Source organism: Camellia sinensis, chromosome 7 (genome assembly GCF_055761805.1).
Source record: "Camellia sinensis isolate YWXY chromosome 7, ASM5576180v1, whole genome shotgun sequence".
Taxonomy (NCBI): domain Eukaryota; kingdom Viridiplantae; phylum Streptophyta; class Magnoliopsida; order Ericales; family Theaceae; genus Camellia; species Camellia sinensis.
Genome location: NC_138967.1, coordinates 198,642,633 through 198,786,811, shown reverse-complemented (window position 1 = coordinate 198,786,811; position 144,179 = coordinate 198,642,633). Strand labels below are relative to the sequence as shown.

General features: G+C 35.1%; 5 protein-coding genes and 1 pseudogene across 7 annotated transcripts; 2 read left to right on the top strand and 4 right to left on the bottom strand.

Moving 5' to 3' along the window:
• The first annotated feature begins 34,657 nt into the window (after positions 1-34,657).
• LOC114283118 (proteasome subunit alpha type-2-A-like) lies at positions 34,658-75,342 on the top strand (annotated as a pseudogene). Its single transcript, XR_014336858.1, has 13 exons — positions 34,658-34,910; positions 35,145-35,248; positions 35,633-35,710; positions 49,522-49,738; positions 50,004-50,068; positions 51,369-51,415; positions 52,005-52,080; positions 53,157-53,220; positions 57,555-57,624; positions 60,608-60,693; positions 74,596-74,658; positions 74,861-74,926; positions 75,036-75,342. The product of XR_014336858.1 is annotated as a proteasome subunit alpha type-2-A-like (transcript).
• A 3,027-nt stretch (positions 75,343-78,369) lies between these two features.
• Positions 78,370-81,631, bottom strand: SCI1 (splicing regulatory glutamine/lysine-rich-like protein). Of its 2 annotated transcripts, none has more exons than XM_028225951.2 (4): positions 81,357-81,631; positions 81,033-81,164; positions 79,711-79,772; positions 78,370-78,801 (listed from the first exon to the last, which is right to left on the bottom strand). In XM_028225951.2, the coding sequence occupies exons 1-4, from the start codon at positions 81,433-81,435 to the stop codon at positions 78,568-78,570; spliced, it is 507 nt and encodes a 168-aa protein (XP_028081752.2). In that variant the 5' UTR covers positions 81,436-81,631; the 3' UTR covers positions 78,370-78,567. The 2 variants fall into 2 exon arrangements, with proteins under 2 accessions (XP_028081752.2, XP_028081753.2); XM_028225952.2 differs by having other exon boundaries at positions 79,711-79,766; positions 81,357-81,577.
• A 3,010-nt stretch (positions 81,632-84,641) lies between these two features.
• On the bottom strand, positions 84,642-88,641 carry LOC114283116 (transcription factor MYB63). The gene is made up of 3 exons (XM_028225949.2): positions 88,183-88,641; positions 85,867-85,996; positions 84,642-85,747 (listed from the first exon to the last, which is right to left on the bottom strand). Exons 1-3 carry the CDS (start codon positions 88,319-88,321, stop codon positions 84,946-84,948), a joined length of 1,071 nt encoding a protein of 356 aa, XP_028081750.2. The 5' UTR covers positions 88,322-88,641; the 3' UTR covers positions 84,642-84,945.
• A 19,405-nt stretch (positions 88,642-108,046) lies between these two features.
• On the bottom strand, positions 108,047-118,357 carry LOC114283125 (ubiquitin-NEDD8-like protein RUB2). The gene is made up of 3 exons (XM_082880350.1): positions 118,020-118,357; positions 112,461-112,720; positions 108,047-108,369 (listed from the first exon to the last, which is right to left on the bottom strand). Exons 1-3 carry the CDS (start codon positions 118,110-118,112, stop codon positions 108,258-108,260), a joined length of 465 nt encoding a protein of 154 aa, XP_082736476.1. The 5' UTR covers positions 118,113-118,357; the 3' UTR covers positions 108,047-108,257.
• On the bottom strand, positions 109,776-112,218 carry LOC145795562 (uncharacterized). The gene has a single exon (XM_082880348.1). It carries the CDS (start codon positions 111,547-111,549, stop codon positions 110,767-110,769), a length of 783 nt encoding a protein of 260 aa, XP_082736474.1. The 5' UTR covers positions 111,550-112,218; the 3' UTR covers positions 109,776-110,766.
• A 22,606-nt stretch (positions 118,358-140,963) lies between the features above and the next one.
• Positions 140,964-144,028, top strand: LOC114283115 (uncharacterized). Its single transcript, XM_028225948.2, has 2 exons — positions 140,964-141,420; positions 143,371-144,028. Exons 1-2 carry the CDS (start codon positions 141,217-141,219, stop codon positions 143,869-143,871), a joined length of 705 nt encoding a protein of 234 aa, XP_028081749.1. The 5' UTR covers positions 140,964-141,216; the 3' UTR covers positions 143,872-144,028.
• Positions 144,029-144,179: the final 151 nt, after the last annotated feature.

The following is a 144,179-nucleotide window of genomic DNA, read 5'->3' as shown; positions in this document are numbered from 1 at the left end:
CTAGCTAAATTAATTATTACAGACCCTTAATTAATTAACAAAATAAATGCAGCAAGAGGGTGGCCGCAACCCTGCCTTGGGATGCGTGAGTGGTGCATGCTCGAATCTGTCTCGCCCGGAAAGCCCGTACCATAACACTGCCACCTCTGTTTATACTGCCCTGTCTCTCTGAAAATTGCCAAAACTCCAAGATAGGTTCCTTGCATGCTGCAGAGCACCACCGGCTAGGGGAAATTCCCACCGGCAGTTCACAACTTCCATCGGCTGTTGATTGGGTCACCGGCATTTCAAAAAGTGCCGGCCGGCACTAAATTATGCCGGTCGGCAAAAACTCCCTGCGGAAGACAGTTTTGACAGCAACAGAGAATAGACAGCATATGGCATAGGATTTTGGGCACATGTATGCATGGACACACTCCCTATCATGTAATGAACTCAAGGGAACATGGCCCTCGACCCTCGGGCCACCAACCACGCATTTCGATGCATGATGGCCAAAGAGTCAAGTATGCATTTCAATGTCAAATGCAATGCACACTAAACATACAAGAGACCCAACCTCAATCATGATTGGTCAAGAGGCGAGGCAATGCACAACAATGCACATGCGACCTAAGCATGCAAGCAAACATACAAACATGCAATATAACTACATGGCACACACAATGCTAACAACATAACATGCACAACGCATTGAAACATGGCATACACAATGCAAGATGGACTTACACCAATGTGAATGGACCTCAGCCGCATCCACATCAGTGGCCATAAGATGAAAATGAAGTGCCTCGAAATGCGTGCACACGGGCACGCAAACCGAGGTAATGGCATATGCAATGCAATGGCTAAAATGGCATGTAGAATGCAACATGGACTTATACTAACATGAGAGAGCCTCAGCCATACTCACATAAGAGGCCGATGAATGAAAATGAAGTGCCTCGAAATGCGTGCACACGGGCACGCAAACCGAGGCAATGGCATATGCAATGCAATGGCATGGAAAATGATATGCAAATATGCTAATGGGATTTCAGCACTGAAATATGGGGGAAAACAGCCCCGGAATGAGGCGAAAACACACCCGATGCATGGAATAGTCCCGAAACATGGACTTTGGCACCCGAAATGGCCTGTAGCTATATCAAACATGCACAACATGGATATGCAATGAATAGACAGTAGCAAGGCAGCCCCAAAATTAGCATTTTACTAGTACAACTCATGGCCAAAAAGCAAACAAAGATAGGGCAACAATGGCATACAAGAACGGCCCTAAACATGAGATTAAAAAGAAACTCATAGGTGCTGGCCCCAAACAGGTTAGAGTCCTTCAACAATGTTGAAGAGGGACCCAAAATAAGACTATTTACAGTTTATCGCAGCCCCAAAAACAGTATACAAATATATTAGAAATGCAATGCAAAAATGAGGCTCAAAAGTGGCTATAACATGAGGTATACAAAACATTCACCAAACATGAAAATACCCTTAATAAAACATGTTCAGGAGGTCAAAATAAAGCCACTTTTAGTTTGGACCATGGTCCAAAAACAGCAACATCAGGGGCTGCCAAGACATACAAAAATGGGACCAAAAAGAGGATATAAAGGGAAGTATAACATGGAGGTCCCAAATAGTGTTGAGCCCTTCTTCAATGTTGAAGAGGGGCTCAAAATAAGCCTATTTTCAGTTTACATCAGGCTCTAAAACAGATCACACGCAAGCCAAAAATTCTATGCAAGATTATGGCATTCAAGGAGGATATTGAAGCAAGTGCAAGCTACTGTCCTCAAACAGCAAGAGGTCCTCAATCAAACATGAAGAGGACCTCAAAATATGATGATTTACAGTTTGGGTCGGAGCCCAAAGATGCAAGCAACTATGGCTTAGATATGATGCAAGAATAGGCTAGAAAAGGGAAGAAGAGGACTCACCTTTGTAGACCAATGAACCAGCAACTCTTGGACCAAGTTTAGGTGCTCCTAAGCTCTGGAGAACAGCCTCAAGCTGCTGGAATGGGCGTTGGATGCCTTGTGCTATGAGTTGATGAAGAAATGGCCCAAGAACAAGGGTGTTTGATCACTCTAACACACCCAAATGTAGAGAGAGAGGGAGATATAGAGAGAGAGGGTGATATATATGTTATATGTATGTATTAGGTCTGGTTTTTGCTCCAAATCTCTAACCTAAACAAAGGAGGAGGAGGGGTGTTTATATAAGCAATGCTAAGCTTCTAAGACAAGCTTCAAAGGGGCCAAGGGGTTCAAGGGGGGTGCAAGGCTTCTAGAGGAAGCTAAAACAGCTGGCCAAGCTTCTTGGAGAAGCTTGGCCAAAGGGTTCAAGCTTCTAGAAGGTTAAGGGGTTCAAAGGCTCACAAGGTGCAAAACAAACACACATGTGCGTGGGGGATCAATTCTGTGCATTCCAGCTGGCACAGCTGGAATCCACTCAATCTGCAGAATGCCCCGGAAGGTCGTCGACTAGCAAAAATTGCCGGTCAGCACAATAAATGGCCGGTCGGCACAATAAATTGCCGGTCGGCACAAACAGAGTGCCGATGGGTGGCCGGTGAGGTCAAAAAAGTGCCGATGGATGTCCAGATTGAAGCCCCGGAAGTTAGCTTTCCAATGGCGCAAACCTTGCATTAAAATTCCTCCTGTGGAAAAAGTTATGCCCATTTTGGTGAATCCGCGCAGATTCGATCCAACCGGGATGATACCCAACTTCAACCAATCATATCTCCCCCACCCGGACTTGGCTTTAAGAGATTCTTGAGTGCAAAATGAAGCCCCGGAAGTAAGCTTTCCGACGGTGGTGGCCCCATAGCTAAAATTCAAGTGTACAGACAGATAAGCCCGATTCAGCGAGGGCTGCTCGACTCGCTTCTACCCGGATTCATGTCGAACTTTTCCCAAACTAGTTTTCTCCTCTCCTTTCCTCTCTTCTTCAACTCCAAACCCCTAAACAAAGTGTTTTGAAGGATTTGCTTCTCTTCTAGCCGACGAAACTGATTCTTTGCCCTGTACATCTCTCAACACCGAGCAAACCATCAGTAGTGCCCAAGTCTTAAGGGCGGTCAAAAATGGGGTGTCTACAGTTGCCCCTCTTTGACAGAACTCGAAAGTCATAACAATGACGGGAGTGAATGTCAAAGCCCAGAGACGACCCATTTTTGACAAGGCCGAAGACTTGGACAAACAAACAAAATACCGATAAATAAATGGTTGTGCCCACAGGCTGCCTACGTATCCCTTTGCAAGGAATCAAACCAGCGTAGTTCAGGGGCAGGATGCAAATGATATGCAGGAAGACTTTGATAATTGGACTTATACGCCACGCGAAGCCAGTTTGTACTCAAAACAATGCAATGTACTAACAAGTACAAGTGAGGTGCGCAAAATAGCGCGAATGTAAACTGCACAAAACAGTGCGATGCGCAAAATAGCGCGAATGTAGCTGTGGTGAAGCAAATATGCAAAATAAATGCAACATTTTAAGCGAATGCTATGCCAACAAGTAGACATGAGCCAAACTACATCTCATGCAGAAAGGATGTAAGAGAATTATGCAATTCTCACGAACATGTGTGTTAGATACACAAAAGTGAACGAAGTGTGATAGATACACTGAGTGGGCGAACATGTGTGATAGATACACATAGTGAAGAGAGTGTGATGGACATGCTTACACGAATAAAGTGTGATTGATACACTAAGCAAAGCAAAGTGTGATAGATACACAAAGTGAAACAAGTGTGATGGATACACTGAGCAAATATGTGATAGATACACTAAGCAACCGTGTGTGGTGGATGCACAAAGGGAGCGTGTGATGGATACACAAAGTGAACGTGTGATAGATACACAAAGTGAGCATAGTGTGATAGATACATAAAAGGTGAAGCGAGTGTGATGGATACACTATATGAAGCAAAGTGTGAGCGTGTGATAGATACACAAAAGGTGTGCACAAAGTGTGATAGATGCACTAAGTGAACAAGTGTGATGGATACACAAAAGGTGAACACAAAGTGTGATAGACGCACCTAGTGAACAAGTATGATAGATACACAAAGTGAGAGTGTGTGATTGATACACAAAGCGAACGTGTGTGATTGATACACAAAGTGAGCATGTGATAGATACACTATATGAAGCAACATGTGATACATACAGTAGTTGAGCGTGTGATAGATACACTAAGCGAGTATGGTGAGCATAGTGTGATAGATACACAAAGGGTGAACACAAAGTGTGATAGATGCACTAAGTGAACAAGGTATGATAGATATACTAAAGGTGAACACAAAGTGTGATAGATGCACTAAGTGAACAAAGTATGATAGATATACTGAAAGCGAACACGAAGTGTGATAGATGCACTTAGTGAGCAAGTATGATAGATATACTGAAAGCGAACACGAAGTGTGATAGATGCACTTAGTGAGCAAATATGATAGATATACTAAAAGGGAACACAAAGTGTGATAGATGCACAGTGTGAACAAAGTATGATTGATATACTGAAAATGAACACAAAGTGTGATAGATGCACTATGTGAACAAGTATGATAGATATACTGAAAGCGAACACGAAGTGTGATAGATGCACTTAGTGAGCAAGTATGATAGATATACTGAAAGGGAACACAAAGTGTGATAGATGCACAGTGTGAACAAAGTATGATTGATGTACTGAAAGTGAACACAAAGTGTGATAGATGCACTATGTGAACAGAGTGTGATTGGTACACTAAAAGTGAACACAAAGTGTGATAGATGCACTATGTGAACAGAGTGTGATTGATACACTAAAAGTGAACACGAAGTGTGATAGATGCACTTAGTGAACAGAGTGTGATTGATACACTAAATCAATGAAGTGTGATTGATACACTGAAAGTGTGATACAGAAAACGAGAATGTGTGTGATAGATACACAAAATGAAAGAAGTGTGATTGATACACTGAGTGAGAGTGCAATAGATACACAAGCGAATATGTGCGTGATAGATACACAAAATGAGAATGTGTGTGATAGATACACAAAATGAAATAAATGTGATTGATACACTAAGTGAAGAGAGTGTGATTGATACACTAAATGAGAATGAAGTGTGATTGATACACTAAAGTGAGTGTGTGTGATTGATACACAAAAGTGAATGACCTTAAAACGGAACTTCTTCGAATGAACCGTGCATGCAATATCGTGCATGACTGAGGAAGAAACTTGATAGGTATAATGCATTACAATGCAAGTGAAGTGGGTGCATAACAATGTAAGTGGAAGAGTGTATAACCTTGAAGCAGGATTGATCTTGCGCTTGAGGTAGAGGTACACTCATATTTCGGAGCATTGGCAAGGCCCTGAAGAGGTACGTCCGGAGTACAATCACGGAATTTTCTGAAGTTGACACAAACTCAGATACTTCGATTTTCGCTCTTTTGCTCTTGCTTTGCAGTCTGGAACTGTCATAGCTTCAGATAGGTCCTGGTTTCACCGTTCACACTTATCGGGGGTGGACCCTGCAGTTTTTTGGAAAAAAGAATCTTGTTTTGCACAAACGTGAAGGATGGCACAGCACTCTGAGCACAAAACGATTTATTTTTGAAATCGAGAGATGAGTTTTCGACCAGGTATTGAGCCTACGACTGAACACAGCGAGAAAGACTCAACAACGGAAAACAAAAGGTAAACAACCTAAACACGTCGAGACACGCTCGGGACGACTCAAAGCAAGAATCGAGACAAACAAAACAAAAGACACGACACACAGACGTGCACAGGGAGCCTGTTTCACCGGGTATTATTCCCACCCTTTCTTTTTTGTGATTCTCACATCACTCGGCTCTCAAGCTCGGTTTTTCTCTCAAAACCCTTTTCTCGCTTTTTCTCTCAGCGCACATCTCTCTATTCTTTAATCTCTCGTTTTTCATCCCTTCCCTGGGTGGTTGATGGATAAGCTGGAAATTGTGGGCTCTTGCCCCTGGTATTCTACCAGCTTTTGATTCTTGTTCACAACAGTGAATTCCTCCCACAGAGGGGTTGTGCTACAACTGGGTGTGTAGCAAATCTGCAGCTAACATCGGTTGATGATGCCCTGCTGGGGAGTTTGGACGTGGTTAGATCTGTCCAGATGAGGAAGTGGAATATCATGATCCATTCCAGTTCGTGCTTCGTACTTGACTTGATTCCTCGTTGCTTGGAGGATGTGAGAGCCTTCTGCCCTTTTGCGGTCAGCTTCAGAGGTGCCCTTTTCTGGCAGGTCGGGTGTCCTTCTTAGCGGGTAGTTGATGACGGGGGAAAGACAAAACACCTGACTCAACTGTGCCCCTAGTTCATCATTTTGACCATTTTTTTTGGTTTTCTACGAAAACAATTTTTGACCAATATGAGAGTTAGATTAACACACTTGTTCGATTTTTGATTTGAAATCATGCAAGTCAGGCTATGAGCACTGAAAATTTTCCTTTTTTGGGTCCAAGAAATGGTCCAATTTTTGGAAAAGATGGAACAATTTTCGAGGAAATTAGTCAACCTCAGTAAAAATTCTCAAAAACTATTTTTGCAAACAGCCAATGCTTAACAAGCACGGAACCCACTCTTGAGACGCACAACCTCGGATTTGGAGGAAAATCGCCCCCTTTGCTCGAAGAGAGCTACACAGCAACGGAAAGTTGCCCCTTGTTTGCACGGCACCGCAGCGCATTGAATGGCAACGGAAACTTGCCCCTTGTCCGAATGGCACCGTAGTGTATTGTAATCAGTCCTCAGAGCGACGATTGCAACCGAACTCCCGGATACAGAAAAGACAAAGATGACTAGAACCATTACATGGACACAGTTGAATTTGAAGTGTTTCAGGGCTGGACTTCAGAATGAAGTTGCCTACGTATCCCAAACATGGGAATCAAGCCTTACGTAGTTCGGGGGTTAAGGTACACTCGGGTATTTAACCTCTCCTTTTTAGGCTCTAACTTTTGCCAAGGCGCCCGATGCGGGTTTTCGACCTTGCGAGCTTTGTTTTTCTTTTCTTTTCAATTCTTTTCATTTCTTTTCTTTTCATTTCTTTTCATTTCATTTCTTTTTTTTTATTTTCTTTTTTGTTCTTTTCTTTGCATTTTTTTTTTTGTATTTTTCTCTTGCTCTAACTTTTGCCTGGGTCGCCCTTCCGGGTTTTCGGCCCAGCGAGCCTCTCAAAGGGTAAAAGCGTAGTTTGGTCCATGCCAAATGGTTGGAGGATTTTGAAGCCATCCGTATCTAGGAAAGTGGCTGTTGATTTGCAAGAGGACTCATCTTCGGCTCTTCGAGCACGTCTGACATCTTTGCCCCTAGTTTGAAGGGTACTTCTGTTCTAGCTTTGCAAGCTTCTTCTGATGAGGTCTAATCTTCTTGATCTGACTTTCTTGCCTCTTGTCCGAGGGCTGCTTCGAATCTGGCCACACAGGCCTCATATGGCGGTTGACCATTGAACATTCCGAATTTAAGTCCGAGGTTGAAAGCAAGGGCTCAAGTCTCGAGGCTGAGAGCGATCCTAAGCTGCACAATCGCAAGAGCGATTCCACACAAGTCTTCGCAGGACCGCGCAAAACATTTTGTTTTTGAAAGTTTTTAAGAAAGCGACAAATCGCTCGCGCTGAAGATAGTGTGAAACCAGTCTGGATCAAGCCAGGGTCCTTCTCAGTACTCACGCTAACAAGCATGATCTCAATCATTAAGGGCTTAGCATGCCTCTCTTTCTCTTAATTGATCAAATTTTGCAAATCCCGAGGAATTCCTTCCTCTTCGTTTTCACCGCAGTGTTCAAAAAGGTTTTGAAAAGCTTAGGTCATTACAATGATTTCAAGGCACAGAAAAGGCAGGCGAAGAGCACTGTCATTCCATTCAATACTTCTGGCACAACTGGCACACGGCAGAAGCAAACACAAGAGTGTGAAAATCACCGCTGTTCATTCAAATCTGTTGGCACAACTGGCTCCCTGGCAGAAACAGACTCAAAAGGACAAACACAAAGCAAAATAGTGATATCCGAAGTGACACCCCCGGAATCACCCGACTTTAACAAAACAGGACTGACTCGATACAACAAGACAGACCCGACTGACTCAGTATGAAAAGACTGACTCAATACAAATTGAGAAGACTGACCCAATACCCAAGTCAGAAAACACAAAAACTAGCATTCGTAAAATGCTCGAAACAGTGCGTGCCAAACGCCACATCTGGAGTAAACTGAGTGCCGCCCACAGGTGGTTCATCCCCTGATCACAAATTCGTACTATCCCCCGAGTTCACTGATCCAGTGGTGATAGACTTTACTGAGCTGGTGCGGCAATGACCTTGTTGTCAAACAAATCCTGTACATCATGGCGCAGACGAAAACAGCTATCGGTCTCATGACCGGTTTGTTGGTGGTACGCACAGTACTTAGTCTGGTCATGCTTTGCAGGGATAGGATCGGGTAGGGGCCGTTGTTCCAACGGTTTCAGATGTCCTTTCCGGAGTAAGACCTCTAGAGCCTTTGACAAAGGCATATGAAGTGGAGTGAAGACCCTCTTGACTCGAGGTGGATATTTGGTTTTTTGTGAGCTACTTCCGGACGCACCGGTGAATGGGGTGGCTGTTTTTGATGCAGTGGTGGTGACCATACCCACTTCAGAAGACCTTGCAGCTGCGTCACCGCTGGTGGTCGCATTCGAATTGCGGGAAAATGCCCTCCTGGGCTGCTCCTTATCCTGGTCAAACAGACCTTGCCTCATTGCATCTTCGATTTGTACCCCCATATCGTGTAAATCTGAGAAAGTGGGAAAGGGGATTACAATCATTCTCTGCATTAGCTTAGGCTGGAGATTGCGCACAATCATCCGTATTTGATCCTTATCTGTTGGCCTAATGGTCATCATTGAGGCCTTGGCCCTCCAGCGGGCCACGAATTCTGAGAAGCTCTCCTTAGGCTCCTGCCTCGTCGTCTCAAGATCACGGGTCGTAATCTCGATTTGTGTATTGTATGAATATTGTGCGACGAAGGCCTCAGCCATCTCATCCCAACTTCTCTTGACGTCATCCTCCAATTTGGCATACCATGCGGCCGCTACACCCGATAGGGTCCGGCCAAATAAAGATAGCTTCTGCAGTCTAGTGAGGCCCATTGGCCTTAGGACGTCTGAAAATAGTCGTAGGTGCACCATGGGATCCCCAGACCCGTCAAAACGATCAATTTGTGGCATCTTAAACCGATCTGGCAGCGTCACGGCTGCGTCAGTGTATCCGTCTCCAATGTCCGGAATGGACCTCACACCTTGAGATTTCTTGAACAGCTTTTCAAGCTTGTGCATTTTAAATGCCACGGGCTCCACCTCGGGCTCGAAGGGGGAATCTGATTGGTTGATAGGAGTGGGTGCCTTGGAGAGTTGAGGCAGAATCGGGGGTGGAGCTGGCCCGACTGGAATGTCCGTATCATCCTGGACATGGGTTGCCTCCCCGAGTATGGGAACTCTTGGTGGGGGAGGAGCCTGGTGCGAAGTAGATACTCCAGTTTGCTGCTCCAATCTGGCAATTGTCTCTGCCTGTTGGGCTATGACCACAGCCTGTTGCTTGGCGAATTCTGCTTGACGGATAGTGTCTTGCTGCATGGCTTTCATACTATCCTGGAGTTGGCGCACCATCTCTTCCAGACTTGACATACTGTTCTAATCTAACTGAGCAACCGGTATATCTGTGTCGGCAATAGGTTCGGAAATCTCAGCCTGACTGCTCAAAGATCACTGATCTGGTAGCTGTTGCACTGGTGGTCTGTGCCTGACTAGCCTTCTCTAGCCCTGATTACCCTTGAACTGAATCTCTGACCTGACAAAGTCTATCAGCACAAGTCCGATGAACCTCGGGGATATCGGAGCCTTCTGAAGCTATGGTTCCGGGACTACCTTGCAAAAGGGAAAACAGAGAGCATCTCAGCCTAATTTCACTGGAACAGATTTGAGCATACTAGGATAAATGTACCCAATACTGATCACTGTTTCCCAAATATCTGCCTGTAAAATGATACCCTCAGGTAAAACTGATTCCCCAAATACTGATGCTGATGCCCACAGGCCTGATGCCCAGACTTGTAAACTGGTATATGCATTCCTGTAGAGACGTACTCTAAAGCACATAACAGATAAATGAGAGCCAAAACACCCCTATGAAGGGGTAGGGTTTCCCTGTCCTATTTTGTCAGGAGCTAGGGTTTCACTACGCACACAGCGGTTTTCAAACAACCTAACATCGGGTAAGCAACCTGTCCTAGCTTGGAATGGTCACTATGGATCCGAATATGCACTAGGTCGAATGGTCAAAAAGGGTGCCCCGGTGGAACCGGGGTTTGTGTTCCCATACTGTCAGAGCCCATAGCCGGTCAGCCTTATGGTCATGCCTTGACAAGACAAGCCTCCGGCAAACCGTTCAGGAATGGCAAATGGCAAACACGGTGTCCTAGGCGCACCAATGCACATGCAATGCAAAGAAACACATAAGTGTAATCAAAACGGGATATCACGAGTTCGAGTCAAGCTCTCTAAATTTCCCCAGTGGAGTCGCCAGAAACTGTAACCAGCCCGCGAGGGCCTCATGCTACAGTTCGGACTCGATTTGTGTCACGGTTCTTAATCTGAACCAAAGAGTCCAAATCTGGCAAATCGTTTTGAGAAACAGATTTTTGAAAAAGTAGTGCCAAACATGGACTGCTTTGCCAGATACAGAGTCGCCACCTAAATATTTTTTTTTAAAATGGGAAATTTAGGAAACCCTGACTCGGTGCCGAAGGCCACATGTCCGTCATCACCGGAGTTGTCTCGGCTCGGGAGCTTGGGTACGATCGGGGAAGGTCAGCTATGAGCACCCCCTTTTGCCCGGTCCGAAGACCGGCCTCTACTAACCGTGATATCTATTTTTGAAAACTTTATGTGTTCTTATTCCATTTATTAGTCTAGAATTACTATGTTATGCGCACAGCAAACAAATATAGACCAAATCGCCTAAATTGGAACAAAACATTGCGTGTTTGTTTTAAAAATGGTTTGCTACTCGCAAGTAGGCTGAAATGCCGGTTTTGCCACCCTCAAGTGGGCTTTTAGAAAAGATGGTTTTGCCACTATCTAGTGGGCTTAAAACTCACAGTTTTAATGCATTATTCCAATTTAGGTAATTCAACCTCCATCCACAGGCATTCAAGCAGTTATATCACATAAGCAGCTAGCCTCATGGTAATCATACTGTCATGGCAACACTCGCACGCATGCGATATGCTAAAGCATAAAAGCTTACCTAGTACTCCAAGCCAAAACAGAAACTAGTCAGTAATCATATGCATGATCCTAGTTCATGTTAAAAATGGCTAATGCAACACATGCAAAGATGCACTCTAAACAGGCTCGGCTATCCTAAAGATGGCATGTGAAATGCTGCAACTAACAAGTACTCAACTTGGAATTGAAATACAAGTGCAGTTAGCATGATGCGCCGAGCCCGGTGCATGTAAGACAAATGTATGGATGCACGCATGCTATCATACTGTTATGCTAATTTAAATATGTCCTAGTCTACCATCATAAGCAGGTAAATAAAAGGGAGAAAGAAGTGGGGGTTGGAAGACATACACACACGCACCCACACTTATTACAAGTTTGCCCTCGCTCGGAGGGACCAAAAGAATAATACAGTCCGAATAAAAAATCGACTATCCTAGCTAAATTAATTATTACAGACCCTTAATTAATTAACAAAATAAATGCAGCAAGAGGGTGGCCGCAACCCTGCCTTGGGATGCGTGAGTGGTGCATGCTCGAATCTGTCTCGCCCGGAAAGCCCGTACCATAACACTGCCACCTCTGTTTATACTACCCTGTCTCTCTGAAAATTGCCAAAACTCCAGGATAGGTTCCTTGCATGCTGCAGAGCACCACCGGCTAGGGGAAATTCCCACCGGCAGTTCACAACTTCCATCGGCTGTTGATTGGGTCACCGGCATTTCAAAAAGTGCCGGCCGGCACTAAATTATGCCGGTCGGCAAAAACTCCCTGCGGAAGACAGTTTTGACAGCAACAGAGAATAGACAGCATATGGCATAGGATTTTGGGCACATGTATGCATGGACACACTCCCTATCATGTAATGAACTCAAGGGAACATGGCCCTCGACCCTCGGGCCACCAACCACGCATTTCGATGCATGATGGCCAAAGAGTCAAGTATGCATTTCAATGTCAAATGCAATGCACACTAAACATACAAGAGACCCAACCTCAATCATGATTGGTCAAGAGGCGAGGCAATGCACAACAATGCACATGCGACCTAAGCATGCAAGCAAACATACAAACATGCAATATAACTACATGGCACACACAATGCTAACAACATAACATGCACAACGCATTGAAACATGGCATACACAATGCAAGATGGACTTACACCAATGTGAATGGACCTCAGCCGCATCCACATCAGTGGCCATAAGATGAAAATGAAGTGCCTCGAAATGCGTGCACACGGGCACGCAAACCGAGGTAATGGCATATGCAATGCAATGGCTAAAATGGCATGTAGAATGCAACATGGACTTATACTAACATGAGAGAGCCTCAGCCATACTCACATAAGAGGCCGATGAATGAAAATGAAGTGCCTCGAAATGCGTGCACACGGGCACGCAAACCGAGGCAATGGCATATGCAATGCAATGGCATGGAAAATGATATGCAAATATGCTAATGGGATTTCAGCACTGAAATATGGGGGAAAACAGCCCCGGAATGAGGCGAAAACACACCCGATGCATGGAATAGTCCCGAAACATGGACTTTGGCACCCGAAATGGCCTGTAGCTATATCAAACATGCACAACATGGATATGCAATGAATAGACAGTAGCAAGGCAGCCCCAAAATTAGCATTTTACTAGTACAACTCATGGCCAAAAAGCAAACAAAGATAGGGCAACAATGGCATACAAGAACGGCCCTAAACATGAGATTAAAAAGAAACTCATAGGTGCTGGCCCCAAACAGGTTAGAGTCCTTCAACAATGTTGAAGAGGGACCCAAAATAAGACTATTTACAGTTTATCGCAGCCCCAAAAACAGTATACAAATATATTAGAAATGCAATGCAAAAATGAGGCTCAAAAGTGGCTATAACATGAGGTATACAAAACATTCACCAAACAAGAAAATACCCTTAATAAAACATGTTCAGGAGGTCAAAATAAATCCACTTTTAGTTCGGACCAAGGTCCAAAAACAGCAACATCAGGGGCTGCCAAGACATACAAAAATGGGACCAAAAAGAGGATATAAAGGGAAGTATAACATGGAGGTCCCAAATAGTGTTGAGCCCTTCTTAAATGTTGAAGAGGGGCTCAAAATAAGCCTATTTTCAGTTTACATCAGGCTCTAAAACAGATCACACGCAAGCCAAAAATTCTATGCAAGATTATGGCATTCAAGGAGGATATTGAAGCAAGTGCAAGCTACTGTCCTCAAACAGCAAGAGGTCCTCAATCAAACATGAAGAGGACCTCAAAATATGATGATTTACAGTTTGGGTCGGAGCCCAAAGATGCAAGCAACTATGGCTTAGATATGATGCAAGAATAGGCTAGAAAATGGAAGAAGAGGACTCACCTTTGTAGACCAATGAACCAGCACCTCTTGGACCAAGTTTAGGTGCTCCTAAGCTCTGGAGAACAGCCTCAAGCTGCTGGAATGGGCGTTGGATGCCTTGTGCTATGAGTTGATGAAGAAATGGCCCAAGAACAAGGGTGTTTGATCACTCTAACACACCCAAATGTAGAGAGAGAGGGAGATATAAAGAGAGAGGGTGATATATATGTTATATGTATGTATTAGGTCTGGTTTTTGCTCCAAATCTCTAACCTAAACAAAGGAGGAGGAGGGGTGTTTATATAAGCAATGCTAAGCTTCTAAGACAAGCTTCAAAGGGGCCAAGGGGTTCAAGGGGGGTGCAAGGCTTCTAGAGGAAGCTAAAACAGCTGGCCAAGCTTCTTGGAGAAGCTTGGCCAAAGGGTTCAAGCTTCTAGAAGGTTAAGGGGTTCAAAGGCTCACAAGGTGCAAAACAAACACACATGTGCGTGGGGGATCAATTCTGTGCATTCCAGCTGGCACAGCTGGAATCCACTCAATCTGCAGAATGCCCCGGAAGGTCGTCGGCTAGCAAAAATTGCCGGTCAGCACAATAAAGTGCCGGTCGGCACAATAAATTGCCGGTCGGCACAAACAGAGTGCCGATGGGTGGCCGGTGAGGTCAAAAAAGTTCCGATGGATGTCCAGATTGAAGTCCCGGAAGTTAGCTTTCCAATGGCGCAAACCTTGCATTAAAATTCCTCCTGTGGAAAAAGTTATGCCCATTTTGGTGAAGCCGCGCAGATTCGATCCAACCGGGATGATACCCAACTTCAACCAATCATATCTCCCCCACCCGGACTTGGCTTTAAGAGATTCTTGAGTGCAAAATGAAGCCCCGGAAGTAAGCTTTCCGACGGTGGTGGCCCCATAGCTAAAATCCAAGTGTACAGACAGATAAGCCCGATTCAGCGAGGGCTGCTCGACTCGCTTCTACCCGGATTCATGTCGAACTTTTCCCAAACTAGTTTTCTCCTCTCCTTTCCTCTCTTCTTCAACTCCAAACCCCTAAACAAAGTGTTTTGAAGGATTTGCTTCTCTTCTAGCCGACGAAACTGATTCTTTGCCCTGTACATCTCTCAACACCGAGCAAACCATCAGTAGTGCCCAAGTCTTAAGGGCGGTCAAAAATGGGGTGTCTACAGTAACCACCTTGGGAGTTGTTATTATTTATTATATTGGATAATAATAAATATTTGTTAGTTGATTTTATGATGTGTACCATATGGTGAAAAATTATATATTTTTGTAGTGAATAAAATGTGTATATATTTCATGGTGAGCAAAATATTATATTTTGTGGTGAGAAAAATTATATCATTTTATAATTTATATTATAAATTCTGAGATATTATTACAAAAATTATATATATATATATATATATACTTTTGGGAAACAAACCCATGTGGGTGGGTCCCCCTTTTGTCCTTACCATCATTTTCTCTTCCTTTCCCTCTTTTCTAATTTTGATTCCCCTCATTTCCTTTCCTTTTCATTTTCGTCTCTTTCTCACCATGGATGCTCAACCTTTGAGCTTTGGGTGGGAATCCTTAGAGTGAGATTTTGTAAAAGTTTTGTAAATGAAAGTCAGAAAGCTCGTCGTGATCTTTGCAATGGTAGTCTCGGATTCTTGATCAGGCAAGATTTGCCTTCCAGATCTGTTCTTCTTCATTATTTGAGGTAGGGACGTTCTTCATATTCTTACATTAAAGCTATGTTAGGGTTATTTTGAGAAAATATATCATTATAAGAGGTATTGCATATATATATATATATTCATATTTTTGTTTGGTAATTTTCGGAGGAAAAATTATGTTGAAATGTTACGAATGTTGGCATTTTGAGATTGATTTGAAAAACATCATTTTGTATTGATAATTTTGCAAAGAAATCCGAAAATAAAATTGATAGTTGTATGATTGTATTTACATCATATTATGATTAGATGATTTATTTTGAGAAATATAAAGTTGATTTTTTTTTTTTTATCTTTGAGTTTTGGAATTATTTTTGAGAAGAAAAATAAATTGATGTTGATGAATATGGTGTAAATTGTTAGGCATAGGGTAATATTAGCTAATTTATCTAATAGTACCTTAATATTCTCACTCCAATGGGCTGGCTAAAGGGCTTCCTATTAGCCCTCGTGCCCTCTCCGCTGGATTCAATTGGAGAGTGATTCAAGGCTCTCCAAACTCGTCTCTTCTGCGGAATCGATTTGCTCCTTCAGATTACAGAGTGTACTTTCCTCCAAATTAATGTGGGTATAGTTCCAACTGGTAAATGTAGAACTAGAAAGGGAGAGTGAGATAGAGCAGTATAAAAGGTGAAATTGTGCGTGCAAAAACCGAACATAGGATGGTAACTTAAATTCTACAATTCGGTGAATAGATCAAATCCTCAAAAAGAATGGTAACTTAATGTAAGGTCATTATTATAGAAACAATATACATTTCTGTCATTATACCCATGAATCTTCACAAGGACCACAGCCATTTGTTTGGAAGTGCTGAGAAGTTATTGCCCTATACATCCAAGGTTAGTGTTGAATATATTTTTAATTTAATGTGTCTTTGTTGAGTTGTCTATGAGTTTTGGCAGCATTTACAGATTTTAGAGTTAAGCTCCAAGGTACTTGTAGGTTTTTATGTTGATGTTTGCAATGAAGAAAATACATGTTGAATATGTAGTAAATCATACTTCCCAACCTGTTGATGCCATCTTACAAAAGCATATGTAAAAATATGTCAGGAACTATTCCCTCACATGCAAAAATCATGATGTTTATATTTCTTTTTCTAAAAGCACAAATGATAGAATCTTCTATAGACTGAAGACTACACTTCTATATGACGATTTCATTGCATAATTGAATCTCAATCTCTGTCTTTCCGAAGAAATATGGAACAAGAAACTAAAAGGGATGAGGCCTTGCTCTCAGGTAAAATTCCAGTTTCATAGGCTTTCAATGTTGGTTTTCCCCAATGTTTTCATTTGTAAATTTTGGGTTTTGATTAACAGAGAAGAGCGATATAGTAGAAGAGAAACAGAGTTGTGAGAGATAGAGTTCGTATCAGTACGTAGAAAGGGCTGGTTCTATAATTCCAACAGCTTCGTTGGCTGGAACTAAAGTCAGCATCGACGAAATTCGATCTGCTACTGCTTCTGATGATCGATATTAGCCCCCTTCTCTTCACGCCCCTTTGATTAGCTCACCTGAACCAGATCGCAATGGTAATCCAAATCAATAATATCCCCAATTCATTACCTCACTCACACACACACACACACACACACACACACAAATAGTTGAATGTTACATTGAAATGTCAGCAACCCAGTTGAGGCTTATGTTTTAACAATTGATTACTGTAACACACAGAAGAAAGTTTTAATTGCTTGATTTCTTGATTTTTTTTTGGTGGTGTTGTAGTTCAGAATTTGTGAATTTTGTTGCTGCATGCTAGGAAAGTTGTGTTTCGTTGGATTAACGCATATATATGCATATGAACAATCAGAGAAACAGTACAGTTTAATGTTATATTGAAATCTCAGCAACCCAGCCCATAAGGTTTTGTTTTAACAATTGGTTACTACAATATGCAGAAGAAAGTTCTGATATTTGTTGCTTTTAAATATTTTGGGAGTTGTTTTGTGGTTCAGAATTTGTGAATTTTCTTACTGCATTCTAGGGAAGGAAAGTTGTGTGTGGTAGGATTCACTAAACAGTGAAACATGTTCAGTTTAAGTGTTGAATTTGGTTTTTTTACTAAAGCACTGGTTCACGAAGTTCATGGTTCAAATTGGATTTTGATCTCATCCATATGTTTAACATTGCTAGAGATATGACATTTACTGTTAGCTTTGGCCTCCCTGAATTTGCATGTTCTTAGAAAGGAATTTTGCAACTCACATGTGAGTTAAATGTCTCAGTAATGTAGCATCACTCTGCTAAATTTAAAAAGGCCAGCTTTTTATAGTTACAATACATGTTTCTGTTTAGAACACATTATGATGTATTGAAGGCTAGTATGGTAACATAGCTTCATCGATTGCTTCCCTGCAAGTACTACACTGTAGCATACTATTTTGGATGATAAACTATGAGCCACTTTTTGCAGAGCAATCTCACATTTATCAAGGTGGATATGGAGGAGATTATAGTGGAATGTCTACTGAATATAGGATACTATCGATATGTCTTCCACATCTAGTGTATCACTTGTTTTTATAGATTCGCATTGCTTTGTTTTATAATATTTATGCTAATGTTCAAATAATTCATGAAATTTCTTATGTCTAGGTCTCCTCATCACATATGTGGCTCTGAACTTGATGGATGGACATGGCCAACCAGCTCTACTTTACATTGTTACTTTCACTCTAGGTATGTTGCAATATCATTAATGAAAACATGACTTGTGCACCCACAAGCACCATAACCGAATAGTCGCAGACCATTTTCTTCATATTTATATTGACCCAACTAGCTTCCATGAGGTCCCATAGCGGTATATTTGACATATTTTATGTCTTGAAAGAAAGCTTCAAAGAGTCATATTTTGTTTGATTCTTGTGTCAGTATTTTTAAGGACCTATTCAATAATCTATTGTTTTAGCTAAGAATGAAAGAAAAAGGGCTGATTGGGATGCCATGGGAGGAGGATATGTTACTATGCTGCTTCTTTTTTTCAACACTATTTATTGAGTGTTAACATAACATACAAATTAAGCTTTTGGGATAATTGATGTTCTATCCGTTCATGAAAGAGAGCATGGCCACATTTGAGTGGGAGTGTTAAGAATACAAATAATCAAGTTACCTATACATCTTCATGAAATAAGCGCAAATTAGGTGTTTATGTCTATACTAGAGTATATTAGGTTATGCATAATTATGTAATGTGTGTGTTAGACTAAGTATTTCCGTAATGAGTTTGTCAGATTTTCTGCCTAATATTCGTCTATCTTTATGTTTATGTGTTGTGTGTTCAGTTCAGGGTGTCCATAATGTATTTTTGAGGGAGACTTATGTTTGTACTGCCTATGTAACTGAAAACTGTTACATTTCCATCTTCAGTTATGTTGTTTTCATGCTCGTACGAGTATTTACTAAATTAGTGACTTTGTATATTATGTATTGAGTTTTATTACGAAAATGTTCACAAAATTTATTTTAGGGGAAATACACGTTATGTTCACTTGTTAATCTTTTCAACCGTGACAACCCAAAAATGTAACCATTAGTCATTGAATATAACGTTGTCATTGTTCCAAAAAAATATACTACCAATTCAATAAAACAAATAACCTTTCTATTCATTTATTCATTGCGGCACATCAGTCTTATGAAATACGCGAAACCAATTGAATGACAATAACATGAACTCCAACCCAATAATTACATTACATAAGTTCTTGTCCATAATCATACACCAAATTACATACAAGTTATATTACATAGAAAAAAATGAAAAAGTACCATTCGTATGTAAAAAATACATCACCAAAATTTCATATTTCCTGTTAGAACAAAAGTGACCATAACGCCAAGGGAAAAGAAAAAACAGTACGCTACAACGGACCCACAAGTTTTTTGTAGCCTAATACCATTGAAATTGGCACGTGTGTAGTTTACTAAATGTTCGTCTTCGTTACCATCCGCTTCATCAACTGCACTTCCAAATTGTGTTTCGCCGGCTTGAATGTGTACACATCTGTTCCTATAATTAATCCATTCATTGTGCGCCTCATTAAACGAGTTATACCTTTGGAATACAGCCCCAGCAAATCGGTTAACTTGTTGGCTGCATTCTGCCCAGGTTGTGTAAATCCCGGGTGCCCTCCCCACAAACACAACGTAGTATGCTGCCATTTCCTACGACAATACGTAACATTTATCATCATTGTAATGAAAGTATAATAATTTTTACAGTAAACAATTTCCATATGTGAAGCATCATACATCATAAAATTTTGCATTCTAAAAAGTTATAGGGAAAAACTTTTTGAAAACCAGTTACATTGTGAAAACTTTAAAAGTTAAATTATAGCTATTTTCATGCCTTGCATTCTTCTAAAAGTCATGGAGTTCACATTTTGGACTTCCCTACACAGAACATTTACTAACTTTCCATCATTCCGAACATTGTAATTGATATTGCCATGTCATAACCAAAATAAACAACAATGCATCCAATAATAAGTTTAACTCAATCATAGGTACAACTTCCAATACATTAAGTTCAACTCAATTACAGATGAAGCTTTCAAATGACATAAACCTGACAGAAAAACAAATTTATTTGGTTATCAGTTTTCAAAATCAAATTTCAATTTCAATTCTATTTTCACTTTTCAGGAGTCTTCTATAATAATTTTAAATTTTGTTTTCCAATATTCACAATTTTTCTTACTTTTCTTATTCCAAGTCCTACATTAATGTGGATTACATTTCAGAACCATCTTTTTCCTATTTTTTTATAAATATTACCAAACTGAAAAATTTTAAATTTCCATTTGAAACATGTTGTCATATTTCAAAAAAGTAAATCCCAATAGTTTCAACTACAACTCCAAATTGAACAACTGACAACTCAAAATACAATTTACAACTCTTTTCAAAACTGAAGCCTCTATTAGAGATAACAAGTTCAAATACTCTTTTAAAAATTATTTTCAAAACACATTTCAAAAGTCCACCACTAAACCAAACACAAGCTACGTAAGTGTTGTAATCAAAATAATGCACTTTACTTACTATATAATTGATAATTGAGTGCATATTATTTCTAAACTTTTATCTAATATTTCTGTGTCATTTACACTTTTCAGAAGAGTTCATAATTTCATGCAGCTCCCTCACTTGTGTACTTCCTTACCCACATGAACAACCTAAAAATGACATTAGTCAAAACCGACAACAATCAGCCTATCCTTTAAGAACCTAAGTGCTACTCATTGCCAACCAAAAAAGATAAAGGTTCAAATAAGATTCAACCAAACTACAAACTAAGGAGTGACAGTTGACTACTTGTTGGCAAAAATATAGCAAAAAATATCCAGTGATACAAGATTCAACCAAAACAAACACACTTCGGCCAATATCTATGTCATGCAGTTTACATTTTATTAAAGTTCCTCAACAGTAGGTTAGAAGAATTAAATATACAAATATAAACACCTTATAGGGAATGAAAGCAAGCCAACCACAACAAATTTCACACTCCAATCTACTCGTGTACACAATTACAATTGTCAAACATACACCATTACAATTGTGAAACATACACCATTACAAATCTCAAAAAGGACCTTCATTCAAACTGCCACAATTGCTTAAACAAATCAAAAGAAGTTGAGAATTACATTAACACATAAACTTTGTAAAAACATATGCAACTTCAATCACATATTACTCCTTCACAACTGTGATAGATGAACCTATTCTGCAAGCTCATAACCCAGTTGACATGTGGATAGAACAGATAATTGGGGATCAGGGCCTACGGTGTCCAAACCAAGTTGTTGGTCCAACTGAGGGGCTCATACAGTCTAGTCAGAATATGTAGAATAGGTAACAGTTACAAACTTATGTTGCTTTGGGTTCTTCCAATATTGAGGGGAGTAAAGATTAAATACAATCTCAAACCGGGCATGAGAATGAGTCAACTGCTAATATATGGAGTTTTAATAAAACAGTGAGTCCAATGGTAGTAAGGAGTGGGTTGTTGACAAAAAACAAAATTTGGGAGACGACACGACGTCAAAGGCAAATGGTTGGGGGTCCAATAGAGGAGGCTAGGGTTGTTCGAGTGAAGAGGGCCAGAGTAAAGTTCAATTTTGAACTTAGAGAAACAATCTCAAAGCCAAGTGGTTGATCCAGTTAGGGGGGGCTGGGGGTAATGCAGTTCAGACAGATGACGTGCCCTCTTCAACCACACAGAAAACATAACAGGTAGCTCAGTTAGGAGCTTCCCTTAACTAGGCTTCTTCAAATAGTCATGGTCTGGGCACAAATTTCATTGTCTGAAACTCAAGAAGATAGACTCACCATTGAATTCTGGCAACTCCAATGAGGATGACCACTCTATTACGGAATAGGGTGTTGACAGAAAACTAAACTTCAGGGCTAATGCATTTCAGACACACGAAGTGCCCACAATAAAGGCACACCAAACAGAATGGGCAGCTCCGTCAAAAACCTCCATTCACTGGGCCTCTCCATCAGGACAGCATTAACAGATACCATTCACAATGGGGGGTTCACAAAAACCAAAAATTGGGGGCTGAAAAAACAATCTCAAAGGAAAGTGGATGGTCCGGTACCTCAGTTCTAGGAACGAATGGGTGCTTCACAAAAATCAGAAATTGAGGGCTGAAATAAGAACGAAATTCGGTGGTCCGGTAGGGGGGCCAATACACCACAGAAACCTGATAATCTCTCTACTAGACCGCAACAAGCATAACACCTATCTCAGTCCAAGACAACCGTTGGTTGGGGGTTGTCTTGGACTGAGATGTCTGGAGTTTCATAAAATAACTAGCTTTGAACTTTAAATTCCCCAATCAAAAAATATTGTTGATTTTTTATTTGATGGGATTCAAAATAGGTTGGCAAATAACATTCATGATTCAAAAATTTGCTTTTTCCTTTTCATTTCTTCTACAGTTTCTTAGCAGCCAAACATATAATTTACCCTCTTTTTTTTTTTGGTGTGCTTTTCCCCTTGCATTCCACTTGTTAAGGCATGGTTTGTGCTAGACATTTTAGTTTTGTCTTTGATTGGTTACTAAGAAAATGTAGAGGACTTCAAATTGAACCCTTTACATTAAAAACAGTTTGGTCAAACATGTATTTTTATTTATTTTCTTTTCTTCTTGGTTTTCATATTCTGATTACAGTAATTTTTAAATCATAATTAATCTTTTATAATTTTTGGAAGTTAACATACTGTCACACCCCAAACTCGCCCCTAAAAGTTTGAGCATGACCTATGTAGATACGGACACATAACCTGATATACATAATATATAGGGCCTGAACGGAAGCATTTAATATTACAAAGTAACATAGAATAGCATCCATTGAGCTAAAACTAACATGCCAGGATCACATACGTGAGAGCCATTTATCTATATACATACCCATACATATAAATGAGCGTATATCCGAACATTGGTAAAGAATGGGGTATATACATACATTTTAACCTTAACTAAGTAATTAAAGTGCAAGCCAAAATCTTAACAAAACTTCACATAAATGCATGGGCTTGGTCTGGGAGTCTGGGCATACTGAGGTTGACAATTGAAGGGTGAGCATCAAGGGTTAAGATGGACTTCCAAAGTAATTACCTACGGAACAGACATAACACAAAGTGAGCGAAGCTCGGTGAATAATAGTACAGAAATGATTCAATGCTCAACTTGAAGTATAATACATATCAATGCATACATAAATAAAGAGGGCATAAGGTTAATTGATTCTGCACTAATTTCATAATGGCCTTAGGCCCAGTCTTGAGACATGATGACTTAAAACATAATATCTTGAAACATAATGGCTTTAAGCCCTTGAACAGAGTGGCAATAGGCCCTTGAACATATTGGCATTAAGCCTTTGAACGTGTTGGCATTGAGCCCTTGAACTTGTTGGCATTGAGGCCTTGAACTTGTGTGTATGAACTCAAGAGGTGGCTCGCACGGATTCTAGAGGTGACTCGCATTGCAGCACTTAGTTCCGTACAACACTTTGTTTCATACTAACAGATCTTACAGATCATACAAAATGGCCATAGGCCTCATAACTTTCACAGAACAGCTTTCAGCCTCATAACTTTCACATATGTATGGACTCAAGAGGTGGCTCGTACGGATTCTAGAGGTAACTCGCACTGCAGCACTCAGTTCCGTACAACACGTTGCTCCATACCAAAAATACAGAATGGCCTCTGGCCTAATAGATCATATAGAATGGCCATAGGCCCAGATTGGCTTTAAGCCTAGTTCATATATGTATGGATTCGAAAGATGTCTCACATGGACTCTAGAGGTGGCTCACAATGTAGCACTTAGTTCCAAGTAGCACTTTGTTCCATACCAGTAATTAATAGGTCTTACAGACCAAACCATACATATCATGTCAAACCATAAACGGAAACAAATTCATACATATGCATTATACTTGAATCATAAACAAAAATCAGAATTCATAGTTGATTATACTTGGCACTTCGCTAGCGCTAACAAATCAATATAAAGCATTCTTGTTAGTTCCATAAAGGAATCCCCCGATACTGAGAACTGATAACATACATGAACTTGTAACATACCTAAACTTGTGCATACTTGAACTTGTAACATAGGTAAACTTGTAACATCCTTGAACCATGGTATTATTACCCCCGGGTAAGGGCCGTGTGCTACGGATGTCATGAGTACTTTACATATATGGACAATTATTCATTAAGTCAAAACGTAACATATCAGAACATAGAGCATTTCTTGTTATATCATGTCATTGCAGTACACTTAACAAAGACAGAACAGTTTACATCATAACGTGAGTCACATGACAAGGTCATTGATATTTAATTTTGTCTTCAGGTTGAGTCATCCGTAAGTCAATCCGTTGTTTATCATAATGCTTAGCAGGTATTAACGTATAAAACAATCCGTGGTCTTAACTAATTATTCATTAAGAAATGGCGTAGTTCACTTGATCTATTAATAGCATATAGAAGCATACAACTTTGTTTGATCGTTCATATATGTTACCATAGTTGACTTGTACTTAACAAAGTACTAATGGTAGCCGTTACATCATTCACATGAGTTAACATAGTTAACTTAAGTTTAACAGGACATTCGTGATAATTATTAATGAGAGATAAGCACATTTACAGATTGAATGATTTTAGAGATGCGTGAATACCATAGTTCCATAGTGCTTATACGTTCCCTTTGTTCATCATGAATCACTATAGCTATCTTTCAAATAACAGAATGTTAGTCTTCTTTGTCAACAGTAATACCGCTCAATAATGCCTCTAGATTTTCCAATCAACACATTGTTAACTTAATTACTTGCAAGGAACAGCATGTTAACGATAAAAATCATTAACGATAATTGAACGTATGACTACCATACTACTACTCATAGTGATCAGCTCCCGGTAGTAATAGGACGATGTCCTCGTCTCAACCTACAAGTACAGTGCACAACACATAATATGAGATTATAATCGATCCTTTACTTATTCTCTTTGATCATTCAATCAATTAGCCATGTTGGTACCAAGCTCATTATTCCTTACTAAGTTATAATCTATGTCTCAGAAAACAGGAGAAATGGGTGGAAAATGGTTTAGGTGAAGAAATGGTACAAAACTGGTTGATAGAAAGTAAACAGTCGTCACTAATTTGGACATAACTATTTCTGTATTTAGAATTTGGGAGTGAGACCACTTCCATTGGAAACTAGACTTCCGGGGCTTGATTTTAGGCTCAAGAATCACTCAAAAAGGAGTCTGGATGCAAAAGATATTCTTGCTCAAAGTTACAAGGTAAAAGTTGAAGCAGAGTCGGCCGCTCGTGCGGCCCAATTCCGCTCGAGCGGAAGAACCCGGCCGCTCGAGCACCCAAAAGCATAATCAAAACCTCTTTTTTTTCCCATGCTCCGCTCGTGCGGTCTGGGCAAAAACAAACAATCCGAAAATGGGTTTTCCTTGCTCCAACACTTGATTCTTTCATTTTCCAAAGCTTGTTTTCAACTTAAATCATTCAAAAACATGTAAAACTAATGAATAGGATTATGATTGCTTTCTAAATTAAAACATCAAAGATGCAATGAATCTTCAAGTAAGGAAATCAATCTCTTCATTTCTTTCTTTCCCAAGACTTCCTCTATATTCACATATATCTTCAATTATATATATAATTAACCACAAGATGAGCAAATATAACAACTTTACTCTTCAATCAAGCAACTCTAATTTATTTCCATATAAAATCTTCCATTTAATCCTTGATTCTTTGTGGTAGATGAGTTATCCACAAGGATGAAATCAAAGTCACATACCTTAACCCAAATCCATGTTTTTCCCCAAATTTCCATGGTCAATCTCCTTCCTCTTCTTCAAGCTTCCATGAGTGGTGAGCTCTCTCCCTCCTTTGCCCTCTCTTCTCCCGGTTCTCTCTCTCCCCCAGATATTTTGTTGGCTCCAAAAATAATAAGTTCCAACTCACTTAACATACACACACACACATATATATATATATAACAAACACATAAGCTTTTCACAATAGGGAGGCCAAACACGCCCTTACGAATCGCGTAAAATTAAATTTCAATTAAACTTTCTAGATGACTCTAAAAATTATGCTGATCTGAAATATGTCCTCTGTTCTGGGTTCTGAAGCTTCTAAGGCCCTCAATTTATAGTATAAAGTTAATCATCCAAACGCACATTAACGAATAAGACAAATTAGGTTTCCAATTAATTTTCCCAAGTAGTTCTAAAAATTCCCATTAACATACCCAAATACTCAATTTTGATTTCTGGATCCGTAAAGATTGGTAATTCAATTTTAAAGCCATGACTCAACAGATAATTTCCTCAATTGAACAGATATCATTAAATTAAAATGCATTAACCCACGAGGACATAAAAGTAATTTCGGATACGAATTTTGGGGTCGTTACACATACAGTATGGTTTTCTAAAATGGGTTATTATTAAGAATATCAGATAGAGTATTTGAAAGCAGTTTGGTCAAACATGTACTATGTTGCTTTCATTTTCTTTATTTTTAAGAATACAAAATAATTTTCAAAGACAATACCAGACAGATGATTCTAGATTTAGGAGGCATTTGCTAATTGCTATAGTCTCAAAAATTTAATGTTATTCAATACTCAAATAATTGGAAATGATGCATAGACATGTTTGGCCGTTTATTGTTGAAACTGCTACATAGGTTTTTTTGTTTGTTTTGGTATTTTCGCTATTAATCTTTATTTTATAGCTAAACTGAAAGCCAGATGAATTGATCTTATAGTCATTCTTTTCATTAATTCTAGTAAATTCAATGATTTTAGGATTTTAAATGATTTGCTTGGGTTAGGAAAGGAATTGATTTTGTTGTGTTTTTAATTTTATAAGTTTTAATTCATTAATTATTAATGTTAAAACAGTTAGAAAATTAGAAGAAAAATGACCTAAAATAAATTTATAAAATGGGGGGAAAAAACTCAAAAATTAATTTTTAAAAGAAAAAATCCAAACCCCAAACCGCAAACCGCCTGTAACTGCCCGCACATCCACAAACCGTATCCGCATAAACCGCAAACTGCACTGCGGGCGGTTACGGTTTGACTTTTTCCCAAACCGCATAGGTGCGGGCAGGTCAAAATCGAACCGCAAACCGTACAAATCCAATCCGCAAGCACCCCGAGTAGAGAGTGAGAGAGAGAATAGACTTGGATGGGCTTGGGCTTTCTCACAATTCATGCGATCATAGGCTTGGGCTTTAGAAGGCTTCTTTTCTTTTTGTTATAGAAAAAATAAATTGAAAGGTCGTTGAATGAGTTCTAATGGGCATGTCTTTATTATTAAAATGATTGGGCTGGTCAGATTTTTTGAAATTCAACCCACGTTTTAGTGACCCGTATGTTTTATTTTGGGTTGTTTGTCGTTCATTTTATTTATTTTTTATTTTTAAATTTTTGTAAAATTGTTTAGTGTAACTTATGCTATTATTTCACCTAATCATGATATGTTTTTGTTATTTTCAGTATATTGGACCTTTTTTGTGTGTAATTATATATTTTTTTAGGTAATTAGTATATTGGAGTTACTCAATTAAATAATTATTTTTGCTTGTGCATGTTAAATTTATTACGCATTCATTCTCATGAATAAATTACATTAATTAAGGGGAAAAAAATCTTGGCCATCAAAAATATGATAGGTATAACATTAATTATTTGTATGTAATTATTAAGTTTTGGCTCCAAAATTATTTCCTTTATTAAAATAATATTTTAAAATGCAAAAATTATTATTTTGACACCAATTGGTACACATGTGAAAGTAGATCTAGTAATTTGTTGTAAACTAATGAAAATGTAAATAAGCGTAACAAAGTTGTCACTTTCTTGGATAGATTTGTTTTAATTTGACGCATTCAATCATATCTTGGTAATTAACTTTACAGCATTAATAGAGACCCCCTCCAATCACCACCTCCACCACCCCCCACACACACGTGGCGGGTGGTGATTGGAGGAGAAGGAAAAAAAAAACTGGCCAATGGGAGGGAAAGGGGGACAAAGGGGGTGGGAGGGAAAGGGGGTTTAAAACATTTTTCTTAACTTTATACACAATACTCTCCTTGTGAGAGGTTAAAAGATTAAAAAAAATGAAAAATTAATTTCTTGATTTCAAAAACATTACACTGCAACCAATACCAATAAATTAATAAAATTAATTTTTTTCCTTTTGTAACAAATTTCATATAAGGTATACTATTTATGAGACATAATGCTAGATCATAATCAATACCAATACGCTCCTCTTTGGAGAATGGAGTGACCAGCTGCCTATATAAGGATTTATGACATGTGTTCTTGATCATCAGAAGCAGAATAGATAGATTTAATTACAAAACAAAATTATGAAATTCACCATAGATTTCAGATTTGTTGTCATACCATTGATGAACATTCCTTGTATTTCAAGGCAACGTCACCTTAGATCACTCAATAATGTTGAAGATGACTTCTCACTCCCTCGCGAGTCTTGTCTTCTTCTTCTTCCTCCTCCTCCTTTTCATCTCTGTCAGACTTCCTCTGACTCTTTCAGTAGTATTTTCACAGCCCATTCGATTGCGATTTGGCCGATTCTATATATCTGGAATCCTTGTACTTACATTAATGATATTCTCATTAGTGGTCCCGCCTTCACTCTTTTGGTATTCCTATCTCATTATCTGCATCTTCATCTACATCTCCAAATTTCCTTGGTTTCATCTACTTTTTCATGTGCTAATGGGCTATTTGCAAACTATCCCAACCCTTTTCATCACATGCACCACCACCCAACAAGTACCTAAAACTGTCACCGCCACCGCCTCTATCCTAGACACTCATCCTCCTCTTCTTCAGTCTAAAATGGATCATAACTACTTCCTTCTGAATGATCAGCAGCAAAGTTCAGAGCATGAACATTTCAAGATCATTTATGGACATACCTAACCGGTCTTCACTGCAGTAGGTTGTTCACTCCCTTGTGCTCTTGTATTCATATTTCCTTCGAGTGATGGTACTACTACAATTAAGTCTTCTTTTGTTTTTCTATAATTCTATTAATGTCACCAAATTTCTACCTAGAATCGGTTTGTGTGGTAGAAATTAAATTGGTGAAATGTAGATTCATATATATAAAATGAATTTATATTATGGATTGTTATTTTTGGTAAAATTCTAAGTATAAATTCTGGGTGTGTAGTCTCTCTATTTGTTTTTTTGTTTACCAAGAACCAAACGGAGCATTATTATTTTTACTTTTTTTTTATATCTATTAATCTTACTCTCATTCTATTTTCTCATGAATACATTACATTAATTAAGGCAAGAAAATCTTGGCCATCAAAAATATAATAGGTATAGCATTAATTATTTATATGTAATTATTAAGTTTTGGCTCCAAAATTATTTCCTTTATTAAAATAATATTTTCATAATAAATAAATAAAATAAAAGAACTCATAGAAGGGTAAGAATAAAATGCAAAAATTATTAATTTGACACCAATTGATACACACGCGAAAGTAGATTTAGTAATTTGTTGTAAACTAATGAAAAGGTAATTAAGCGTAATAAAGTTGTCACTTTCTTGGATATATTTGTTTTAATTTGACACATTCAATCATATCTTGGTAATTAACTTCATACACAATACTCTCATTGTGAGAGGTTAAATGTAATAACCCGACCCTCATATCTGTTTCTAGTATATTTTCGGTTCTCTATTCTGTGCATTTACTTGCCATCTGTGAAATTTCATGTGAAATGAGGTTGAATTAAATAAAACTTATGAAAAGTGATTCATATCTGTTCACTAAGGAATTATCTATCCCAATTAAGAAGTTGAAAACAGAAATTGGAAGCCTTAGAGACTTAATTTTCTGAAATTAATTTGACATTTGGAATCTGCATGATTTTTAAGCTATAATGGCATTTTCTGTGGAATTTCAATTTGGGATGCTTAAACGATTAAATTTTGTCTTATTCACCTATGATATAAACACATCTATATATCAATACTCTTGGAATATTTTGATTTAGAAGCTTCAACGAAAATATCTCCTGTGTGCAACCTAGAAGAGGAAAGTTAGAGAGAGTTGGAAAGAAGCTTTTCAAGTGAAAGAATGGGAAACTTTGGTAAAGATTGTCTAATTTAAACTTAAGGTATGAAAAAAATTGACTTTATCTAAACTCTCTCTTGATCATGGGTGAGAATTCTCTTTTTGTTTGGAAAAGACAGTAGATGTGGAAGGGTTCTATGTGATGATTATATGTTGTAGGAACCAAATTGAGCTATAGAAAGGAAATCTACATCTTGTTTCCTTGCTATTTGATGAGAATACTCAACTATGTGTTTGGGATTATAAGCCTAGATGACTATATATGTATATGTGTATTTGTAAACCCCAAAATAATGAGAACTTTGTAAAGGTTTATGGGTGGTTATGAGTATGAATTCAAGTAATTGAAGGTTTAAGAAATGTTATGATTAATTTGTATGAGATTTAGACCCGTATTTGTATGTTAAATCTATCTACCTTGGGTCCTTGCTTTGTGTTTTCAAAGATGGGTTGTTGTGAATTTTCGAACTGCCAAACAGGGGGCCAGGCCGCACGTGCGGAGGCCATGGCCGCACGTGCAGAGCAGAGATAAAAAAACTAGGAAGCCTATTGCTGTTGGGCCGCTCGAGCGGAGGAGGGGCACCGCACGTGCGGTCCATGGCCGCTCGAGCAGAGGGGGTGGCCGCACGTGCGGCCCAAGCCCGAAAAAAATGTTCACTCCGTTTTACGTGTTTAACCCTCAGATATTTTTAGAATTCACGTTTGATGCCTTTTTGATGGTTATAAATTCAATTGAAGTATGAAGACTCAAGAAATGGTTTAAGAGGGAAAAAGGGACTAATGTGTGTTATATGTGTGTAGGACACACCACAGGAGGAACCAACGCTCTACAACAACACTGTGAGTAATAGTACTCCACATGTGTATTATTATCCGTTAATAATCATTGTCATTAATATTCCGTTCTCTGTGGCAAATGTTAACACGTATGTGGATTGAGAGTTAGTGTAACCCTATGTGAACGTTGAAAGAGTTGGCTTAATTCTGTGTTCCGATTACGGTTTCGGATTATCGGTAATGTGCTATGGCCTATAAGTTACCTATGATGTCGCATAATAAATGTATATGGACTATTAAGATGGTGGAATCAATTAATAGAAAGAGTTCGTGGAAATGATATTCTGAATGAGAACATGATATCCCAAGTACCCTATTAGGAGTTCCTATAGTCTTACAACATAGGTGTTTGCCTATCATAGATGAATATAATTGGGATTGCTTACTGTTAACGGCATTATTAATGTTCTGTTATCTGTATAGTAACTGCATTGGTTTATAGTGAACAAGAGAAGCAATGATGCTCGTGTATTCCGAATCATTCTGTTTTGTCAATGATGAATCTTGACTGGTATGAGGTAAATTATTCCGTCCTTATCAAGAAATGTTATTAATGTTCTAACATATATACGACGATTATGTCTATTTGTAATAAACCATGAGATGATTTGTGTATACCATGGTGTGACGAGATTCATATGAATTTGGGATTGTGCTGTTCTGTTTACTTATTCTATTTATGTATTCTGTCCTATTAATCCATTCTGTTTGCGATTTGGCACAATATGAATTGTTGGTTTTAAAAACTTATTGATTTCTGGTATGGAACAAAGTGCTGTACGGAACTAAGTGCTACACTTTGGTGGGAGTCACCTCTAGAATCCGTGCGAGCCACCTCTTAAGTCCATACATGGGTATTTCTGGGCTTAAAGTCGTTCTATGATTTCTGGGCCGATGGTTGTTCTGGTATTTTTGGGCTTAAAGTCATTCTGTTATTTCTGGGTCGATGGCCGTTCTGGTATTTTTGAGCTTAAAGTCGTTCTGTTATTTCTAGGCCAATGGCCGTTCTGTATCCGCTAGGCCTATGGTCGTTCTGTACATTACTGAGTTAAAAGCCCCTCTGGTAAGAAAGCTAGACCTATAGCTGTTCTGGAATTAATTACAAAATGTAGTTAATCATATATCTCTACAGTTGTATGCCCTATCATTCAAGTTAACCATTATATTATTTATGTACTATTATTCACTGAGTTTTACTCATTCTGTATTTTGCCTGTGTCTGTAGGTGGTCAACCGGAGGGCCGCTCCTGACCCTTAAGGCTCGTCTCTCTTGTCAACCCCAGCGTGTCCAGGCACTTAGATGAGGCCCGTGCATTTTGTAAAGCTTTACTAAGTTTTAATTTATACTTTAGTTGTCAGTTTATGGTTGACTGTATATGATCCCTTCTTCAGTATTGTTTTATTACGCCCAATTGTGGGTTGAGTCGAAGTAGGTGTGTGTATGCTTTCTGTGTATTATTTACTTCTTATAATGTTGTGATCCTGGCATAATAGTGGTAGCTCAATGGAGTAGATTTTTTTTTGATTATCAGGTGCTTCCATTCAGGCCCCATACGTTTCGTATATTGGTTCTGTGTCTGTTTCTGAAGTGGTCATGCCCAAAACTTTTAGGGGCGGTTTTGGGGGCGTGACATTAAAAGATTAAAAAAAATGAAAAATTAATATCTTGATTTCAAAAACATTACATTCAAAAGATTAAATTACTTTCAAAAGAATTGATTGGTAAAATAAAAGTCAGTTAATATTTTCTTTCAACAATTTTTTTTTATCCCATTTTAAAATTAATCTAGCCTAGAGAAGACTTTTAATTCCTTTCTATCCTTTCCCATTAACCTAGTAAACTTCCAATCTAAAAAATTGAAAAAAAAAACTAGTAAATTTTTTTTATGTTATAGCATTAATTAATTTAGGAAGACTTTTAATTCCTTTCTAAAAAAGTCAGGTATTGATGATAATATCAATTTATCTCTAAAAAAGTATCGAATCGAAAGATAAAGTATAATGAATCGTAACATACTAACAACATTGTAGTGGGCTCTGGTATGCTTAGTTAAGTGACTCTCTGCTAATCTGGTTTGTGTGCCTCTCCAGAAGGTTAATCCTGTTCGTGTACCTCTCTCCCGATGGTTAAACATGTTCATGTGCTTCTCCGGAAGGGTAATCCTGTTTATGTGCCTTGCCATGATCTTCTCCAAGAGATTGAGTGTGTGGGGTGCAGTATTGATGATGTTGTGGGTAAGAATATTTGTGATACCGAATTCCTTACAGTTTGTAGTTCCATACTCATTTGGGCTACTTTATTCTACATAAATATTTAGTTCAGATTTATTTAGGGTTTAGGGTAATTCAGACATGGTTGTTCTTCGTTTCTTTCCGGAGATAGCTCCATATTATGCTAATTGCACTTCCTTTTTGTTTTGGTTTTTGATAAAGACTCAATCTTTGAGATCATTTAGTTATGCTGTGTTTGGTTGGGGATTTGGAAAGGGAAAGAGAAAAGGTGTGTGAAACTAGGTGAGTTTTCCCTTTTCCTTTTCAAATCCCTTCCCAAATCTCCCAACCAAACACAGCCTTAATGTACTGGCTTACTACAAATAATTTGAAACCAAATTGGCTAGAGTATATTTATACTCATTTTTTATGTTGGATTCCCTGCACAGAAGGTTTGTAGTTTCATTCTCATCTGGGCTACTTTCTTCTACTAGCAACAAAATTTTACTATGTAAAATACATTGATGCCCATAAAAATTTAGTAAATACATATTCAGTACTATTCTGGCAAACTTCATGCAAAATCACTTTATGCTGTCCACAGACATACCGAATAAACGAAAGCACATCTAAAAACAATTTTTGAAAAATCAAACCAAACCGACACTAAGTATTTATGGAACATATGTATCACATTATGTATCACATGTTGTATATTGCATCATGTATCATATATGTATCGTAAGATGCATTTAATTTAAGATAAGTATTGATGATAATATCAATTTATCTCTAAAAAAGTATCGAATCGAAAGATAAAGTATAATGAATCGTAACATACTAACAACATTGTAGTGGGCTCTGGTATGCTTATTTAAGTGACTCTCTACTAATCTTGTTTGTGTGCCTCTCCAGAAGGTTAATCTTGTTCTTGTACCTCTCTCCCGACGGTTAAACATGTTCATGTGCTTCTCCGGAAGGGTAATTCTGTTTATGTGCCTTGCCATGATCTTCTCCAAGAGGTTGAGTGAGTGGGGTGCAGTATTGATGATGTTGTGGGTAAGAAGATTTGTGATGCCGGATTCCTTACAATTTGTAGTTTCATACTCATTTGGGCTACTTTATTCTACATAGATATTCAATTCAGATTTATTTAAGGTTTAGGGTAATTCAGCCATGGTTGTTCGTCGTTTCTTTTTGGAGATGGCTCCATATTATGCTAATTGCACTTCCTTTTTGTTTTGTTTTCTGATAAAGACTCAAATCTTTGAGATCATTTAGTTATGCTGTGTTTGTTTGAAACTAGGTGTACTATATTCTGGGGAAGAGACCAAGAAATGAGGGAAGTTCTGACTCCTCGATATCCTTCTGTGATGATGATTTGGAGGGGGTAGATCTTCCTTACAACGATCCTCTGGTGATCTACTGAAAGGTGGGTGATCACCTAGTGAACAAGATCCTTGTGGATACGGGCAGCTCGGTTAATGTAATGTACAACAACTTGTTCAAGATGCTCGAGTTGAAGCCGGAGGACCTGAAGCCAACCAGTTATATGATGTGTGGATTCAACGGGGTGCCAGTGCAGCCCATGGGGGAGGTGACACTTCCAATTTATGTAGATCCAGTAACAGCGCAGACATTGTTTATGGTGGTAGATGTGTCTTCTCGATACAATGCTATCATTGATTTACCTTGGCTTCATGAGATGAGGGCAATACCCTCAACTACCACCAGTTACTCAAGTTTCACCTCGATACGGGGATAACAGCTATCCGAGGTGATCAAAGGGCCTCAAAGGAGTGCTGCATGATTGAAGTAAAGGCGAAGTAAAAAGCCAAGAAGGTTCTGCCCTTTTTAATTTGATTTGCATGGTTTTGGTTTTTCTTGTTCAACAGAACTCTTTATTTGATCATTCTTGCGGTTGCTACAAGGGGGAGTTTAAAATAGTGTTTAATATGTTTTGTAGATTGTTGCAGCATCTGGTATCATTGCAACATCTGGTATCGCTGATGGTTGTATGAGATCGGACAGTGGACCTATAGCCGTTTTCAATTTCGCCAAGTTTTTAGAGGAGGCAGAGGTGTGTATATATTTATCAACAATCTACATGTTTTTATTTAACAATAGTGATTGAGACCCACAAATTTGGAGACCCCCATGACCTCCAAAATTATCTGGACCACTCATATGAGATAGATAGGAAAAAAGAAAAAAAGAAAACATTTGAGTGGTCTCGATCATTTTAGGAGTCATGGGGATCCCCAAAATGGGGGTTTTCACCCATTTTCAATTATTTAAATCTATTGTTGATGGTCTAACCGCCCTTTAATATGTATGGAGAGTGCTTTTAGTTGAAACCCCTTTCCAATCTTCTCTATTGACAAGGCACTACTGGACTTCATGGATAGAAGAAGAGTGTTATGTGTAACTGAGTGGGATTTGTTTTGTTTTTTTATATGAACAGACTGATGCCAAGATTAGAGGAGATGACTCTTCTGTTACGGTTGTGGAGAAGGTTGGTGCAAGCTCGGAACATCTCCAGGTGAATTCACTCCCTGGAGTTCCTGCCCCCGATGATGCTTGAGCGATGCTTCTTTCCTTTTCCTGTTTTTCGCTTGTTAGTGGGTAATTCTAATGATAATTTCTTGCACTGAATTTTCCTAAAGATGTTAAACAAAGAGAGTTTTGTAATATGAGACCTTTCAAAATCAGTAGTTCAAAATGACCGGTTTGGTCTCTTATGCTAGAGCTGACTCTGATCAATGGAGATTGTCTAGGTCGATATATACATGAAGTCATTGGTTTAAGATAAGAACATTTCTAATCTTTAATCAAATTTTTTATTTAATTTAATTTCAAATTTAAATAAAAAGTTTGATTTGCTATAAGTTACTTCAATATTTTTATTAATTTTTTATCAAAATCTTTTAAAAATTCTCTTTCTATCGTAGTTTCTCATTTTATCAAATTTGAGAGGAAAAAAATATTTACAATACTTTATCTTTTTAAATTTTCATCAAATTCAAATTTAACGAAGGATTTGATAAGTTTTCAATTTGAAAAAAAAAAAAAACCTTTCTTGATTTGATAAAATGATTGAATATGATTTTTGAGAAATTTTTTTATCAAATTTTAATTTCATGAAAAAAAAAGTGACGGATTAGAAATGCTTTCAGTAGATTCATTTTATAATTAATTTATTTGAAACTTTTTAAGCACAAAAGCAAGAGAACTCGAAAGCTTTTTCTCATTGGTCTCCATTGAATTGTGGCTCGTTTCATTTCTCAATTGGGCTAATGAAATAAATTTAAAAGAATATGTACAAGTTTGATGAAAAATGACTTAAAACAGTTTCAATTAAGGGCGTAAATTTGGCCCGGTTTGGGCTATGTTGGGCCTTGCGGGCTCTCATCAAAATTCGGATCGAGTGGGGTCAGGTTACGAGCCAGAAAATTAGGCCCTGGTTTAAGCCCAAGTCCAGGGATATTCGGGCTTTGGGTGGGCCGGTAGGCCTCAGGCCCAGGCTCGGTTTGGCCTGAACAATTTTTTTTATTTTTTTAAATTTTTTTAATCAAAATTTTATTATTTTTCACTAAAAAATGCATCGAGCCTCAAGCCGGGCCTTGAGTAGGCCTTAAGCGGGGTCGGGTTGGGTTTCAAAACGATGGCTCAGGCTCAAGCCCAAGGTCTCGGGCTGGGCTCGGGCCCAAACGACCCGAGTCCACCCAGGGCCACAAGCGAATTTCGGACCGCGGACCATTTTTACACTCTTAGTTTCAATCATTTTATTAAAATTTGTATTAAAAATAAACTATCAAATTTAAATTTAAGTTATTCTTCGTGAATAATTAATATTAAATCTGTGTATTTCAAATTTTCGTTCAACCAAAGGGACCCTAAGACTTTGTTAATTTCAAATAAAAACATTTGAGGATGAATTTGATAAAAATAGAGGAGACTAACCTCTCCGTTATAGATGATGGGTGGACAAATTTGTAAAAGAATTAGAAAGGATTTTAAATAATTGTTTTTAGATTGTTATTTCAAATCAAAAATGGTTGAAGCTCTCAAATTCAATCTTAAAATTTCATATTTAAAACTATCAAATCTAAATTTAGATTATTCTTCTTAAATAAATAGTGTCAAATCATTTAATTTCAAATTCATATATTTAAGCACACCTAATGAATTGATTCCAAAACAAACATAATGTTATATATACACACACACACACGAAAGTGGTCCACTCATCCCAAAAAAAAAAAAAAAAAAACGGATTACCTATTTTCTATACCTCATCTCTTCATATTTCTCTATACTCTTCTCATAGGGTTTCAATCTAGAGCCGTATTGTTGATTCGAGCCATCTATCTCGTAGGCCCTACAATAACAGTCATCCATATAAAAATTAACTTTATCAAAAAATTGTAAATATAAAAATAAATCGCATTTTGTTTTATAAAATGAATAGTAAATATAATTAAATTTAAACCATCTATTTTATAAAACAAAAAGCAATTTGTTCCCATATTTATAGTTGTCCGATAAAGCTAATGTTTTGCATAGTTGACCTTCATTGCGAGGCTTATGAGATAAACAGTTCCAATTATCAACATGGATCCAAATTAAAACCCATAAAAGAAGTATAGAAAGGTATGGATATAGAGGGAAGCTTATCTCAAAAAAGGTCCATTCATACGCCAGGTAAAATAAACAGCCCGAGGATTAATTTATCTGTTTTAGATGCCACCTTTTTTTTGTCAAATCCAAGATGACCATCAAACAAGGCAAACCTCATACAAACCTCATGAGCTTCTCTTCAATGCTCAGAGTGTTTCAAAGTCGTCGAATGGCACCGTCGCTAGTCGAGATTCTTTGGTGACTATTTCCCATTCACAATGGAATAGAGGCTGCGACTCCTTGCCTTCTATGGCGGGTCTCTCTCTCTCTCTCTCTCTCTCTCTCTCTCTCTGTGTGTATGTGTTTATGACAAAAACAACGTCGTTATAGAACTACATCAGCAACTTCCACTCTAGAGGATCTGACCTCAAAAAAATTCCAGGTTCAAATTGAAATTACATAAACTGTAGGAGCAAATTACAAATATTTTTCTTTCTTTCTCTCATCAGTTGATCGACGACAGTCAATAGTGCCTTTTTTCTTCTTCCCCAATCTAATACGGCGTACGCAGCGAATTGATGCCGACGTCGACTGTGATCTTCTACGGTGTCCGGTGAGTTCTCTCTCTCTCTCTCTCTTGTTTCTTTAACACATTTTAATGGAAGAATTGTTGTTCAAATTGTGAAATTAAATAAATAGATTCACAAATAAATTAAAAAAAATACCAAGAACACATGCTGAGAATTACAACAGAAATACACAATATAATAAAAATGGTAAAGAAAGCAAACCGAAGCTTGTGCGGTAACAGTTTTCTTAAAACAGATTTCGCCGCCTCACGGGTCCAGTACTTGAGGAATTCCGGCATCTGTCTCCCAGGATACAACGGTCAAAAACCAACTACGGCAGAAGCACTTTCTGTCTAGCTTAGTGAACAAAACCATGGCAGCACTCTCTCACTATAGGAACTTTCTAGCAAACTGACTAAAGAATGGAAGGAACAATTTCTGTGTTTGAGACTTGACAGGAGGGTCTCAATTTATATATGTATAAGGGAGAGAGGAGAAGTCTCCAGCCTTTATGGCTGGTCACTAATGCACCATTAACCTCTGTAATAAAGGCAGGAGTTACAAACCCCATTAATGTACTATTAAACTCTGCAATAAAGGCAGAAGTTACAAACCCCATTAACTTTTTCATGAAGCTAACTTCATGGGGCAATTTCTCATTCAATTCTCAATGGTTTTTGGCCATTCTATTTGTGGTGTAAAGATCTCATTGCAAAGTATCTAGACCCATTTGGACCCAACACAATAGACGATTGGGACCCACTTTAATATTTAATTAAAGTCACAAAAAAATTATTTTTTCCAACAATCCCCTACATAAATAAAAATTGACCGAATGACTCAACAAACAGACATTGTTCAACAATAAAGACTTGGTGAGAGTTCAACGGACTAACCCCAACATCAAAGAAGGTAGCTTTTGGCTTTGAACCTCTCCCAGTGAAAACCTATCGAGTTTACTGGCTGATTAGTGAATATGACATCTTGAACTACTCTGCCGTTTATGTAAACTAAGACAATAGATCTCACACGAGAATTACTCCTACCACCATTCTGTTCTCACTGGTGTGCCCTGTATGGCCCTGGGCACTAGCCTGGTTCAACGAGTGGTTTCAAAGAATCTTGGCCTGCCCAATTCTTCGAGAAGCGGCTCTACTTCACACTCACATAGGTGACTCTACTTGAGTATCCTGCTATACTCAGCTCAATAGCTTAACACACTAGAGTCATTAAAAGCTCAGCTTAACCTCTACACTTGTAGGTATCACTGATGGAAGAAATGGTTAGAGGTTTAACCTCCTCAATGACATACCGCCGTTACACGCAATTAGGTTGTCCCATTGAACCTAGATCTTGGGATCTCCAGTCAACTAGGTTGGGTTTCCATTCCGGTAACTTCCAAAGGCCTCAACCCCATTCATTTTGACGACGTCTCGACCAACACTCATTTAACCCTTTGGTTAGCGGATCCGCAAAGTTGTCCTTAGACTTTGCATAGTCTATAAAAACTTTGAGAGTAGTTGTCGAATGAAATTATGTCTATGACGGATATGTCTAGACTTTCCATTATACATATAACTTTGTGCCCTACTAATTGTAGATTGACTATCACAATGAATACAAATAGCTGGCACAGGTTTAGACCAACGTGGCAAATCTTCAATGAAATGGCAAAGCCATTCAGCTTTTCCCGCTGCTTTATCAAAAGTAATAAACTCTGATTACATCGTAGATCTAGATATACACATTTGCTTGGAAGATTTCCAAGATACGGTTGCCCCACCAAAAGTGAACACAAATCCACTAATGGACTTTGAGTCCTTTATATCTGATATCCAATTCGCGTCACTATAGCCTTCTAGCACCGCTGGATATCGAGTATAATGCAGCACATAATCCCGAGTGTAGCGTAAATGCTTTAACACTCGCACAATGCCCTTCTAATGAGAAGCATCGGGATTACTTGTGTATCTACTAAGCCTGCTAACCGAGTAAGCTATATCCGGCCTAGTACAACTCATTAGATACATCAAACTGCCAATGATGCTAGAATATTCTAGCTGAGAGATACTCTCATCATTATTCTTGGTCAAGTGCAGACTGACGTCTACCGGTGTCCTAGACACACTTGTATCTGATTTACCAAATTTCTTAAGTATGTTCTCAACATAGTGAGACTGAGAAAGTACAGTTCCACTGGATGTTCTGGTAATCTTAATACCTAGAATAACATCTGCAAGGCCCATATCTTTCATGTCAAACTTAGAGTTTAACAATCTCTTGGTAGTTTTAATCATCTCATCATTACTACCAACAATGAGTAAGTCATCAACGTATAGACACAAAATGACATAACCCCTGTCAGTGTCTTTAACATATACGCATTTGTCACACTCATTGATTCTAAATCCATTTGACAACATAGTGCTGTCAAACTTCTCATGCCATTGCTTAGGAGCTTGCTTTAAACCATACAATGATTTGACAAGCTTACAGACTTTCTTACTTTGTCCTGGAGCTGAAAACCCCTCGAGTTGCTCTATGTAGATTTCTTCATTCAAATCTCCATTTAAGAAAGCTGTCTTTACATCCATCTGATGTATCTCCAAACCACGTAGCGTTGCTATCACAATCGCCATGTGAATGGATGTAATCCTTGTCACAGGTGAATACGTATCAAAGTAATCCAGGCCTTCTCTCTGCTTGTATCCTTTGATAACGAGTCTAGCTTTATACTTATCAATTGACCCATTAGCTTTCATCTTTCTTTTAAAGATCTACTTACTCCCAAGGCCTTACTGCCTAGGGGTAGATCAACCAACTCCCAAGTATGATTCTGCAAGATGGAGTCAATTTCACTCTTAATTGCTTCTTTCCACAAAGGACTTTCAGGTGAAGTCACAGCATCATGGAAAGTTCGAGATTCTCCCTCTAACATATAAGTCAAAAAATTCGGACCAAAGAACTTTGCAGTCCTAACCCTCTTACTCCTTCTTAACTCATCTACATCTTCAGCTTGATCATCAACTTGATCACGCAAGTGATCATTTGTTCGATTAGCTATGTAATCATTGTCATATTCAACCTCTTTCATGGAACTCGGAATACATTTTCAAAGAAAGATGCATTTCTTGATTCCATGATAGTATTCTTGTGTATAACTGGAATAGCAGACTGAACCACAAGAAATCGATATGCACTGTTATACTGTGCATAATCGTTGAATACAAAGTCAACGGATTTTTAGGCTTATCTTAACCCTCTTGGGTTTAGGTATTCCCGCCTTTTGCATGACACCCCCACATTTGTAGAATTTATGCAAAGGCTTTTGGCCTTTTCCGAAAATTCGTACAGGGTCTTTAAATAATTCCTTGTGCCACAATGATTATGAAACTCTCAAAATCATATCACAGTAAATACATTCCCAGAATGTCATCAACCGAATTAGGAACCCAAATATATTTGGTCCAACCTATCACTCTGAAGCCAATAGTCTTACTATTAGGAAACACAAAACCAGTGTTCAATAGTCTACTATATGAAACTTCATAACATGGCTAGTAGTCTTATCACTATGAATCACTAATTTCTCAGCATGTGGTCAGTAGACTTTCTACTACTAGGAATCACAATGTCTTAACCTGTGATCAGTAGTCACTTTACCACTAGGAATCACAATGTCCTGACATAGGATCAATAGACTCTTTCATTACTATGAATCATCATGTCTTGACATATGACCAGTAGCCTCTCCACTACTAGGAACCATGATGTCTTGACATGTGATCAGTAATCTGTTCACTACTAGGAACCACAATCTCATAACTGTGTAGCCAGTGGTCTAACACCTCCTAGGAACCACCAGTTTTCTATCTCTGTGATCAGTGATCTTGTACTCACTAGGAGCTACCAATTTAAGAATATATTTGGAATTTAAAAATCAAAAAAATATTCACCCACTATAACAGGTTGTCTCATCTTTGCTTTCAAGCAAAGTCACATAGCAATCATAAATGCTATAAATAACACAAGGATACCATACTAATTGCCTCTAATCAATTCAAAGATATTTTAATGCAATCTTATGATTTCCTTTAATCATACTTGATCTCTCAAGATCTTCCTTTAAGAATCTTGCGAGGCTAAGGATGTCAGGTGGAACAACATTTCTGTTTGTCACATTTTGAAGCCATTTTTGAAACATCACAACAGAATTTCACTTTTGTGATTCCAGAAATTAAACTTAACCCTTAGAAAATCCCTCAGATGGAAATTTAATTCAAAACTAGTCTCACCATTTAACCTAGAATCGAACATGGTCAGGAATGTTCCCAGGAAGACTGGAGGGGTCACATCGATGTTCCTGGGAGGGGTCACATCGGTGCCACTTAAAACCCAGTTAACCTTTTGACAAAACATCCAAGAGCATGTTGACTCCTAGTCCATAGGAAACAATTTTAAAATTAAGATTTCCAGGGAATAAACCAGGTTATAACAAACCAATTCCCAAGCAAATAAAATTTGTTACCAGAATTACACCACTCATAAAAGTTAACCGGTACTCCCGGAACTGAGCCCATAAAAGTTAACCGGTACTCCCGGAATTGAACCCATGATTTCTGAATAAAAATCAGAAATATTTTAGCTAATGCTAAAATTTAATTTCTTTTCTCAAAACCACAACACTTTGGAAATAATCAGATTATAAATCAAAACACTTTGGAAATAATCAGATTATAATCAAAGATTTTCTCCAAACTTGGTTTTCCAACACTTTGAGAATAAAATGATTAAACCTAGATACTTCCTCAAACCCCAAAGGTTTGAAACAAAATCCGTCTTAGTTGTCATTTCTGAACAAACAAGAACTACTCTTTAGCCAAGGTTAAACACTTTGGTTTCTATTACAGAAAACCAAACGAAATTCCAAACTTACAAGCAATTTAAAAATTGTTACAACCAAATACATGCATATAAAATGCTTTTAATAATACAAGCAAATAAAACTTACTACTACAAATTGGTAAACAAACCAACAAAATCTCAAGCAAAAAATGCTTCAACCATTTAAATAAAATAGCCAATCCATTAGGATTCTATTTAGTCCAAAAGCCTTTTCACGCTTAGGTATTCCTATTCAACACAAAAGTTAGTAGTCCAAACATTTTTGTTTTTACATCCCAAATACTATTTATTTGGTTTTGTATTTGTTTTTCCATTCCCTTTCGCATAAGTATTCTTGTAAAGAAATTTAGCAGAAAAAATCACAACAAAATACAAACAAATAATCTAAGCAAAAAATAAATATAATAAATAATTGAAACCATCTAGTCAACTATTTATAAAATTAACGAATGAATTAAAATGCCAATTAAATTAAAACTTTAAAATAAAGTTCAATAGTTTTGAGTTATGAATGAAATTAATTCATAATAAACATTTGAACTAATAACTCCAAACAAATAAGTTAAATTCGAGGTTAATGTACCCAATTAAATAATTCAGATTAATGCACCAAATTAAATTCAGAATATTAATATACATAAATTCATACAAGTTACAAAACTCTATAACTCCAAAATACATTAAACTAAAATTAATAGGCAAGAATTATAAATAATTGTTAGAAACCAATAACCATTTAGCAATTAACATGCGAAAAATTCTAAAGATTAAATCATGTAAGAAAACTAAAAGCTAGAAACTAAATACCATGTCAAAACTTGCAAAATTTACAAATATTGAATTTCCAGGAAAAAGCCAGTGGACTAAAAACCATAAAATTGAAAGTCTATGAGCATGAGTAAATTTATAAAAAAAAAAATTCAACAGTGGGCACGATTGTAATAGGCAGCAAGCACATCTGTTCTATTGTTTATTTATTATTATAATACCAAACATGCAACTAAAATCAGACCATGACAAACTCAAAAGTCATGCAAATCATATTAAAAAAAATGGAGTTTTTTTGATAAATCCACTTTCTAAGAGTTTTATTCCATCGAACCCATATTCTTTTTGACTATTCCATTAGATCCTATTTGAGATAAGAAGACCAAAATACCCTTTTCATCTACTTATGTTCTATTTAGTTCACGTTATTTTTTTATGCTTCAATAAGTCCTATGGGTGACATAATTACCAAAATACCCCTAATGTGAATGTTCACACGGTCAATATGAATGTTCATATCGTCAATGTGTAGGGGCCTAACCCATGTCGATCCTCGTGAGCGCCCGGAAAAATTCGAGTCAGGCCGGGGCGGGCTCGGCCCATTGACAATGTGAATATTCACATTGACATGTTAATATTCACATTAATAGGAGTGTAAAATTAGCCCACGTCCCGTGGTGGCGCGAAACCCAGCCGCGACCCATGGACGGCCTGGGGCGGGCCCGGTCCAGCCCGTTGACAATGTGAATATTCACATTGACATGTTAACATTCACATTGATAAGAGTATAAAATTGGCCCGCGGCCCATGGGCGGCCAAAAGCCCGTTTGCGGCCCGGCCCGTTGACAATGTGAATATTCACATTGACATGTTAACATTCACATTAATAGGAGTGTAAAATTGGCCCGCGTCCCGTGGCGGCGCGAAACCAGCCCGCAGCCCATGAGCGGCCCGGGCGGGCCCGGTCCGGCCCGTTGACAATATGAATATTCACATTGACATGTTAACATTCACATTGATAAGAGTATAAAATTGGCCCGCGGCCCATAAGCGGCCAAAAGCCTAGCCCGGCCCGGCCCGTTGACAATGTGAATATTCACATTGACATGTTAACATTCACATTGATAGGAGTGTAAAATTAGCCCGCGCCTCGTGGCTGCCCGAAACCCACCCACGGCCCGGGGCGGGCCCAGCTCGGCCTGTTGACAATGTGAATATTCACATTGACATGTTAACATTCACATTGATAAGAGTATAAAATTGGTTAGCGGCCCAGGGCTAGGCTGGTCCAGCCCAGCCTGTTGACAATGTGAATATTCACATTGACATGGGCCGGGCCTCGGACCGAGCCTTGAATGGGCCTTAACCGGGCCGATGGCCTGGGCCGGGTTTCAAAGTGATGGCCCAGGCCCTAGCCTAGGGTCTCGAACTAGGCTCGAGCCTAGGCCCAAACGAACCTTTCTCGGGCTGGCCCACGGGCAAAAAAATTAGGCCCAGGCCCTAGCCCTGGCACAAGGGTATTTGGGCTTTGGATGGGCCGATGGATCGAGCCTCGGGTCGGGCCAGTGGGCCTGGGCCTAGCCTCGAGCATAGGTCGGGCTTGGGTGGGCCAGGCCATTTTTTTTTTAATTCTTTTTAATTTTTTCTACTGAAATTTTATTATTTTCCACGAAAAAATACATTGCTCCTTGAGCGGGCTGGGCCTCGGATCGAGCCTTGAATGGGCCTTAAGCGGGCCGATGGGCCGGGACGGGCTTCAAAGTGATGACCTAGGCCCTAACCTAGGGTCTCAGAGATGCTCAGGCCCGGACCCAAACGAGCCTGCCCCAGGCCGTGGGCGGGCTTTGGGCAGCCCACGGGCCGCGGGCCAATTCTACATTCCTATCAATGTGCATTTAACATGTCAATATGAATATTTAAATTGTCAACAGGCCGGGCAGGGCCTACCCTGGGCCGCGGGCAAATTTTACACTTCTATCAATATTAATGTTAACATGTCAATATGAATATTCACATTGTCACGGGTCGGGCCAAGCCCGCCTCGGGCTGCGGTCGGGCTTTGGGCCGCCCACGGGTTGCGGACCAATTTTACACTCTTATCAATGTGAATGTTAAGATGTCAATGTGAATATTCACATTGTCAACGGGCAGGGCCGGGTCGGGCCCGTCCTAGGCTGCTGGCCAATTTTATACTCTTATCAATGTGAATGTTAACATGTCAATATGAATATTCACATTGTCAACAAGCCGCCCCGGGCCGCCCACGGGCCGTAGGCGGGTTTCGGGCATCCACGAGGCGCAGGCTAATTTTACACTCATATCGATGTGAATGTTAACATGTCAATGTGAATATTCACATTGTTAACAGGTCGGGCCAGGCCCGCCATGGGCCGTCCATGGGCCGTGGGCGGGTTTCGGGCAGCCACGGGACGCGGACTAATTTTACACTCCTATCAATGTGAATGTTAACTTGTCAATGTGAATATTCACATTGTCAACGGGCCAGGCCTGCCCCGGGCCGCGGGCGGGCTTTTGGCCGCCCATGAGCTGCGAGCCAATTTTATACTCTTATCAATGTAAATGTTAACATGTCAATGTGAATATTCACATTGTCAACAGGCCGAATTGGGCCCGCCCCGGGTTGCCCATGGACCGCGGGCGGGTTTCGCGTCGCCACAGGACGCGGGTCAATTTTACACTCCTATTAATGTGAATGTTAACATGTCAATGTGAATATTCACATTGTTAATGGGACGGGCTCGCCCCGGCTCGCGGGCGAGTTTCGGGCTGCCCACGGGCCAATTTTACATTCCTACCAATGTAAATTTTAAAATATGAATGTTCACATCATAAAATTGCTAACCGTTCAAAAAATATTTATAAGGGTATCAAAATTAAATATAAGGGCATAAGTGTCCAAGAAAATAGTGTAAATCAAGAAAAAGGACTTTATGGAATAAAACTATACATACATGGGACTAAATGGGTTAAAAAATTCCTTCATGGACTTCTTGGGTTAAAACACTTTTAAATGGGATTTATCAATAATTTTCCCTAAAAAAAAACTGGAAGCAATCAACCATAAATTATCTAATAAACGTAAACTAATTATCTAATAAATTGGATTGCAACCATAGACAATGAGAAGTAAAACAGTAGCATGTAATCTTATGAATCTAATTATATAATTTATGAAAACATCAAAAATCTATTTTAAGCTTGTTGTTCAAATTGTGAAATTAAATAAATAGATTCGCGAATAAATTAAAAAAAAAATACCAAGCACACATGTTGAGAATTACAACAGAAATACACAATACAATAAAAATGGTAAAGAAAGCAAACCGAAGCCTGCACAGTAGCAGTTTCCTTAAAATAGATTTTGCGGCCTCACGAGTCGAGTGCTTGAGGAATTCCGGCGTCTATCTCCCAGGATACGACGGTCAAAAACCAGCTACGGTAGAAGCACTTTTTGTCTAGCTTAGCGAACAAAACCATGGCAGCACTCTCTCACTATAGGAACTTTCCAACAAACTGACTAAAGAATGGAAGGAACAATTTTTGTGTTTGAGACTTGACAGGGGTCTCAATTTTTACATGTATAAAGGAGAGAGGAGAAACCTCCAGCTGTTATGGCTGGTCACTAATGCACTATTAAACTCTACAATAAAGGCAGAAGTTACAAATCTCATTAACTCTTTCATGAAGCTAACTTCATGGAGCAATTTCTCATTCAATTCTCAATGGTTTTTGGCCATTCTATTTGTGGTGTAAAGATCTCATTGCAAAGCATCTAGACCCGCTTGGACTCAACACAATAAACGATTGGGACCCACTTTAATATTCAATTAAAGTCATCAAAAAATCATTTTTTCCAACAAGAATCTATGCCCTAATTTATGTAGTTTTTGTAACGCATTTTGACTTACAGTTGTACATTTTGTACCTCTTTGAGGAGGTACATGTAATGGTAAACAGTTTTGATTCATTTCATAACGCTTTGTTTTTACTTCTTAAAGTTTTGTGGGTTTTGTAGATCGAGCTTAAGGTTTTGTTGGGTCTTCATTGGATTTGTAATATTGCATATCCTTGTGAACTATGAGGTTTTTGTGTTGTTATTTTATTTTATTTGATGGGCTTTATTTTAAACTGGAAGGCAATGCAAGAAATGTAACCATACTTATCTAATAATTGTTGCATAAACTTAAAAGGAGTTGATGGAATCAGAATTAATTTTATTCATCATATCAGTTCTCATTGGTTACCAAAAGAGAAAAAACATTTGTTAAACCTGTCTGGATTCATCTCCATGTGCATGTTTGATCTCGTGTTTGCATCCGAGCATTTTTGTTGTTTTCAAGAAGGTGATGTCGCCACTTTCTTATTTAAACAGTTGATTCTACAAGGTTGTTTGCGCTCCTTCCACCAAACACATCATAGGAGATAGTCAGTATTCATTCTCTCTAACCACATTTAGGTATGGACTCGCTTGTTTCTATTTTTGCAAACAATTTTCAACGTCCTTACTAGAAAAAGTTTCACGCATTCATATATTTATGTGCCTTTCCTAACCCTAATAATTTATGTGTGTTTATGACAAAAACGACGTCGTTATAGAACTACATCGGCGACTTCCACTCTAGAGGATCTGACCTCAAAAAAATCCCACGTTCAAATTGAAATTACATACACTGTAGGAGCAAATTGCAAATATTTTTCTTTCTTTCTCTCATCAGTCGATCGACGACAGTCAATAGTGCCTTTTCTTCTTCCCCAATCTAATACGGCGTACGCAGCGAATTGATGCCGGCATCGACTGTGATCTTCCATGGTGTCCGGTGAGTCCTCTCTCTCTCTCTCTCTCTCTCATGTTTCTTTAACGCATTTTAATGGAAGAATCTGTGCCCTAATTTATGTAGTTTCTGTAACGCATTTTAACTTGCAGTTGTACATTTTGTACCTCTTTGAGGAGGTGCGTGTAGTGGTAAACAGTTTTGATTCATTTCATAACGCTTTGTTTTTACTTCTTAAAGTTTTGTGGGTTTTGTAGATCGAGGTTAAGGTTTTGTTGGGTCTTCATTGGATTTGTAATATTGCATATCCTTGTGAACTATGAGGTTTCTGTGTTGTTATTTTATTTTTTTTGATGGGCTTTGTTTTAAACTGGAAGGTAATGCAAGAAATGTAACCATACTTATCTAATAATTGTTGCATAAACTTAAAAGGAGTTGATGGAACCAGAATTAATTTTATGCATCATATCAGTTCTCATTGGTTACCAAAAGAGGAAAAACATTTGTTAAACCTGTCTGGATTCATCTCCATGTGCATGTTTGATCTCGTGTTTGCATCCGAGCATTTTTGTTGTTTCCAAGAAGGTGATGTCGCCACTCTCTTATTTAAACAGTTGATTCTACAAGGTTGTTTGCGCTCCTTCCACCCAACACATCATGGGAGATAGTCAGTATTCATTCTCTCTAACCACATTTAGGTATGGACTCACTTGTTTCTATTTTTGCAAACAATTTTCTACGTCCTTGCTAGAAAAAGTTTCACGCATTCTTATATTTATGTGCCTTTCCTAACCCTAATAATTTGTTTTTTTCTTACCCATGATACACTTTGGAACATTCCTTCTGGAAAGCTTGTTCAAATCAAACATGCCTTAACCGCTGTTGGATCTGGTCAAACATCTTTAGGGATTAAAGGTAATACGAGACCTACTATGTCCACATAATATTATGTGGTTGTGTACAATATTCCTTTTCAGTTGGATGTTAAATTATTATTATTATTTTATTTTTATTTTTTTGATTGACACAGAGTGTTGCAATTTGCAAATTAAAACTTGAATTCTGAGATACGTGCTGTTTTGTTTGTGTTCTATTGACAAGCAATACATAATCACTAGAGCTGTTCATGTTGTTGTGATGAGTTCTTTTTGATATATTTTACTTGTTTTGGTGTTTGCAGCTGCTAATGGTGTCGTTATTGCAACAGAGAAGAAGCTACCATCTATCTTGGTTGCTGAAGCATCGGTTAGTATATACTTTTTACCATGGCTCTAGGTTGCTAGTTCTAGCACACGACTTTGTTTGTTTTGCATAGTTTTCTTTTATTTATGTTTTTAAAATTGTAAATCAGCCTCATCTATGGTCACTTTTGCCCTCCATTTCTCTTGATGTGTGCCTTCATGAATATTTAGTGTGCTAGATATTTTTTCTTGGATGACAGATACAATTGTCATCCTCAGTTCCCACCATTGCAAATTGTTCAGAGGTATTCAATATCCTTGCCATAGCTCAGCTATCCATATTTCTATATGCCTGTAAACACAGATACATCTGCCAATCTTTACCAAGGTCAAAAGGCAATCGATGCAAGCAATAATTTCCATGAATTTTCCTTTTTCATGCATCCTTTAATGTGACTGAAGCATGAATGTGATGTTTATGCATACGGGGATGCAGTGATATGCAGTCTTGTGAAGTTGTGGAGAAGCAAAGAAAGAAAAATGTCAAACATACAAAACGCGTAAAATTACAATTTAGGTGGCCAAAATAACCAACAAAATTAAAGGCAGAGCTCTTGAACCTCCTCTTTCTATAAAAGGCATATAGGCATCAATTTAAGGGAGTTGAATTTTCCTTTTCCTTTTTCATGAATTTTCCTTTTTCATGCATCCTTTAATGAATGTGATGTTGGCCAAGATTTGTGGCTTCAACTTTTATCGGACTATTTTCCCTCTAAAGCTTAATGTTTCTATAAGGTTTTGTTTTTCCTTTTCATGCTTTTATCCTACAAAATACCAACTCCCTTAAATTGATGCCTATATGCCTTTTATAGAAAGAGGAGGTTCAAGAGCTCTGCCTCTAATTTTGTTGGTTATTTTGGCCACCTAAATTGTAATTTTGCGCTTTTTGTATGTTCGACATTTTTCTTTCTTTTCTTCTCCATCTCTTTATATTGATGGAACAGTGCAGTCTGGAGACCTGCTGTTCCTGCTTTATGCATTAAATTGAAATCGATTACTCAGTTATGCATATCCATATCATATTGCTGTCTGCTTTTGTTAGGTCATCTGTAGGAGGAAAAAAAAAGGATTGAAGAAACCCATTATGGTTGTTAGATATGAAATTTTCATTTTATTTCATTTTTATGTTACTTTTTTTTTTTGTAATATTCGGGTTGGCACTTCACTATTTTGTGTGCATTGCCCGACTGGTTGATGATTTTTTGAAGCATTTGCTGTTTTCGTTCAATCTTTTCTTGAGTTTCTTTTGTATCAAAGATAAATAAGAGGGGCTCGCTATAATTCTTGGATTTGTTGGATTGCAGGTGCAAAAGATTCAGATATTGACCCCCAATATTGGAGTTGTATACAGGTTTAAATATTTAATGCTTATATCATCTTGTTGATTCCATTGCCCCAATACTGCACAATATCGTAGCTTAAAGTTATCTTGAAACAAAAAATTGTGGAAAAGGCACGAATGCATGCTGATAGTGAAGTTTATTAATGTCTTGAACTTTAAAATAAGTCTTTGAGCGATTGAGCAGTTGGTTCTCTAATTAGTCTCAGATGCCCAAGTGGCAGTTCTTTATAATTTACCATATTTATATCTTTTTGAGAAGGCCCTCCTGGAATGATTTCATGAGATGGAGATGCATTATGGTATCTTACCCTTAAAAATATCTAATGCAGTCAGAGGTTGGTGGCTTAGTAATTGGTGAATCCATATATAGCGACTTCAATTGAATTGTGCTTTATTGAAAATTCGACATGTGGTCATCTTTCTAGCCTAGGTGTGAATGGAGCCTTCACTGTATGGTGATCAAACATTGCCTTGATGTCATAATTATTTTCTTCGCTTGTATTCTTTTTGCTTTGTCTCTGCTTGTATTCTTTCTATTTTGTTTCATTTATTTTCCACAACTTGTATCTCTTTCAGTTGATTTTCTTCTCTTATGCAGCGGCATGGGTCCTGATTCTCGGGTTTTGGTTCGAAAAAGTAGGAAGCAAGCAGAACAATATCACCGATTATACAAAGTAAAATTTCTGTTCTGTTATGTTGTTCGTTTTTTCTACTTGTCGGTCTTTTATTTATTTTTATTGTTATTGGGTTTGTTTGGTTTGTGTTTTGAGATAAATTTTCAAAAAAAAATTTGGTTTTTGTTGAGAGTTTAGAAATTTTTTTGGTTTGTTTGGTTGTATATTTTGAAAATAGTTTTGGAGTTTGGAATGATTTGATATTTTGTTGTAGTTGAGTAGATGTGTGTGAGAAAAAAAGTGATTGAGAAGGAGAGAGGAGAGAGAAAAAGTGATTGATTGATGTGTAGAAGAGAGTAATTTTAAAAAAAAAAAATTCAAAAAATTTGAACCAAACAAAATTTTCTCAAAAATTGTATCTTGAGATACAAACCAAAGAAGCCCATTGTTTCCTATCTCTGTTGAATTTGGCTATATAACTAGTTCTAGAAGTTAGATTTTCAAGATATTATTTTCTTCTAATATCTCTCGTGAATTTATCCCACATCATTATGTATTTCTTGTGATATCACAATTAACATGCATGGGTGGCTGAAATCTTGGGGAGAAGTGAAAATACTTGTTTGCCACATCAATTGTTACTTACCCTTGTTTCCAGAGCAGTCTTTCAAAATAATTTTAATTTTTTCTACCAAAATTTGAGTGCTTAATGAAGGCCAAATTAGCTTCTCTAATATTATTTATTGGCTTCTCAAAAAGGAATTTCCTTTTCGGCTTCTCATTGCATGATTTTGTTGATTACTTTTGGTGAGAATGAGAATGTTAGGTTAAAAATTGGTCTAAGAAGGTGGTGCACGTGTACAGTGAGTTTCGTCTTCTTACTAGTGTGTCGCTCTTCTTGAAGGTCACATTTTTGTAGTTTCTCAACTGGACAAGTATATGTTAGTAATGGTTCATGTTATTTAGATGTTGCTCAATGTGACCTTGGATACATGAAGTACCCCTGCGAATTCATTTTGGAAATCACAACTTAATCCTCTGTTATGTTTATGCTATCTGTATTTTTTTGTTGTAAAATATTACAGCTTTTATAGCTACTAAAACTTGCAATGTGATCTGATGATGGTAATGTGTAGGAACCAATTCCTGTCAACTTGTAAGGGAAACTGCTGCTGTTATGCAGGAGTTCACACAGTCAAGGTAAGTGCTTTCTATCAGTTTACATCTCATGCTGTTTGTCGTTTTGGCTAGAAATCTTGACTATTGTTTATGTGCATTTGCCTGACAGACAAGTTTTTATTATTTCAATCCAGTTGTATGTTAAATTTAATTTAATTTTTTTGGATAGGTAAGGTACAGAGACTCGAACTTGAGTCTCTTTATTGGGGGAATGTAACCTAAGCCGCTGGGTGTCCCTTATAGAAAAATTTAAATTTTATTGTTAGTATTAAGGTATATTTGTGGAAAGGTGGAAAGAGGTCAGGCTTTGCAGGGGTTTATTTACCCTGCTGGTTGCAAGAAAAATAACAGTTTGTTGACAATGGTTTCGGCCTAACTCATCACTGGCGAGCACACCAGTGAAGATGTGATAAACTACTCTGATATTGAAGCGGAGAGACCAATTACATACCACGTGAAGGTTGGGTGTGTGCTAGGCAGTTTTTTGATCAAAAGAAGAAGGAAAAAAATTATTTTGAATAAATGCAGCAAGAATTTGAGAGGTAATTCTTATCAAAAAAGAATTTTAGGAGGTAACCTTATGATCCATGAAAACCTTGGAGTGCTAGGAGGAAACTTTTGCAGGAGGGTCTTCACCCTGCTGAGAAATAAGGCTGGCAGTGTGCTAAGTGACTTGCTTGATCAAAAGGGAAAAAAAGTATATTTTGAGGAAATGTAAATGTAGCAAATTAGAAAGTTAACTTTGTGATCCTAGGAAAACGAACAATACACCATTCTTTTTACAGAACTCTTTGGAGTTCAGAAGAAAAACTTGAAAGCAAAAATTTAGGTTGAAGGTTTTTGAAGCTAGATTAAGCTGATTTTTGTGTATTTGACCTTTTCATAGTCAAAATGGACCTGTGGTCTGTGCCTTCATATGTATTTATTTAATTTTCTTTTCCTCTTCTATTATTTTCTGTATACCATGGGTTTGATCTTGGCTCTTGCATATGTGTAGAAATTTAATGTATAAAGAGAAATAGAGAATTGTATTATTGATTGATTTCTTATTTATATTCTGTATATTACAAATGGTTCCTTATATAGATGTAGGTGTAGTGGATGGTGGTAGTGGTGTAGTGGGTTAGGTTTAGTGGAGTAGGTGAGGTGGTAGTGGTGTAGTGGGTTAGGTTTAGTGGAGTAGGTGAGGTGGTAGTGGTGGTAGGTGATGGTAAATTCTAGCAGCCCCCCGCAAACTCAAGGAGGATAGAAACTAGCCAACTTGAGTTTGAAGAGAGGAACAAAATAATAAAATACATAAAAATAAAAAAGGATAGGAGACACTGTATGGTCGTGTCAGACCGTTGGTGAAGACACTGAAAGGTGGTGCCATAATGTGGTAGAGGACACTGTATGGTGGTGTCATAACGTTGTAGAGGACACTGTATGGGGGTGTCATAACGTGGTAGAGGACACTGTATGGCGGTGTCAGACCGATGTAGAAGACAGTTTATGGGGTCATGTCGGACCGTTGTAGCTGACAATGTTGTGACAGTTTACGGAGTCTTGCTGGACCCTTGTAGAAACTAACCGGAATCAATGTCGGGACAGTTTACAGAGTCTTGTCGGACCCTTGTAAAAGCTAACCGGAATCAACGTCGGGACAGTTTATAGTCTTGTCGGACCCATGAAGGAGCTAACCGGAATCAATGTCGGGACAGTTTACAGAGTCTTGTCGGACCCATAAAAAATCGCACCCTCAAAAGGTGTGCCCAATCTATCAAAAGGCGTGCCATCAAAAGGAATGCCCAATCCATAAAAAGGCGTGCCATCAAAAGGCGAGCCCAAGTCATCAAAAGACGTGCCCGACAGAAAGCGTCGAGTCATCAAAAGGGGCGCCTGACACGCGGCGATGCACGTGATTGACAGAGCGCGTGTCGGCCTCGTCGTCTCTGTCTTTATAAACCAAAGCGAAGTCTGAGGCTTGGAAGCATAACAAACCAGTTGAAACCTCTGAACTTGTTATTCGGAAACAATCTGTAAATACTCTGTATCCAACCCTTCTCGGAAACACTCAGCAACCCAAAAAACATGGCCTCTTCTTCCCGTTCAGCTACCCAGAATATGGCCTCTTCATCCCGTGGTCTACTCACTCTCTTTCCCGACCTCAATGAGTCAACAAGAGAGAGAACTGGTGCGGTGGCCAGTGAACCTCAACCAAACACCTCTGTGTTTGCTCCGTTGAACTTTCCGATGCGGTCGGTGGAGCAAAAAATGGCGGTGCAAACTGATATTGAGGCCAATCAGTATACTCTGAAGTCATGTGTGGAAACCATGACTGCGGTCACAAACTTGTCGCACCGGCTGCAGAGCAGGACAAATGAGGTGCAACAATTAAACTCCCAGCTGGCTCTGCTCCAACGCATGTATAAGGATGCGCGAGCAGAGATAAGTGTGCTAAAGGCAGAAAACAAGGAGCTGAAGCGGAAGGCCACTGTTATGTTCCGATTTGGAGGGCCACCATATGCTGCAGTGGAGGAGCAGGGAGTAGTGATCATGCCCAGTGGAGTGGGAAACACGGAGGCAACACCGGCAAGGGCCGCCCAAGACGGAGGCAAGAAGAAAAGACCGGCGGCAGAGTAGAGAAGAAAAATCCCGCCTGTGGATGTGGTTGTTTGTTTGTATTTTTTATTTTTTTATTTTTTTTTGTGTGTAAAATTGTGATCGGGGTTGATCCCTGAGATGAATAAAATATGGTTTGGTATGCAAAGCTAGATGGGATGAATGGAATTGGAAAAAGATTAAAAATAATGTGAAAGAAAAATAAAGAAAGAAATAATAAAAATATATTTGAAATCAAAAATGAAAGATGGGAGAAAGAAGGAAAGTGGTTTGGAGAAAATAAATAAAAATAATGGAGTTTGAAATCAAACGGAGGAGAGAGGATGATGTTTTTTTTTTTTTTTTTTTTTTTTTTTTTTTTTTTTTGAGATATAATAAAAAGAGATATATAGATATATATATAAAATAAAGAGATGAAAAGTGGACGGGTGGTTGTGGGTTGTGTTGGTGTTGTATAATAATAATAATAATAAGAATAAGAATAAAAAAATAGGTATGGTGGAATGATGGGTCAAAAAAGTAGAATAGAAGAAAATAAAAAAAAAAAAGGTGCACATGGGTTGGTATGTGGAATAGCTCCTGGACCTACAGGGATGTCAAAAAGGTGCACATGGGTTGTAAAGTAAGGGGAAACGTGGGTGCAAAAGAACTACTAGCATCCCGCATCTCAGCTGGTAACACACGGAAGATGAAATCCTCTGATAATTTATCTCTTCTCTCCCTATTGTATAAACAAATTGTACCATAAAATGGCTCAACTAGCCCTGCTTGAAAAGATAAGGATAAGACTTTCACAGAGATCTTCAATCCACTGCCATACTGTGCCGTATGAGCTTCTGGATTCCGTTGCCCAAATATCATCGATCTCTCATTTTCCCAGTCAAACACAGGTTCATAAGCAGGGAGAGGAGACTCACCCAGATGCTTTGAAACTCTTGAATGCGATGAATCAGAGAAGGTAGCATCTGCAAATTGCCTCCCCGAGGTACTGGGGATGTCATCATCAGTAGCATCATCAATCTTAGAGAGTCATTTGCCTGGGCCATTGTTCCACTATTCGATAACAGCATTGCTGCAGCTTCTGGTGGGTCAGCTTCTCCCAGTAGTCCTCTGGTTCCTAGCATCTCTGGGTCAAGCTCCCATGATGGTGTTTCCAAATCAAGTGCAAAGATTGCATTAGATGGGAAGCCTGGTTACTCGAGTGGAAGCTCTGTTGTTGTCGAAATATCAAACTTGAACAAAGAAAAAGTATAGGTTGGACAGAGGATATCACAGTATAGAGGTGTCACAAGGCATAGATGGACTGGTAGATATGAAGCCCATCTATGGGACAACAGTTGTAAGAAAGTTGGAAGATGCAGGAAAGTAAAGGTATGTGTACAAAATTCCAGCGGGCAGCGAAGGCAAGGTTGCCGGCCGGCTGCCCGCCGGTGAGAAAACAAAATGCGGGCCTAAATCTTATTGCTCTAATACCATGTAGAAATTTAATGTATAAAGAGAAATAGAGAATTGTATTATTGATTGATTTCTTGTTTATATTCTGTATATTACAAATGGTTCCTTATATAGATGTAGGTGTAGTGGATGGTGGTAGTGGTGTAGTGGGTTAGGTTTAGTGGAGTAGGTGAGGTGGTAGTGGTGTAGTGGGTTAGGTTTAGTGGAGTAGGTGAGGTGGTAGTGGTGGTAGGTGATGGTAAATTCTAACAATATGCTTATTTTTGTTGCAATTTCTTGCCCTTCTGTTTCCTATGCAGTGGTGTAAGGCCTTTTGCTGTTTCACTGCTGGTTGCTGGCTTTGATGACAAGGGTCCACAACTATATGAGGTATGCCATTTAGGTCCTCACTTGGTACTGACCTTAATTGTGTTGCGGGTTGCCTAGTTGATTCATTCATTTCCATTTGTGGTTGGATTACCTTCTTTACTATAAAAGTTTAAGATCTATTTATACAAACTAGTTTTATTTCTCTTCAGCTGGGGTCATATTCTCACTAACCAGTTAGTACTCTTTTTTCTTTTTAAAGGAGTTGTGGAGAAGCATTATATGTTAGTGATGACACTGGTAAAAATGTCTTTATCATATCACAGGTTAAGATTTAGTGGTTTTCATTAGCACCCCAAAACACACACACACACACACACACACACACAAAACCCACCAATTTTGAGTGCTGTCCCTTGATTGGTTGCAGTTATTCTGTTTGGTCATGCATGCTCTGTACCCATACAGAGAATATTCGTGTCTGTATGGATAAATCAAGTAGAGTTGTCAAGATTGGTTTATGCAGCTCCTATTACATGCCTTCACATAAACCAGTTTTTATATGGCACACTGAAATTGTTGGGAAGGGAGGGACTTGTTTGTGCCTAGAAGGGAGTGAATACCAATTAAAAATTAACAAACAGATCAATGCGCTAACTTTTAATTATGCCATTAATCACAATTGCAACCACACACGAATTGCATGTAAAATAAATAGACATGATTTATGTGGAAAGCCCTTGAGAACGGAGAAACCTATGGGCACACCAAGTCAGATAAAATCCATCATCAATTCACCTCATGGCTATGAAACCTAACAATCTCCTCTTGATCTTTTAGCAATTCACAAAACTTCTCACTCCGATCCATGGTCCTTGTGGACCAGTTACTGAAACGACCAATGGGTAGGTATGCAGTGCGACTTTGTGCTTGTTTTGATAAAAAAATGCTTATCATGAAAAAGTGTTTAGAAAATCATGAAGCTTGGTTTCAATGATTGAAAAAGATGGGTTTTATAAAAATATTTTATCTCCAAGAAACATACAGTGTGTTTGGTTTGAGTTTTTTGGATTAAGTTTTTTGAAAATTGAGTTTTTTAGTTTTCGTATTTTTTTTTTGTTTTGTTTTGTTTTTAGTGAATATTTTTAAAATTTTAAACATTTTTTTTTTTACTTTTTTAGATGCACCTTACTTAGATGTATCTAAAAAGTAAAAAAATTGTGAAAAAATATTTTAAAAAACTAATAAATACATAAAAATACAAAAAATGTATTGAATTCTCGTATTTTCTTTTTTATTATATTTTTGGTATTTAGTGAATTTTTAAAAGGTTTTTTTCACAAATTTTTTACTTTTTAGGTATATTTATGTTAGGTATGTCTAAAAATTAAAAAAAAAAATTTTGCTTAAAATATTAAAAAATTCAGTAAAAACAAAAAAACACAAAAAACAAGAAAATAGAATTTTCTAAAAAGTGTTTTTGAAAAACTCTAACCAAGAGTTTGTATAGAAGAAACCAAGTTGCTATCTATAAGTTTCACATAAATTGAGCACGCATCGAATGGTGGCTTATAGACTTTTAGGAAATTGGAGCAGTGGGTCCTACTGGACAATCTTTCCAGAACCCTTGTGCACTGCCATTTTTTGCTCCACAGACCGCATCGGAAAGTTCAACGGAGTATACCCAGCGGTGTTTGGTTGAGGTTCCAGTGCCACCGCACCAGTTCTCTCTCTCGTTGACTCGTTGAGGTCGGGAAAGAGGGTGAGCAGTCCACGGGAAGACGAGGACGAGGCCATTTTCTGGGCAACAGAGTGTTACAGAATATCTCTCGCAACAGAGTGTTACAGACTCTCTCTCTCAGCACAACTCTCTCAGCACAACGAAGAGTTTTACAGAGGATTTCGCAGTTTTTTTGCTTCTGCCTCGGCCTCAGGCTCTGTCATGGTTAAATAGCCGAGGCAGCCACACGCATCGCGCGCCTCTTGCCACTAGCCGACAAAACGGGCACGCAAGCCAAGGCGCCCACGTGCCTCGCCATCATGTCCGGCACACCTTTTGATAAATTGGGCACGCCTTTTGTTGGTACGCCTTTTTGACAACTTTGGGCACACCTTTTGAGGGTGCAACTTTTTCAGGGGTCCGACAAGACTCTGTAAACTGTCCCGACATAGATTCCGGTTAGTTTCTACAAGGGTCCGACAAGACTCTGTAAACTGTCCCGACATAGATTCCGGTTAGTTTCTACAAGGGTCCGACAAGACTCTGTAAACTGTCCCGACATTGATTCCGGTTAGTTTCTACAAGGGTCCAGCAAGACTCCGTAAACTGTCACAACAACTGTCACAACATTGTCTGCTACAACGGTCCGACATGACCCCATAAACTGTCTTCTACAACGTTATGACACCACCATACAGTGTCCTCTACACCGTTATGACACTACCATACAGTGTCCTCTACAACGTTATGGCACTACCTTTCAGTGTCTTCACCAACGGTCTGACACGACCATACAGTGTCTCCTATCTTTTTTATTTTTATGTATTTTCTTGTTTTGTTCCTCTCTCCAAACTCAAGTTGGTTAGTTTCTATCCTCCTTGAGTTTGCGGGGGGCTGTTAGAATTTACCTACACCTACCACCACCTACTACCACACCTACTACACCTACCACCAATTTACCCTCACCTACTCCTCACCTACTACCTAAACTCTCTCCTATATAATGAGCCACTCTGATTTGTAATAGAACATATCAATATATCAATCAATATTAATCAATAATACATATAATTTTTACAGTAGCCTTCATGCGTGCTTCGATCGAAGACCTTTTTTTTGCATTATTTTATCTTGAACACCTTTCAGGACTATGCTGAGGTGAAAAAGGTTGATTTTGTGCAATTTTGAAACACTTGCCTGAAAACTCTCAACACAATATGCTCATGCAACTATACTGTAACACACATTATTAAATTCTTTAGGTCTCTACTAAAAATTGATTCTTCAGGCTTGTTTGTTGTTTGAGGATGTAAATTTGTGTTGTAGGTGGATCCATCAGGTTCATACTTCTCTTGGAAAGCCTCGGCTATGGGAAAGAATGTGTCTAATGCAAAGACATTCCTTGAGAAGAGGTGAGTTAATTTTGTTGCTTACAAATTTCTGCATAAATGTTTTCTGTTAGCTGGTCAGTTTCTATTAGTAAAATGAAAAAATTTGTTGAATGTTTGGCTGTTTTGTTGGATCTTAGGGTAGTACATCACCTTCTTTCATCTCATCTTATTTAATGCTAGTTTTAGCTGAGCTTTCAGCATGATTTTTTTTTACCCTTTGTGCTTTGTTGTCTTCCTCTCCATATGACCATAAGCTTTGACAAAATCTTTGCATGCTGTTTAAGTTCTTGCTTGCTGGAAAATGGTCCTTGTATTATGTCCAACTTCACTTTGTCAAATTCGTGAAACTTCATGAAACAATAACTAGACAAAGGGAACTTAAAAACTTTGGGACTTGCTAGTTTTTCTTTTGTGCTGAAATGAGTATACTTCTTAGAGGGTATTTTTTTTGGTTTGTTTTGCTTTGTGGTTGGCTGAGATCTTATTGGATGGTTTGTGCATTCCATATGGCTGAGCTAATCTTTGCCAAAATTAGATTTGAACTGAAACCCTTCTGGTTAAGAGCTAAAATGGTCTTCCCCTTCAATGTTTGTAATTGTGAAGTACTTCCAAGTGGTGCAATGCAACTTATGTAGTAATAGTAATTAATCCTATGAAGCACGGACACAGGCACGGGACACAGCGATTTCAAAAAAATGGGGACACGAACACGGCGGGGGACACGGCAAATTATTATTATTTTTTAAATATATATGTTATGTATTTGTTATGTAGATTAATTTTATATTACCAGACAATCAAAATTAATAAAAACTAATATTAATTTAATGTGTATATAAAGACAATTACATTTAAACATTATAAACATATGTTCTATATATTATAAACATTATATAAAGAAAAAATCAAATATATAATAAAAATAAATTTATAAAGAAAAAATTAAATTAAAAAAAATATATATATATATAAATATCTAATCAATAGAGAAGTGAGAGAAATGAGATAGACCAGAGAGAGAAGACAGAGACGAGAGAGAGGTGAAATAGAGAGAAGAGAGAGAGAGAGAGAGAGAATAGACTTGGATGGGCTTGGGCCTGGTATTGGGCTTTCTCACAATTCATGCGATCTTAGGCTTGGGCTTTAGAAGGCTTCTTTTCTTTTTGTTATAGAAAGAATAAATTGAAAGGTCGTTGAATGAGTTCTAATGGGCCTGTCTTTATTATTAAAATGATTGGGCTGGTCAGATTTTTTGAAATTCAACCGACGTTTTAGTGACCCGTTTGTTTTATTTTGGGTTGTTTGTCGTTCATTTTATTTATTTATTTATTTTTAAATTTTTGTAAAATTGTTTAGTGTAACTTATGCTATTATTTCACCTAATCATGATATGTTTTTGTTATTTTCAGTATATTGGAGCTTTTTGTGTGTAATTATATATCTTTTTTGGGTAATTAGTATATTGGAGCTACTCAATTAAATAATTATTTTTGCTCGTGCGCGTTAAATTCATTACGCGTTCATTCTCATGAATAAATTACATTAATTAAGGGGAAAAAAATCTTGGCCATCAAAAATATGATAGGTATAGCATTAATTATTTATATGTAATTATTAAGTTTTGGTTCCAAAATTGTTTCCTTTATTAAAATAATATCTTAAAATGCAAAAATTATTAATTTGACACCAATTGATACACATGTGAAGGTAGATCTAGTAATTTGTTGTAAACTAATGAAAAGGTAATTAAGCGTAATAAAGTTGTCACTTTTTTGGATAGATTTGTTTTAATTTGACACATTCAATCATATCTTGGTAATTAACTTTATACACAATACTCTCCTTGTGAGAGGTTAAAAGATTAAAAAAAATGAAAAGTTAATTTCTTGATTTCAAAAACATTACACCGCGACCAATACCAATAAATTAATAAAATTAAATTTTTTCCTTATTTTACAAATCTCATATAAGGTATACTATTTATGAGACATAATGCTGGATCATGTCTCATAAATTAATAAATTAAAATTGTTTAGTGTAACTTATGCTATTATTTCACCTAATCATGATATGTTTTCCTTATTTTACAAATTTCATATAAGGTATACTATTTATGAGACATTATGCTGAATCATGTCTCATAAATTAATAAATTAAAATTGTTTGGTGTAACTTATGCTATTATTTCACCTATCATGATATGTTTTTGTTATTTTCAGTATATTGGAGCTTTTTGTGTGTAATTATATATCTTTTTTGGGTAATTAGTATATTGGAGCTACTCAATTAAATAATTATTTTTGCTCGTGCACGTTAAATTTATTACGCGTTCATTCTCATGAATAAATTACATTACTTAAGGGAAAAAAATCTTGGCCATCAAAAATATGATAGGTATAGCATTAATTATTTATATGTAATTATTAAATTTTGGCTCCAAAATTATTTCCTTTATTAAAATAACATCTTAATATGCCAAAATTATTAATTTGACACCAATTGATATACATGTGAAGGTAGATCTAGTAATTTGTTGTAAACTAATGAAAAGGTAATTAAGCGTAATAAAGTTGTCACTTGTTTGGATAGATTTGTTTTAATTTGACACATTCAATCATATCTTGGTAATTAACTTTATACACAATACTCTCCTTGTGAGAGGTTAAAAGATTAAAAAAAATGAAAAGTTAATTTCTTGATTTCAAAAACATTACACCGCGACCAATACCAATAAATTAATAAAATTAAATTTTAAGGTTAAAAGATTAAAAAAAATGAAAAGTTAATTTCTTGATTTCAAAAACATTACACCGCAACCAATACCAATAAATTAATAAAATTAAAATTTTTCCTTATTTTACAAATTTCATGTAAGGTATACTATTTATGAGACATTATGCTGGATCATGTCTCATAAATTAATAAATTAAAATTGTTTAGTGTAACTTATGCTATTATTTCACCTAATCATGATATGTTTTTGTTATTTTCAGTATATTGGAGCTTTTTGTGTGTAATTATATATCTTTTTTGGGTAATTAGTATATTGGAACTACTCAATTAAATAATTATTTTTGCTCGTGCACGTTAAATTTATTACGCATTCATTCTCATGAATAAATTACATTAATTAAGGGGAAAAAAATCTTGGCCATCAAAAATATGATAGGTATAGCATTAATTATTTATATGTAATTATTAAGTTTTGGCTCCAAAATTATTTCCTTTATTAAAATAATATCTTAAAATGCCAAAATTATTAATTTGACACCAATTGATACACATGTGAAGGTAGATCTAGTAATTTGTTGTAAACTAATGAAAAGGTAATTAAGCGTAATAAAGTTGTCACTTGTTTGGATAGATTTGTTTTAATTTGACACATTCAATCATATCTTGGTAATTAACATTATACACAATACTCTTGTTGTGAGAGGTTAAAAGATTAAAAAAATGAAAAGTTAATTTCTTGATTTCAAAAACATTACACCGCGACCAATTCCAATAAATTAATAAAATTAAATTTTTTCCTTATTTTACAAATTTCATATAAGGTATACTATTTATGAGACATTATGCTGGATCATGTCTCATAAATTAATAATTAAATTTTTTCCTTATTTTACAAATCTATATAGTTAGGGAGAAGGGTTTTTGAATCTTTTTTTAATCTTGATAAGACTTTTGTCTATTTGTCAAAATATATACCATCAGATTGATTCAATCCAATGGTTGAAAATGTCTCACTCTCCTTTGGACATTTCAATGGTTCAGATTTTTTTTGGGTGAATATCAATACTCCAGATCAGTTTGGTATTTCTGGGATCATTTGGGTGAAAATGTCTCTCTCTCTCTCTCCTTTTTTCTCACTCTCAGAATTGAATCACAGAGACGTCTTCACTCTTTCTCTCTCTGATTTTGATTTCAAAATTTGAAACTCCATTCTCTCTCTAATACCTCTTCCTATTCTCCTTCCTCTTCCCACCACACATCTTCCTCTTTCCACCAAGCTTTCTCTGCCTCAATCTCTGCCTCCTCTCTCTCTATGCAGCTCCAAGGTAGAAAGCTATCCTCCCTGTTGTTTTCTTTTATTTTTCTTTTTTTGGGGAAGAATCTAGGGTTTTTATTTGGGTTTTGGATTTTGATATGATAATCAATCTTTGCCTGCTCTCTCTCTCTCACACTTTTTCCCCATCTTTTATTTGGGTTATTTGTTCTATTTTTATTTTTATTTTTATTTTTTGTTTGTTATCAGCACAGAAATATTTCAATCTTGTTTGGTTGCCGAGTAAGTGGCAGCAACAGTAAAGAAAATGAAATTTTAGTCCTGTTCTGTTATTTTGGAGTGAGTCTATCTTAATTGCTATAAAATTGTTGGTTATCTTCTTGATCATTAGCTTTGGTTAGGTAACTAATTGCAAATTTTGCTAGAAAGTTCTGGCGGTTGTTTTTAATGGTCAAATTTTGGATGTTCTGTAAAATGCCTCAATTAAAATAGTTTATTTTCTTTTGGTTAAACCAACTGCTTATATAATTATACTTTTTTATTGTTCAAATAGTGAGTGAATGTCCGAATTGATCAAAGTTATCTTAGTGAATGATACATGCCTTGAATATTTGGTAAGGTTAACAAAAATAGAGGTATATTCAAATTGGTGAATCAAACAGTGAGAGTTGGATCTTATTTTTAATAACAAACAGTGGGCAATTTTTAGGGAGTTGATTTTGGATAATAGATAATAGAGTTTGGTTACTTATATTTTCTATTCTTCCCTTTGCTTTAGGTACATATGCCTTGACGAAGGAGTGTTTGATTAGCTCATAAAAAGTTGTTATGGCTTTGTTTGCTACAATGGTTGATTAGGTAATTTGTTTCTTATCTATTGTTCAACTTGGCTTCATTTTACATGTTGTAAAAATTAAGAATCTTAATTTTTTACATGTTTTGAAAATGAAGAATCTTAAATTTTGTTCAACTAGGCTTCATTTTACATGTTGGCTATCTTTTGGATTATTAGCTAGGTTCAGAACTAAGAGGAGCGAGTACTTGATTTTTTTATGGTGATAATTTGGGTCTTCTAATTTAATTTTTGAATTTCATACAATTTTGATGATAATCTTTGTGATAATTTTAGAATGCCTTTATGTTTGATTTTATATGTTGTGAAAATTAAGAATCTTAAATTTTGTTCAACTAGGCTTCATTTTACACGTTGGCTATCTTTTGGATTATTAGCTAGGTTCAGAACCAAGAAGAGTGAGTACTTGATTTTTTTATGGTGATAATTTGAGTCTTCTATTTTAATTTTTGAATTTCATACAATTTTGATGATAATCATTGTGATAATTTTAGAATGCCTTTATGTTTGATTTTATTGTTTTTCAAAAACAAGATGTTTTACTTTGTTTTGATTAGACTTGAAAAATTCAAGTTATACAATGAATGGAAATGTTGTGTGGGTCTATTAGTGAATGTTTCAAGAAATGGAGAGCAATGGCACAACGGTCCATTGAACAAATCAGTCCTTTTTTTTTCTTCACAATTTTGGATCTTTGTTTGGAAAACTAGAAGTTTATTTGTTGAGTTTCTTTTTTGGGAGTGGAAGAGAAATAACTTTGTATATTCTTTTTTGGGGGAGTTTCAAGAAATAACTTTGCCTATTATTTTTTTCACACCCTATAACTCTACTAATGCTTATAATCAATTAAAATTTTCATTTCAAAATTTAGACACTATAGGCACAATTGTATATTCATTTTAAAATAGATGTGAGCTTTTTTTTCTTCACAATTTTGGATCTTTGATTGGGGAACTAGAAGTTTATTTATTGAGTTTCTTTTTTGGGGGTTGAAGAGAAATTTAGATTATGTTGATTCAATAAAATAACTTTGTCTATTACTTTTTTCACACTCTATAACTCTACCAGTGCTTATAATCAATTAAAATTTTCATTTTAAAATTTAGACACTGTAGGCACAATTGTATATTCATTTTAAAATAGATGTGACAAACAAATGTGATTATAATAAATTAAAATTTTGAATTGATGGGTTAGAGTCAATTTTTTTTTTTTTTTCTTCTTCCCTTTACCCCTGTGACTCTTAACTCAATATATTTTAGTTTCATTGGATGAAAATCGTCTGTTATTTTTTACAGGAGCTAAACCTATTCTTTCCTTTCTTCTTTTTTTTTTTCTTTCTTTCTTCTTCTTCTCCTCCCATTTTTTTTATTTTACTTTCAGAGTGAGGATTGTAAGTTGTGATAAAAAAAAAAAATTATACTTTCAGCTTTGCCAGTTATTTTGTAAGACTATTAATAATGTTGAGATTGGCTCAATGAGGTCTAGAAAGATTTTGTAAAAAGAAAATAGTAAAGAGGTCTAGAGTAACGAGCCAATTTTAAGCCAATTGGCCGTTTCTTTTTTTCTTCAAATATTTGGTTTTGGTACTAAATTAATTCAGTAGACCATCTATGTTATTAGTTAGTCATTCTGGAGTAATGAGTGATGGCATAAACTTACTTTATGCTTGAAGTAGTTTAAACTTGCTTTATACTTTTAATTGGATAACTATGCATAATGGTACCTCATAAGTGAAAAAGAAGGTGGTTTCACTTTCAACCCACCCTCTTAAATGTTGTAGGCAAATTCTTGGTGATTGATGGCTTCTCCTTTTTTGTTTAAGCTATTCACTTTGTATTTATTTATTTTATTTTATTTTTTGTGTTAAAAAAATAAAGTTTTCTGAAAATGATCTACTTGGATATTTCAGGTTCAACGGATGGATGGTAGCTTCCTTTTAATTAGTTCCAATTCATGTCTTACTCTTTATCATGCGTGTTGTTGTATGTGTGTTCCTTTTATAGTTGTGTTGTTGTATGCATTGTTCTTTTGTCCACATTTTTTTGTGTGTTTATTTAACTTAATTGTTGTACCAAAGTTTCAAGCACAAAAACACATCATACTACAAACAGTTTTTTGATGTTAGTTTTAGTGATATGTTGAATTATGTGAAAGTAATTAGAATTATATTTTTGTGATGGATAGTTCAAACTTTGTATATGTTTTGAGATTATTTTTAGGTACGGGTCATTGGTTAACCTCCCTTCTCTCTCTAATAGCAAGAGATCATGTTCGCATTTTTTATTCCTTATATTTTTCACTTTTCTCTATCCTCACTTAATAGCCAGCATGCTATCATGTGTTTAAATTATATGTTTATGTGTTGTGAGATTTACATTTTGTTGTTTGTTTAAAATTTTGTACTTTTGTTATGTTTGAATTTTACGTAGCATTTACGTGTTTACTTTTCACTATTTCATTTACCTATAATTTTATATTCAATTACATTTTCATTCAAACAATATTTTAACCGTGCCTTCAGGCACGGGTATACACTAGTTTCATATAAGGTATACTATTTATGAGACATAATGCTGGATCATGACCAATACCAATACGCTCCTCTTTGGAGAATGGAGAGACCAGCTGCCTATATCTATATAACAAGGAAGCTTAGATTTTTACTCTGATGGGACTTTTGTCCCTTTGTCAATACATGGACTGTTAGATTGAATTCAATCCAATGGCTCACAATGTCTAATCGCCTTATAGATTCTCTCTCTCTCTCTCACACACACACTCACACTCTTTCAAATTTTGAACACATACACCTCTCTCTCTCTCTACGTTACTCTCTTCATCTTCTCACTTTCTCCATTCCTCTAAACCGCCCCAACAAACCCATCTCAATCCCTCTCTCTACATTACTTTTTTTTTTGGTCTATTTTACCATATTAATCTAGACAGCTCTGTTTTGGGTCAGACAATTTTTAAACCCTTAGTTTGTTGTCATTTTTTTTTTAATCTTATTTTTGGTTCATCTTTTTCATATAGAATGACCCAATAAGTCATGTATTGCAAGTGTTTGATAGAATGACCCAATAAATTTTCTTTATTTTGATTTTGGGGAATATATATAGGTACACAACTAGAACCCATTTCTTGAACAACCAATCATGTTTTTTTGTTTTGTTTTTTTATTTTTTGGTGTGAGTTTACTGGACTCAAATCAATTACAATCATTACACATGTGTTTGATAGAATGACCCAATAAGTCATGTATTGCAAGTCTTTGATAGAATGACCTAGTAAGTCATATTAAATTTATATACACCCCAAAAGCTTTTTAACGAAATGCATCCAAAGTTATAATCACAGTAGTTCATAATCTTAAAAAAATATCATAAATCCTCATAACTAAGGTCACTTATTTTATAATTAAACATCACAAAATTTTATAACTAAAATCACCATGGGTTATAACCATAAACACTACAAAAAGTCTAATAACCAAGTTCATCATAAATTTGAACATCACAAAATCTTATAACTAAATGCCACAAATCATTAGAATTCTGGTGCATGGTACACATTTTTTCAACGTTTATTTTATAACGAAAATCACCATGTGTATCAAAGAATTTTTCAACGTTTATTTTAATTTACTCTTAAAAATTATTTGTGATATGGAAAGTTTTCAACTTGGAAAACCGAGTCTTTTGACAGGGCATTCAACATTAAACCTGTAGTTCTAAATGTAAGTTTAATATTCCTTTTGTTTCTTTTCTGTTTTTGTTGGTAATCAAGTTACCGATAAATCAAGGTGAACTTGCTTTGCATCTCATGAAGAATTATTCATTACTCATATAATAAATGTTTTCTTTATTTTGATTTTATTTTGTTCTCATGTTTTATATATTCACTGTTGTATTTTTATCTTCACTTCATTTTTATTTTAGCCACTTCAATTTTTATATAAAAAAAATTCCCCCTTTCCATTTTCATAAAAGAGAATATGAGCAATGAAGCAAAATAGGACCGGTAAGTAGTGGAAAAATATCTTTATTTCATTTTTATTTTAGCCACTTCATTTTTTATTTTAAAAAAAATTCCCCCTTTCCATTTGCATAAAAGAGAATACGAGCAATGAAGCAAAATAGGACGGGTAAGTAGTGGAAAAATTGGGAGTGGAAGGAACTTTGGAGCAATGGCCAATAATGTAGCTCCTAATAAAAAATAGTATTGCTAGAGCTTTTTATTTTTATTTTTTATGATTTGCTTCAACCATTTGGTCACATTCTTCCATATGTTTGGTCACTTTTTCCCTTAAGTTTCGCCTTCTTTTATTGGTTTTCTTTATCTTTTTTGTCCAAAGTGTATTGTGGAAGTCTCACTAGCTTTACTGTGAGTGGTTTTGGTGGATGTTAGGGCAGTGGGTATTTAAATAGAATGAATGTCTCCGCATCATTTAGTGAAGTGGATATTCAATGATCACATAATTTTTTTGTTTTCCTAAAATACTTTTTTCTTTATTTATTTGTTCTCATAAAATGCCTTTTTCAAACCTTAGAATCATATCCTTCTATTTATTTTTGTTGTGAGTTGGGTGTTGCCTTTTTTGAATTGATCAATGACATGTTGGAGCTTTTATTTGAACAATGTGATTATGGCAGTGGAGTTTTGGTTTCAAATGTTGAGTTTTGGTTTCTTTTGTGAAACACCACATCTTATTAGCATTTTTTAAGGAGTTTGATTATTTAAAACTCCGTTTTTTAATTTTGAAGGAACATTTGTCTATATCATTTTTGATGGTGATGGTTTTGGCTTAGATAGCTTTGACAAGATGTTTGATTCAGTTTACAATTCAATTTAATAAGAAACTGCACTGCTCAAAGTTGCAGCTCATCCTATTTGAAATCCATTTCAGCGGCTCTGCAGCATCATCTCTTCCTGTTTGTCTCTTGCTCTTTCTTCAACGGACCACCATCGAGGTAATGCCATTTCTCTCTTGCTCTCTCTTCAAACCTCACCTATTTCAGCATCTTTTGTTTCAATAATCTTTACTCTAATTTGTGGATATCTTTTGTTTCAATAATCTTTAATTTCTAGCAGGTTTGTTACACTAATGTTGCTAGCATGTTGTCCAATTTAATTGCTTTATTGATGTTTACAGTTTGTGATTGAAACATTGTGTCTGAAGCATTGTGGACTTCTTTAAGACCTTTCATATCGACACATTATGGTAAGAATTTGATTTGTGTTCTTACTTAAACATTGTGTCTATATATATTTTATGTTTGCTTTATTAGTTATTTATTTCAGTTTTCTTTATATATTTTGTTCCTCTTTCTATGTGAAGTTTAAAATTAGAGTGATATTAGCACGTGTGGTATTAAAAAAAGATTGTTTATAGTGCCTTCAGGCACGGGTTATCCCTAGTAAGGATATACGACATGTGTTCTTGATCATCAGAAGCAGAATAGATAGATTTAATTACAAAACAAAATTATGAAATTCACCATAGATTTCAGATTTGTTGTCCCACCATTGATGAACATTCTTCTCCACTATTTTTAGTAAAATTTTGAGTATAAATTCTAGGTGTGCAGTCTCTCTATTTGTTTTTTTGTTTACCAAGAACCAAACGGAGCATTATTATTATTACTTTTTTTTTTTTATATCTATTAATCTGACTCTCATTCTATTTTCTCATGAATACATTACATTAATTAAGGCGAGAAAATCTTGGCCATCAAAAATATAATAGGTATAGCATTAATTATTTATATGTAATTATTAAGTTTTGACTCCAAAATTATTTCCTTTATTAAAATAATATCTTCATAACAAATAAATAAAATAAAAGAACTCATAGAAGGGTAAGAGTAAAATGCAAAAATTATTAATTTGACACCAATTGATACACGCGAAAGTAGATTTAGTAATTTGTTGTAAACTAATGAAAAGGTTATTAAGCGTAATAAAGTTGTCACTTTCTTGGATATATTTGTTTTAATTTGACACATTCAATCATATCTTGGTAATTAACTTCATACACAATACTCTCCTTGTGAGAGGTTAAAAGATTAAAAAAAATGAAAAATTAATTTCTTGATTTCAAAAACATTACATTCAAAAGATTAAATTACTTTCAAAAGAATTGATTGGTAAAATAAAAGTCAGTTAATATTTTCTTTCAACAATTGTTTTTTTAATCCCATTTTAAAATTAATCTAGCCTAGAGAAGACTTTTAATTCCTTTCTATCCTTTCCCATTAACCTAGTAAACTTCCAATCTAAAAAATTAAAAAAAAAAACTAGTAAATTCTTTTTATGTTATAGCATTAATTATTTATATGATAGGAAGACTTTTTATGTTATAGCATTAATTAATTTAGGAACACTTTTAATTCCTTTCTAAAAAAGTCGGGTATTGATGATAATATCAATTTATCTCTAAAAAAGTATCGAATTGAAAGATAAAGTATAATGAATCGTAACATACTAACAACATTATAGTGGGCTCTGGTATGCTTATTTAAGTGACTCTGCTAATCTGGTTTGTGTGCCTCTCCAGAAGGTTAATCCTGTTCGTGTACCTCTCTCCCGACGTTAAACATGTTCATGTGCTTCTCCGGAAGGGTAATCCTGTTTATGTGCCTTGCCATGATCTTCTCCCAGAGGTTGAGTGTGTGGGGTGCAGTATTGATGATGTTGTGGGTAAGAATATTTGTGATGCCGAATTCCTTACAGTTTGTAGTTTCATAAAGTTGTCACTTTTGCTTTCTGATAAAGACTCAAATCTTTGAGATCATTTAGTTATGCTGTGTTTGTTTGAAACTAGGTGTACTATATTCTGGGGAAGAGACCAAGAAGTGAGGGAAGTTCTGACTCCTCGATATCCTTCTGTGATGATGATTTGGAGGGGGTAGATCTTTGTGGGTGAGAGGTGTGGTTAGAGGTAGTCCGGGAAGATGGCGGGCACTTCAATGGCTTGGGATCACCGAAGGTGGAGAGGAGGAGGTCAAGGCAAACTTGGAGAGGGAGAGGTTGGCATTGATAGACCTTTGAACACTAATGTAAAGTATGAGAGAGTGTTTAAGCATGAGACTTGGTTGTATTGTTGTTGTTGTGTCTCGCTGCATATATGATACGTTATATAGGCTGCAGGAGTATTGGAGCCCAAGCAAACTGTTGGACAGGTGGCTCGTTCTCCTCAACTCTGCCAGAAGTGATATAAGTCCTTCTGCCGTCTGTGGCTTGCCGGCAGGCGGAGAGCAACATTTCATGGCAGGCAGAAAGTAACGTTTCGTATATGCATCGGATGACATGAACGTAAGGTCATTGTTGCCTCTTCTCCAAGCCTGGTCGAGATAGAGTTGTCTTAGCAAGAAGACAACTATCTCGACAATCCCATGACCTCAGCCGCCAGTCCAGTATCCTCTGATGATCCCGAGCAGTAGTGCCTAGGTCCTGCTCCCAACCCAGGCATCCAAGTAGATAAATGAGCCAGGGCCCACCTTAGTGTTTAAGAGAGCCAAGGGCTCGCTTCCAAGTGACCAAGTAGGAGAATAGGCCGCGGGCTTATCTCAATGTTTAGGAGAGCTATTGTTTATCAATCCAAGTCCAAGTGAGCCGGGGGCTGATTGTATTGTTGTTTGGCTTTGGAACTAGGTATGAAGGACCATAGGCCCTGCGGGGCCATGGTGCTGCCTGTTGCAGGGCTCTTCATATCTAGATATATTTGGGCTTGTATATATGCTCCCACTTAGGTTAAGCATATAGTTTTGGTTGCCTTGGCACATGGCGCCCATAGGGCTCGCCATGTATCAAACATACGACATGCCAGACGTGGTGCCTTATTGGTTTGCCGCGTAGGTGGGGTTTTGGTGATGTGGCACCTGTAGGGCTTGCCACGTATTGAGCTTGATACAAGTACCCACAATCTTCCTCACAACGATCCTCTGGTGATCTCCTTAAAGGTGGGTGATCACCCAGTGAACAAGATCCTTGTGGATACGGGCAGCTCGGTTAATGTAATGTACAACAACTTGTTCAAGATGCTCGAGCTGAAGCTGGAGGACCTGAAGCCAACCAGTTATGTGATGCGTGGATTCAACGGGGTGCTAGTGGAGCCCATGGAGAGGTAACACTTCCAATTTATGTAGATCCAGTAACAGTACAGACATTGTTTCTGGTGGTAAATGTATCTTCTCGATACAATGCTATCATTGGTAGACGCTGGCTTCATGAGATGAGGGCAATACCCTAAACTTACCACCAGTTACTCAAGTTTCACCTCGACACGGTGATAGCAGCTATCCGAGGTGATCAAAGGGCCACAAAGGAGTGCTGCATGATTGAAGTAAAGGCGAAGGAAAAAGCCAAGAAGGTTCTGTCCTTTTTAATCTGATTTGCATGGTTTTGGTTTTTCTTGTTCATCAGAACTCTTTATTTGATAATTCTTGTTGTTGCTACAAGGGGGAGTTTAAAACAGTGTTTAATATGTTTTGTAGATTGTTGCAGCATCTGGTATCGTTGCAGCATCTAGTATCACTGATGGTTGTATGAGATCGGACAGTGGACCTATGGCCGTTTTCAATTTCGCCAAGTTTTCAGAAGAGGCAGAGGTGTGTATATATTTATAAACAATCTACATGCTCTTATTTAACAATAATGATTGAGACCCCCAAATTTGGAGACCCCCATGACCTCCAAAATCATCTGGACCACTCATGTGAGATAGATAGGAAAAAAGAAAAAAAGAAAACATTTGAGTGGTCTCGATCATTTTGGGAGTCATGGGGATCCCCAAAATTGGGGTTTTCACTAATTTTCAATTATTTAAATTTATTGTTGATGGTCTAGCCGCCCTTTGATATGTATGGAGAGTGCTTTTAGTTGAAACCCCTTTCCAGTCTTCTCTATTAACAAGGCACTACTAGACTCCATGGATAGAAGAAGAGTATTATGTGTAACTGAGTGGGATTTGTTTTGTTTTTTTATATGAACAGACTGATGCCAAGATTGGAGGAGATGACTCTTCTGTTGCGGCTGTGGAGAAGGCTGGTGCTTCTTACAGGTACACAGATGATATGGAGCTCAATGATGCTGTCCACACAGCAATCTTGACTTTAAAGGAGGGGTAAAAATTATGTTGTCTAAATAGCAATCACTTATATTAAAAGATGTACCGTTCTAAATGAATCTAAAATTCATGCTAGCTTTGAGCTTGTCCTCTCATGAGCCTTCCATAGAGGAATGTTTTGGTATTTGGTCCCACTAGTGCATGCTTAACACACCAACTAATGAAGAATATAACTCTTCTTTCTGCATATTTGTCCCAGATTTGAAGGACAGATCTCTGAAAAGAACATTGAGATTGGCATAATTGGCACTGATAAAAAATTCAGGCAAGTTATCCTTTTTCCTGGTGTTTTGAGTGTTTGACTGAACTTTTATGATCATTTCGATGTTGATGCTCGGAGAATGATTATTCTGGCATGTTTGTTTCCATTGCAGAGTACTAACACCATCTGAAATTGCTGATTACCTGGAGGAAGTTGAGTAATTAGAAAACGAGAATGTAACAGAATGAGGCAAAATCTTTCTCTGAAGCTAGGTTGTTCTACCCTTAACGTTGAAACTGGTTTTATTTGTTGAAATTTGTGAATTGAAAACTGTCCGTAGACCAGTTACTGTTGTGGAAAATATTCCGTGTTTATGGCTACATTAAGACACAAAAATGGGGAAATTTGAATTATCAATGATCTACGATAAAACATTTTGTGTTCTTCTCCACTGCTGTTTGAAATCTTTAGGTTTGCCAATGTTGTTCTGCATAAGAGAAAGCTATTGCTCAATGAGTGTTAATTCAATCTGTTTGCTAAAGCTGTTGTAACTATTCTTTGGTATTCTTATTTTGATTATTGTCCGGAGTAATGCACGTTTTGGCAGCCCGTACCTTATTAATTTGTCAGGACCGCCAAGACTGGCTGGCATTCTAAACTGTGAAATTTCACAGTTTGTGTTTGCTGTATCTTTTGCTAGATGTCTATGGAATTATTATAGCAGGTTGGTCTAAAATCTAGGGAGTGAACATAGGGAGCGACTGTTTGCTCATCCATTTCACCCACCCGTTTATCTCCATCTACATCTCCATCTCCAGGAGAAGTAGGTTCACTGCCTTCAGGAGGATTAGGTTTGCCTTTAGCTCTATTCTATTTTCTTTCTTCCAGTTTTGTTCATCTTAGTATCTCGTTTACAAAGATGATTTTTTCTGGCATATAATAGTTACAGATGGGTTATATATATATATATAATTGTTTTTGAAAATGTGTCAAAATGTTTAAGATACATTTTGTATCAATGGTTGAGATAAATTTTCAAATTCATCCTAGAATCAAGATTTCTTTAATTTTCACTCATTTGCCTTCTTTGTCTCGCCTTTTTGTTTACTCATGCATTCTCTCTCTCTCTCTCTCTCTCCCCCTCCCCCTCCCTCTTCTACCTACTCACCCGCCTTCCATCTTTTCCCCCATTTTTATTCACTCATGTATTCTCTCTCTCCAGCTCACCTTCCTCACTCTTTCCTTTTTATTTTTTTATTTCCTTCCTTTTTTTATTAACCTCCCTATTTTTTTATTTTCTCTTCTTTTTCTCCCCTTTTTGTTCACTCATGCATTCTCTCTCTACCTCCCTCTCCTACCTACTCACTCGCCTTCTATCTTTTCTCCCATTTTTATTCACTCATGTATTCTCTCTCCAGCCCACCTTCCTCCCTATTTCCTTTTTATTTTTTTATCCCCCCCCCAACCCTTTTTTTATTTTCCTCCCTATTTTTTTATTTTTCCCTTTTTGTTCACTTATTTTATTTATATCGTGCTTTTAGGTACATACATACACTAATATATATATATATGAAGGAAAAATTATGCAATAGTCCCGGAGTACCACGTGGTTATACTCCCTCACTAATAACTATTTATTATGTCCCCTTGTGTGTCTCAATTACTCAACACAAATAATTAATACTCTACTATGCATTTATCACTTAATAGAATTGTCTTGAATTTGTCATGAATTCAACCACAGCTTACATTAATGAAATCTTCTCATAGCAGTATGCATGCATGTTATGTTTATATAATTATTAGTACATGAATACACGTTTATTCAGCGCAATGTTACATGCACAAATTTTTTTTTAAAAAAATATTACAGAAAATGCATTGTGTGGTTTAGTTTTAAGCATAATCTACTCAAAATAAATCTCAACTGCACATTATTACACTTTTTATGTGCATTTTCTGTATTTTAAATATGTCAAGCTTTAGGAGGAGTGTCGCCTCCAGGAGAACTGTCCCCTTCAGGAGGAGAATCCTACCAATTGTGAGTAGGGTGTAGAAAATGATTTTTGTGCAGCCGAACTTTTCTTGGAAAATAGGGTATTTTCTTTTTATAATTATTTTGGAAAATAAAAACAAATCACAACCAAACAAGCTCTAAAAAGCAAATCCATATTACTCATTGGCTACTCTTCTTGGAAAATAGTGTATTTTCTTTTTATAATTATTTTGGAAAATAAAAACAAATCACAACCAAACAAGCTCTAAGGAGCAAATCCATATTACTCAATGGCTTCCATGCTCTTATCTTTGTCCCTTTGAATTTTATTGGTTCATAGGATTATTTTAATTGACATATATAATCTCATGAACTAATAAAATTAAAGAGAACAAAGAAAGGCGTACGGAAGGAGAAACTAGTGATATAAACTCCAACAAATGATGGGTCGTTTTTAAAAAATTTGCATGAAAACAGTCACCAATCAAATTTTCTGATTGTTTCGAAAAATGAAAACAAAAAAATAGAAAGCAAATCACAACCAAACAGGCTCAAAAACAATAAATCATGAAGAGAGAGAAATACGGAAAACCAAGAGGAGAAGCAACGACATCAGCCCAATGAACCTCATTTCCATTTTTTTTTTTTTTTAAGTTCTTACACATTTGTTATCTCATTTACAAGTGATTTGCAAAAAACAAAAGAACCAGCTTTTATAGTAATACCAAGCATTGTTATTTATAGTAACACCATTGATGTGATAGTTCTAGCAGTTGTCACTTTCATTAGGAACTAATATTAAATGGCTTTTCCTAGCTAAATATTAATGTCTACGTCTCAAAATTGAGAGAAAAGAGCTCTAGATAGATATGGCTGATTTGATTGGCTTCATGAGATCTGAAGTCATTTCACTTTTTAATAAAATTAAGATTTGCTTCAAGATAAATTCTCACTAATATTATAGCATTAATATTCTACAACCTCATTGCATATTTGTCTTGATCCAAAGTCTTACCCATTGACTATCAATAGGATTTTGTCATTTTAAAAGCAATCTTGTGCTAAATGACTTTGAACCCCCATCTATCTACCTTGAAATCTTTAGTAGTTTGCTCATTAAACTAAAAATATTTATTAATTAAAAATTGCTAGATCAAAAAGCTCTCCTCCCCTCCCATCTCCGATTATTATATTTTGGTTTGAGAGTAATTGTTATATTTTGATTTAAAAGTAATCAATCGATGTCATGCATCTCTAAGAGGGCTAGATCCACCCAAGTACAAGAGTGATCCCACATGACGGTCAGACACTAGGACATAGAACCCAAACACTTTTGACAAGAAATCCAAGCCCCTACCACCTCATTACAAGTTTTACTATTTAGTATTTTTGCTATAATGATACCAAAAAAATGTCAAAAGTTTGGCTCGCTCACTTTAGCGAGCTTGGAAAAGCTGAAAATTGAGCTATGTACATGAAATTAAGGACAATGCTGAATAAGACTTGAGAGTTTGATTCACATCTCCATCCTTAGTTCATTGCAAAATCAATAAAAAGGCCTTGGCAAATATATTCAATACATATTGGAGAATTCTATTCATTGAGTTAGCAGTGTTCACAGTAAACTTATGAAACTAAAACAACCCTCACAAAACAACGTAGATATTTGAAAACAAAGCATAACAAACAGTACAGTTCAGAGATTCTACTATTGCTTAATTTTCCACTTATGGGCTGACCGAGGCGCAGTCTCAATGCCCTTGTAGTATCGGGATTCAAGCTCATGGCTGTTCCAGTCCTTGACAAAATTTGAAAACAGATCATGTGCAGACTCTGACGAAAGATCTGAGAAAAACATGTTTTTCTCTTCCTTCAGCCATGTTGCAAATTCATTGTTCTTAGAGAAGTAGTCATCCATAGACAGCACTTGGAAATTTAGTTTCTGAAACCACCCCACCAAAAGAGAGAATAGAGCAAAAATTAGGGAAACAATATGCACATCCAAAAATAAATATGTTAATAATAGAAATAATATCCTCACCACCCAAAGTTTTCTGTAGTATAACCAAATAAAAGTGTAAACAAGAGAAGACACTAGTGAGTGTTAAATGACTCAAGTTTATCCCAAAAAAAATTAACACGTTAATCCATGAATGAATTAAAACAAAGGTGTATTCCATTGCATTTGGTATTCCATCTTAATCATGATTGTCTGGACCCTACTATGTTGATTTTATTTTTATTTTAAAAAAAAAAAAAAAAATCCTTTTTCTTTCAGATCAATTGAGGGAAAACATATAAGAACTTTCACACCAATGTGCTCCCCTGACATCATTGCCAGTGGTTATCTCAAACCACCCCTTCATATCATAAGGCATGACTTAAACCTAGCCGCATAGCCTTGCCAGCCCCCATGGACAAACTCTCCTACAAAGACCCTACCTCTCTTCTGGGCTTCTTCCTTGCTACAATTCTCTCTCTCTCTTTACTCTAAGGCTGCCTCAACTCTCTCTCTCTCTCCCCATCTTTCGTGGTCTTGGGCCATCTTAGTGTATACTATGATTATCAGAGGACCCATGGCCTGTCCAAATCACAAACGACCACCCACACACATTAAAAACAACAAAATGAGTAATCAGATTAATAGTAAATGATAAGACCAGCCCTGATATTCCTGTAGTTCACTGCCTTAGATGCAGTAATGCAAAAATATAAAACCAAGATTATCTGGAGCAATAAGTAAAAGACTAAAACACAAGCAAACAAAACAAACTTTGACCTGACACTATTAACATGGGAACAAATTACAGCTTACAGCATTTTCAAGGGAATACTAAATAAGAAAACTCACCGACTGATCATCGTGCTTGCTTCGTTTACTTTTCTGCTTCTCTTTTGATTTCTTTTCTGGAGCTATATCAGCAAATCAGTATAATCTCAAATTTTATCAAATCCTCATTTTTAGTAACATTTGTAGAAATATCATCACTTTTGGAGCTATAACTCTCAAACTAGAATCCAAACTACAAAAAGAATATAACTGAAATTGGATACCAGATCAAACCAGCATGGAACAGGGGAATACAAAACCTCCAGTTCCTTAACTTATGAAAGGAGAGACGATCAATATTTGAAAATTTAACAAATCATCTAGATATATGCACACATGTAGCTTCATGATAGAGTGAGCAGAGTCTCAGACAAAATGAATTATAATAAGTCAGATGTCCAAATGCCATTTTTCCTAGTTGCATTGGAAAACAATGTTTAGTGGGCATCTACAAGATCAGTATCACCACTAGTCTTATAGCCCATATTTCCAAGACACTGTCGGGAGTTTAGCTCGGTGTATCAGAAAAGAGAAGGGATGAAATATATGCCCCGACCTTACCCCTCAAGAACTTTAGGAAAAAATTATAAACCCTGTTCACTATTAAATGACATTCATTATGGTTGCTTTCATTTGCAAGTTGTGAGGCAGAAACATGCAAGTTTGGGAGGATATAGACAAAAGGTGGAGGCAGGCGGGGCTTCGTGGCTGGTGATGGGGCTGCAACCTCAAGTAAATCCAATGGCCCTCATGAAACAATCTCTTTGTTCTATGGTTGTCCACCAATTATTTCATGCGATACTAGACTTTCTGTAAGTGATCTTTAATTTAACCAACTTTAGCATTAGATCTCGATCATGTAGCAGGATATCTGCAGCCCTAGATTTAATTCTTCAGGCAAATATTGTTGAACTACAGGAGGAGACTGACCAAATGACCATACAAAGCCTCTCAAGGGGTAGAATTTGGTTGACACATGACATGACAGGTGGTATCAAACCACCATTCAGCTGAAGGAACCCAATTCTTAGGCCTGTCAATCACCTCTCCATACCATACACATACATCTGCGGTAGGTTTCCAAACATCTGTTAATGAACTTTGTTTGTCCAAAATGGACTGGTGAAAATTGGGTATCTATTTTAAACCCTAATACCAAATACAATTCATTTGATTTTAGAAAGGAATACCCACCCATTTCGGATTTAAAACACACTATGAATAAAAAGTAGATTAAAAAAGAAATAAATAATCAACAAAAAACAAACATTGTCCTCCTGCAAAGTAATATACTACATATGAATCTAAAAATACATGACAAAATTAAAAAATTAAAAAATAACCTTTATCAGTACGGTGTTTGGAAGACCTATGAGAATTCTTGCTCCTCCTGGATTTGTCTTTCTTTTTGGTCTTACTGCTCTTGGCTTCCTCTTCTTCTTCTAAACTTCTACGTTTTTTTCTTTTCCTATCATCTATCAAATTCCAAAGAATAAACCCTAAATAAGTAAAAAGATTGCAATTGCAGAAGATACACACACATGCACATCTCTCAAATCGAATTATCATTCACCAATTCAGGAGAACGAGTCTTCGATTGGGAGATAAATATTCCCAGGAACCAAAACACTACCGAAAGAATTAGAGAGAGAGAGAAAGTGAAAAACCTCCAGAGTCGTAAACGGAGCTTCCCTTCTTCTTCTTCTTCCTCTCCTCCTCCTCCTTGGAACTCCTCTCGCCGCCCATCACCACCGCCTTCGATTTTCCGTCGATAACAGAACGAACACAGACGCTAGGGGAGAGAAGAGAGAGAGAGAGAGAGAGAATAGACTTGGATGGGCTTGGGCCTGGTATTGGGCTTTCTCACAATTCATGCGATCATAGGCTTGGGCTTTAGAAGGCTTCTTTTCTTTTTGTTATAGAAAGAATAAATTGAAAGGTCGTTGAATGAGTTCTAATGGGCCTGTCTTTATTATTAAAATGATTGGGCTGGTCAGATTTTTTGAAATTCAACCCACGTTTTAGTGACCCGTTTGTTATTTTTTGGGTTGTTTGTCGTTCATTTTATTTATTTATTTATTTTTAAATTTTTGTAAAATTTTTAAGTGTAACTTATGCTATTATTTCACCTAATCATGATATGTTTTTGTTATTTTCAGTATATTGGAGCTTTTTGTGTGTAATTATATATCTTTTTTTGGTAATTAGTATATTGGAGCTACTCAATTAAATAATTATTTCTACTCGTGTATGTTAAATTCATTACACATTCATTCTCATGAATACATTACATTAATTAAGGGGAAAAAAATCTTGGCCATCAAAAATATGATAGGTATAGCACTAATTATTTATATGTAATTATTAAGTTTTGGCTCCAAAATTATTTCCTTTATTAAAATTATATCTTCAAAATAAATAAATAAAATAACTCATAGAAGGGTAAGAGTAAAATGCAAAAAATATTAATTTGACACCAATTGATACACATGTGAACGTAGATTTAGTAATTTGTTGTAAACTAATAAAAAGGTAATTAAGCGTAATAAAGTTGTCACTTTCTTGGATATATTTGTTTTAATTTGACACATTCAATCATATCTAGGTAATTAACTTCATACACAATGATGTCCTTGTGAGAGGTTAAAAGATTTAAAAAAATGAAAATAATTTCTTGATTTCAAAAACATTACATTCAAAAGATTAAATTACTTTAAAAAGAATTGATTGGTAAAATAAAAGTCAGTTAATATTTTCTTTCAACAATTTTTTTTATCCCATTTTAAAATTAATCTAGCCTAGAGAAGACTTTTAATTCCTTTCTATCCTTTCCCATTAACCTAGTAAATTTCCAACCTTAAAAATAAATATATAAAAAAAAAAAACTAGTAAATTCTTTTTATGTTATTCTGTTACCCCCCCCCCCCCCCCTTCTCATGCTCAACATTAATTTTGCAAGGTTCACGTATTTTTCATAATCTATATATATTTTACTTGTAAGTATTTATGTATAGTATTCTTAACAATTAAACAGATTTTTAAAGGGGGTAGAGTTAAAATAATTTATAAATTGAAGACATGGAAAAATCTAGTCCTCTCTTGGCAAGTAAAACTTCATCATCATGTGAAAATGAAATGGGGAATGTTCAAGAAACCATGAAGAAGAGAGTTTCACCGCCAATAGTTTCAATTGGAAAAGGGTGGTGCAATAGTACTAGAGGAGTCAAGATTAAACCTTTATGTAATGATGTAACAGTGACTATCATGAAATCTACAAAATCAAACCCCCGAGGTGATCAGTTTTTCAGTTACAGCCCCATAAGTTATTCTCGCAACTTTGACGAGGGTAATTCAGACCAAGACCATCTGAATTCTCCCTGGGTTGCCTCTAACACTAGGGCCATGTTTGTTTGGGTGGACTGGATTAGCATTCCCAAGACTAATAGTCCTAGGATTACGAATTCATTGGATTATGTATCCTATCTTAACTAATAGTCAAGTTTAAAATAATTAGTCTGTACTTCAATTATTTAACCAAATATCGGATTAATAATTTTATTGGACTATTAGTCCAATCCCAATCTCATATCCACCCAAACAAACATGGCATAGGTTTCTTGTGAAGGATGAAAAATGATCACTCCCGTATACTTAATTTTAAGAGCTAATACAATATGAATGAATAACTATACCCTAAATAATTTTGCAAATGTTGACAAATTCTTATCTCTGCATTTTTCTTTACTTTCCTTTTTAACGAATCTAAATGTATACCAACAACATACTTTTATTCATGCTTTTTTTTTTCCTTTTTAAATACATCAAACAAATTGATGATATAAGAAGGAATACATATTTATACGTGATTTTGTTCTTTTTGATTGTTAGTTATTATTAATTGTGATTGGTAGAAAAAAAATTATTCCTCTTTGACATTTGTAAAGTTTCTAAATGCTATTTGGAATTTTTTTTATATTTCAAAATATTATTTTTCAATTAATTTTTGTCGGTTAGTTCAAGGTTATATAAATTTTCTTTTAAAACTAAATTTATGTATTTTTATTATCCATATGCATGCATGCTAACTCTTTTTTCTTTTAATGTGCATAGTAAGAGTGTGACCTTTCCAAGTAGAGGTAAAGTTATGTGGGTAATTCACAGTAAATTTTCTCATAAATAATATTATTTTTCTCGGAAACACATGACCAATCTCTGCTTTGTTGGTCATATATATTTTCTTATCCAGAAATTTTCATTTTATTTTACATTTACCTTCAATTACTTTAAGTTTAAGTTTAAGTTCATGATCAAGTTCCTTTTCTTTTCTTTTCTTTTTATTATATTTTTTTGGGAGGAATTGAGTGCTCTTCTTCACCTTACTACTAGACACTGATTGGTCTGGTTTAGAATGGGTACATCCATCCATCAAATTCAGACTTTGTACTTCCCAGTTTACTTTCTTTGCGTTCTGCATAGTGTGGGGACAAATGAAGGCTGCATATATATATATATATATATAATTGTTTCTGGTAGAGTAAGTGGAGAATTTCACCAACCCACTAGCAAATATTGACAAGGACAACGTTCATACACTTGAAATAAGACAATGCAAAAATTGTGTTGAGCTTAGTCTCCAATATTTTAGATTTTCCATACAAATTTACAAGCACAAACAAAATTCATCATAATATGATTAAAAAAAAAAACTATTTTGCATTGCCATTTAACTTTTCACATTATATCAATTTAGTCTAATTTATAATATTTGTTAAGAAATTAGATGATCATTTTAAATTGAATGTCAATTCTTTACTTCGAGAATAGTGAATAAATTATTTTGTCTATTGATTTCAACCCAATTTCTAAATGAGCATTACCAATTGAACTATAGATTGACAAAATATGAAAAGGTTGAAAGTAAAATCGATGTAATTAGAACTATAGAAGTCAAATTGACACAAGAAACAAATTATACAAAATACAAGTATAATTTGTCATATATATACCCCTACTCTTTTTTTATTTTTTTTTTAATTTTTTGATACATCAAGAAATAATTTATATTATCTATCCGAGAGGAGGGAGGGGTATTGGGAGAGGGGAGAGGGGAGAGGGGAGAGGGGAGAGGGCTTAAACTCCCAACTTGATAAGTAGTAGTACAAGATCTTAACCACTGAGCTATATGCCTTGCTCTGTCTAAGCTAAATTTTCCAATTCTGACATGCTAACCAATCATTTGAATTGACTTCATTTAATTTAGATCCCAAAAAATTGATCAATTTCTGGCCTCATCAACATCACCTGATGATGATCAGCTAAGGAGGTGGTGGAGGAGCCTAATTGTCCCACTTCATCATTATATTTTGCTGCAATAATATTGTTGCACTGATCATCATCTTCTAGTCCAAGCTCATTTTCCAAGTATCTCAACCATTCAATTCCTATTCCCCTATTAGGATCATGATCATGATTATCAAGATCTTCTCCAAATAAGTTGGAGTCTTGGGAATTATGGGAAGCCTCAAACTCAAACTCTTGTGGTTGGGATTCATTGGACTCCAAGTTATCCAACATGTCCCAGAAATCAATATCAGACTCCTCCATGGGGATTTCAATCACTTCTTGTTGATGATCATCTGAATTCAAACTCATCTTCTGCTTATTCACTTCATCATACACCACCACCGCTGCTTTATCAACCTGATGAGAACAATTGGAGGAGGAAGAAGTTGATATTGCTTCTTTTGGTCCAGCACAATCACTAGCACTAGAACTAGTAGTAATTGATGAGATATCTTGATTCTTCGCTGACAGTAACACCTCCTTCTCCATATTGCGTACTTGATGAGATTCATAATGAGTATGAGGCCTTAAATTAGATGATGATGAAGAAGAAGAATAAGAAGAAGAGGAAGATGGGGAAGAGCAAGAGCCTCTTGAATTCTTGTGATCATCATCTGCATCTTTCTTGATTAATCTTTTCTTCAAATGTGTATTCCACACATTCTTTATCTCATTGTCGGTTCTTCCTGGTAAATATGATGCAATTTTTGACCACCTACAAATTACAATTCATTCATTCATTATAAGTAATCATTAATTAATATTTGATCAAATTAATATCTAGCCAAAGAAATTAATTACTGATTAGTATGACTAGCCTAGCTACATACGTACTTGTTTCCCAAAGACTGATGCAGCTTAATAATGGTTTCCTCTTCTTCCTTAGTGAAATTTCCTCTCTTTAAATCAGGCCTTAGGTAATTAATCCACCTCAGTCGGCAACTCTTCCCGCAACGCAACAATCCTTCAAAACAACAAACCAAATTAATCCACGCCTGCTTGATTTGGAAAACAAAAGAATATATGAAATTTTTATAGTGAAGTGCACAAAATTCATTTTGAATAGCACTTACACTCCACCAAGATGAAAGCAATACTGTCAATTTTTAAATTTTATGAACTTTTTTATGCAAAATTTATGTATTTAGCAATGACTATTAGTACTAAGGATCAGTAATCTTGTGAAAATTCTTTAGCATGGAACTATCATGCACTCAGCTCGTTTAGAATTTAAAATCATCGCACGGATATGAAAATCGGTTTTGGATCCTCTGTTTTTCTTCCGTCTCACCCTCTTAGTGCTGTACTTTATTAAAATTTGAATTAAAAACTGTTATTTCGAAGTTTTTAATTGTTAAAAAAAGTGAATAAGCTGTATTGAATTCAAATTGTGATGACATGATAACACTAGAAAAGTGAAATAAGAATTGAGATAAAAAATGAGAACACCGGCCGGAAAATGGTCACCGACTTACTCTACTCTACACGTGTTTACATCTGATCGGGCATAGAACAGAAATTTCATGTTGGATGTTGAACTACCACACCATGGAGCATATTGTTTAATGTTTTTGTTAATCTTATCTTCTTTAGTCTACATTTTCTTTCCATCATTTGATTATTTTTTCATATTTCCAAGATTCAGTGGGTTTGAAAAACTTGTCCAGGTTAGGCACTTGCTGTCATTCTTTCCTTTTCATCAGTCTTTCTTTTTCTTACACTTTCTTATCATGAGTTGCATGAATCAGGAAAAAAAAAAAAACCATTGAGGTTACTATAAGTATCATTGAGTATCAAGCTTTCAAAGTCAAACAAAACAAACAACAACTCGAACAAGTCAGAGCAATTGACTGGTCAACTACCAACAAGTCTATATGCCCCTAGTGGAATGGCTTTAATGATTGGATTCTCCAGTTTATTTCTTGGTGAAAATGCTACACCCAACAGTTTACTGAAAAAAATTTGTAATTATTATTATTATTATTATTATAAATTGATGTGACATTGTATTAATATTTGACACGCAACTTTACGTGTTTTGAAAGGAATATATTTAATAATTACCACATCAATTCAACGAGGAAAACGGCATACATGTAATATAAAAAAAAAAATAGAAAAGAAAAAGACATATGTGACGCAAATTACTTTAAAAAGGAGAATTTCTAATTATATTCCCTGAATATCTCTCTGTATCTACCCACTCATATGTGAGAATTTATTATTAATGGCTAAAGTTTGGGTATTTTTTGTCATAGCACTAATAGTGAAAGTAGATTTCTTTTGACATTTATTTATGAATTTTATTAACAAGTAATTTAACGAACTTAGCATCTCCATCAAACTATTTACAATTTTATTATATTTTAACTTAAAAGTTAATTTTTCTATTTTGAATATATATTTTTTTTAATATACTTTTTAACGAAGTCTCTATTCTTTGTCTATTTTAGTCAAATATTATTTTTATTTTAAATTATCTTTTATAAACTCAACACACGTAACTCTAAAATAATAAAAATAATTTTTTTAATATTTGACTAGACAAAACTACTAGCTACATCTATTGAGCTAAAATTATCAAAATTAAAATCGCTAACTTGGTAACTAATTTGATGGAGTTGAAATTTGGTGATTTATTCACTATTTTAGCTAAAAAATAAAAATAACTAGTTTGATGGAGATACTCTTAAAAAGTTTGAAATAGCTACATAATATTTGTGCATTCTTTATTTGGTGGAATGAGGTTTCAGATACAATATCAGAAGAGCAAACATGTATAATGAAAGTGAACTCTCTGCAATATGGGATTGATGCAATTCAACTAAAAAATAAAATAAAATAATCCCAGAATTAGAAACTATTGAGGATGAATAATTTGGTATTCTAAAGTTTGATAGGAGGACAAAAAGAATCTATGAGGGAAAAAAAAAGATGTCTATATCTAATAAAATGTTTGAAGTTATATGCTGAGAAAATTTAAGAAAAAGAAAATCTACAATGCATGAAGAAGAATATCCCATCCCAATTCATACACCAACAGCAGTCACCATATTTATACACACACACATGTATATATATATATATATAGAGAGAGAGAGAGAGAGAGAGAGAGGATGAGGAGGAGGAGGAGGAGGAGGAGAGACAAACCAGCAAGTTTAGGGAGAGAGCGCCAGTTGGTATGACCATGGTTGTGAATGAAAGTGAGGAGTCTAAAGTCCTCAGCAGGGCTCCATGGACCCTTCTTTACCTTGCTCTTGTCACAACATGGTGCTCTTCCTCTACCCATCACTGATATGATAATCTCTCAACTCTCTCTCCCTGTAAATTCTTTATCCTCTCCTCTCATATGTTAGGTTTCTTTATCACAAATATTCACAACACCCCCCCTCTCTCTATATATATATGTATATACAGAAGAGAGAGAAAGATGGAGAGAAACAGAGATGACATATCCAACAAGGGGTCTGCATGCCATGATTGTTTACGCAAATTTAATAAAAATGAAAAAGATATTTAATTGGAAAAAAGATTACTTCCATAAAAAAAAAAAAAAAAATTATTCACCGCCATAATATAATATTATTACATTCTGGAGTGATTTGGAAAGTTAGCTAAAAATTAATTTTTAGATTTTAACTTATTTTAGATCATATCATCTCTCACATTTTCTACATACAAAAAGACAAAAATTAAAAAAAAAAATCAAAAAATTAATTTTTACCTAACTTTCCAAATCACTCCTCTCTATGACTATTGTAACAACAACAATCAGTAAATAATATATTATTTATTTTTTATTTTCGATTAGTAGAAGACAAATAGAAGAAGGTAAAAAAAGAAAATAGCACAATATACTAAAGAAACTCAAATTTAAACATTACAGGTGAGATCATCAAATCAATTAATTCTTATTAGTGATCATACAATTTGGACATTTTGTTAATCAATATGGGAGTGAAATCAGATCTCTTGTTTTGAATACTTATGACATCATTTACCCTTCTTATTACATCATCACATACCTCATCCACTTATATATGTTCTTATACATAAATATTAGCAATATGGCCCACTTATAAGTAAAAATAATGCAATGCTGTTATTAAGTATACAAAAATGATACACAAAGTAACATGACAACCCAATTGAAGATAATCATATTCCTAAATTAAAACTTACTACTATCAACTATTTAATTTTGAATCTTGTAATTATTTGTCTTTACATCGAGGAATCAATAAACAAATATTAAAAAGGTTAAGTGACAATAAATTCATCATCTTTCATACTCTCTCCGTCCCAAAATATTAGTCTCTTATTCCATTTTTCATTGTCCCAAAATATTAATCCCTCTTTAAAAATCAAGTACAAAAATAATATAAATTTCCTATTTTGTCCTTCTTTTAAATTAATAAACAATATAAAAGTACAATTATGACATTGATATTCTCAAAAAATGTACCATCAAAAAGGTAATTTTAGAAAATTAACTTTTTTAAAGGACAATAATTGTACTACTAAAAAAAATTAGATTCTCCAAAAAGAACTATTATTTTGGGACCGAGGGAGTATATAATAAGAAGGGAATACATATTTGAATTGGGGACCTTTACTTGGGGATTTGCGCTTTCGAACATAAAAGTAATAGTTTAGTTTTGAGTCTGCTGCTTCACTTCACCCTTATACATTGAAACAGAGCAAATACGTGCGCCATGACTCATCCATTCTAATAGGCATAGCCTTTGTTTGTTATATGCTCTATTTGGTCCGTTTGTTTGGCCTAATTTCTATTTACAATTTATAAGATAAAAATAAATTTTTTTTTTTTTAAATGAATATTGAGAAGCTACTAGAGGAGGTATTAAAAAAATGAATATTTTTAACTTATTAAAAGCTAGTTCAAGATTAGTTCGTTATATAAACAAATTAAATTTGAATAGATTTTGAAACTCGTTAAAATTTTAAACCAAGTATGAATAATTTATTACTCGGCTTGACTTAGCTCATTTACAACCTTAATCTCCCAACATTAAATCTCATCATGAAATCCACTTATGAAAACTAAACAGTTCAACTAGTGATAAGTCACGCTCTTGTAAAGCACACTTCACATATTTTCGTGCAAATAAGGCCAAGTTTGGCATCTTCCAAAAAATTCAAAAAGTCAAAAAGTCACTATCCTATTTAAGTCACATCATCTTATTTAAGTCACAACACCTCTCTAACACATCACTTCAAACCCAACCCAAATCCAACCCATATTTCATAAAAAGTTAAAAGTGCACTTATTTAGTCTTCCCAAACTTGGCCTTAAATCATTTTCATACTTCATAAATGAGGACTATGTTTTGGGTTTTATTATATATGCAATTAGTAGAATGTTGGTTAGATTCATGGCGTGGATGTCCACGGTTGCGGCCATGCCCATGTCAAAGCACCAATAATGGTGACAAGAATTTGTACATAGTCAAGTGATTTAGGTGAGCAGCTCATATTAGTGGCCCTTTGAATATTATTAAAATTGACACAAACCTTATTATAAAATAATTTAATAATAATATACCCACATATATACGCCTAACCCATGCACCATGCAGTCCTACCAAGTCTCACAAGTCCAACCCTCATTTAAAATCAACACCCATATGATCATATAATACCAATTAATCTCTCCTTAAGTCATCAGTTAGGGAAACCAAACATTTAAAGCCTTTTACTAATTTGTTACCTAATTTTTGAAATCTTCCTTTTGGGGTTAGTAGAGTTTCACTAACCATGTATGACTAATACCAGTCTATAGAGAGAGTAGATAACATATGCATGACATGTTTCTGATATGATAAATATTATTCATATTGAATTGATTTATAGAATTTGTTATCAAAATAATGTGACGGTGATATTTTCATAATTAAATATCTTTTAAATAAGCAATTTATTTTAAGGGAGAGGCTTTCAGTTATAGACTAAACCGTATTGTTTACAGTTGTGGGACCCATCTTTGGTCACACTTTGATTATTTATTTTGTTTATTTATTAGTTTTTGTGTATAAATTATAAAAATAAGTTAATTAATTAAACTCGGATAATTACAACCTCATGATTTCATTGTCTTTATTATATAACGTATTCTAAACCATATACATGTTGTTGTTCATTTTCATTTCAAATAAATATAGTTTAATAACATAAGTAAAATTATCAAATTGATATAATTTTTTTATGAATAATTGTCACGACTCAAACCCGCCCCTATAGGTTTAGCATCGTAACCAGCCAATAATCCGTGATTACCGAAGGCCTGCTTAACAGTCAAACAATAATACAGAGTACAGGGGCATGGCGGAAGCCAAAACAGTAAATAGACAATGTCCAATGAGCTGTGACAGTCTGTATGCAAAAAGACTTTTCATATACACATGTACAATCAGCACCAAAACAGTATGTACAATATATACAATCATTCAGGAACAGGGACTTAATCCCTATTAGAACAGTACAGTGCAACAACATTCAGTCTAAACAGTAGTTACATAATAGATACAAAAAGGGGGAAACTAAAACACCCCAAAAGCCCTAGCTTGACAAGCTCGGAACCTCGCAGTGAGGCACAGTGGTTGGCTTCAACAAAAGGGAGTCTAACCCACGCTCCTAGCTCCGGTCTGGTGCCTGAACACCTACATATATATATGAGCAGTAAGCTAAAGTCCAGTGAATAACATAATGTGTAAAGGGGTTAAGAATGAATGTCCTTTCAGTATTAAAAACAGTCAATTGATTCAGTGTATCAGTTATTCAGTCATAGCAGTCATATGTGGTACATCCAATAGCAGAACAGTACAGTAAACAGTAGGTCTTGAAAAACCGAGCAGTCAATGATGGCCATCAGTAATGGTTCCAAACATGGGAACCGACAAAGATCTCTGTAACAGTAGCAGTAACAGTAACAGTAGTTGCTAAGGATGCCACAATACAGTTCAGAATAGAGGACAAACATTCATTCAGTTAACAATAAACAGTTCAGAAAACAATTCAATCGATCATTCAGAAAATATTCATTTTCGAACATATCTTTACAACATTGTTACTCACAGAGTTCTGGGCTACAGGTAAGCTAGAGCGCGTCTCCGGATGCCAACCCTACACAGTTACAGAGTGAACACACACTAAGCTACACAGTTGGGAAAAAATAGTAACTTAATCCCTATCTTGACTCGGTGTGGTTCAATATCAATATCCTCATCAAGATGCCTTAAACAAGGCCTAAGAATGCCGAGAATGAAATGAGGATGCAAAGATGTACTTAGAAAATATTTTCAGAGTTTTCAGAAAACAGGGGTCTCGCTCGAGCGTGGGATTCCCTGCTCGAGCAGACATGCAAACAAAAGCCTCCGCTCGAGCGTAAACTTTCCCGCTCGAGCGTACTAAAAAAGTACTGGATGTGTGAAAATCATGCTCGATTGGGCGCTCGATACCCGCTCGAGCATGTGATACAAGTCCTCGCTCGAGCGTGAAAAACCCCGCTCGAGCGAACTGTAAAGCAGTACAAAATGCTGGATGCACGAATTTCACGCTCGAACACCAGACACTCCGCTCGAGCGTGAGTCCAAAATCTGGAAATTCCAGATTCGAACCCCAAGCTCAAAAACAAGTTTTAATGTACCAAATTCGATCCTTTTCGGCTAATTTTCTGGAAAACACTTCAAAACTCATAATATAACATGTTTCAAAGGTCAATTTGAGAAATCAAAACCCAAAGGTAGTTCAATTAAACTCAATTTCAAACCAAACTTTCAAGAACATGATAAACATGTACATGCATGAATTTAAACACTTCAAAGCTTCAAATGCTAGCTCAACTGAGCCAATTCTTTTCAAAACAAGATAAATTCATGGTCCTTAGCAAAAATATGAACATGCATGTGACAATTTTCCATGAAGACAACTTTAAACTCATCAATATAGGTATGCATGCATGAAATGAGCTTCAATTCAACATATATAATCAATTCTAGACTTTAACTCACTAAATTTCCATGATTCATGAAAATACAACTTAAATACATAAACCAAGGGATAGAATCTCTACCTTAGGTCTCCAATCACAAGTCTAGAGGCTCAATTTGGCAAATTCTCTAACAATTCTTCAAGTCACCAAGACAAAATTGTTGAAATCACTCTTTTCCTCTCACTCTCTCTCTCTAGTCGGCTAGCTCTCAAAGAAAGGCTGATGAAATGATATGCAATGTATGTGACCAAGTCTCACAAGTGCCTAGCAAGTGGCCCACTAGGATGGCAAATTGGTAATTAAGCCAACTATTGCAATTTATCAATATTTATCCTAATTTAATCGTACTGAATCACATTTCAGATAAATATGCCATAAAATCCCATTAATTCTAACTAACACAAATCAACAATCAATTTCAGATTCGGCCGCCGATAAGGCCTTCAATTTGCAGTTTAAAGCATAAAACATGAACAAATAGTTTAACATTCAACAGATAGATATGCATTTAAACTAGCACATTCAATCAATCAGTTCAGTTTTTCAGTCAGTTCAATTACTTATCATGATCAGTCTTAGTTTAGTAGTAATCAGTAGCTTAATCAGTAATCAGTGGTGAGGGTTATTACAATCTCCCCTCCTTAAAAAGAGGTTGGTCCTCCAAACTCGAATTACCTTCATTTTGGAAGAAAACAGGATTCAATGGAAACAAATCAGGATATCTTTTGGCTATGTCATCTTCCCTTTTCCAAGTGGCATACACGCCACCATGGTTCTGCCAGTCAACTTTCACTAACGGAATCTCTTTGTTTCTCAACTTCTTGATCCGTCTGTTCACAATCTGAATGGGCCGTTCTTCATAAGTGTAGTCATCACTTAGCACTACACGGGTAGGCTCAATCACATGAAAAGGATCCCGAAGGTATTCCCTCAACATAGAAATGTGGAACACGTTATGGATATGCTCCATTTCAGGGGGAAACGCTACTTGATATGCCACCGGATTAATTTTCTCAATAATCTCATACGGTCCGACATATCTCGGCGCTAACTTACCCTTGACTCCAAAACGAGTCTGGCCTTTCATTGGTGTCACTTTCACAAAAATGTGATCACCTACTTCATACTCTCTGTCTCGCCTTCGGACATCCGCATAACTTTTTTGTCGACTCTGTGCGGTTTTCAGTCTCTGTTGGATTAACTTCACTTATTCTGTAGTTTCATACACAACTTGGGCCCAAGCAAAGGCCCATCTCCAACTTCTGCCCAGCAAATCGGAGATCTACATTTCCTGCCATACAATGCCTCGAAAGGCGCCATACCGATACTTGAATAGAAGCTGTTGTTGTAGGCAAATTCAGCTAACGGTAAATGACTTTCCCAATTTCCTTGGAAATCAAGAACACACATCCGCAGTAAATCCTCCAGAGTCTGGATGGTTCTTTCTGACTGGCCATCTGTCTGAGGATGGTATGCACTACTCAATCTCAGTTCAGTACCCAATGCAGTTTGAAGGCTTTGCCAAAATCTCGATGTAAACTTCGAGTTCCTATCAAAAACAATGGACACAGACACTCCATGCAATCTCACAATTTCATCAATATAGAGTATAGCCAATTTGTCCGCATTATAAATTGTTTTGACAGGTAAGAAGTGAGCAGATTTAGTCAGTCTATCAACAATAACCCAAATTGAATCCATACCTTTACTGGAGCGAGGTAAACCAACGATGAAATCCATAGTAATATGTTCCCATTTCCACTCCGGTATCAGTAAGGGTTACAGTAAACCTACGGGTCGTTGATGTTCGGCTTTAACTTGTTGGCAATGAAGACATTTTGACACAAAATCAGCAATTTCTTTCTTCATTCCCGGCCACCAAAAATTCAATTTCAAGTCTTGATACATTTTCGTATTCCCTGGATGGATAGACAATTTTGAATTGTGGCCCTCTTGCAGAACTCTTCTTTTCAGTTCAGAATCATTCGCTACACACAGTCTTCCCTGGAATTTCAACACATTATTCTCAAATTTGAAATCCGACCTCGGTTTGGATTCTCGTTCTTCGATGATCTTCTTCAAGAAGTCATCCTGTTGTTGTTTCTCTTTAATCTCTTCGATCAGTGCCGGTTGAGCAGAAATAGCAGCTATTATTCCATCTTGTTCTCGCAAAACAATCTCAATTTCAGATTTCTCAAGGTCACAAAGCAACTCTTTCTGTCCGGTGAGTAAACAAGCTAAGTTTCTAATCGATTTCCGGCTCAATGCATCGGCAACGCTGTTAGCTTTCCCCGGATGATACAAAATCTGTAGATCGTAATCTTTTATCAGTTCTAACCATCTCCGTTACCTCATATTCAGTTCTTTCTGGGTGAAGAAGTATTTCAAACTCATGTGGTCTGTATACACCTCACATGTTGCCCCATAAAGGTAGTGACGCCAGATTTTCAGTGTGAACACTACTGCAGCAAGTTCTAAATCATGGGTCGGGTAGTTCTTTTCATGCGGTCTCAGTTGTCGGGAAGCATAGGCAATAACTCTCACATTCTGCATTAAAACACATCCCAAACCCTTATGAAAAGCATCACTAAAAATGGTAAAACCATCCGTACCTGAGGGTAGGGTAAGAACCGGTGCGGTCACAAGTCGAGTTTTCAACTCTTGGAATGCTGATTCCCTTTGGTCAGTCCAGTCAAATGATATCCCTTTCTGAGTCAACTGTGTCAGTGGTAAGGCAATTTTGGAGAAGTCTTTAACAAACCTTCTGTAATACCCGGCTAATCCCAAAAAGCTTCGGACTTCTGTAACATTTGTTGGTCTAGGCCAATTTACTACTACCTCAACTTTCTGCGGATCAACTGAAATTCCATCCTTACTAATAACATGTCCCAAAAACATAACATGATCAAGCCAAAATTCACATTTAGACAGTTTAGCATACAGTTTCTGTTCTCTTAAGGTCTGTAAGGCAAGTCTCAGATGATGTTCATGTTCTTCTCTACTTTTAGAATAAATTAGAATGTCGTCTATAAATACAACAATAAAGTCATCGAGGAATGGTTTAAAAATTCTGTTCATAAGGTCCATAAATGCAGCAGGTGCATTGGCAACTCCGAAAGGCATAACTAGGAATTTGTAATGTCCATACCTCGTTCGAAAAACAGTTTTGTCAATGTCCTCTGGTTTAACTTTCAGCTGATGATATCTGGATCTGAGATCAATCTTAGAGAACACTTGAGTACCCTGTAACTGATCAAATAAGTCATCAATACGCGGCAATGAATATTTATTTTTCATAGTTACCTTGTTCAGTTCACAGTAGTCAATACAAAGTCTCAGTGAGCCGTCTTTCTTTTTCACAAACAAGACAGGTGCGCCCCATGGCGAAGTACTGGGCTTGATGAACTTCTTATCTAACAGTTCTTGCAGTTGCACTTTCAGTTCTTTCAGTTCAGTCGGAGCCATTCGGTAAGGAGCTTTAGATACTGGCCGTGTACCCGGAATTACATCAACGGTGAATTCAATCTCCCTATCAATCAAATCCCCTGGCAGATCATCTGGAAAAACATCTGGGAATTCTCTGACTATAGGAATATTGTTCACATTAGTATTATTATCAGTAGGTACAGTCAATATAGAACAGAAATACCCTTTACACCCCTTTCTAATCAATTTAAAGGCTTTCCTGGAGGAAATCAGATACGGGGGAGGTACTACTTCAACTCCATTAAACACAAATTCCGGTAAACCAGGTGGACGGAAAACTACTTGTTTCGTTACACAGTCTATGGTAGCATGATATTTCGTTAACTAGTCCATCCCCAATATTACATCAAAATGATCAATGTTCAGAGGCAGTAAATCAATATACAAATGCATATCCCCAACAATAATTTCACATGCAAGGCACATATAAGCACAAGTCATAGATCCCCCAACAGGTGAAGATACAGCTAACAAGTAATTCATAGGTTCCAATGGTCTATTCAATTTTCGCGAAAAAGCATACGATACGTATGAATGTGTAGACCCCGAATCAATCAAAACATATGCAGTTTGAGCACAAATTGAGAGTATACCTGACACGACGGTCTCAGTATTTTGTACGTCTCCCGGTACTAGTGCGAACACTCGGCCTTGCCTCATAAGCTCTTTCCCAGTAGCTTTAGGGTTGGGTTTCGGTAAAGCAGTTGATGCTACGCCGCTGGCTGCAGCTTTATTATTGCCCTGAAGAGCAGAGGGGCAATCTTTTACCATGTGGCCCACCTTGCCACACCTGTAACAAGCACCAGATAATTTATAACAAACCCCTTTGTGTTTCTTACCACATTCAGAACAGGGCGGTATGGAACCACTTCCCTGACTGGAACTGGTTGTTGACCCCGAGTTTTGTTTTTTGTTCAGTGGGTTGTTTCTACCTTTCTTGAATTTAAAACCCCGTTTCTTCCCGCGCCACTCAGTTGCAGGTGTTTCAGTCTGTTTCAAAGCTCGATATTTGCTTCGGCCATAATGGCTCTGTCAAGAACATCCACATATTTCAGTAGTTTCAGAACATTGATTCTGTCAAGTATTTCTACATTGAGGCCGCCTTCAAACTTCCTGGCCTTCTTGTAGTCGGTGTCCACCATGTGTAGTGCATATCGGGCAAGTTCAGTGAACTTTGTTTCATATTCAGCTACGGACATTGTACCTTGTTTCAGTTGTTCAAACTCAGTCACTTTTCTGTCCCTGACACACTGAGGGAAGTACTTTTCAAAGAAGGACTCCTTAAATTGTGCCCAAGTCATGACAATATTCGTATCACGGGTCAACATCCACCACCTTCTAGCTTCTTCTTGTAAGGTGAAGGTGGCTAGCAACACTTTATGTGCTTCAGAGCACGGAAACACTTCAAACAATTTTTCTGTTTCAAGAACCCAAGCTTCAGCCTTTAAGGGTTCAAGGCCTCCCTGAAAGGATGGCGGTTTCATCTTGCTAAATTTCTGTGTCAGAGCTATGATATCATTATTAACAGGTGGCTCTGGTTGTACTGAAGGAGGTGGGGGCTGTGGGTTCTGTTGTTGCTCTAGTCTTTGAGTTAGTAATTCCACCATTCTCTCCAACCTCGCCATTCTTGCCTCAGAGGATTCCGTTTCATCAACATTTCTTACGTTGTCCATCTCACTATAGGCAGTTGTAACAATTATAAACATAGGCAGTTGCATACTTAAACAGATTACCACATTAACAGTTATATTCGTGTCTTAGCCACACACACTTATCATGCTCATGTAATGCCCTAATCACTTTTCTAGGACATCCTATAACTCATTTGGACACGTGTGTGCGGTATAACTCGTGGTTTAAGTATCGCTCTGATACCACTCTGCCACGACCCAAACCCGCCCCTATGGGTTTAGCACCGTAACCGGCCAGTAATCCGTGATTACCGAAGGCCTGCTTAACAGTCAAACAATAATACAGAGTACAGGGGCATGGCGGAAGCCAAAACAGTAAGTAGACAATGTCCAATGAGCTGTGACAGTCTGCATGCAAAAAGACTTTTCATATACACATGTACAATCAGCACCAAAACAATATGTACAATATATACAATCATTCAGGAACAGGGACTTAATCCCTATTAGAACAGTACAGTGTAACAACATTCAGTCTAAACAGTAGTTACATAACAGATACAAAAAGGGAGAAACTAAAACACCCCAAAAGCCCTAGCTTGACAGGCTCGGAACCTCGCAGTGAGGCACAGTGGTTGGCTTCGACAAAAGGGAGTCTAACCCACGCTCCTAGCTCCGGTCTGGTGCCTGAACACCTACATATATATATGAGCAGTGAGCTAAAGCCCAGTGAATAACATAATGTGTAAAGGGGTTAAGAATAAATGTCCTTTCAGTATTAAAAACAGTCAATTGATTCAGTGTATCAGTCATTCAGTCATAGCAGTCATATGTGGTACATCTAATAGCAGAACAGTACAGTAAACAGTAGGTCTTGAAAGACCAAACAGTCAATGATGGCCATCAGTAACGGTTCCAAACATGGAAACTGACAGAGATCTCTGTAACAGTAGCAGTAACAGCAACAGTAGTTGCTAAGGATGCCACAATACAGTTCAAAATAGAGGACAAACATTCATTCAGTTAACAGTAAACAGTTCAGAAAACAATTCAGTCGATCATTCAGAAAATATTCATTTTCGAACATATCTTTACAACATTATTACTCACAGAGTTTTGGGCTACAAGTAAGCTAGAGCGCGTCTCCGGATGCCAACCCTACACAGTTACAGAGTGAACACACACTAAGCTACACAGTTGGGAAAAAATAGTAACTTAATCCCTATCTTGACTCGGTGTGGTTCTACATCAATATCCTCATCAAGATGCCTTAAACAAGGCCTAAGAATGCCGAGAATGAAATGAGGATGCAAAGATGCACTTAGAAAACATTTTCAGAGTTTTCATAAAACAGGGGTCTCGCTCGAGCGTAGGATTCCCCGCTCGAGCGGACATGCAAACAAAAGCCTCCGCTCGAGCGTAAACTTTCCCGCTCGAGCGTACTGAAAAAGTACTGGATGTGTGAAAATCACGCTCGATTGGGCACTCGATACCCGCTCGAGCGTGTGAAACAAGTCCTCGCTCGAGCATGAAAATCCCCGCTCGAGCGGACTGTAAAGCAGTGCAAAGTTGTCACGACCTAAACCCGGCCCTATGGGTTTAGCACCGTAACCGGCCAGTAATCCGAGATTACCGAAGGCCTGCAGAACAGTAATCCAGTAAAACAGAGTACAGGGCCTGGCGGAAGCCAATACAGTAAATAAACAATGCCCAATGAGCTGTGACAGTCTGTATGCCAAAAAGATTTTTCATGCATTCATATAATCACAACAGTACAGGCTATACAAGCATTTACAGACATTCAGTACAGGGATCTAATCCCTTGATAACAGTACAGTACAGTAATACAAAGAGTAACAGGGACTAGCAGGGGAAAAGACACCCCAAGCCATAGCATGGCGAACTCGGAACCTCGCAGTGAGGCACGGTGGTTGGCTTGACAAAACTGGAAAACCCCGACGCCTCTAGCTTTGATCCGATGCCTGTACACCTACATATATATATGAGCAGTGAGTTAAAGCCCAGTGAATAACATAAAGCGTAAAGGGGTTTAAAATGAATGTCCTTACAGTAATGAAAACAGTTCATTTCAATCAGTATTTCAGTTGCTCAGTACAGTAAACAGTCATATGTGGTACATCCATTAGCATATCAGTAACAGTAGGTCTTAAAAGACCGAACAGTAATGATGGCCATCAGTCAGTAAACAGTAGTGGCTCTACGAGGGAACCGACAGAGATCTCTGTAACAGTAACAGTAAACAGTAGGTGCTAAGGATGCCACAGTACAGTTCAGAAATAAAGGACATACATTCATTCAGTAATACCAGTTCAGTAAACAGTTCAGTTCAGTATTCAAAGATAATCAGTTGAACATATCTTTACACAATTGTTACTCATAGAGTTCGGGCTATGGTGTGCTAGAGCGTGTCTCCCCAGTCGCCAACCCTACACAGTTCACAGGTTGAACACACACTAAGCTACACAGTTGGGAAATATCATAATTTAATCCCTAATTGCCTCGGTGTGTTCTACATCTATATCCTCAACAAGATGTCTTAAACTAGGTCTAAGAATGCCTAGAATGAGATGAGGATGCAAAGATGCACTTTTAAAAGCAGTTTCAGATTTTTCAGAAGACAGAGTCCCGCTCGAGCGTAGGTAACTCCGCTCGAGCGGACAAGCAGACAAAGGCACCCGCTCGAGCGTTCTGCAAAACAGTCAAAAGTGCTGGATGGGTGAAATCTCCGCTCGACGGACGTTCGACGCCCGCTCGAGCTTGAGACACGTGATTCCGCTCGAGCGCCCAATCCTCCGCTCGAGCGGATTGCAAAACAGTGCAGAGATACTGGATGCTCGGATTCCACGCTCGAGCGTCTCTATCTCCGCTCGAGCGGGAGTGCGAAATCTGGAAATCCCAGATTGCACCTCCAAGCTCAAACTCAAGTTCAAAAGCATCAAAACCGATCCTCTTGGGCTAATTTCTGGAAAAACACTTGTAAACACATAGAATAACATGGTTCAAAGCTCGATTTGAGAAACCAAAGCCCAAGGGTGTTTAATTCAAACCCAATTTCAAACCAATTTCGAGAATACAATGAACATGCAAACATGCATGAATTCAAATCATTTTGAAGCTTCAAAACATGCTCTAGGAAGCCAATTGATCCAAAAACAAGTTGAAAACATGGACCAATACAAAGTTATGGACATGCATGCACCCTTTTACCATGAAACCAACTCTCAACTTAACAATTCAAACATGCAAGCATGAATTATGCTCTATATCAACATGCATGAACTAAAACATGACTTAGCTCTACAATTTAACATGGACCATGCAAGAATTAGTTCAAACACAAGAATGAGAAGATGAAATCCTTACCTAGGTTCCTTGAATGCAAGTCTAGAGGTTCAATTATGCACTTAAGCTTCCAATTCCTCCAATTCCAAGCAATTCTAAAGATGAATCAAGTTGGATCACTCTTTTCCTCTTACTCTCTCTCTCTAGTCGGCAATGACAAGGGAAATGGCTGAGGAGATGGTTTTTGATTCAAGTGTAATGAGTTCAAAGGTGTATGAGGTAGTGGGCACTTAAGGCCAGTTTGGTAAATAAGGCCAACTTAAGCAATTGATCAAGATTTAATCTAATTTAATCACACCTAATCAGTTTTCAGATAAATATACCATAAAATCACATTAATTATGATGATCATAAAACATCAATCAGTTCCGGCTTCGGCCGCCGATAAGGCCTTCAATTAGCAGTTTAAACAGAACACGTGAACAGATCAAAGAAACAATCAAACAGATAGAATACCAATTAACACACATACTCAGTCAATTCAGTTCCAATTTTCAGTCAGTCAGTTCAGTCCTTTAACCAGTCCAATTATCAGTCATAATTAGTTCAGTTTAACGATAATCACTGTTTATCGGTACTCAATTAGTCATTAATCGGTAAACAGTATGAGGGTTGTTACAAAAGTGCTGGATGCACGAATTTCACGCTCGAGCGCCAGACACTCCGCTCGAGCGTGAGTCCAAAATCTAGAAATTCCATATTCGAACCCCAAGCTCAAAAACAAGTTTTAATGTACCAAATTCGATCCTTTTGGGCTAATTTTCTGGAAAACACTTCAAAACTCATAATATAACATGTTTCAAAGGTCAATTTGAAAAATCAAAGCCCAAGGTAGTTCAATTAAACTCAATTTCAAACCAAACTTTCAAGAACATGATAAACATGTACATGCATGAATTTAAACACTTCAAAGCTTCAAATGCTAACTCAACTGAACCAATTCTTTTCAAAACAAGATAAATTCATGGTCCTTAGCAAAAATATGAACATGCATGTGACAATTTTCCATGAAGCCAACTTTAAACTCATCAATATAGGTATGCATGCATGAAATGAGCTTCAATTCAACATATATAATCAATTCTAGACTTTAACTCACTAAATTTCCATGATTCATGAAGATACAACTTAAATACATAAACCAAGGGATAGAATCTCTACCTTAGGTCTCCAATTACAAGTCTAGAGGCTCAATTTGGCAAATTCTCTAACAATTCTTCAAGTCACCAAGCCAAAATTGTTGAAATCACTCTTTTCCTCTCACTCTCTCTCTCTAGTCGGCTAGCTCTCAAAGAAAGACTGATGAAATGATATGCAATGTATGTGACCAAGTCTCACAAGTGCCTAGCAAGTGGCCCACTAGGATGGCAAATTGGTAATTAAGCCAACTATTGCAATTTATCAATATTTATCCTAATTTAATCATACCGAATCACATTTCAGATAAATATGCCATAAAATCCAATTAATTCTAACTAACACAAATCAACAATCAATTCCAGATTCGGCCGCCGATAAGGCCTTCAATTTACAGTTTAAAGCATAAAACATGAACAGATAGTTTAACGGTCAACAGATAGATATGCATTTAAACTAGCACATTCAATCAATCAGTTCAGTTTTTCAGTCAGTTCAATTACTTATCATGATCAGTCTCAGTTTAGCAGTAATCAGTGGCTTAATCAGTAATCAGTGGTGAGGGTTATTACAATAATCTACACAAAAAATTAGAAAATGAACGAAACAAATCAAGACCCATAGGGTGTGTTTGAATGGATGGGCTGGATAAGGAGAGATTATAATCCATCGGACTTGAATCTTGGAACTGTGAATCTTCCGAACTATTTGGTTGAATTGAATGTGTATCCCGTATTTGTTTTCTCATAGAATTAGATGTCTAGAAAAAACTATTTTTAGTGAATCTAATGTTTGGTTGAACAGACTAGATAGGATAAATGAGTAAAAGACTATTTTACCATTTTTCAATTGTTTACTAAGTAATAGCAATATTAAGCATATCTATAATATTTTAATTATTTTTAGCTAGATTAAATAAAAATTTATATTATTTATTTTTTTCACAATTAAATAAATTTATTTTTTTAAGATTAAATAAATAAAATATCAATAAAAATATGTGTTATTTTTTAATTAAAATTTTAAATAAATTTATTTAAAAAAATAATAATAATTAAATAATGAAATTAAATAAAACATCTATTAAAATTTAAATAATGAAATAAAATAAAATACAAACAAAATTTTAAAATAAAATATCTATAAATAAATACAACATCAATAAAAAGTTAAATAAAATTATTTTATTTTTAAATTGAGACATTTAAATTTTATTGAATTTTACTAAATATAATACATAATTAAATAGTAGATGGTCAAAATGGTCATTTAACCACCTAATCCCAACAGTAAATTATCCCATGGAAAAAATCTCACCCCCTAGGATACAATAGTCCCTCATATGAGGAATATAAAGTCTGGCCGAACTCTATGTCCAACGAACTAAAAAAAAAACAGCCGAATAAAAAACTTCCATCGAATTACAATCCGAACAGTATTTAGTCCCCCCTAATCTCCTAATCAAACACACCCGTAATGGACTCCACAACACCAAACAACATAGTTTAGTGACTAGACCAAACTAGACAAAAAACCTCTTCCATTTAAAAATAATAAGTTTCAATACAATCATATCATTTTATACATATTATCCATTAGGGGTGTTCGCGGATCGGTTTTGTGCGGTTTGCGGTTCGGTTTTGACCCGCCCGCATCTATGCGGTTTGGGAAAAAGTCAACCCGCAACCGCCCGCAGTGCGGTTTGCGATTTGTGCGGATAGGATTTGCAAATGTGCAGGCAGTTGCGAGCGGTTTGCGGTTTACACTTTTTTCTTTAAAAATTAATTTTCGAGTTTTTTTTTCCCAGCAAATTTAGACATTAGATTCATTTTATATATTTGTGATAACAATTTTTTGATGAGTTTACAAATAAAAATTGAATATCAATGCATTAAATTAAAGTACCCAAAACAAAGAGACCCTACACTAACATTTTTGCCATGAAAAAAATGTATATCAATGCATTAAAGGTTGTACTCAATTATAATTGCCAATTTAGTAATCGATAATCAAACTATAAGTTCTATCGACCATTAGAAGGAAAATTTTATTAGGAAAAAGTAGATGAATCACCAATGAAAATCATATAAGAAACCAAGTTTAAGACTTGATAATTCTACGGCATTAAGAAAGTTGAGAAATATTTAAAAATAAGGATCCTAGTGTCATAGAGAATATAATGATGCTCCTGTAAAAGTTACAAAGTTGGTATATAAAAAAAAATAATAATAATAATAATTAAAGTGCGGGCGGTTTTTGCGGGTTGCGGGTTTAAACCGCGACCCGCCCACAACCCGCAAATTTGTCATATTTCAAACCGCATCCGCCCGCATTATGTTTGCGAAACCGCCCATTTATATACGGGTTGGACGGATTGGACGGTTTGAGCGATTCGGATAAACCGTTGTCCACCCCTATTATCCATTGGTATATCAGGTTTTATACACGAGGGCAGATGGTGTGGTGCCAAGTGGTGCGGTTTTAACTGCATCAAATCTTTCAATATTTGACAGATATGGATTATGAACCCCAACCCTTTTCTTGGGTTCAAAGTACATAAGGGTTAGTTTTTTGCAATTTGATTTTTAAATGTGCAAGTTTGACAATTTGAACATCACTTTGCTTACTTTTTAGTATGCTACTTAATGTAGTCACATCAACCTTCTATCGTACAATATCTTATTATCTTGCGTCGGAAAATTTTAATTAGAGGCTAACTAAACCTTTCATTTTTCAATTGGATTGACTGACTAAATGTTACTCTTAGTGGGCGGCATTTCTTTTTGTCGATTGCTTTTCCTTTTCTAATCACGGGAAAAAGATTTAAAATAGAAATCTTTAAACAATCACTTATAAATTATAAGTAGCAGACTAGTTAATTAAAATTGAATTCAAGAGCCATGAATTTAGTATTCATTCTCTTACGCTGTGTTTAATTAGATATTAGAAAAGGAATTTGAAAAGTGAAAGAGAAAATGTAAATAAAATGTGAATAAAATATACATACATTTCTAATTTCACACCTCTTTTTTCTTTTTCTTTTCAAATTTCTCTCAAAATCTCTATAGTCATGTTTGATTCGCAAGACTAATAGTGAAAGTATTAATAATCCCATCAAATTAGTATGATATTCACTATCCAATTGGATTAGTAGGATAAATTATCCTCTTGTTCATTGTTTGATTTATATTGGATAAGATATAAACTAATTTAATAAAATAAATATCAAAAAATATTTTTAAATATTTTTAAATTATTTTTAGCCTTCTAAAATATAAAATTATATAAAAATAATAAGTGTTTTAATTTTTAGTTAAGGGTAAAAGAGTCTTTTTATTTTATTTCTCAGCTCAGGATATATAATCTTACCTCTACTCCATTACTAATAATCCTACAAATTTGTTGGATTAATTATTCATTGGATTAATAGTCCTAAAACAAAATTTCAAAATAAACACAGGATTATTAAATCCATAAATTAATAATTTCAATCAAACATGTCCGGTTAGATTGTAAGGTCAATTTCACCCCCAGAAGCCACAAACGGGGTTTTTACCATAAAATATAGATATAAGCTGTGAAGTCAATTTTTACGTTTTGGTTGGTAGACACTCACTAGTACAAATGAGAACGACAACAAAAAAAATGAATAGGATTGGAGAATGAATGAGGCAGTGGAGAAAAACAAATGCAACAACCCTTTTGACTCCAATGCTTGTTAGCTCCTCCATGTTGGACTTGACTACCAAACCATGCGTGTGGATTTCAATCAACTTGTGTTTTGATTATAGATTTAATCTGGGTAGAAATTTGTAGAGAAAAAAAATTAATTAAAAAAATAAAATTAACTTATATTTGATCCATTTACATTTTCTTTTCTATTCGCGAATCTCTATGAATTCATAAATCAAACATAAAAACATATTCCATTTTAATAAAATGAAAAGATATCATATGAAGGAGAGAAAAATATATAAAATTTATTAATTTGTAAAACTTTCCTTGTACAAAAATATTGTACAACAGCACTATGTCGCCCCCTCCCCTAACCTAAATGATTTAAATCATTGGAGGGAAGGAGCCACACAATTATGCAAAAGGTTTTGTAGGAGTGAGAGATAGGAGAGTGTCGGGATCGATTCAGGGTCAATTTTGAGGGAAGCAACCATCGACCCTCAAATCCTAAAAATTTATAAAGAGATTTATGAACGAAAAATAAAAATAAAAAAAGAAAAAGAAATTGTGAACACATCTAAATTGTTTGGCAGGAGCAAATTAAAACCTCAGGATGGGGGTGATATTAGTGATGGCAAGTCCAGGTCATGCACAAAAACAGATGCTCGATTTTCCACCTTGGGTGGTTGCTGTGGGGGTGCACAGCAGCCACTGTTGTGCAGCCATTTGGGTCCTTTTCGGGATTCATTTCGATAATTCGAACTGTTCACATTTTAAAATATATCAAGTAAAACATACCTGTAAAAAATCGTATTAATCGGATATCGTTTACCCATTCATCCACTCACATTTGTATCTACAAAAATAAATAACAATTGAAATTTAAAGTATTAAAATGAATACAAATGTGAGTGGATGAATGAGTAGTATGACAAGAAAATAAAAATCAATGTGTTTGGTTTGAATTTTCTAGATTAAGTTTTTTGAAAACTGAATTTTTTAATTTTCGTATTCTTTTGTTTTTAGTGAATATTTTTTAAATTTTAAATATTTTTTTTACTTTTTTAGATGCACCTTAGTTAGATGTATCTAAAAATAAAAAAATTGTAAAAAATATTTAAAAAAATTAATAAATACATAGAAATACAGAAAATCTACTGAATTCTTGTATTTTTTTTTTATATTTTTGATATTTAGTGAATTTTTAAAAAAAAAATTATAATTTTTTTTACTTTTTAGATGTATTTATGTTAGGTGTGTCTAAAAAATAAAAAAATTACTGAAAATATTAAAAAAATTCAGTAAAAACAAAAAAACATGAAAAATAAAAAAGTAAAATTTTTTAAAAAATGTTTTCTGAAAAATGAAATCAAGCAAGCTGATTATGGTTTTTTTCCAAAAACAAAGCAAATACATAAAAGAATCCATGAAGAGTATATAAAAGTTGATCTATAATATAGGTACTCTCTTCCCTTGCATTGCTTTCAGAAATACCTATCAGAACCTAACAAAACTTTGCATCCATTGAAATTGTGCACCCCTTGGGGAAGTCTCAAACCTAGTTTCAAGAACAATAAGCTTTGCGTATTCTGTGCTTTCACTAGGTTTTCACCGACACCAAAGCAGTGTAAAAATTCACAATTAATCACAAGTCACAACTCAAATTCATAACATAAGCAAATCTAATAAACAGTTCAACTAAAATAATAAATAAATAAAAAAAGGTAATGAAACTTGCATTAAATCAATGCCCCACGACAAGGGTACAAAATGAAGCAAATGAACAGCATTGCTGATTAAATACGTTTTACCACAAGTTTCCTGGTTTCCCACACAGTACATGTAACTCGGCTATTCGTCACAAACTATTATGTAAACAAAAGGCTTGATAAGTTTATTTTCCTAACATCAGAAGGCATTATTTAGTGCCTACCGCCCCTCAGTGCAAGCACAAGATGAAGTACAGAGCCACCCTCAATATTATAATCTTTAGCTGTTTTATCATCTCCAAGCTGCTTTCCAGCATAAATGAGCCTGCAGACAGTGAGAACATTAGAAATCGAAACATCCGATAATTTCTTGCAGAATAACCACACAAAAACAGTTGCAATTAAGATTAAAAAAAGCAGAAATTCTATGTGATTAACAGTAGATCAAAAAGCACACAATCCGTGAAATTAGAAATTTTGTGAAATCAAATAAATATTCATAATAAACACCATTCCAATTGAAAATCAAATAATTATTCATAAAAAGCACCATTCCAATTGAAAAATCATGAGAGAATTCATGCCACCAAATCCCATAAAGATAGCACAATACTGAATCACATAATCAAGTATAATCAACCTTTTCAAATCCAATACAGAATACACAAAATATATTGAATTTATGTTGGTATCCTTCAATAGCTGCATGCAGAATAAAATGGGCATTTAAAGCTGTAGAAATTTAATGTATAAAGAGAAATGATTGTATTATTGATTGATGTTAATGTTATATATATTTGATAGTTGTATATTACAAATGGTGGGTGGCTCATTATATAGGAGAGGGTGAGTGTAGTAGGTGAGGAGTAGGTGGTGGTAGGTGATGGTAAATTGGTGGTAGGTGATGGTAAATTTTAACAGCCTCCCGCAAACTCAAGGAGAATAGAAACTAATCAACTTGAGTTTGGAGAGAGTAGCAAAACAAGAAAATACATAAAAATAAACGAGGATAAGAGACACTGTATGGTCGTGTCAGACCATTGTAGAAGACAGTTTATGGGGTCATGTCGGACCGTTGTAGAAGACAGTTTATGGGGTCATGTCGGACCGTTGTAGCAGACAATGTTGTGACAGTTGTTGTGACAGTTTACGGAGTCTTGCTGGACCCTTGTAGAAACTAACCGGAATCAATGTCGGGACAGTTTACAAAGTCTTGTCGGACCCATGAAGAAGCTAACCGGAATCAATGTCGGGACAGTTTACAGAGTCTTGTCGGACCCTTGTAGAAACTAACCGGAATCAATGTCGGGACAGTTTACAGAGTCTTGTCGGACCCTTGTAGAAACTAACCGGAATCTATGTCGGGACAGTTTACAGAGTCTTGTCGGACCCATAAAGGAGCTAACCGGAATCAATGTCGGGACAGTTTACAGAGTCTTGTCGGACTCCTAAAAAGTCGCACCCTCAAAAGGTGTGCCCAATCTATCAAAAGGCGTGCCATCAAAAGGCGTGCCCAATTCATCAAAAGGCGTGCCATCAAAAGGCGTGCCCATTTTATCAAAAGGTGTACCGGACATGATGGCGAGGCGCGTGACTTGGCTTGCGCGCCCAGGTTGTCGTCTTGCGCCGAGCGGCGCATGATACGCGTGGCTGCCTTGGCTATATAACCAAGACGAAGGCAGAGGCTGAGGCAGAGAAAAACTGAGAGAAACCTCTGAAAAATCCTTCGTGTTGCTGAGAAAGAGAGTTCCTTGTGCTGAGAGAGATAGTCTGTAACACTTTGTTGCCCAGAAAATGGCCTCGTCTTCCCGTGGACTGCTCACCCTCTTTCCCGACCTCAACGAGTCAACAAGAGAGAGAACTGGTGCGGTGGCACTGGAACCTCAACCAAGCGCCCCGGAGTTTGCTCCGTTGAACTTTCCGATGCGGTCTGTGGAGCAAAGAATGGCAGTGCAGACGGATGTGGAAGCCAATCAGTATACATTGAAGTCATGTGTGGAAACCATGACTGCGGTCACAAACTTGTCGCACCGGCTGCAGAGCAGGACAAATGAGGTGCAACAGTTAAACTCCCAGCTGGCTCTGCTCCAACGCATGTATAAGGATGCGCGAGCAGAGATAAGTGTGCTAAAGACAGAAAACAAGGAGCTGAAGCGGAAGGTCACCGTGATGTTCCGATTTGGAGATCCACCATATGCTGTAGTGGAGGAGCAGGGAGGAGGAAACTTGCTTGGTGGTCTAGGAAGCACGGAGGCAACACCGTCAAGGGCCGTCCAGGACGGAGGCAAGAAGAAAAGACAGGCGGCAGTAGAGAAGAAAAAATCCCGCCTGTGTATGTGGTTGTTTGGGTTTTTTTTTTTTTTATGTAAAATGGTGATCGGGGTGAGGCCCGACATGAATAAAATAAGGGAAGGTTTGGTGTGCAATTCTGCCTTTGTTTGTTTGTTTTTTTTTTTTTTTTTTTTTTTTTTTTTTGAAATAATAAGAATAATAATAATATATAAAATAAAGTGTTGTGCCACGTCTTGGGCAGATCAAATACTTTGGAAAAAAAGTTGAAAGAAAAGTTGAAAATATGAGAGGAGAATGGGACAAGCCCATGTGAGTGTGAGTGAAAGTGGGGTTTAAAGAAAGTGAGGTAGTGGGTTGATTAAAAAAAAGGATTGTGGGTTTGAAAGTGGAAAGATGAGAGAGAGAGAGAGAGAGAGTGAATTTGTTTGCTTTAACAAGATGACAAACTTGGGCACAAGTCTTCCACTGTGAGAATAAACCCATAAGTTCTCTTAAACATCTCCCGAAGACCACCATATTGTTTAACAGAAATGCCACATAGAACTAACACGTAGAATGCCCACATGGATGCCCACAAGAAGAAACACACAACTGGTTTCCAAGAGAAACAAATTAGTTGCACTGGTTGATTTTTCAGTTCCTTCTGTTGACCTGTCAGTTCACAGGAATTCCTTTGCAGTAACAATTTCCTTGGGGGAGCATCTGGACCATAACCTAATAAAAGAATCACCAGTACAATCAGAATAGCAGGATAAAGGGACAAATGTGTTGCTATGACCCATCCAAAAGCTGCCAATGGAATTTGTCGTGTACAAGCTCCATAAAGTGACAATATGATGACCAAATTTTCAATTGGAGAAGTAGACAAACCCACACAACTGACTATGGTAAAAGGATTCCATAAGTACACCAGAGCAGCCATATCCCCAGATGAAAGAATCTCTGAATTTTCCAACAGTCCAACAAGGCCTAGTGATTTCAATCTTTGAGAATATGCTTTTTGAAGATTCAGGCCAGTTGAACGAATAAGCATTGCAGTGACAAAATCTGCATAGGGAGACATCGAGGACTGTTTCAACCAGTAACCTTCAGCCAGGCGGCGGAGGGAGGTGAGAGGAGTGGAGACTTTGGGACGAGAGGACATGTCTTGTGTTCTTACATCTGAACACATACACGGCACCGAGACAGTTAGAACAGGTCGGCGGCAGCACATGTAGCTCGCATGAGCAGTGAATGAGAAGGATGATGGACGGACCAACGACGTATTGGGTAGGCGTCGTGGTCAGCAGTCAGACGCAGCAATATTGCAGGTGCTGGACATGAAGCATGCAAACCATGCGAGTTGGGATGGTCGGCGACGGTGCCTGGAGTTGCAGCAAGGCAATCTGTATCTGCAGTAGGCCGAAATGAAACACTGGTTGCGAGAAGAGTTGGCGTCAATTCGAGCTAGCAGTGGTTTGAGTTGCTGCAGTGGTTGGAGGTTTTGGTAGGTTTTAATTGGTTGAGGTCTGGCGGGCGGTTAAGGCAAAGTTGCCACCCGCCAGAAGGCGAAGAGCACCAAGAGCTTAACCTTGCTCTGATACCATGTAGAAATTTAATGTATAAAGAGAAATGATTGTATTATTGATTGATGTTAATGTTATATATATTTGATAGTTGTATATTACAAATGGTGGGTGGCTCATTATATAGGAGAGGGTGAGTGTAGTAGGTGAGGAGTAGGTGAGGAGTAGGTGGTGGTAGGTGATGGTAAATTGGTGGTAGGTGATGGTAAATTGGTGGTAGGTGATGGTAAATTTTAACAAAAGCATAACTTAATCATTAGCAAACATAATTACATTCGCAAACATATTCTTGCGGACATCACTGAGAAAAAAAAAAAAAAAAACTATTTTGCATAAGCGCCCCCCCTTAATTCCTCAAATCAATAGTTGCTCTGAAGTATAAGCATAAAATAACCGACCATACTATGTAAAGAAGACATAAGCATAAAATAGTTCAGAAATTTAAAATCAAGAACACACGACATATCATGAGCCAACTGCATGGTTATTTAACTAACTGCAACATGGCTATAACAATTCAAATATTGAAGTTCAATCAATTATAAGAGTTAATACAAACCTTTGCTGCACTGGAGGAATTCCTTCTTTCTCTTCAACCCGTTCCTTGATCCGGTCAATGGTATCAGTTGGTTCAATATCAATTTCAATTTCTTTTCCAGTGAGAGTCTTCACCTTAATCATAGTTCCTCCCCTAAGCCTCAAAACCAGATGAAGTGTTGACTCCTTCTGGATGTTGTAGTCCGCAAGAGTTCGGCCATCTTCCAATTGTTTGCCAGCAAAAATCAATCTCTGTTGATCAGGTGGGATACCTTCCTTGTCCTGGTAAACACACACAACTTTAGGCTCTAGCTAAACATGAATGCAACAAGTCATGGAAGAACATCAAGAGATGCACAGTCCCAGACAAACTCCCTCCCCCACCATAGAGACCCACAGCAGGTAAGGAAGAAAAGAACACAAGGTGGGACTCCATGGGAAGGGAGAAGGAAAAATCACATGAAAAAAGCAAAAAATCAAACAATTAGTTTGAAGCCATGCAAATAAGAATTGTTGTATTGAGTGTGACATATGTGCAAGCACCAAACAAGACTCTACATTAAGCGAATGGCAATGATAAGAACATACAACTAAAGCTAGGTATGAAGAGGTTGAAGGTTCTTCTATATGAATAAATGCTCTTTGACTAACATAAACATTCAGAAATCAACCAATTTTATTACATTGTAGCAAGGCAATGATAAAGTATAAATTAAATGCATTTTTATTTGCTAAGCATTGAAGAAACTAACTTTGAGGCTCCTAATATGGTAAGCAAAGAATCAACCAGAATCATAAGCCACAATGTGATATAACTACCAAAGGCAAAAAATCAACATAAAGACCGACCTTGAAGAACCATAGTTCTGAACTTAAAAATAGCAGAGATGATTACAGTTACTGAGAGAGAGAGAAAGAAACTCATGGTTCTTATTTGTTGCACCCTCAATAGCTGCAGGATTCGAGAAGTTGATGCATCAATTGATATGTTAGTAATTAATCCAATTAGAATGGTTAAAATTATTGTAGTTTGACTTCCATGGCAGTTTCTGTGGATTTAGAATGAAATTTAGGGCTTTACATGTTACTCCTCTGGTGAGGTTGTATATTAAGATGTTTCTACTTGAATTTAGTTTCTTATAAACCCTGCAACCTAAAGCTTGGGAAGCCTCCAAAAATAAGAGAAACTAATGACCAATTCAGACAACAGTACGCCCCTCACTAATTTTCCTATATTCTCTACTCAATTTTACCTATCTTCTATGTTTCCCTCTCATTTACCTCCTTGGAACTCCTCTCCTATTCAAAAAGGGCCCCAACATATCGATTCTCTTCTCTATCTTTTTCTCTCTCATCTTATCTTCTCTTCTCTATTTGTCTCATCTTCATTATCCTTGTTTACTTCTTGGAATACTTCTCCCTCCTTGTTTCTTGCCCCTGACTTTCCTTCTTATTATCATACGGTCTTCCAAATCTCAAAATAAGGAGATAAATTTCTTGATATCGAGAGCATGTGTTACACATTGAACAAGCTGAATTCTTCATGCTTGCTTCTTGATTCGGTTTTGCCTTGTTTTTCATGATCACAAGAAAACCAAGCTGAGATCAAACAGTATCTTAGAGACTGTACACAATTAAGTGAAGTAAAGCAATGGTTTGAATCAAATGGCTACTTTTACCTAAGATTACCAACACTTAGTATCAGTAACCATAGTTAGATAAGTTGAGAATCCTGGGTTGTAGCCAGTGTAATAGTAATGCCGGGATGTGAAATTATGTAGCGGTGGTTCTGTTTGAGTCTTACAAAGTAAACCTATGGGAGGTAGTGGTGGTTTTGTTTATGAGGTCTTATTTTATCAGGTAAACCTATGTGAGGTAGTTTAAGTGCTACAGGCAGCAGGATTTTTTAAATGTCTTGCAATTTAACCACTCTAAAATTATATATATGCCCCCCAAATTTGTTTCTAGGGCATCTCAAGCATCTCTTTTTTTTTTTGTGTGTGTGTGTGTGTATTTTATTGGCATTTTAGATTTTTATTTTCATACTCCTTTAGCTTCAGAGTTCTCTAGACTTGAATTTTGCAATAATCTATTCAAAAGATATATATGCTACTGTAATAGTTTTGAAATGGGTTAATTTTACTTTCTGCCGTTAAACTATTGCTAAATTGTCTATTTAATCCATAAATTATTGATTGAGTCTACTAAGTTTCTACAGTATATAAATCAAGATCTAATTAGTTCGTAAAGTATCGATTTAATCTATTAAGTTCCTAAAGTATTTAATTCAAACATATTTAGTCTCTTAAAATATTACAAAAATAAAATATAAACTCATAAGTGTTATAAATTAATAAAAGATCATACCTAGTTAAAATTTTATTCCAGAGAAAACCTTAAATTTATAATCATGCTTTTAAAAAGTATTTTATTTCACTGTGTATTTAAATTGATATCTGAACCTAGTTTTTAGGCTTGCCAATAAAATTATATGAGTTAGATATACTAAAAGTAGAATCAGATAATTTAAATAATCACACTTCACTACAAATAATAATAGAACAAAATAATATTTTAATTAAATTATTAAAAAAAACTTCATGAAAAACTTAAAGGCAATCAATTAAAAATTATACGAAATTTGGCATATAATATTAAATAAATGCAAATAAGTAGCTTTTATAGAAGATAAGTAAGAAAATACTATAAATGATTACCATTACTCTTATAAAGGAAATTCACTAGAAGAATTGGCGCTCACTTTTTAAAGACATAACAGAAATTGAAGGTTTTTCTTGAAATAAATCTTAACTAGGTAGGCTATTTTACTAATTTATAATATGGGTTTATGTTCATGGCTATGAAGCATGGGTAATTCGACAAGCATGCCATACCCGTACCGAACACTTATTATCGTATGATACTTCATATGGTACGTCTGTATATGTACTGAGTATACGAAATACGTACTCAAGCTTTTTCTTCTTGATTTTTGATGTACTCAGATGTACTTAGTATATATCCAAGTCATACTGTACCTTAGTCAAAACAATAATTTTTTCTACTATAGAGATAAAATTCCTTTCGCTAGATTTTTTTTTTATTATTTGGGTAAACTACCAATAGGTCCTAATAGTTAAACTTAATTTCTATTAAATCCTATTGAAAATAAGTCCTAATAAAATCATTATTAAAAATAATTTTTTGTAGCAATTTTTTACATATATTACTAAAAAATTAACAATTAGTGACTTTTTTTTATCACGATTTTTATAAATTATCCTTAGAACTTACAATTAATGACATTTTTCTGTGATGATTTTTTTAAATTGTCGCTAAAATTTATAATTAGTGATATTTTTTTTGACAAAATTTTTAAACTATCGCTGAAAATTAACAATTAGTGACGTTTTTTTAATAGTGTTTGATGAAAAACGCCATTAATTATCATAACACCTATTGGACAAAAAGTTCACCTATTAAAACCTACACGTAAGTCCCCTTTTTTATTTATAATTTTATGCTTAGCATGATTTTAAAATTAAGTTATGGTTTATACCTTTACTTTTGGCATTTAATATTAATTATAAATTAGATCTTAACAAATTAAACCATTTAATAAATCTTTGCATTATACAAATTAAAAATAAATATTTTTTTACAAATGTTCTAAACTGTACCTGTATCTTACTTTTTTTAGATTTTACTATATCGACATATTTGTATCATATCAGTACCCGTACTTGTATCTGTGCTTCATAGATTCATAGACTATGCCATGGTTTGGCTAACATTTTGGAGCTAAATAATCACAAAAAGACAAAATAAGCTACATAAGTCAATAAGACAAAATACTACTTTTTATTTATAATCATTACACTTTTTCTCTCATAAAAATCAAAAAAGTCCCAAAATAAAAATCAAACGAGGCTAAAAAACCAGACTAAAACAGTCCTAGCACAAAAAAGTTGACTAAAAAAGCCAATGCCAAACAAACCCTAAATAAATTTTGATTTATATAATTTAAAACTTAATAGACCCAATCAATAGTACATGACCAAGTAGATAATTTGACAATAAAATACTAATAATTGATTTTTGGGATAATTACAGGAAAAATCCCCTGAGTTTGAGTCTTTTAACAAAATAAACTATTATGAATTTTCAATTTTGTCAATTTAAACCATAATTTTTTAATTTGTTTTCAATCTAAACCATTAATCTATTTTTATTAAGTAAAACCGACAGAAAAAAGTATTTTAGTTATAAAACTCAATGTAAATATACATAAAATGTCTAAAATACCATTTTTATTGAGTTTAATGACTGAAATACACATTTTTCGATCAATTTTACTTAACGAAAATGGACAAATGGTTTAGATTGAAAACAAATCAAAAATTTAGGATTTAAATTAATAAAATTAAAATGCTATGCTTTATTTTGTTATAAGAGTCAAACCCTAGGGATTTTTTTTATAATTTCCTCCCTGGGATTATTTTTTTTTTTTGGTAATTTCCCCTTGATTTTTTTATCAAACCAAACTAAACTAAGGCCAAGTTTGGCATATTACAAAAAAGTCAAAAAGCTAAAAAGTTACTTAAAAAGTTAAAAAGTTAACACTATTCACCAAAAGTCAACAATTACGGCTGCACAACTCTCAATCCTAATTTTGCCCTACAAATCAATTTTTACAATTTTTTATTACATATTTTTCCATAAAAAGTTAAAAAGTTAACTCAAACATCCATATTTTCTTCCTCAATTTTTTAGTCCAAAAAGACAAAAAGTACACTTATTTAGGACACCCCAAACAACCCCTTTGGGGTGATCCTAAATAAGTATACTTTTTGACTTTATGAAAAGATGTGCAATTTGGTAAAGATGTGATGTGGCCTAAATAAGAGATAATGTGACTCAAAAATAAGATAAAAAGATAAAAATATGTGCTAAAGTAAGGGATGCCAAACAACCCCACCCCACCCCCCACCCCCCCCAATAATTTCCTTAGTATTCCTCTTCCCCTCAGCCAAAACCCTGGCTCATTGATGGCATGTAGAGTTAGGGCAGTTGGAGTCTGTAACCACTATAATAGTTTGTGTCTTCAGTTCACATGTAGCTCTGCTCTGCCTAATGAAAATAAATAGGAATAGCTTCATCTAAAATTGGAACCCCAGTTAAGTGAATCACTCTACCCACAATATTTCACCCCAAAAAAAACAAAACAGCATGGTCCATAGAACTGTGATTTTACTAGCAAAGGGCAAAAAATTACCATATCCAAACTTTCCAATAATACATAAAATTAATCAGACACTAAACAAAATTAGGCTTTGACATTTTGGTTGTTCACATGCGTCTGCTTATAAACGAAAGTAGTAAAAAAAACTGCAAACCCATAAAAATACCAAGCATAGCAAACAAGCAAGCCAAAGTCTTAATCATTTCGAAAACAACTGGATTAAGCAAAGCCCTCAAATCACCAATAGATGAACATGGATTAAACCGATAATATACGAAGGCAATAATAAAAGCCCTAAATTGGAATAGAAGATTGAGTAAAAGTATATCAGCATAAGACCTGAATCTTGGCTTTAACATTATCGATGGTGTCGCTGGACTCGACTTCGAGAGTGATCGTCTTCCCAGTTAGGGTTTTAACAAAGATCTGCATGTTGTTTCTCACAGACACAATTAATTGACTAAAGAAAATGAGAGAGAGAGAGAGAGAGAGATGGATATCAACAACAATGCTGTGGAATGGTAATATATTTGGTGGTGGCGCAGAGCATTGGAATCTTGGTTTAGGATTGGAGTGGGAGAAGACGGAGGACCCCACAATTATTCCCGATTCGTAATGACAAATAATTTGGGGTAAATTATGCTAAATTTTCTTCAAAATTTTAAAAATATATATTTAATTTTAAAAGTTTGACATAATAATTTTATGTCTCTTTTTTATTAATATTTATTATATTAATAAAATAATATTATTATTACATCTCAAATATATATTTACCAATGATTACTTTTTTTTATTTTTCGACTATCTGTACTAATTTTAACAGTTTTATAATGTTAATATAATTATATAAAATTTATGAGATTTATTATTGATTTTTATTAAATTTTAGAAATAATAAGTGCAATTTATTCAACAATTTAAAAGGTTTCATTAAACAAAATTAAAAGAGTAAATTTCCTAAATTACATTTTCAGCTCCTAAAATATGACATTTTTTCCATGCTTTAAATAAATAATTTTATCACTTGGGTTCCTTAATTTTTTTAAAGAATTAGTAGAGTCTAAATTACTTAGGTGGGCTTGGAGTGGGCCCACTAAACTCGACCTATACTAGTCATTCCCAAAGAAAAAATTAAATTGATAATTCTAAGAATATAAATGTATTCTTCAGAATGAAACACATATACAAGACAAAGGTCTTGGGAGGTTAGCAAGTCAAATCTTATTAAAAATTTATAATTTTCTCTCATATAATGAGGACTGAATTATTTATATCTCCCAATAAGTTTAAAACATACAGAGAACCAAACACATGTTTCGCAATAGGTAGGACTCACATGACAACGGATTCACATTTTGTGAGACATTCTTATCTCTATGTTTATAAAATTGCTATTATATCATTCCACTATTTTGTATTGATTGTTGTGCGGTTGAAAATAATTGTTCACAAATCTATAGTCTGATTGTATAATAAAAAATCTAAAAGATAGCTTGCGGTATGTTTAGTTTTAAAGTTTGTTAATAGAAATATACTTTATAACTTGAAATTTCCGAGCTTGAAATTGGTCCGAATCTAAAACGACGTTGTTTTGGATTTATTTTTTTTTCTTTCCTCTTTTATATTTGAAACATAGGGAGAGCGAAGAGAGAGAGAGAGGAGAAGGAGAAAAGATGGAGAGGAGGAGGAAGAGGAGGAGAAGAAGAAGACGGTGATGGCGGAAGAGGAAGAGAAGGAAGATTGACGGTGATGGCGGCGTCTCTCTCTCTCTGCCACTGGTGGCGCCGATGGGTATCACTGTCCAGATCATGTTTGATTGTTGTTGTTGATGATGATGTGTTGTTGTTGATGTTGATACTCTCAAGCACAGATCATGTTTGATTTTATTTTTTTTTTTCCTCTCTATCTCTTTTTCTTGGTTCTGAGTTATGGAAGAAGCAAAGAAAAAAAAAACGAAGGAAGAACAAATAGAGGATACAGAGGAAGAAGAAAAGTGGGGGGGAAAAAAATTCAAAACGACGTCGTTTTGAATTCGGGCCAATTTCGAATTTAGAAATTTCGAATTAACTATTTTTAATGATAGCTTTTTAACATAAGCAAATTTGACTCATTTGAAATTTTTAAGGCCTTATGTTGACTAACAGAATTAAAAGCAAATGCATTAATAATCTCATAACCATTTATTATATATATATATATATATATTTAAAATTATGACCCTCAACTCTTCTCAATATTAAAAATTTCTAATTTTGTCGGATTAAATGTTCGCTGTATAAGTAATTTAATTACTAAAATTTACAATCAAGTATGAGATTGTGAATCAATAAACTAACCATTTCAATCCTATACTATAACCTCGTAATCAAAGATGCCAGGGAAAATTGGTACTAAAAAATTTTTGTTTAACGCAGTAGAATTTTTCAGTCAATTGACTTCAATTTCTACCAAATGAAATCCAAATGGTTGTATATCAATTATAAAAAAAATTAAAAAAATACGTACCATAAGCAATTTAAAACTAATTTAAGTTTGGGAGACTTATATGTAAATTTTAGGGTATGGCTGGACTGGATTGGACCGTGCTGTTGGGCCCGTGGAGGCCCACCACAGGTCCCATTTTGATAATTTGAACCGTTGAATGTGTAGAACTCGTCGAGTACTATATGTCTGTAAAAAATCACGTTGATCGGATATCGATAGCTATATGATCAAATCAGTTTCGTATTAAAAAATTGGACGGTGAACAAATTAAGGGTTGACAAAAAACTGTTTTGATCACATAGTTATCGATATCCGATTAATGTGATTTTTTACACACATATAGTACTCGACGATTTCTACACATTGAACGGTTCAGATTATCAAAACGGGACCCATGGTGGGCCCTCACGGGCCCAACAGCACGGTCCAGTCCGATCCCGGATTGGACAGAAGCCGTACCCTAAATTTTAATAGGTCTTATGATAATTAATAATATTTTTTATCATTATTATTAAAAAGGTTATTAATTGTTAATTTTTAATGATAATTTGAAAATTTTGTTACAAAAAATATCACTAATTATAAGTTTTAACAGCAGTTTAACAAAAATCATCACAAAAAAATCAGTACTTTTAAACTTTCGGTGACAGTTTGAAAAATTTGTCATAAAAACGTCACTAATTATAAGTTGGGTAAATTACACTGACACCCCCTGAAGTTTATATTTATTACAATTCTCCCTCACCTTTTGGAAATTACATCTCCCCCTTGAGGTTTAAAGTTTCATTACAGATTTCCCCTTTAACAATTTAATTTTTTTAAATACCATTTTTGCCCTCATTGGGTAAATTACATTGACACCTTCACATTTTAGAAATTACAATCCCCTCCCTAAGGTTTAAAGTAGCATTACCAATTACTCCTTTGGTTAGTATTAGTTAGAAAAAAAATTAATTGAAAAAAAAATTAATTGGAAAAAAATTTATTTGAAAAAAATATAATTGAAAAAAAATTTTGTTAGTAAAGCTTTTAAATTTCTGTTTAAAAACCAACGTAAGCTCAATTTTTTAATTTCCATTTTTTTCTCAAATTTATAAACCAAGACAACCATATATAAACCAAAAAAATTATGAAACAAATTTTTATGACAGTTTTAAAATTTTTTGTAAATATAAATTGAAAACGAAATGGTTACCAAACAGGCTTGATGGTAAAAATGTCAGAAAATTAACAAATAATTAAATAAGTTACCAACATAAGAAATGACTTATCAAAAGATTCTTAGCCTATGTATGGTTTGATTTTTAGAGTTGTTTTTTAAAAATTAAAAATTAATTAGGTTAAGAAATAAAAAATAAATAATAATTATCATTTAAGGGTAAAAAATAATTATCATTAACTTTTGAGCAGGTTATATACATACATATAGCTGTTTCAATTTAATTTGTAAAAAAATATTTCTAACCACTCAAAAGATAAAAATTATATTTTTTATTTCTTAACCAAATTAATTTTTAATTTTTAAAAAAAAATTCTAAAAATCAAACCATACATAGCCTAAGAATCTTTTGATAAGTCATTTCTTACGTTGGTAACTTATTTAATTATTTGTTAATTTTACGACATTTTACCATCAAGCCTGTTTAGTAACCATTTCGTTTTCAGTTTTCAATTTATATTTACAAAAATTTTAAAAACTGACATAAAAACTTGTTTGATAATTTTTTTTGTTTATAAATGGTTGTCTCAGTTTGTAAATTTGAGAAAAAAACGTAAAAATGAGCTTACTTGGTTTTTAAATAGAAATTTAAAAACTTTACTAACAAAAAAAATTTTCAATTAATTTAATTTTTTCAAATAATTTTTTTCCAATTAATTTTTTTTTTTCAATGAATTTTTTTCCCAACAAATACTAACTAAGGGGCAATTGGTAATTCTACTTTAAACTTTGAGGAAGGGATTGTAATTTCTAAAATGTGAGGGGTGCCAATATAATTTACCCAATGAGGGCAAAATTGGCATTTAAAAAAATTAAATTGTTGAAGGGGAGAATCTGTAATGAAACTTTAAACCTTAAGGGGAGATGTAATTTCCTAAAGGTGAGGGGGAAACTGTAATAAGCATAAACCTCAGGGGGTGTCAGTGTAATTTACCCTTATAAGTTTTAGCTGTAATTTATAAAAATTGTGACAAAAAAATGTCACTAATTGTCAATTTTTAGCAGCATATGCAAAAAATTATCACAAAAAATTATTTTTAATAATTATTTTACTATAATTTATTTTCAATAGAATTTGATAAAAATTAAGTCTAACTATTAAAACATATTTATAATGTACCCAAAAAAGGTAGTCACTTATACGTTTGGATTTAATTTTTTAAGAATGAAAGTAGATTTTTCCAAATGTGAAATTACGTATTTGGGCAATCCACATTACAGAGGTTTTGGATTTTTCAGCTTTTTTGAACAAATTTCACATTACGAACAAAAATATAACATTCTAGTGTAATACTCCAATGTAACATACTAAAAAAAAAAGTTAGTATGCTTTTCCCAAACGTAACACTCCAATATAGCATACAAAAAAACTTTTTAGTGTACTTTTTCCAAACGTAATACTCCAATTAATGCAATACTAAACATAACACTCTAATATAACGCACCAAAACTCCTTAATATACTTTTTCTAAGCGTAACACTAATAGTTTGAAATTAGGGTAAATTATAAACACACCCCCTGAAGTTTACTTAAATTACAAATTACCTCATGTGGTTCTACAAATTACATTATGCCCTCTAAAGTTTTTAATTTCATAACAAATATGTCATTTTATTAATAAATCATCAAGTTAATTAACAGTTTTTAATAATGTTAAATTTTATTTCAATTAATAATTCAGATAATTTTATTATTGTATAGTTGAACAGTTAGAAATTTCATCTTTTCAATTAATTTTGTTAAATAAAAAATTCGGACTGTGAGGTATTTGCAATTTTTCAAACCGCAAGGGCAATTCGTATTTTAAACAAATCTCATGGGGTGTATTTATAATTTACCCTTGAAATTATACATTTGCATAAATCTTACTAAGGAATTTTTTGTACTCTTTTTAGAGCATCTCCAACCCACTCTCTATAACTTCATATTTGAAGAATTTGTTCGTCCAACCCATCCTCTAAATCCATCTCTATTTGGAAAGAGGGTGGATTAATCCTCCATATTTGGAGGGATGATGAAAAATAGAGGATCCTCTCTAAAATACTATTCATTATGTATTTTTTATTATATTACAAATAACTTTTAATATGTAAATTTAATTTTTATAAAATTGACATCATTAAAAATGGTGAAATCATACCTTTAAAATGAGTATAATATTAAATATATTTTACAAAAATTTCAAAATTAAATATTTGTTAATGAACAAAAATTATTTACTTTGTGATGAAAATATTTTCGACAGAAATCTTTAGAGAAGAAAATGATGATTTATGGTTAGAGTTTAAGTGAATAGTGAGATACTCTATATTCACTTTTTGAATAAAAAAAAAAAAAAGTATTTTCATCCTCTAATTAAGGGTTGGTTTAGGGTGTCCTAAAAAAGTGCACTTTTTGTCTTTTTACGAAAAGATGTACAGAAAAGTAGAGAGGTGATGTGATGGAAAAAAGATAAAAAGATGGATTATATAGGTTATGCCAAACGAGGCCTAAGAGTGTTGGGTTGGAGATGCTGTTGTTTTGGGAAATTGGTAAAAAACTGGCTTTTGGCTTTTTACCAAGCTTTTTGGCTTTTTTGGAAGTAATTTGGGAAGTTGGTAAAAAACTGACTTTTTGCTTTTTAGTTTAATATTTATTTAAGGTATCAAATCAAATTAAAATGACCAAATTACCCTTACCCAACATAAGAGATTTTTTTTTTTTTTTTGTTCATAGGCCCTAATTTGTAATTTTAGGGCTGCATTTTTGGCACTCCCAAAGGGATTTTGTTGCGTTTTTGGCAGCCACGTTTTTGGACATTTTATGTTCGCAAAATGGCAATGTTTGAAAAATCTCACGTCATTTTTTTAGAGTGTTACATTAGAGTGTTAGATTTGAAAGAAATAAACAAATGAGTTTTTTTGTGTATTACATTAGAAATGTCACACTAAGGGAAAAGTATACTAAATTTTTTTTTTTAGTGTTACAGTAGAGTGTTATAGTTTAAAATTATATATTTGTCCAAAACTTAATAAGAGGTTTTTATGCTCATTTTGAAATGTTTTCTAAATAAAAAAAGTTTTTCATATAAAAATTCATCCAAAATTTGTTTCTCACATATATATATTGTGTATCTTATCTTTTTAGCACCCAAAAAAAAAAAAATAGAAATAAGAGTATAATCATAAATATAATAATTAAATAATATTTAAATTTACCTTTTCAAAATCAATGTGGCATAATCGGTTTGTAAAAAAATCTTTGTGATTGAATGAATCATTATTCCTGAAAATAAGATTTATGGATAAATTTTCTTTAAAAATACTCAATAAAATATGATAAAAGAAAAATATGATTATCCTAATGTCATTGTTTTATTTTTAAAATAATTTTTTAATTTGTAAAAAAATAATTACAAATTTAAATGTAATATTTGTATATAGGCGTGAGATCATACAAATCTAGGATTCAAATCATATAAGAAAATTGCGTCTAATTATGTGATGGTTTTAAAGACCTTTTATTTTTATTTTTACAAGTTTTACAAATTATGAGATGATGTCATGTTTCGTCATGTGTTAAATGTCGCATTGAATAGCTTACGGCAATCTTTAATAACAGCATTTCGCAGCAAATATTAACTCTTACAAATTATTTAATTGGTTCATAAATGCAAAATTTAAAGTCCACTGTGAACGTTCAACAACAATCTTAAATATCCCTATTCATTTCTCATTATCATTTTACATTTTACATTTTCTTCAAATTAGATAAATTTTGGCTCCATTTGAGAAGTAGGATTTAGTTGGATTTGGGGTTATTTTAGTTAAAAAAAAAAAAACAAAATCGACTTTTTAGCTCAATAAAATAAAGTGCTATTTTGGAAAGTTGGCTTTTAGCAACTTTTTTTGGTTTGTAGCAAAAACCAAAAGTTGACTTTTTTACATTTTTTTCATTTGGGAAGTTAGTTTTTAGCTACTGATAAAATTACAATTCTACCCCTCATGAGTCAAAATGTGCTACATGATTAAAGTTGTAAATATTTTAAATTAATGGGAGTAGTTTGATCATTTTATCGTGACTTGACATCATAAACAAATATTAATAAAAAAAGTCAAAAGTAACTTTTTACCGACTTCTCAAATTATTTGTCTAAAAAAGCCAAAAGTTTGATTAAAAGCAAAAAAATTACTTTTTACTATCTTCCCAAAATAGGCCAAAACATTACATTCAACTCATAATCATTACATTCTTTTTTTCACAAAAAGTTAGTCCTTCTCAAACGAGACATTTTAGGCTCAGGTTAAAAAAGCCAAAAAACTAACACGCTTCCCAAACCAACCCTTTAGGATAAATTACATTTCATCTCTTTTATGTTTGGTCTTCGTTTGGGAAGAACTAAAATAGCCTGGCTTTTTGACTATTTGGTTTTTGTTTTTGGCTTTTTTGACTTATATAAGAGAAAAAGTGTAATGATTGTGGTTTGGATGTGACATTTTGTCTTATTGACTTACGTAACCAATTTTGTCTTTTGTGCTTTTTAGTCAAAAAACCAAAAGCAAACATAGCTTTGGTCATTTTTTTATGGGCTAAGCTTCTCTTCAGTCCGTGGTTGGATTGAAGCATGCTGTTAGACCCGTGATAGCTCACCACAGATCCTATTTTTGATAATCTGAACCGTTCAATGTGTAGAACTCGTCGATTACTTCATCTCTTATAAAAATCACGTTGATCGAATATCGATAACTACATGATTGGATCAAATTTTTGTCAATGGTAAATATAATTTTCAAAATAAATTACTGACAAAATCTTATCCGATCAATTAACAATTAATATCCGATTAGCGTAATTTTTTACAGGGATAAAGTACTCGACGAGTTCTACACATTAATTGGTTCAAATTATCCAAATAGAACTCGTGATGGACCCCACGAACCTAACAGCACCGTCCATCAGAGACAAGCTACCCCCTTTTTATTTTGACTTTTAAAGTTTATTTTTTTTCACTTTACCCTTCATATTTCAAATTGTTCTCAATTTTATCTAAAAGTAAACTTATATCCAAAATTAAACAGAAAATGATACATTAACAACCACGTGATAACAAAATATTTTATTATGTATAACTCTCAACTCTGACACAAACTTGAATCTTAATATAATAATATATATTTTTATATTATGTGACAGTTAATATGACATTTTTTGTCTAATTTTAAACCAACGTTAATTTTAAAAATGAATTGGAAAAAAATTGAAATTTCAAAGCGCAAGTAGGGGGAAAAAAAAAAAAAAAACCTTTTTGAGTTAAAGTGCAATTTACTCCTACGTTTTAGTTAGAAAGATATATTTTTTTTTTATTATATATATATTTTAAAGGGGAATTGACTAGCAAATTCCAAATTGTCATCTTGTAACCCATTTGGTCCTAAGTTATTTCTATTAAACTGTTTAGTCCTTACGACAGGTTGTTTACAATTTTGCCACTAATGTGTTAATTTGAATTTATGGGGCATATTATGGGAATGATGGTGTTTGTGGTTTACATACCCAAGAAAAGCATACTACTGGGTTTTGGGGTTGTGGTACTGTGTTAATGTAGGACTAGGACTACATTGGTTTTGGGTGTTAGTATGATATGGGTGCGTAAATCGGATTTTTTTAGAGCCCGAACTCAAAAATGTGATGACCCAGATCCGTTTAACTATTTTGGAAATAGAAATCATCCTCAAAATGGAAGACAATTAGGTGGCTAGGTGCGACGTGAACCTTAGTAATCGTTGAAATTGCCCCCCTCCACATTTCACAAATTCAAATCAATATAATCTCTAAATAGACCGAAGAGATTGAAGAAATAATTGACCCAGAGTTTGTGCATATCAGAGGTGGTGTGGTTGTCCTTGGCGTTGAGTGTTGTGGCGTGAAGAACACTAGTTTGGTTGGTCGGTCGGAGGTATCTCCTATGAATCGAGCTTAGCGTAGTGGTAGTGGACTAGTTGTTGCGACACGAACGTGAACAATGTCTGCGATGTGATGACCTGGAACTCAAAAATGGTGTGTGAACGTGAACATAAACAATGGTGCGTGAATCTGGTTAACGTGAACGTGGACAATGGTGCGTGAATCCGATTTAACGTGAACGTGAACAATGGTGAGGTATTACTGCAAATACCTTTTACTTATATGTTGTAGAACACTGATGGATCACTCACAGAAAAAAAAAAAAAAAAAAAAAAAAAAAAAAAAAAAGAGAGAGGTTAAAAAGAGAAAAGCAAAGAAGAAAGAGAAAAAATGAGAATGGAAAGAAAAGAAGAAGCAGAAGATATAGGAAAAGGAGAAGACGAGAGAGAAAACTAAAAAAAAAAAAAGTTGATACCTATATCTAAAACTAAAACCATGATGAGACTACATGCACTTGATTAAATGTTTTCACATTTTCAGAATCGGTTTAACGTGAATGTGAACAATGGTGCGTGAATACAAAATGCGGACCATTGTAACAACCCCGATCCCTGCATAATGTTAATCCGTACTTAATTATGCCTAACAGTAATTAAGGAGGGATTCTGAATTAATTTGCATGTGTGTTTTGCATTATTGTGTTTATATCTGTCTACTGTAGAAAGATATGTTCATGTTTTGGTTTCGATTTGTGAATGGAAGGCCTTATCGGCATCCGAATAAGAAATTGGCTTAATTTATGTGCTAATTAGGATTTATAGAATTTTGTGGTTGGCTCAATTGAAATTCGATTTGGAACGATTAAATTAGATTAAACTAATGCCCACTAATTAGCCTTTATTAAGTACACTTTTGTTTAATAGCCTAATTAAGGCCTTAGTGGTCTCATTGAACACAAAACACTTCCACTCACTCCTTTCTTCATCTACATGCATCTTTGAGTCCTCTAAGCCCCAAAAAACGTGAGAGAAAGTAAGAGAATGGAGAATTAGTTCAAGACTTGAGGATTTTGGGCTCAAATCAAGGGATTGCTAAGAATTATTGTCAAAGTGGAGAAGATTTGAGGGTTTCAACTTCAACTCTTGTAGATTCAAGCCTCTAGGTAAGGAGTTGAACTCTTAATTGAGTGATTGATGTGGATTCTGTTGGAACAATCTTCTGTGTAAATAAAATAAACTGAAATTAAATCAAACAAAATAAAATAAATCTTACAGAATTTATCTCGTTGAACTGAATAAATAATTCAAGACCAAGTCGAGTGTGTGACACTCTGTCCTTAAGACAAATTCGCCCCGCTACGGTACTTACAGTTGAGTGGCGTCTATCTTCCAGGATACAATGATCTTCACAAACTGTAGTAGTACTCCAAACAATTTGTTCGGCGAACCAAACCTATGTTCTAACTCTCTGAAATTTATTCCTAAACCTAATATATGAAAAATAAATGCAGCAGAGCAAAATCTGGACAGAAAAGGTAAAGAGCAGATTGATTTTCGGATATCAAACAATGCTGGACAGTGCTGGTATATATAGAGCTGAACAGGTGCAAAAATTTGAACTGAACAAGTGTGTTTTGAATTGAACAGATATGAGTTTAAATTCAAACAGATTTGAAACTGTTTCAACAGATAAACTGCTGGACAGTTATACCCGGAACTGCTGGGCAGTTTCTGGAAGTTAAATAACTGAAAACCAGTTTAAATTTGTTGAGAAATTTCGGACATAAGTTGTCTTAAATGTTGGACAAAAAATTAGAATTCAAATTTGAATTAAATTCTTGCAATATTATTTTGAAAAAATTCAAATGAATTTTGTCCAAAAAATTAATACAAGAACCGACCTGACCCACACCCAGCACGGCTCGGCTCGGCCGGATGGGCGGCGGCGGCGCGCGCGCGTGTGGTGGTTTGGGCTAAGGTTCACTTTGTCCATAACTCCCCCCTTCTACAAACTTAGGGTGCCCCTTGGGGCCCAACCCAAGTATTGTAGGCTAGAGCTTATAAACTCAACAAAACTCTCTTCAAGTTTCAATGTGGGACAAGCCTCACAAGGAAACCCACATTCAAAACTTAAATATTCAATTCCACGAACCCAAAAACGACGTCATGTTCTCATTCACTCATAAATGGTTTTGACAAACCGTCTTCACCGTGTGACTTGCCACGCGGCAAAGAACACTTCACCTCTTCGGACCCGCCCCAAAAGACGTTCGGGTCCCACTTAATTTTGGGCTCAAAGTCGGCCCAAAATAATCACTATTTGTTTTTCCAACCAGAATATTATTTTGTAAATCCACAGAAAATAATTTTCTTAAATGAAGAAAAAGAAAAGGAAACAAACGAAAAATTCTATAAACAGAATAATTCGAATTTGTCTTAAGATTGTTGGAACAATCTTCTGTGTAAATAAAATAAACTGAAATTAAATCAAACAAAATAAAATAAATCTTACAGAATTTATCTCGTTGAACTGAATAAATAATTCAAGACCAAGTCGAGTGTGTGACACTCTATCCTTAAGACAGATTCGCCCCGCTACAGTACTTACGGTTGAGTGGCGTCTATCTCTCAGGATACAATGATCTTCACAAACTGTAGTAGTAGTCCAAACAATTTGTTCGGCAAACCAAACTTATGTTCTAACTCTCTGAAATTTATTCCTAAACCTAATATATGAAGAATAAATGCAGCAGAGCAAAATCTGGACAGAAAAGGTAAAGAGCAGACTGATTTTCGGATATGAAACAATGTTGGACAGTGCTGGTATATATAGAGCCGAACAGGTGCAAAAATTTGAACTGAACAAGTGTGTTTTGAATTGAACAGATATGAGTTTAAATTCAAACAGATTTGAAACTGTTTCAACAGATAAACTGCTGGACAGTTATACCCGGAACTGCTGGGTAGTTTCTGGAAGTTAAATAACTAAAAACCAGTTTAAATTTGTTGAGAAATTTCGGACAGAAGTTGTCTTAAATGTTGGACAAAAAATTAGAATTCAAATTTGAATTAAATTCTCGCAATATTATTTTGAAAAAATTCAAATGAATTTTGTCAAAAAAATTAATACAAGAACCGACCCGACCCACACCCGGCACGGCTCGACCGGCGGGGACAGCGCGCGCGCTTGTGGTGGTTTGGGCTAAGGTTCACTTTTTCCATAACTCCCCCCTTCTACAAACTTGGGGTGCCCCTTGGGACCCAACCCAAGTATTATAGGCTAGAGCTTATAAACTTAACAAAACTCTCTTCAAGTTTCAATGTGGGACAAGCCTCACAAGGAAACTCACATTCAAAACTTAAATGTTCAATTCCACGAACCCGAAAACGACGTCATGTTTCCATTCACTCGTAAATGGTTTTGATGAACCGTCTTCACTGTGTGACTTGCCACGCGGCAATGAACACTTCATCTCTTCGGACTCGCCCCAAAAGACGTTCGGGGCCCATTCAATTTTGGGCTCAAAGTCGGCCCAAAATAAGCCTATATAAACCATTTTTTCCAACAGATTCTACAAGTTTATTGGTGAATTAAGTGAATTCAAGTAGGAATTGCACTAGAGTTGGGAAGAATTGGGCCATACCATTCATGCATGTACATTTTCTCACAAATTGAGCATGATTTCAAGGATTTCCTTCATGCATGTGTTCATCTCACTTACATTTTTGGGAGTTCATTTTGTTTTCCATTAAATTGCCAAGTTTGGTCATGGTTTAAAGAAGTTTGATTCAAGAAAAATTCATGCGTGTTATGTTCATAAAATATTCTTGAGTTTCATGTTGAATTTTGCATAATTGGCAAGCCATTGGGCCATGATTTCTTGAAATGATCTTTAATTCACGATGTTTTATGAGTTTTCATATATTTTCCTAAGTTTTGGCCCAGAAAAATGAAGTTTGAAGCTTTGAAGGTCGAATGTGAACTTGTGGATCAAATCTGGAAATTCCATAAACTTGATCCATGCTTGAGCGTGGGAATTCACGCTCGAGCGAGCACTCTGGATACGTGCACTTCTGCTCGAGCGACGAGAGTCACGCTTAAAATGTATGTGCCAATAAGTTCATATGTTTTGCAGTCCGCTCGAGCGAGGGAATTCACGGTCGAGCGAGGGTCTAAGTTTCACACTCGAGAGGGGATCGAGCATCCGTCGAGCATGAAAATCATTCAACCAGTACTTTTTCTAAAGTTTACAGTCCGCTTGAGCGAGGTAAGTCACGCTCGAGCGAGCCTTCACATCTTGCATGTCCGCTCAAGCGGGGGAAGCCACGCTCGAGCGTGGACCCTATTTTTAACAAAATCTGAGCAATGTTTCCAAGTGCATTTTTGCATCCTCTTTCCATCCTAGGCATTCCTAGGCCATGTTTAAGACTCTAGGATGGAGACAAGGACTAAAGGCACGCCAAGAATAAATAAAGCAAGTTATGTATAATTTGATAGTACGTTACAAGTGTGTTTTTGTATGCATGTTCGTGTAGGTCACGTGCCTTGAACCACTTGATTAATCTGCTCTATTTATCTGTACCCGAAGGCAACTGTGAGTAATAATTCTATCAATTTGTATTTAACTTCAAGTATTTTCTGACTGATATGATACGATCTGTTTTTTGAAATGCTATTTTATGAATTATGAATGAATGTCCAATTTTCTGAAATGTATTTGTGGCACCCTTAGTTCACGTGGCCCTCACCCAGGGGTAACAATACCGCGGCCAATCTGCACGTGGCCCTCGCCCAGGGGTAACAATACTGTGGCTTATATTCACGTGGCCCATGCCCGGGGGTAACAATACTGAGGCCTATATTCACGTGGCTCTCGCCTGGGGGTAACAATACTATGGCTACTTGCGCGCAAGATATGGACCTTTATGGTCGTTGGTACCAACTATGCATGTGGGTCTCTGGACCAAGTTGATATGATAGCTAATGGGTGTACCACGCATGATCTTATGAAAAATCTGAATATGAACATGAATGTGTATCCGAATCTATTTCTGATTTGAAGTCTGATACGTTCTGACATAAATTCTGAATCCTAACTTGTGCTGGATATCATTCATTAAAACCCTTTATCTAGTTATTATTCACTAGGCTCTAACTCACTGTATTATTTATATGTATGTAGGTGGGCAAGCGCATGACCAGGCCTGAGATACCACCTGGCAAGTTTTGGTGTCAGCCAGCCATCATGTCTCCCGTGGAGGTTCCCTTTTGAGATCTACGCGAGTTTGTAGTCGTTAGGACTTTTGTATTTCTGAAATGTTTTTGTCTAGCCTGAACACGTAGGAATCTTGTATATGTGGCTTGGATGATGTAAGGCTACTGCATTTTAATGCCTTATATGTATGTATGCAAACATGTATATGAAAGTTTCAGATATTATGTCCCATATATGTCTGCACGGCTCTATGGACTATGTAACTTTGTATATTTGCTTCCACAACCCCTGTTATACATATTATTCCGTTCAGAGGCCTTCGGTAATCCAAGGATTACTGGCCAGTTACGATGCTAAATCCTTAGGGGCGAGTTTAGGTCGTGACAACCATACTTGTGGAAAGTCGGCGGTGTTGACGTTAAACCCAGTAATGGTGGACTATCATAGATGATGTTGGCCACAAAATACAAACCCCAAAATGGATTATACATACATCCCTACCAAGATCTCATACTTCCACCTCCCCCTCCAAACGTGGGATTATACATACCCAAAATAAAACAAACACATCCTGCAATTTATGTGAGGGCATATTTATCCTCCACATAACAATGTAAATTCAAAAAAGGAGTAACCAGTAAGATATCCATCTTAACATGGACTTACCAATCAAATAAAAAATTTATGGGACCAAACAAAACATAATTTACTCATATGGGACTTTCTGATAAATTTCCCTTTTTCAAATACATTTTCAAGCAAAATTTATATTCTTTCTACATATTACTGAAATATTTTTTTTTCTTTTTTAATTTTAAATTATATTTTATAAATTCAACCCAATTAACTACAAAATATCTTTAAAAGTTTGATGATGACTAGTCAAAATTACTTAGTTACGCCTAAACTACAGAAAAATTAAAACAACTAACTTGATAGCTAATTTGATGAAATTGAAATGTGGTGATTTACTCATTATTTTTGCTAAAATTATAAATAACTTAATTGCTGGAGATGCTATGTTGTTGGGGTAACAAAATAAATAAAGGCACTTTTCACTAATTTTGTAAGTTTTAATCGAATTTGAAACTATTTGTTTAACTTTTTCATCACTTTTAAAATAATATTTTTTACATCAATTTATAATATTAAACAATTTTAGAAGTACACCTTTACTATTTGTTTGTCCTATCATCAGTTTTGTGTTCACACTTTTATATAATTTGGACAGGTCACAGGTAGCTTCATATCGGTTGAAAATATTATTTTTTTTTAGTAATTATAAACAAAGAAACCAATTATTGAGAGTATCAACGTACAAAAAAAAAAAAATGGTGAAAAATTCTTCTTTACATTTTTATCTCTTCATATTTTTAAGTGTCCGGGGCATGTGCCCCTCATATTTGATATTTTTTTTTTTACATATAAGGAAAATAATTAATAAATAAAAAATTTATATAAAAATAATATTTAGAATGATTTATTAATTGCATTTTTCAAATTACAAACGTAATGATAGTTGTATTGATTAAACAAAAATGACTTAGACTTCCGGTAGGGGTGACCCCACCATCCCTACTGATTTTTGATTGGCTCAAATTTTTATTTTTTATTTTTGTTCTCCTCTCACTGCCCCCCACGTGGAGGTGAGAGTGCTGGGGTCCGGAGCACTGTTGGTTGATTAAAAATGAAGAAATTACAATAAGTCACATTATTATGTATGAAATTTTTATAAAAAAACTTCAGTGTAATAATGATATCAAATCATTACATACATATAAACCTAGTTAACCCCACTGCAAAAATGAGAAATTATTGAATTATTAGTTATATTTGACAAAGGGATTGACATTTGATACGCTATTTTACTATTGGTTAGTTATACCATATATCGATGATGATGTGGTATCGCTATTATTTATATATTATTATATAATATATCATAAGATATACAAGACTCTTTTACATTGCTTATAATATACTAGTTATAAATAATATCATATATTTCTAATTATGATTTTTCACAAGGTCAATTGTAAAAACAAAACTTTTAAAACTTTTATATTAAATATTTAAGATTTTGTGCTTAATATTAATTAAAAAATTATTATCTATTGTTATTGATTATGAGAAAAAAATTTCAAAATTTTAATTAACAAATGTCCTTTCTGAACTATTTTTCGAACTCATCGATAATCCAAACCATCTATCTCATAAGTTTCGTAATAAAGATCATTCATATAAAAACATAAATTTCATCAGAAAATTATAAACTTAAGAAAAAATCGTATTTTATTTGGTAAAATGAATGACAAATGTGATTGTGAACTGAAACCATTCATTTAATAAAATAAAATATTTTTTATTTATGTATTTATAATTTTTTGATGAAACTAATTTTTTACATAGATGACCTTTATAACGAAACTTACAAGATAAACTATTCAAATCATTAGTATGGATCCAAATTGAAACCTACAAAAAGAATATAAAGATATATAAAAAAATGAAAAATATGAAGGGAAGCCTATCTCATTTGAGGAAGTCCTTTCGAGACATTTGTTTAACGGTGGTACTACATGAATCAATTAATATATACACTAGTGTATCAGCTAATGTTATGCCATTATCACTGACCCTACCTATTATACAAATTACAAATAGCCAAAATTTCTAAAATTATGTCATATCATATGTTAATATACTAATTAGTACATTAATTAATATATACAGCATTATTCTTTGTCTTAAGAATAATGATATATGCATTAATTAGTATACTAACTAGTGTACCAATTGATGATGTGACATAATTTAAGAGATTTTTAGTATTTGCAATGTGATTAATGAGTGGGGATAATAATAATTTCATAACTAATGTTGGTATACCACTAAGTATATAATTGGTGATTGATGCATGTAACAATACCATTGTCTAAGGTGGTGTTTGGCAAGTGGGTTGGGGCTAAAATAGCCATAAAAGACAAAACAGGCTATTTTAGCCACAACAAACAAAACATCACATCCAACCCATAATCATTACACTCTTCTCTCACAAAAAAAAGCCAAAAAGTCAAAAAGCCAAAAAGCCCTTCCCAAACCAAGCTTTTTAGCCCAGGCTAAAATAGCCAAAAAAGTCAAAAAGCCAAAAAGCCAACCCACTTCCCAAACCAACCCTTAGTATTGAAATTTGCCTAAAGAGTATAACTAATTAATTACATTCAATGCACTTTTAATTAATGACAACAAATTTTAAAGGAGTGTTAGGGGCCCTAAATATTCTATCAAACATCTCATATGTATATGGGTATGAGACCTACACACATGTGAATTTGTGTGAATCACACCGAGAGATTTGGTAGAATATTTAAGAAACATGACAACACGGTAGTTTTTTTTTTTTTTTTTTAAACTTTAAATATTATTAAATATTCATCATTATGACAAATTAAACAAATATGAATATATTTTAGTAATACAATTTGAGAATCTTCGATTTCAATGATGGTAAAATATCAAGGTATTAATTTAGTCATTTTGTTATATAATAGATGAGCAATGTTAGAAATCATGAAAAAAATATCATGAAAATGATCATGAAATATTCTTCATTTTTGGATTACACATATAATAAAACACCACATACTAATCAACGGATGGAAAATCTTCATGATACATTTCATGATATTTTTTTCATGATCCCTAGTATTATTCAAAATAGATTATTAATTATACTTTGTTTGGCAATTATGATTAGGGCTAAATTACTCACTAAAAATTAAAAATTAATAAGATAAAATATCACATTCAAATCATAATTATTTCACTTTATTTTCAATAAAAGTTAAAAAAGTCAACAAAAAAAAAACCCCAAAAATAACTTTTTAATTCCAAACTAAAAAAAGTCTCAACTCTAAAAAGTTAATTAAAAAATAATTAAGGGCAAATTACACAAATAGTCTCTATAGTTTGAGACTCGTGTCACTTTGGTCCCTGACTTTTCAATTGTGACACATTTGACCATGAATTTTGAATCTTGTTCCAAATAAGGACAATTGAAGATACCATTGTTTAATTTAAAGGGCAAAATCACCAATTTAATAAAATATAAACTAATTTGACAAAAATAAATGTCAAAAAAATATTTTTATTTTTTTTAAAATTATTTTTATCCACCAATGATAAAATTATGTAAAATTGATAAAAATTAATAAAAATTACATGATTAATTTTTTAAAATTAATTTTACATGATCATCATCCAAACACATAATAAAAATTAATTTTGTAAAAAAAAAAATGTCTAAAAGATTTATCAATTTTATATAATTTTATTTTTAGTGGGTAGAAATAATTTTTAAAAATTTTAAAATATTTGTTTGATATTTATTTTTGTCAAATTAGTTTATATTTTATCAAATTGATGATTTTACCCTTGAAAAATCTAATGATATCTTCAATTGTCCTTATTTGGAATAAGATTCAAAATTCAGGGTCAAATATGTTACAATTGAAAAGTCAGGGACCAAAGTGAAATAAGCCCCAAACTATAGGGACTACTAGTGTAATTCACCCAATAATTAATCACTTAACAGTCCTATTTACAAATGTTATAGTAACTTAGATCTTATTTAAGATTTTTTGTACCAGTAAGTCCTATTTAGTAAAATTGAAAATATTATCAGTTTTTTCAATTTTTATAACTAAGAACATTATTAATTTTTGGTGGTACTACATACACCAATTAATGTACTAATTAGTGTACCAACACTAGTTATGACATTATTATTGACCACACTGATTAATCACATTACAAATATCAAAAAACCTCTTAAATTATGTCACATCATCAATTAGTACATTAGTTAGTATATTAATTGGTGCATATAACATTATTCATCAATTTTACATAGTAATGTTACAGATAATTATTTTACTAACTGATAAAAAAAATAAAGTATAAGATTAAACATTTTTGTCTTACTACTTATTGGTTTGATTCAACTATCCAATAAAACTGAGAATATTATTAATTTTTTCATTTTTAAAGTTTTTTTTTTTTCAATTTTGCACATCAATGTTCCATTATCATGTTTGTTTATAGACACAAAATTTTCAGTTTTGCACAAAAAAATGATTTAATTTTTTCAAATTTTTTTTTTTAAAAACTCACTCTGCTTGGTTTCCATTTCTAGAATTCAACTTTTTCAGAAAATTCTATTTTTTTTGTTTTTCGTATTTTTTTGTTTTCATTGATTTTTTAAAAAGTTTAAGCAATATTTTTTAATTTTTAGACACACCTAACATAAATACACTTAAAAAGTATAATATTTGTGAAAAAAATATTTAAAAAATTCAGTAAATACCAAAAATACAAAAAAAAATATAAAAAATTAGTACATTTTTCATATTTTTATGTATTTATTAATTTTTTAGAATATTTTTTCACAAATATTTTACTATTTAGATAAATCAAAGTAAGGTGCATCTAAAAAAATAAAAAAATTGTTTACAATTTTAAAAATATTCACTAAAAATAAAAAAACATGAAAAATAAAAAACTCAATTTTTATAAAATTGAATTCAGAAAATTGAAACCATACACACTGATTAGTTTTTTTTTTGGCACATTTTTTTTAGTTTTTCAATTTGAAAATTGATGTTTTAAAATTTTAAAAATCAAAATAATTGTCAAACTATCATATATATTTTTTTTATAGATAATCATAAAATGATGAACAATAATCATTTGAAAGACAATTCTGACTATTAAAATTTTAATGAGACTTAGGTCTCGTTTGACAACATCACTTTTTAGCTTAAAAATCAAAAAATCATTAAAAAAATAAAAAGCCAACAACCTATACCAAAAAGTCAAAGATTCATATTTCTTTTTTACTTTTTGCACATCTTTTCATAAAAAATAAAAAGTCATCAAAAATATATTAGTTTTTTTACATCATATTTTAGCCAATAATTCAAAAAATTACTAAAAAAATATGTTTCCAAACGAGACCTTAGGCGTTGTTTGGCATAAAAAAAACCTAGGCTAAAATAGTCCTAAAAAGACAAAATAGGCTTAAAAGTCAATAAGACAAAATATTACATTCAAACTATTAACATTTATTTTTTTTCACATAAAAGTCAAAAAAGCTTATTCCAAACAAGACTTTTTAACTCTAAGGCCAAGTTTGGGAAGTCCCAAATAATCTATGTTTTTATCTTTTTTCCATCACATCACCTCTCTACTTTTCTGCACATCTTTTCGTAAAAAGACAAAAAGTGCACTTATTTAGGTTATCCCAAAAAACCCCAAGGCTCAGTTTGGCAAGAGTTTTTTTTGGCTATTTTAGCCACAAAAGACAAAATAGGCTATTTTAGCCATAACAAACAAAACATCACATCTAACCCATAATCATTACACTATTCTCTTACAAAAAAAGTTAAAAGAGTCAAAAAGTCAAAAAAAATTTCCCAAATCAAACTTTTTAGCTTAGGTTAAAATAGTCAAAAAATTCAAAAAATCAAAAAGTCAACCCAATTCCCAAATGGAGGCTAAATTAAAATAATAAAAAAGTCAAAAAATTAACTCACAACCCAAACGAAAGGTTAAAGGTCTAAAAAAAAATTAGTTAAGATTGTTTTGGAAAGTTAGTTTTGATTTTATTTAAAAAAACATATAAAAAGAAAATAAATAATATGACTTAAAATAAATTAAAATTCAAAAAGTGACTTTTAATTTTCTAAAAAAAAAACGTCAAATTTATAAATTAAAAATTGTGTATAGATGTCCCATTATTATTATTATTATTTTTCCCCAAAAGACAAACTATATCTTAACGAATGACTTAAGCACTCATTAACATTTGTCAAATAAAGTACTATTTCATTTCAAATTTTCTTTTTATCTTATTTTTGTTGAAAAAAACAACCTTTAAAATTTAAATGTGGACAATTGGAGAGATATAAATCAAATTTGAAAGAGCCATTTTTGGAACCTTTCATTAATGATGATGGGCTTAGCAATAGCTATATATCTCTCTCCAATAAAGGACAGCTGTCCGCTAGTATTCTCCAACCCGTCATAGCATTTAATGCCGCCATTACTGGCGGGCCCCCTCTTTCCTTCTTTCCTTGAATTCTTCCCCTCACCTTCTTTAACTCTTTCAATGCCCCCCTCATTAAATACCATTTAATATAATTACATACATATTAATTTCAATTTGATTTTTCCTTATATATTTTCCAAATTAATTGCAATAATTATTTTTTAAGGCAAATTACATTTTGCTTCCTAAAGTATATGAAATTTATAGTTTGGTCCCCAAATATTTTTTAATCAAATTCAATATTTTAATTATTCAAAATTTTCAATTACTAACAATAATTTACTCAATTGGCAAACAATGTCAATGTGAATTCTTTATAAAGGTCCCTCAGGCTTGGTTTGGGAAGTGGGTTGGCTTTTTAGCTTTTTGGCTTTTTTGGCTATTTTAGCCTGGGCTTAAAAGCTTGGTTTGGGAAGGGCTTTTTGGCTTTTTTGAGTTTTTTTGTGAGAGAAGAATATAATGATTATGGGTTGGATGTGATGTTTTGTTTGTTATAGCTAAAATAGCCTATTTTGTTTTTTGTGGCTAAAATAGCCAAAAAAGCCTCCAACCTCACTTGCCAAACAGAGGCTCATTGTTCTTCTTTGCACACCTCACCATTTAGTAAAATTTTTATTGCATATTATGTAAAATAGAGCAATAGAGAAAAAAGATTTCACCGCATAGATGAGAAAATGATGAAGAAAATAGAAAGAATAAGAGAGAGGTTATGGTGATGGGGTATGTGTTGTCAAGGGGTCATATTGGTAGAGGGGATCTAAGTGGTGGCAGGAAAAGAAATAGGAAAGAAGTGAGAGATGGTGACAAAGAGTGACGAGGGTACATAATTTGAATGTGAAAAAGAGATGGTTGTAACGACCAAAAATGATTAGCATTGGGATTAGAGTTTCAAAATAGAAAAATACTTGAGACATCTAATTTATCATCTTTAAAATCACTCCTAATGATATGTCTAATAAGGTCTCGTTTCATAACATCACTTTTTAGTCTAAAAGCTAAAAAGTCAACAATCTATATAAAAAAGTTAAAGATTTCATTTTTTATCTACTTTTTGTTCATCTTTTCGTAAAAAATCAAAAAGTCATCCCAAACTTACTCATTTTTTTATATCATATTTTAGCTAAAAAGTTAAAAAATTACTAAAAAAATCTATACCCAAACGAGGCCTAACTGTTAAATTTTAATTTGTCAAATATTTTATTATATAGGGTTTAACTTTAACGCCACATTATTAGAAATGATTTAGAAGTCATAAATTAGAGGAGGTAACATTATTATTTAAACAAATAGGAATAAAAGTATAATTATAATGAGGGTGGGTATTAAAAAAAAAATACCCTTCAATGAATAAAGCAGATTTATTTAGGTAATATTTAAGGACACAAAATGTAATTTACGATACTATATTTTTTTTATACATATATATACATAACGGAACTTCATTGCACTGATATTGCTCTCTACCTTAAATCCAACCCCATTAATATCTCTTTCTCTCTCTCTATATATATCCCCCATCTTTATTCTGTTATTCATTACATCCATTTGTTCTGAATCCTCTTTCTCTCTCTCTCTTTTCTATAATAGTGTTTGTGTCTGCTACTGTGCACGAAACCTAAGGGAATGGCTGCTGAGGTTAGCTCCCTGGTTCGGATTATGAACGCTTACAAGAAGAATCAGCCGGTGATGAACGAATCCGGCGGCGGTGGGAAATCGGCGGTGCTGATTACTCGAGACTTGCTTGGGGGTGATTGTGCGCTTGATTCCAAAGAATTGGACCTCGATTTGCAAGTCCCCTCTGGCTGGGAAAAGCGTCTCGACTTGAAGGTATTCTTTATTCTTGTTTGCCCCCTTCTCTTAATTTTTATTTTTTTTTTTAATTTTTATTTTCGTGTTTGGTTGCTGCGAAACATGAGGATCGAGCAAAGAAAATAAAAGAAATTGTTATGTTGGTTTGACATCTACGAGAGAAAAAAAGAAAAAAAGAAATCATGTTTATCACGCCAAAGTCACTGTTGAATATAGGGTTTTAGTTTTTATAGTGTTTAATTTCATGTCTAATTCATGACCTTTTTTTCGATTGCACTGTTTTATTTTTTAAAAAAAAATGTGTTTGCGTTATATCAACAATTCTGGTAAAAATGAAAATGAAATAGCAGCAATTATGGTATTAATGTTGTTGCAATAAGTATTTAAGTATTTGCAGTAATTTATTATGCTCATTCTCTATGAAAAATTATTGAAAAGTAGGGTAGCAAATGATTAGAGGCTTTCATGAACAGGCTCGGTAAGAGTTCATTCGAACTCTGTTGGTTAATTTTTTATGCAGTCGAGCAAGATTTTAATAAACAAGTCCAAATATACTAAAAACTTGGCTCCTAAGCTCAACTAGTTAGTTGGCTGTTTAACATTTATTATTTATATATTAAATAATGTAAAAATATTTATAAAAAAAAAGATGAATATGTTATTTATATATTTAAAAAATGTAAATGTAAATAATAGCTAATTATAGATAATATATTTATATAATATTGGTTAAAAAAACTCAACATTTTGGTAAAATATTGACTTTTTTTTAGTATGTTTATATATTATATATCATTGTATAATCAAATTTTTAATTATAAATTTAGTTTCATATGCAAGTATGAATTTATAATTTTTTTTGGCTTGTTAAGGCTCGTGAACAGGCTCAAGCTCGAGTCAAGCCTAAGCCAACTCGGCTTGAGCTCGATTCATTAAATTTTTATTGAGATCGAGCTCAAGCCCAAGTTCGAACTCATGAAAATCGTAATAAATAAGTTCAAATACACTAAAACTTGGCTTAGCTTGTTTGCCATCCTATTGAAAAGTTGCTTCTTATCAGCATTATAGGTTAACTCTTTGTTTGTTACAATGGATGGGGAATGGATCTCTTGAACTCCTAGTGACATTCATGGGAGGGCATAAGAAAAAGAAAGTTAATATGAGTTAAAAATGTTGAAGGTATATTATGAAAAAAAAAAAAAAAAACTGATGGGGAATGGATCTCTTGAACTCCTAGTGACATTCATGGGAGGGCTTAAGAAAAAAAAAAGTTAAGGAGTTAAAAATGTTGAAGGTACATGGGAAGAAAAAAATAAAAATAAAAATAAAAATAAAAAACTGAAACAAAAATTTAAATAAAAATTCAGGATAGTTGCATAGGTGAACTTTGGGTATGAGAAAAAGCGTGACATAACTTCAGAACGTGTCATGTGTTGTGTGCTTTTATAAAATAGAATAGATATTAGCAATTATTTTTGTATGCTTGTGTATGCATACTCAAATGTAGGAGTATTCAATTTGAATAGAACAAACCCATCCTTAATGCAAACTTGTAGTTTTATTTATTTATTCAATCTATTTTTTGGGATAAAAATGACCTCAAGTTGATTTGAGTGGCATGAATCTATTGATGGCAAGAAGATTTCTTTCTAGTTTTCTTTATGGAAGAGATTTGTAAATAGATTTTATTGTTTTATCTGTTTCTTTTTGAAAAATATTGCCAATAGTTTTTGCTCTTTTGATTTTATTTTTCAGTCTTGGCTTGTTTTTTGATCACTATCCTTCCCATTTAATCAGAAATAGAACAATTAATCCCCTTTTTCTTTTTAGGAATTTAACCCTTGTTTGTATTGATGAATACTAAAATCTTCTAAAATTTCTTCCTTTCTCTAAGTACACATATTTTGTAAATCTTGACTCCGGTTGTTCTAATTTTGAATATTCTTATTTTTCGTTTTTTCATTACAGTCTGGAAAAGTTTATGTCCAAAGATGCGACTCTCCAAACTCGTCATCTTTATCATCAGACCATAAGCACCAGACAGATGAAATAGTTCCAAAGCTTCAAGACCTAAACTTCCCTCCTTCATCGAAACAACCATTAAACCTCTTCGACGACACCAGCTTAGACCTAGAGCTTGTTTCAACATCATCAGCGAAGTACCAAAGTGTATGCACTCTGGATAAAGTGAAATCCGCTCTTGAAAGAGCAGAGAAAGAAACAATCAAGAAGCGGTCAATATCAATGTCACAATTATCGTCACCATCTTCCAATTCTTCATCTTCAATCAAAGAAACCGAAACGGAATACGAGGACAAATTGCCATCGTCGTTTGCAGCTGGCTGCCCAAGTTGCCTGCTTTACGTGCTGATATCAAAAAACAACCCCAAGTGCCCTCGGTGCAATATGATTGTTCCGTCACCCGTTGCAATGAAGAAACCTCGGATTGATCTCAATATATCAATATGAGAAGATGAGGCTCCGTTTGTGGTTAAATCCAATTATTTTCATTTTTGTAAATGATAGAAGATAGTTTTGTAGGTGAAAAAGTGGAATAATATACATTTGAAGGGTTGGTGTCCTCTATTAAAAGTACCAAAGATAAGTTTTTCATGGTTTTCCTCTCCATCTTCTCGCTAATTTCCTCCATAGAATTCATATTTGGTATTATTGTATAGCATAGATAGCAACTATGTCAAGAGGATGTGTATAACTGCAGGAGGAACTGAAACTGGCAGATGTATGCAGACTCTCTTTGGTCCTTTGCATTGTTTAAT

What these genes read in the sequence shown, in the direction of transcription:
- SCI1 (XM_028225951.2), bottom strand. Translation starts at nt 81,435, where the DNA reads ATGGGCGGCGAGAGGAGTTCCAAGGAGGAGGAGGAGAGGAAGAAGAAG. An exon ending in CAAACACCGTACTGATAAAG is followed by an intron (nt 79,773 to 81,032) that starts GTTATTTTTTAA and finishes TTGCTGATATAG; the next exon opens with CTCCAGAAAAGAAATCAAAA. An exon ending in GCAAGCACGATGATCAGTCG is followed by an intron (nt 78,802 to 79,710) that starts GTGAGTTTTCTT and finishes GGGTGGTTTCAG; the next exon opens with AAACTAAATTTCCAAGTGCT.
- LOC114283116 (XM_028225949.2), bottom strand. Translation starts at nt 88,321, where the DNA reads ATGGGTAGAGGAAGAGCACCATGTTGTGACAAGAGCAAGGTAAAGAAG. An exon ending in CTCTCTCCCTAAACTTGCTG is followed by an intron (nt 85,997 to 88,182) that starts GTTTGTCTCTCC and finishes GTTGTTTTGAAG; the next exon opens with GATTGTTGCGTTGCGGGAAG. An exon ending in CATCAGTCTTTGGGAAACAA is followed by an intron (nt 85,748 to 85,866) that starts GTACGTATGTAG and finishes TGTAATTTGTAG; the next exon opens with GTGGTCAAAAATTGCATCAT.
- LOC145795562 (XM_082880348.1), bottom strand. Translation starts at nt 111,549, where the DNA reads ATGTGCTGCCGCCGACCTGTTCTAACTGTCTCGGTGCCGTGTATGTGT.
- LOC114283125 (XM_082880350.1), bottom strand. Translation starts at nt 118,112, where the DNA reads ATGCAGATCTTTGTTAAAACCCTAACTGGGAAGACGATCACTCTCGAA. An exon ending in ATGTTAAAGCCAAGATTCAG is followed by an intron (nt 112,721 to 118,019) that starts GTCTTATGCTGA and finishes TGTGTTTACCAG; the next exon opens with GACAAGGAAGGTATCCCACC. An exon ending in ATTCCTCCAGTGCAGCAAAG is followed by an intron (nt 108,370 to 112,460) that starts GTTTGTATTAAC and finishes CACTGTCTGCAG; the next exon opens with GCTCATTTATGCTGGAAAGC.
- LOC114283115 (XM_028225948.2), top strand. Translation starts at nt 141,217, where the DNA reads ATGGCTGCTGAGGTTAGCTCCCTGGTTCGGATTATGAACGCTTACAAG. An exon ending in AAAAGCGTCTCGACTTGAAG is followed by an intron (nt 141,421 to 143,370) that starts GTATTCTTTATT and finishes TTTTCATTACAG; the next exon opens with TCTGGAAAAGTTTATGTCCA.